Below are 119,033 nucleotides of genomic sequence, written 5' to 3'. Positions count from 1 at the left end.
ACTGAGTGTTTTAAAGAATACAATAAAAAAGATAGGTCATATGCTCGCAAAAGAAACAGGATGGACCAATCTTACTCTAATTAAGCCTTTACTGGTACTAATCACACGGGTTATTTCACTGGTCCACGTTACCTTTTCGGTAGTGGGAAGCAATGTTCAGTAAAGTATACTTGAAAAATAACTTGATAGTTAAAAAGCCTCTAGCATATGGAACAATGTATTTTATCATTAATGGCAAAATCAAACAATTTCAAACGACATCGACTCAAAACGTTTCTGGAGTCATCTGGAGTCGTAATTTGTGTCCTCGAGTAAAGTTTTTGTGAACGCTTTTAGGCAGATCTTTTTTTTTCCCTTCCGAACATTATTTTTTTTTTTTTTTTACTTAAAGAGGGTAATTTGTGCACAAAAATTACGCAATAAAAATATTGGTAACTTGCTTATTTACGAAAAAACGACGATTTATCTCCTTCGCGAGGCAAGCCCTGTAGAAAAAGCCGCCATTTTGTCTATGTGCGCAGCAAGGATGCGCAATGCAATACTTAGAAATCACCTTAATAATAAAAACAAAAGCAGAAAACATTAAAGAGCGCCAAGGTAGCAGGTACAAACTGAAGAAAGCATTGAAAAACAGACAGCCATTTAGTAATGTTCCTGGACTTTATTAGTTTTAAGTAGGGCTTTCCACAAGTTGCTCGAGATTTCCCAAAAAGTTGCCCGTAATTTCTCAAAAAGTTGCTCAAAAGTTGCTCCAAAAATCAAAAAAAGTTGCTTCTGGTAATAAAAGTTGCTCGAAAGTTGCTCCAAAAAATCCAAAGCGCTGCTTCTAATCAAGATAATTTCTTTAAATATATGCTAATTTTCCTTTGAGGGTTAAATTTCTAAACAAAAAATATATTTCTAAGCAGTTTTATGCAATTTTACAGCAAAAGAAGTCTCTAAATAACATATCAAGGGGAAAACTTGTAAAATGATGACGTCATGTTTGCCGAGGAGTTTTGTAATGTTTTAGTGCAGAATGAGTCGAAAGTTGAAACGTCTTTAGACGTTTCTCGAAAACCTTCGTCAAACTTCGTAAATCTTCGGAAACGTTCGTATGGTCTTTGAACAACACTCGGATAATCTTCGGAGATCTTCGGTCTGTAAATTGCTCAAAATGCAACAAGTTGCTCGAGAGGAAAAAAGTTGCTCGAAGGGGAAAAAGTTGCTCAAAACATGAAAAGTTGCCAAAAAGTTGCCGAGCAACTTGTGGAAAGCCCTATTTTTTAACTGATACAGATCAGAAGTTTCAAATCTGTTGATAAGAACGCTTCTAAAAACAGCAACGTAGTTTTCAATCCTTACTATACTAAAGTTCTTCTACAAAGTCCAGGGAACAGGTGTCACGTGTTTACTGCTGAGCTTTTGGCACCTCCTCGATGAAGATCCGGGACATTGTAGCCCAGCCTGTGTGAGCGTTAGCATTCTTGTGGCCTTGATTGCAGTTTCCAACCCAGAATCCCACTCGCACCTTTCCCTTGTGAATGTTATTACAGTGACCTTCGATATGGCGGTGACGGTGAAGGTCGTGGTTCTTGCCGGTTCTCATGTAGTACGCGCCATCAATGGATCCAGGAGAGCTGCACTCGGCGCCATTGAATGTGAAATACCAACGGCTACAGCAGCCGTCACATCCTTCAATCCTGAGGTTACCAGCAAAGTAAACATGGAGGGCAGTGTCTGTGAAGTTCTTCATAAATTCACAGTTCTACGGAGATAATTATCAGTCATTACGATTAATTAATAAAGAAAATCATTTCTGGCGAGGTAGGTAGAAGGAAACAAGTTCAGCTGATAGATGAAAATATCGCAAAATTAAAGAAAGTAATTAGTAATACTAATATAATAATATTTGAAGTAAATAGATGAGTTGCCGTTCTAAGAGACAAACAAACTTAGACAGTGCAGCAGACCCATACAGCAAGCAAGCAAAAACTTTATTTCCGTGTCTATGTATTTAGCCCTTGTGGGCTAATTGGGTACAGTGTTATCAAGTTCAGGTCACCCGCCCCCTTCATTACAAACCTTCCCTTCCGTTTTTGAGAAATGGAGACAAGAGTCAGGAGAAGTATCCCATAGCAATAGTAATAATAATGTCCTTCGTTGAGTAGAGAAGTCAAAGTAAAATTTCATCATCATCACAAGTTATAATTAAGGACGCTATATAGCTAATGTCGTGCCGCCGTGTGGTTATCCAGTTAATGCTTTACGATTCTTCAGTTTTTCTTCTTCTTAGAATTTAAGTGTAAATATTTTAACTTTAAATAGCTTAGATATATAATAATGTAAATAGTGTCCACAATTAGTTTTTTTAAGCTAAATACTTCAGACACTTTAATAAAGTATTTCATTCATTCATTCAATGCTATATACCCACGTCATCGTTCAATAACTTCAAGTGTCATGAATCACTTGCCTGGATCACACCTGAGTCTTTGTCGTCCTCCTTTGTCCATGTACATTCTTTCCAGTTCATGTGCGAGGAAAGCTGAGGTGTTCCTGGAGTTCCACTGTCACCTTTCTCTCCTCTCTGTCCTTTTTGGCCGGCGGGGCCCTGGACACCAGGTTCTCCCTTTGCTCCTTTCTTTCCTTCTGCACCAGGTGGTCCCTGGGGTCCAGTCTTTCCCGGAATTCCCTGTTCTCCTTTGTCCCCCTCACGTCCATCACGGCCAGGTGCCCCAGGGGATCCCGGCATGCCATGCATACCGGGAATACCATTTGTCCCTGGTTGTCCACCGTAACACAATGACTGAGGCTGTAGCGGTTACAGAAGTAAAAAAATGTAGAAAAGAGAAATAATATCATTCGAAAGTTTTTTGAATCAGCTGCAGTCCTTGGGAAATCATGACCCTCGTGAGTCCTTTTGGTGTCATTTGTGATGAAAATAAATAAAACATCAGATGGCAGTTTTTTTCGAGAAATTAAAGCAAACAAGAAAACAGAGAATTTGAAAGGGGGGATATAGAGTAAATGGAGTGTACAACAGTTAGAAAACGATAGTGTAAAAATGGACGGGTTCATGGCGTTATGCGAGAAATTTGCTCAATTTTCCTCGTAATTACTATTTTCATGTACAGTACTTCAAATTTAGCTTTGCGTATTCGTTTAGATTTGCCTTGCACACAACTGGAAATGGGGAAAATTCTAAATATGCTATACTCACCGTGTTGCCACTTGGCTTGCCGCTGCTGTTGTTGTTTGTCGCAGAGCACAAGGTGATCAGCGTAAAAATCAGTAAATATAACATGGTGTTCATCGTCGTTGCCTTAATTCTGACCTGGATATGAAAATAAAGCGATGTAAAATAACAATCAGCAAAAAATAAGTTAACATTTCAATTGCACTAATTATAAGCTGGTTAAACATTCTTTCTAATTCATTCATTCCTTCATGTTTTTTTTTTTCTGAAGCAATTCTAGTTAACTTCGGCATTGAGTCAGTAGGTTGTTCCTCTTGCCATTTCAAGTCGGCACTGTTTGCTAGCTTAAAAAAACCTAATGAAAAGAGAATTGATACAGTTTTATCCACGATTGAATCATATTTGTGGAACACTATCAAGTATTAAGCTCAAAATTGTCGTCCACGCTGTTGGGTTTTCATCATTCAAAGCACCTAAATTGATAAATAATCCGAAAAACGATATAAAATGACAAGCAAAATAATATTCCTTTGTCTCCTTCGTCGTTTGAGATGTGTAGCCCATAAAGAACATACCTTGCTTTTGCGGTTATTGAAAAAAAAAATGATACTGCTATGAATATGACAAATCTTTTCATGTCCCTTGTAAGCGAGTTTCATGTAAAAACAAGTTTTCGAAGTGATCACGTGCAAACACTAAAATACGTCAAGCAATCTAATTGGCTGGAAAGTGTCTCAGTTTTCCAATGAAATATAACCTTACGTGTTTTGTTTATTTGACGAGATTCACGTTTAAGCAGGTTGGGGAGCTGATTAACATTACGTGCTAAAACCAAAATAGAATAAGCAGTCGTGAAGCTTACACGTGTTATTTTTCAATTGTCTATAATGAGTTTTGCGTCATAAATTTGTTCTGCTTTGTTGCAATGAAGTTCACGATAAAACACTTGTCGAAAAGCTGACTAAGTAAAAAAAAGCACTAATGGGTCTGGGAGGGGGAAAAATAAGCTAAATGGTAAAAGGTAGCGGAATGAATGTCTGATCTAATATCAGCCGGAAACAAGAATAGAAATTATAAATAATTCCATGGTTCCACAGTTAGCTTAGTTTGTGAAATACTTTCTTGTAGCTGCATGTTCAGAATTTAACTTAATTTCATTTTTCCGTCTTGGCTATCTTCCCTTGTGTATTTTTTTAATAATTGTTGAAAGTATTTAAAAAGCAATTCCGTGCAGTTTTTCAGCAGGAATTCACTCTATAACTCACTCACTGATGCGAATGGTCATGCAGGCGAACGTTTTATGGTCAGACGTGTAACTTGCCACACGTCTTAGCATATCAAAATGACTTACCTTCTAGTTACTGGCTTGTGTGAGAAGAAAGAAAACGCTAAACGATTCAGAAGAAGAGAAAATCAAATGTTAGGATAAAATACTCCAATCAGTAAGCAAAGAATTCGAAAAACAACATTATTACAGGAATTTTTCTTTTTTTTTTTCACTTAAACTACCGATGAGTATATATTTTTAGAAACGTTCAATCACATTATAACCGGTTAACGTGTCAAAATCGCTTACCTTTCAAATTGCTGGGTCGTGTGAGAGGAGATACAAAGCTAAAAGATAGAACAGAAGAGGATTAAAACGAGCAAAGAATCGCAAAAACAACATGACTATATATAAGCTTTAACTTCTTCTAAGCTTACTTACTTCAGTTCAAAACTGAAATGAAAATATTTTTCGAAGTTAACCAAATTATTGGTTTCTTTGAATTATTTAATGAACTTCTCGTCAGAACAAGTTTGTGGAACAACAGACACATCAAATTTTAATTTTCATTCTAACGTATGCTGCTATTTGCTAGATTAATTTGTTTATTCGTCGATTTGTCCAATAAGATGAAGCCTTCTATTCTTGATAGGTTAGCTCGCCACGTTTCATTTCCTCAGTCAGTTCGCTTTGCATAATTATTTTGCTGTTATTCCGCGTGAATAAACCAAACTGTCTGCAGACTTCATATTCAACAGCAATATGTATTTCTTTATATTAAATATATTAACCATTAAATTTCAATTTTCAATTGCTACCGAAAGTACGAGCAGTCCTATTTGTCAAAAAAATTACTCACTAGCCAATAACAAACTCTTATGTTCTGATCAATTTGTTCTTTTTTTCCCGAAAAGTTAGGCGTTACATGACCAGTTGGAGACAAAACAGAATATTACGAGCAGTCCTTAATAAAATATCTATTAATTCTCTAAAACAATGAAACTTTAAAACATTTGCAGACAAAAATATTTCACTTTGAAGCGCATGCAATTGCTCAGATTGAAACATGTGAAATATTTTAATACAAAAACCAAAAAAATTGCAGCACAAATTATATTTTAAAAGGACATAGGACAGGACAGTTAGTAAATGCAAAAGTGAACTCGAGAAAACTTCCCGTTTTGCAAACTGCTTTGTAACTTAACTACTCGATTCAACACAGTGAAAACACTCCATATTACCAATTCATTAAATTCCTATGGCGCAAATTGAGGAAAACGTCATGTTTTTAAGAAAATATCAACATCAGTTCGGTTTCTTTCATTCAGAGACTAGATTTTTTCTTCTTCAAATAAAACTTTTTATGAACAAGAAGCTCTGTTTGGAGTTATTGTAACTGAGACTAAAAAAGGAAAACCAGAGTCCATAAGGAAAACCAACTCCAGGAGGGTACTGATTATTTCCCTCGATTTCAAGCGCTGCAAAAAAACAATTAATGCTTGTAAAACGACAGAAATGGCCTTATATGAATTTTTCGTACAACGCTCAGAGTTCGGCGTTTTGTTCTTAGTTGTCGAAATCGTAAAACAGCAGCGATTTCTTAACGGTTAGTTAGTACCCTATCTAAATCATGACCTACCTTTTGAATGACTCAGCTCCTTGATTTTTTGAGAGAAAACAATAAGCTAAACGGAAAACACAAAAGAAAATTGAGTGTTAAATCGAAATATCTAAACGAGCAAAGAATCCAAAACAAAATGGCTATAGCAACACAAATGTAAACTCAAGCTTCTTTACTTACTTGTCACTGCTCAAAACTGAAGTGAAAATGTTTCTTTGCAGCTAGGCAGAATTTCGATTTTTTTTATTTGTTTAGTGAACTTCTCGTCAGAACAAGTTTATGGAACGTCAACATCATTCTAACGTGTGTTGCTATTCGCTAGAACACCGTTTTGTTTAGTGGCGGATTTGTCCAATAGGATGAAGCCTTTCATTCTTGTTTGGTTTGCCACGTTTCATTTCCTCAGTGAGATCACTTTTGTGTACTGAATTATATCGCTTTTATTCCGCGTGAATAAACCAGGCGTCTGCAAACTTCAGTTCTGACCGCTATCAATATATATATATATATATATATAAATAATTTTATATTAAGAAAAGAAAGTCTAAAAAATTTTCCCCGTGGATTTCGTCAACAAGTTACTTATTAAATTTCTTGGTTTCACTGAAAATATAGCAAGTACATGCAAAAGTTACTTAATTAAAATTAGACAATATAAAGAAGTTTGCCCTTTGTAGCAATCTAACTGAATATTGTCATAGATTTCAACAACCAGATTCTATTCAAGTTATCTAAAGCGCTTTTCTTATGAACGTGAATTTATTCACGAGTGAAGAAAAGGTTTTTACAAATAATACACAACCCTCAGTCTGCCGTCTAGTTTTGAAAGCATAAAACTAGATCAACAACAACTTTGTTTCCAGCTAAACTTATACTTTCAACTTACACAAACTGTATCCAGTTAAATATTTTGACTCTAATTTTCTCAGGGAAAACGGCTTCGGCTTTTGTTCTAAAGCCTGTTTTTTTACTAGCGACGCAAGAACAAGCGCAAGCACAAGCGCAATCACGCGAAAAGGAAAAAAAAAATGGTCCTTGTACTTGTGCTTGCGGCAAGCACAAGCACAAGCATCAAAATACAATGCGCTTGCGATTTTGTTTGATTCGAAACCGTTTTCCCAGTGAAGTAAGAGCTGTTATCCTTGCGCTTGTGCTTGCGTCGCTAGTGAAAACCAGGCTTAATGGATTATCTGCCGAAACAAATGCATGCGCACTGAATTGTATTATAACAAGCAATGATATCGACTAGAATGATTTCACTGTGTTGTATAGTCAAATGTCATCTTACGTTGGTTTGATTTGCTCTGTTCTGCATAAATTTTGTAACTTCATTTTAAATGAGAATTGCATTTCAAGTCGCTCAGCGAGGAAATTAATTAATTAAAATGGCTGAAAAGGCTCTGTATCGTACTAAGAAATCAATAGAGCTGTTCTTGTTTATGAGCAAAGCTCTTCCATTTGCTAGCGCTTGTATTGTAATGAGATGATTGAGTTAACGTTTTTTTTTTGGGCGAATGCTTTATTTAAAGCCTGAGTGATTCCACTGATCAAATGATATCTCAGCATATCGATCTGAGCAAGCGATATATGCATTTATTGACTTGGAAATACAACTTCAGTTCAGGGAAGCCTCAACTGCGCACTTCGAGGTTGAGGCTAGCGCTATTATATAAAAACGCGTAAATTCCAAAACAGGGCAGCCGCTTGTTTTTTATAAGAATATTTTTGCAACGAATTAGTTTTGGAAGCAAAGAACAGGTTAGCCTCAAGCTAAATCTTCTAGTCGTTCTGTTTTTTATCTCGACTATCCAGCGATATTCTACTCTGACATGAATAATGATTTTACGTGTTATGCTACGTCGTTAACCACTTGTTGCATCATTCGATTGTTTATGTCTGAAAAATTGTTTGATGACCGACTTGTTTGATATCCCAGAGTCTCGAGTTTAAGGTTGCTTTTCAATAGTGGATTCGATTTCTTCGCATCAAACATTATTGCTAAAAAATTGAGCAGGCCCTGAAGTTACTTTGGATTAATTATGGTCTCATTTAGTTCATCAGAAGTCATTTTTGCTGCTGTACTAAGTTTGGTAAATCTACGTCGGGATCACGTTTTTCTTTAACAGATAAGCGTCATGAAAAGTCATCAACAAATCTGGCTCCGCGTAATAATTATGCAAAATTCAGAAAGCACTCAATTGGAATAAAATATGAATATAAATTGTTGAAAACATAAAGAACCTTACTTTTCTTTTATAAAGAAAATAAGATGATTTTGGGAATTCTGCATAACAGTTCATGCATCCATAAAGGCCCGCAAAATTTAATTTGCCTTTATTATCTGGCATTTTCAATTCTCCGTTCGTAAAACATATTTCAGCAATTGAAACACATTTGAAACTCGGTTGACATCTCTAAAATTAAATACTGACATGTTGATCACTTACCTCAGCGCCTCGGGGCTGAAGGAGCGTAAACAAAAACCCATACGGTAAAACTTGAACTGCATCATAGCGAGAAACGAACTCAAACATGATAAAATAAGACACAATTGCAACTGCAAGCTTCTACTGCCAAATTCTTTAGTATAATTCCTGTCGCTGCTCACTTCAAAAACCAAAGTAAGAATGTTTTAACTCTAATATTGTTGTTCGTTTAATGACCTTTCTCGTCAGGACAAGTCTGTGAAACAGCATATTAAATTATCCATTCTAACGAGCAATACTATTCGCTAGAATGTTTTCTATAGTCACGGATTCGTCCAATGAGATAACCGCGTCTTCTATTGCTGATTTGCTTGTACACCTGTAGTGGTTTTTTTCTTTCATTGTAGCTTCCTGTGGAATAGCTATATTGGTGTAATTCCATCTGAAGAAATCAAAGCGACTGCATATAAGCGACTATTTCTTCTCCTGCAGCACTTGGTTATACAACTATGAATCCGATTCAATTATTTGTTTGCTTGTCAGTCAGTCCCTGTCGATGAAACCCTTTCTCATACAAGGATGTTGGATAAGTTTCCGTTCACAAATGATTTAATACTTTTCCCACAACACAAAACATAATTGCGCGAATGTGAATAGAAAAAAAAAGAAAACACTACTAATTTAAAACTCTGTCCTTTATGACGCCGTTAAAATTATGCGAAAAACGGCGAGAGCAACGATGAACTAGAATTTTGAAACATACGTAAACATGGCTGCATTTAATCCAACCGTCTATGTTTCAAAACAAAATGAAGTTTCGATTGTTTTTCCTTGTCGCCGTTTTCTTTTATTTCGAGTTTCGCAATAGGCTGTAAGTTTCTCTTGTACACACGTTAATAACTGAGCAAACATAACTCAATTGTTTTCACTCGTGGCAGTCATTAAGTTAATTATTCTTAATCTATCAAGAGTGTTTGTTTGATGACTTGCTTTGTTGACAGTAAGTAGCGGAAGTGATCAGAAAACACGGTCCGTGTTATCTGACTAGCCTATATAGGCCTGTATAGACCTATATACTATCTCCAAATTCGATACAGAACAAGGTTGGTAAGACTGGGGCCCACAGAACTAAAAAAAAAATTTCCTCGTTACAATATCGACGACGATTTCGGATTAATCTCTATGCATGTATCATCTATTGAGTGGAATAATCATCTTTCGTTGGTAAATTTTGAATACATTAAAAATAATTTAATGACCCAGTTAAAAAAATAGAAGCTGTACGAAAAGAACACTGTATGGGTATTAATTTCCACAGAGAAAATAATTCAGAATATCACCAAGAAAGATAATATTTTAGTTTGTTTTTAGAATGACGATTTATTTGAGGGATTGAGCTAAAAGAAAGCAAACGTCGTGATTTGATTTAATACAAGACATTGCCTAATCAAGGCCTTTTTTAACTCGGAATGCACCAAGTTTATATAGCTCACATAAGGACAACCTCTTTCGACTCAAGACAGCATCGAAGGACGATGCATTCTATAAATGAAAGTCAGTTACTTTGCGGACCATAAAGAACATGTTGTTCTACAATCTTGCGATTTAAACAATTAGCTATCACACTTGCTATTTATTCTGCTTGTCGAAGACGAAGGACTTTATTGAAAGTCTAATTGTACGAGGCCATAAAGTACGAACTGTAGAGAGTATCGTGCGCATTTAATTCACAAGGATTTGAAAAATAATAAAAAAAAAACAATGTGGAGTGAGCTTAGATTTAAACATAGAACAGGGAAAAGAAAAAAAAAGCGAAATTCGATCTGGCGATGAGCCAGATCGAATTTTTACACCTCATGTCCAATTTGACACCTCTTACTGTAATCCAGTGGGTTTCAACCTTTAAGGAAAGGCGTCCTGACGTGGTTGCATAAGACTATGTTTAGATTGTCATTTATTTCTTCAAATTGTTTAATCCCCTGCTGCAGAGCCGTATCAGTTCAATGGCTTACCAGTTACTTAGTGACTTTCGTAGTTTTACTTGAGAACTGTATAATCTGTATAATCGATTTTTTTTGTTCAGTAATCAGTCAGTGCCAGCTGTTTGTAAATCTTAGTTAAAAGACTCGAAGAGTTTCCGATTCTTATTGTCCAATCAAAAGCGAGCGCGATTTTACTCCGACAGCTCTCGAAGATCTGCAAGTGGCCTGGGAAGTACACTAGTCTTCATTCCCATAATGCACCGGAAGTGTACCATTTCTGAAAATCCCCATCCGCCAAATTTGAAACGGTTTAAAAAAAGCTGTTTCACTTCTTGCGCAATGAAGGAGCAATGATCAGCCAAGAAGATCGACAGCTTTTAGGAACATATAGCTTGACAGTTGACGAGGAAGAGAAAAGAGTTGACGTGTACGAGTTTCGATATTTATGGCAGCTTCGAGTAGGCATTGAACTTGTAGATCGCCAAGATGTTAACTCCGGGATTTTTGCAGTATTGTCGGCCAATGTCCCTGAAGTGCCTCTGCAACCAGGAGAATTTATCGTGAAAACGTACTCCGACAACAAGGACCTATGGCAGCAAATGGCGCGTTTCCCGGAGTTTGAAGATACTGGGAGATTTGCTGTTTTGCCTGATAACAAATGTCCAATATGGCGACTACGGTGCTACGATATATGTCCTGCGGATTTGCTGACGAACAAAAAAGTTGAAAGCGATGTCCACTTTACAGGTGTTATAGAGAGGAAGTTTTCTAATCTGCAGCAAAACAAGCCAAAAAGACAATACAAAGATGTTATTGCTTCTTGTCATCTTATTGATGCATTGAAATTATTCTCGCAGGCATTATGCGAGTCAGACTTCTTTTCTGAGGAGGCTCAAAGCCTGAAGCACAATGAAAAATGGCTCACAAAAGACTTCAGAGGAAGGTGGAAGATAGTTAGCGAAGGAGAAATATAAGCATTTGTCACTATATATAGAGCTATTGTATTTGTATATTTATCTGTAACATTTCTAAGGTTTTTTGTCAAGAACTTTAATTTGCTACAGTATAAAATTTAAATAGATTATTTATGAGAGGATTTGTTTACTTAAGAGGTAACTCTGTCTTTCAAAAAATATTTTATATGTGAAATAATGGTCAATAATTTATAGTAAAGTTGATTTGTCAGAATGGTTTCCCAAAAAATTATAAACCAGGGACATTTTCTGGGCACTTTTGACTGTACACAGGCCCACAGAGGTGTGGGGCAGGGACAGCAGAGACCATTTTAAAGTGGTAGAGCCAAGACAAACAAGCATTAGGGGTCACTGTTTCATCAATTATCACACATTTGGAGCCCTAAAAAATCAACCCAAGCGAAAACGTGTTAGGGCTGTGCCCTACCCGGCAGCCTCTCCCACTCTGCAGTCCCTGTGGGGTTGGTGGGAATAGTACAAAAATATTTGTGGGATAAATGGGTTTAATACTTTTCTGCATCCTAATGATCTATCCAGCACCACACACATCAGAAGGGGCCTCAAGGGTAAAAATGAGAACTGGGATTTGGGCAAATTTTTACTAGGAAAATGGGATTTGGGTCACTGGGACTGGGAATTGTAAACAAAAAACAATGGAACTGGGATTTTGGAAAATTTGAAAAACAATAGGCTAGGAAATGGGATTTGGGCTGGGAAATGGGATTTATACCCCCCTCCTCCCCTTTTAGGACCCTCACCTCAGCGTGTGTGGTAGTGTTTTCTACAAGATTATGCCAGCTTGAGACTGCTATTGGTCACAAATGGTGTAATGTTGCTGTTTCTTCTACACACTTGACATAAATAAAGATCTCAGGCCCAAGATAGTGTCCAATTTCTAACTAAGTTGGAGCTGTAGTCTAAGGGTAATATTATTCTTTGCTAGTATTTTGACTCTGAACTTACTTGTTTAGTGTTTTCCTTGTGATTCTTTTAATCATTTCTTGACCTTTGGCTTGTTTGTGTAAACACTAACAATTTTTGTTAATGTATGAGATTATGTACAATGTAATGCTCAATACAGTCACACAATGTGTGCATAGGGTATTGGCCTGTATAGCTTCGTATGACAACCCTTTGTACACATTACACATACCTAGGATGTTATGCACCAGTTAATAACTATGACCTCCAAGTAAGTCACAAATAAAAAAAATTCATTGCAAGTTTATGATACTCTGTCAGAGAAAATTAATTTACAATGAATAACTCATGACCCAGCAGCATAACATTGAAAATGTTACTTTGAATTCATTGGAATGTTGTTTTTATTAACTTATTATTCTTAAATAAATTACAATCCTTTAACACATTTAGTCTCTTCATTGATTATTTATGTACTTATCATCATCTGATAACAGGCTTGGAGTTGCACAAGAATATAAAACCTCTTCACAATAATAATTAGTGAGAGCAGATCCATTTTTATTATATTTAAATACTACAATAATATGTACATGTACTTGATAGAAAGGAATAGTTCCTGTCAGTCATACATTGTACACATTATTTTCTATTATTCAACCAGTTCAATCACAGGGATTCTGGCATCAATACTGATATTGCAAATGCCATGTCCTCCTCAAAGCTCTTTCTTTTTCCCCATTTTGCCATAAATGTCCCCTGCTATATTTATCACTGAGTTCCATAATGGACCATCACAAGGTTCTGTGCACTGGTCAGTTTTAAGACTGTTCACTGTCCTCATTTTCCTGAAAGTGAAACACTTTGTCAGATGGTTACATAAAGGCAGAACAGCTCCAATATTAAAAGATTGAAAATCTGCAAACATTCACACTACAGATTAAAATGAATCCATCATTGCCACAGAAAACGCACCTTAAGGTCATTGCCCTGTTTTGCATTGCGCATCCTTACTGCGCAGAATTTTACGCGTAATTAGCGCGCGCGCGCGAGCACATCAACAAAATGGCGGCTTTTTTCTATGCAGCTTAGTCCGCGAGAGAAGTAAATTGTCACTTTCTCCTAAACGAGCCTGGTGACCTATCAATTTTTTCTCATATTTTGGGTGTAGCGATCAAATTCTTTCTGTAAAATGAAAACAGATCAATTCATGTGTTTGAAAAATAAATTATCGCTAAAAAAGTGTACTTTGCCAGTACTCGCAGAGGAATTATAAAGGAATTATATGGAATATACATGGTCGTCCTGCTCCTAAACGAATCTGGTGACCCCCCTTTTTTATTTCAAAATTTAAGTTCCCTTGAAGTAATAAACCAGTAGGCAAAGTTTGGTTAAAAATCTATGTTCAGTTTTATTTCGGGGCAATGACCTTAACTGTATCTGTTGCTTTTGTCTCTGTTACATCTCGTGCCATTGATGCGGCTTGACTGGGTAACTTCTGGTTCAATACTTCTTCATCCTCAGAAGACAGGCCAACATTACTTTGTTCTTTGTCCACTGCTGGAAGTGCCTCACTGGGCTGAAATAAATTAAAATAAATACTTACTTATAGCAGAACTAAAGGGTAAGAAGCAAACCTTTTCAGATGTTTGTGGCTGAACAGGCCAGCACTTACCTATAACTCCAGTTTCTGTAGCAGAGTTGCAACAATGATAATTGCTACATAACTCTACCCTTACATTTAATGTGAGGTTGCCCCAATGATTTGATTTTTGGTCCAGGAATTTTTTTTTTTTTTTTTTTTTTTGGGGGGGGGGGGGGGGGGTTGTTCAAAGCCCTGGGTATTTTTATTTTTTTTTTTTATTTTTCCCCCCATTCTATCATCTGTCCTGGTCACTTGGAATCCTGAGTACCCCCCGTGGGAGTAAAGTTATATCTATTATGAAGACTGCAAGCAGTCTCTCTTTTGCTCTCAAAATCTGTGGGGATGAATACAAAAATAGCAACAAGCCTGATATGCAGGTGGCAAGGCTGCAAGATGCGAGTAGCATGAACACTCGTATATGAATGAATGAACTTTATTTAATTAAGTGTCATAGTGTTTAGCTCCAAGGCTAAACATGGTATGTCCTCCTCCCCCTACCCCCCCCCCCCCCAACTGTCCTTTGGTACATGCTCTCTACTTCCGCATTCATCTGTCACCTATTGACGGCAATGTTTTTCCGAGCGAAGTCTTCTGGAGAAGGTCAGCAGGCTGGAACTTGATAGATTTGAGATAAGCAATGGAAATCAATTCTGTTCAAATCTGAGCTTATTACCTGTAGGTGCATGTTTGTTTGTTCGTTTTTTTTTTTTTTTATTGTTTTATTCCATCATATAGCCTGTGTACAGCCATCAAAATCCACTAAGAAAAATTACAGATGGGACGTTCCCTCCGCGACTTTTTTGAGTGGAGCGGGACGGTTGTACACAAGCCAGGGCTCAAAATAACGGCCGGTCAAAGGACAATGTCCGGCCAAAATGACGATTTGTCCGGACAAAATTTTGGTTGGGCGGTCATTTTGACCGGTCACCTACACGGCTTTCAAATAAATAACACAAAAAAAATGTATTTGCAGTTTTTCTTGAAATTTTACAGTAAAATCATTTCATATCATAGCAGCAAGCTCTTGCAGTCACAAATTTGTAGAATACAGATAAGACGGTCACGCGGATTTGTTAGTGGTTTGCTTAAATAAAAACAGGAAACATCCACGTCTGTAAATACGCTAAACAGACAACAATGAACATGGCATCAATCGACGTCTGCTATTAATACTATTATTTTAGTGTTCGGTAGTAAAGACCAGTAAAGTGCTTACAACCGAGATCGCCTCCACTCGTAAGTCGTTAAATAATGTAAAACTTGCAGAGTAACATAACATTACGGCTACTGAGCATTTTGTTTTATGTAGAGTAGAACGCAGAAGAAATGGAAATTCAAAAAGCGAACATAATAAAATGACACGTTTAGCGATCAAAACATTTAAGCCTTATTGATACTCTTTAACAACAAGTGTTTTAGCTCAGAGGCGAAATTTTTGGCAGAATAGGCTATTGCTTCAAAGAAAATACTCAATATTTTGACCGGTCAAAAACGAGACATGACCGAGCAAAAATAGATTTGGCCGGTCAACATGACCGGTCAGTATCCAAAAATTATTTTGAGCCCTGCAAGCTGTCCATTATATAGATAACAGCTGTTGACTAACCTCAGCTTCAGAGCCAAAAAAATCATCCAATTCCTTATTCAGGTCTGTGTCATCCTGTAGCATGATATCGTCCAATGATCCACTGCTGCGTCCATGCAGCATGCTGATTGGTTCTGAAGTGTGACATATTTCAATATTACATGCAGGGCTTGTATATTTAGTACGTGTACATGTAGTTATTACAGACACACTGGACAGGTGGGGTTGTCACAAAATGTGAGACAGCGAGGCATGCACGATCCATTCCGCTTTATTAAGCCTAAATAGCACTTTGGTTAGCCTAAATGGCACTCTGCTTAACCTTAATTAAAATAACACTCCAGTTAGTCTACTGTTAGCTTAGGTAGCTTGCGGTTAGCCTTTTTATTTGGAGTATAGGGATTTCTGCCTCACACGCCTCACTACCTTGCCTCGCATGCCACACATGCCTCGCTGCCTCGCACATTTGTAAGACTCGGGCAGTTGCAGTTATTTTTAGCTAACCCTAGATCTGTATAGGCTTTCATGTTGTACTGCATGTTTTGTTTGCCACTGTAATTGTCTATGACAATGTGGTTCTAATATTTAAGTGGATGAAACACTACCGTCTAGTACTTATAATAAGTGACCATGGCTTATTAATTTGCTTTGAAGCAGGTTCAAAACCCATGACATTTTATGTAATAAACTGCTGATAGAAGTTTAATTTTATTAAATATTACCTTCTGTTTTGCCATGCTGTATGTAGTAGTTCATTTGTTCAAGAAATGCATCTTCATACACTTGTTGTTTCTCTATGGAAGCCTGTCTCTCCAGCTGCTGTAGTTTAACTTCATTCCTTTCTTTTGTTAATTGAAGCTCCTCTGAAGTTAGAAATTATAATCACACAATTTTATGAACTTGAACAGAATAACATCAAAATAAATATAAGCGTATGTTTTAATGTTTTAAATCTGTCCTCAGTTCAAATTTCGAACTGTCTTGTCATTAGGCCAAACCGTGTGTACTAAATTCTTGGTGGCCGCTAAATAGAGGTAAGAACAATTAATATTGTTATAGATGAATCCTCGTTGGGGCAGCTAGAAGGTGGCTGCAGCCGCTTAATAGACTGAGGTGGCCACTTACTACTTACTTGTATTCTCATGAATCGGGCCCATGAGGGCTCTTGAGGTCGGAAAAAGGGGTGGCCACTTAATAAGGGTTTTATTTACAGTGTTATGCGGTCTGTATGTTCGGGACTTTGATAACTGGCCACTTAATAGGGGGTGGCCGCTCAATGGGTGGCCACTTAATAAGGGTTAATTGAACTGTATTTTTATTACATAAATGGAGTTTTAGAGTTAGATTAACTGTTTGGAGTTGAATAATGCAGGTGCTGAATGAAGCATGTACTTAATAGTTACTAGCAAAGGGCATATCCCACTAAGGAATGGCGTAACTGACTTCTTTAATTTGCAGAACGCCAATTGTATTTTAAAAGCTGCAGGTCATCTCAGGGGGGAGGGTCACCCCCTGCACCCTCCCCCCAAACGTACAATACTTAATAAATAAATTGTATTTTCATACCTTTAAGGACTTCTAAGTCATCCCTGAAAAATCAAATTAAGATGCATCAATTAATTTATTATAACTGATTATCCCATATATGCAAAGATTCTCCTAAACAAAATGATAGAAAATGCATGAAAAGATGCACAGCTTCCAGGAGGATTGGCCAGTGACATGTCAAATTTAACTTGCCAAAAGAAAGTTTTCACTTGTCAGAATTATACATTGTGTTGTTTTTAACAACAACTATTGACTGTTTTGAATTTTTTGGCTAGTGGGAATGTTAAACCTGGTAGTCAAAACAAACGTTTTACTTTATATTCTTTGGCTAGTTGGTTACTGTTAGTCTTGAGCCCTGTAAGGTTAGTCTTGTACTGTGATACTGTGGGTCTGACTGTTTTCTCGTTACTGATACTGCAGTAGTTAATCATTTCAAATTGAAAACATTGTAACATAAATTTGTGACACCCTTTAATCTACTTACTCTCTATTATGTCTAAGCATGTTAAGCTTAAGGCCTTGAGCAGCTTTCCTTCTTTCCAAATCCAGTTGTTCACAAACTTCTTCTAAGTCCAAAAACAAGTTGTCTAAAACTTCTATTTGACCTCCAAAGGCATCTAATTAAAGAAATAAAAACAAACAGTTCACAAACTACTGAAAGGATAAAATCTAGACCTTATTTTTAGCAGAGTCACTTGAAATCACTAATCAAGCAGGCATCACACATAGTATATTTAAGACAATTAATTATTTTTATTTGTTTGCAGTCTTTGTAAATGCTTGTACAATGGGATGTTGAATGCTGAGTTTTTAATTATTACTTTTTCAACCAAAGGCCAGTTGATCTGTCTCATGTATAAGAAAAATTATTTTACAACTATTTTATTTACTATCATGTCTTTTCTTTGCAAAGTACCTATATCTGCCTTGGCTGTTTCAATGTTCTTTATGACTTCTGGTAATAGAGCCAGTTCACTGTGAAACAGGCTCATGGTGGTATGGAGTTCAGAACATTTCTTGGAAAACTCAGAAATAATCTGGTCCGCCCTCTAGAACAACAACAACAACAACAAAAACATGTAAAAACATGCTTCAGTATATTATTTAAATAACCATAATTGATACTATACTAACACACTGTATATTTGGTTGAAGGTGCAGTGAAGGACACTTTTTACAGTTGCATTATATGTATAATCCCTGATAATGTGGGAGGGGACAGGGGGTCCTAACCTCGGGCTTCTCTACCTCTTACTTCTGCATCCCGTATCTTTTTCTCCTGCTTCTCACCCCTTTCCGTAGTGTTTTCCTCCTCTTTGTCCCATTTCTTTTGCAAAATATAACAAAATTTCTTGTTGCAAAGTTTTTCTACTTTCTCCTGAATCCCATCACCTTGGGAATCCTCCCCCTCTTTTCTTTCATCTCCTGCCCCATTTCTCCTAAGCTCCCACCATCCTGTCTCCCTCCTGTCCCTAGTTGGAATGTAAATATTATTGCCAGCTTATAATTACCGGAAGTAAAAAATTAGGCCGAGTTCAGTAAATCGTGTATTTATTTTTTTAATGACTTTGTATCTCTCGATGCAAGAAACCTAGTAGTCTGAAGAAACCTGGTAGTCAAAGCATCATTTTTTTTTGTGTGAAATACACTCTTACAAACCTGGGCTTTTCCTGCACATTCTCTGGATGCTTCATGAAGCTCTGCCCACTCTTTTTGATATCTGCATTATAATAGTATTACAATAATTTTGTTGGAGTTAAGAATAATGAATTGCTGGAATATGGACTTCTTTTTACTTGAGAAACATTGTTCTATCTTTTCTTTTGGCTGGTTTGTGTTTCATTTAGTGAAATTTATTCACATTCAATCAGTAAAATGTAAATTCTGTGACAATATAATCAAGCAATCTGTATAAAAGCTAAAATTATCTTCTGTTCTTTTACATAAATATAAGTTTTAATATCTTAAGTATAATTATTTATATATTTTATTTTTGTCTGTAACAATATTGTATTTATATTATAATTATTATTTATGGCAAATTTTACCTTGATAATGATGTACAGGTGTACGACACTTACTTGCTTAGAATTTCTGAGCCGGCCTCAAGATCACAACTAAAGCACTGGTCACCACTATTAAGACAATTGCCAAATGTTAATCATTTACTGTAAACACTTAAAGGCCTTATAAAAATGGAGTAATTAATAAAAATCCTAGCAAATTAGCAAAAGATGGAAATTTTGTCTAAAAAAGGCCCATTAAAGACTATTAATGCTTTGTACACTTTTGTGATTGATTTTGACTTTGATGGAATGAATTTCAAAAATTATAACCATATTAAAGAAAATGGTTAATCTGTGAAACTGTGTTGATTAATTGTTCTGGGTCTTAAAGTACCGGTACTTGAAGAAGTTACACCTGAGGAGATTTTTCATGTGTTGTTCCAGGAGTATCCATACCCCTCCCAAGGAAGGTTTTTCGGTTTGAATCCTCCCACCCCTCTGAAAAATTCCAGTTAAGCCCCTTTAAATGTTTTGGCTTTTGAGACCTTGTTGTGCATCCTGGGGGACTGGGCATATAAAGGGAGTTGTGTGTTGTTTTTCTAAGGGGCGCTTGCCGTTTTGACAAAATTTGCATCGATGTACTAACCTTTCGATGATTTCATCTGTGATAAATGTGGTCTTCCTGTTACAATCAAAGAAAATGACTTTGGTAAGGGTTGTTAACATATTTAAGTTAAACACCAATTCAGCTTGCCAACCTCCCTATAAATCGATCAACGACCATTCGTTCGTATTCACCAAATCAATATATACTAACCGAACTATTTTCTTGTTAACAGCCTTGGCCTTATCAGCGATTGATTTCCAGCTGAAAGGAAAGAAAACGGGATAACGATCACTACTTGGAAAAATACTGTACAGTGTACTAACTTAAGCTTAATTACAAAGTCTGAACGTATAAAGTCATTCGACGAAGGCTTTTTAGAAATCTTCATGAACCCTTACCCTTGGCTTAAATCATGCTGTACCGTCTGCAAACGATCTCTAAAATTATCAAACATTCTTCCTGGTGCAATAAGCTTAGATCCTCTCCACTTTTGCCGTATTATTTTGCATCATAAATTAAAATGATATTTTCCATCTTCACGCTCTTTTGCTTCGTTGTTGTGTACTCCTGCGAAACACCGCTGACCAAAGATAACCCATAATGCATTTCGAGTTTTATTTTCAATATGGCCGCCGCAGGGCGCTTCTTGTGAATTTTCTCGTGTTTTCGGTTTCGTTGCTTGAAAGTTTTGTGGAAACTAAAACTAACGTGAACTATTTTTAACTTTTGGGGCATTTAGGAGATATACCGAGAAAAAATGATCGGAAACTACAAAACTTGAGAAGTTATTCTTGAAACGTGATCGAGTCAATGTGTTGTTTTTCCAGAGAGATAAAGTTCAAGAGTTGTGTAATTTAAATTGGTTCAATTTCGAGGCGTTGCCTTCCTGTTTGTGTGGCTTGACGAGCAGACGAGCACAAGAAATGGCGAATTCAAGCAACGAGTCTCTTATAATGACTTTACTGGAACAAATCAGGGCTTTAGAGGACGAGCGTGACAAAGCTTTGGAACTCGCTGGCGAACTTGAGGCCAAGGTCAAAAAGAACGATCGATTGACAACAGATTCTAACGAGGACAAAGTTAGCGTCAATTCTAGCAACAGTGAGGAATCTGAATCGAAACTTGACAAGCTGAGAGAGGAAAACGAGGTACTGAAAGGAGCTATTGAAACAATGACACAAACGGTGGTATTCGATCTAGAAGAAATTCGACTTAACGAAGAGCAAAGGAGGTTTAATTTGAAAGAACTTATTTGTGAACAGCAGAATGACAAATCAGGAGAACCAAGCGAAGACATGGATGCCGATAGTTATAAGACAATGTTGGATATGTGTAAAAAGTATTATGGCAAGTTGGTGGCTGAATTACAGGAAGAGAGAGGCTCATTGCAGCAGAAGGTAGAAAAACAGCAAGCTTTGCTCTTAGAAAAGGACATGAAAATTGCTGAACTTGAGATGAAGCTGCAGCAAGTTGCCAAGAAGTAGGAAATGGCCATTATTTTAGCTAATTAGTAATAGAGCGGTTTTCATTTCAGTGCCGTGAACCACGCCAATGTTTTTAATAGGGTTGGACATGACAGTATGTACATGTACATGTACATGTACATGTGTATATCTGATTACTTTTCAGTCATGCTTGTTCAGTTGTCTGCTGATTGTAGTTAAGGTTACTGTAGACCTTCAAGGGATGATTTGGTCTTTGAATTTCTGTTAGCGTATCGGTAAATTTTTAATACCGAAATTTGACAGAGAAATAACAAAGCAACCAATTTGAATAATGGATAAAGCCTCACACAGCTTTCAGGAGTCACCCCTTGTGATTGGTGTTTTGCAGTACATGAAATTTTGTTTGTTTGGCTGGATTCGATAACTGATAAAGATGCAACACAAGTCATTTTGGGTTTCCAGACTGTCCTCTTTCCACAGTAAGATAAAATTGAAAAAAATCACTTTATTTAAGTGTCAATGTGTTTAGCACTGTGCTAATTGTGGACAGTTTAAATAAACAAATATTTCAAATTTGAACATAAATTTCTTAAAAACCCCAATCGGCAGGAGGATAACCAGTTAGCTATTTACAAAGCGTGGAGGAGTTGAATTCGGGATCAATGAAGACAAATCCAACTAGTGGCAGGGTGGTGGATTTGAACCTGGGGCCCCTGGATTACAAGTCCGGCACCCTAACCACTAAGCCACGCTGCCTTTTTATCAGATTTTACATTTTATTAGCTTTGTATTCATATGAAGTTTGTTGTGCCTGAGTTTAAAAAGCAGGCTTAAAAATTTTAGGCTAAGGACACCTGCACAGGTCTGCAGTAACCTTAAAGTACCCTAGTCAGCTACGCCTTTGTTTTTGTTTACATATGAGAGTTTCGGTATTATATTTTATGCAGAGCGTGTCTAAATGGAAGAGATCACTGTGAAACTGTTAAAAATAATTAAACAGACTTTCAGTAACACAAATTACAGCAATGCAATAAGATTTCAGTTCATCATACACTCTTCATCATTTTTATGGCTTCAAAACTGGCAGAGGATCAGGGTGAAATATTAAAGTCTCTGTACTGATTTCCATATATTTGTTTTAAAATTAGTTTGAAAGAATTTGGTTTTTTATCAAGATTGAACTTCTGACCTACAGCAGTTGATGTTTCTATTTATTCTCTTTGTTTTCGTTGTTTTTGTTTGTTCAAGATGGTAAAACATGATCAATATGCAGCTGTGTCGACAGATTGTTTAACTTTCAGGTGTGAAAAAAAACGTTTTTGAATACATACATGTATGTGTAGAAAGAACTCAGTAACAATTTCTACCATAAAAAAATTCATACAGGGTAAGGAACGGAAAATATATTAATCAAGATTCCTAGCCTGAATTTCTCCTCTGGTTGCTTCCTCTATAATTTGGAAGTACATGTAAGTGACCAGAGAGATGATCAGGGTTTTCAAAACAAGCCGGCACCCACCGGAGTTCCACCGGCTACTTGATTTTATGTCACCGGTTGCTTTGATCATAGCAATCAGTTTGTGAGAAACAAGCTTGGCTTGTTACAGCCGCCTACTCTTCCAGTTGCTGACGCTTACTTCAAAACATTTTGAAATCCCTGAATGATGGCTAAAATTTAGGCTAGTGTAGTCCTGTCTTAAGTAAATACACTGTATTAGTATATACCACACATTGAATAGTGCTTTTCGTGCACACTGATTGGTTAACTCAGAGGTGATTAGAAAAGTACTATTCACCTCTTAGCAGCTTAAGAGAAACAAACTGCCTTTGCATGTTGCTTTGTTTACTAAAAGTGATGTTTTGGTCTGGTTGTTATTCAACTTGTGTACTTTCAATACTTAACAATTTTTCACCTCAGTGTCGGTGAATGTAAGCGGCTTGGTAAATATCCACCACTATTCACCTCCACTTCGGTGAATAATTGTTAAGTATTTGAATGTCAAATCAAAAATAATGATAATTTACTTTTTAATTAAGACAATAATTGCTCAAAGCAAGTGGAAAATAGTGTTTCATGTACAATGTCCCTAGTGAGTACTATAATAATAATACAACAACTGTATATGTAATATATGTTGACACAGGGCAATGTTGCAGTGACTTAACCCTACAACATGTTCCTAGATGGGAAAAATTTTGTAAGGTGAAAAGTTTTATTGGCGAATCACTTATTGCAGTACAGCTTTTAAAATAGTAAAGCTACCATTTGTAAAATGATACATGTAATTCATGAAATGTTTTATTTTATGCACCATTATTCATGTGCACTTATTTAAAAATTTAAAAAATTATAAGGAAATAATTTTATTCTTGTGTAATTATGACCAGAAGCATATACGCTTCTGTTATGACTTAAAAGATAATCTTTCACAATGAACTCGACTATAAAATTAATGCACCAAATTTTCACAATAACTTATGCAGAAATATCAGTGTTTGGTATAATAATGGTTTTCTTCATATTGTTCAATACAAAACAGGGATCAGTCTTAGCACTCAGTTGAAACGAATTTCAAAACCTACAGAATGAGCCTAGCTACTACAGTAAAGTTACTTTGAAAAAATATTGTACATGTATAAATTACTGTGTATTATCCAATAAGCTCCAAACAAATAAAAGAAGACGGTAACAAAGCAGATGTCCTTAGACTATAATAGATGTTATTGTGAATATGTGTTTGTTATGGATACGACAATAGTGTTGTCACGTCTTTGTTAATTTAAATGTACTAATAGTTGACTGATCAACTGGAAGTTGGTAAAGGGAAATAAACTGCGGCAGCGTATCTGGATAGCTGATGCTTCGACCGTTAGCCCTTCGTCGGAGCAATCGTGAATAATGTTGGCCCGATAATTCAACCGTCGCTATCCAGATTTGCGTGAATGTGGTCGGCGGCAAATCGCGTACAGGCTAGAATGTTAGCTTACCTATTGGAAACTAGAGTGAATGGTCACCCCTTTTTGTTGCAAATTGTTATAAAAACAAGTCCAGTGTTTATTATTGTCCAATACATGAAAGCTTCGCTACAGAAAATGAAATGAGATGTGCTGGCTTTAGGATTGGGCGTGGCGAGTATTTCACTGATTTGGAGTCGGGGGTAACTTGCGATGACATATGGCACTCTATCCACCGTTAACTTCAGAGAACAAACCTGATAAGAAGCCAGCCCTCCGTTAAGAAAAAAATAATATGTGATACGGTATCCGGACGACTCGCCCCCTAGAAAATTCGCCCAGACAACTCGCCCTCAATCCCAGTAAGACAATATTATTTGTCCCCGACTTGTATTTCTATAAAAGAGAGTGAAAACCTGAATATTTCTCGTTCTTAAAGCGTGTGCAAAGAGAGACAACTTTGTCAAACTGTTCGTTAGCAAAACGACTCGTAGGCAAAATTGGGGGTGAGTTGTCTGGGGCTAGTTTTCTGGGGGCGAGTTGTCTGACATTCTGTGATACTTATTTGTATCTAACTTGCACCATTCATGTAGGGCAAAAGTAACCCAACCGAACCCGAGCTTTTCTCTATTACTACAGTATGAAGCCAACTTGTAGCTAGTAATTTGCTACTTGTCTAAGTCCATAGGTTATCAGTACCAAACTGCAGCTTGTTCTCAATTCTGTTTTCACCTTGGGAAAATAAGGTTATAAATCAGGAAACTTTCCTATAATGAAATTCTCCTCATCTACCTACTTTTAAAATTCGTTATAAAAGAGTGAAGAGTAGCAAGTTAGCAATCAATGACTGCTGTATCAGGGCTTCTCGAACCAGTCCTGGCCAGCTTCGCACTGTTTAGTAATCGTCGTGTTTTCTGATTAGGACGAAAATCGTGAAGCGCGCTGGATGATTTGCACGCGTAAGAGCGCGCGCCAAGTTGCGTGCGCGCGCAACTCTCGGTAGTGACGAAACAGAAGAAATACAAATCGTCATAAACGAACTAAGAGGACAAATTCGTTCAGAGTTCGATTCTGATGGATCCAGAGATGAAATGCGAAAGGTCTGTCCTTCGCAATTTGTTTATCATTTCTAACTCCTGTATATATATTTTGGCAAATACGGTGATGCTCTTGGTGCAAAATATTTGCGCTTACCTTCAAAACGAATTGGAGGAGTTCAATGACATTCACGAGAAAAGCGCAGATACCGAGCAGCATACGGATCCCGAATTTATAGCGTACATAAAAGGCGAGGAAACAGTATCTGGTATGCACTGTTCACACACAACATCAGAAAATGTTGAAAATCGCTCCGGCTGTCTCGAGATCAAGAAATCAATTCAAGAGGAGAAGTGTAAGAAGGTTCAAAGAAACATACCAAAGAGCCTGAAACGAAACAAGAACGGAAACAAAACAAATTTGAGGATGAAGCCTCCACCAGTTGAGGAACTTGTGTTAAGAAAAGAAAGTGTTGTCAGAACAGAGAAAGTTAACTCGATTTCCATTGAAGTTTCTCATCGAGTGTCTTTTAACGAAAGATTTTGTGCTGGTGTCCAGACGAGTCACTACTGTGGGGAGAATTATGCTCCAGATTCAGCTTCAAAAGACGCAAAAGCTTTAGCGATGAAAACCCTGCCAATTAGCAGCAAGTTTGCAGAGATTTGCAAGCACCTCCAGTTCTTCTGCATCTTAGATGTTGTGGTGAGTGCCCTGGTACGCTCGGTGCAGAAGCTTAGCGCGTACATTCAGCGCGAAGTGGAAGAATTTAATAATATTTATGGACATCACACTGAAGACCTGCCGTATACAGAGCCCGCATTTATAGCATACCTTAAAGGGGATGATACCGCACCTTATACCTTCCGTCCGCACGTAACGTTCAAAATGCGACATGTAACAGCATTGACTGATGAATGACTGGACAATATTGCCATCTGAAATCAACTCAAACCTCTGGAACTTTGTAAAGCATTTAAATCGATACTCACAGCACTGTTGCTTTGCAAAAGATATATGACTTTATGTCTTTTTTTTTCTTGAAGATTCAGTGTCGACCTTGATATTGTACATTGTGCTTCGTTAATTTCATTACATTATTAAAGTTAGATGTTTCATTTATCATCCTTGCGGGAGAATTTCTGGGCAAAATACTCACATTGCGAATGAGACCCCCCAAAATGGATCAGAATAAAATCGACTCCCCGCCCCCGTATGAATCATATTCTGATTGTCATGTGAACACTTAATGTTTTTCACATCAGATAGAATGTATCACATCCTGCATTTTAAGTTTCAAGCGAAACTATTAAAGATACACAAAAATGGTGGTTTACATATTATGTTTTGCTTGCGTTACCGTCAGTTACAGCCACATGTCTCCACGAGTTTGTAGCTTTGTATTAACCCTTTTGCGGCTGAATTTTCTCAACTCTTGCCTTCTTTTCTCTAGTAGTTCGATGCCAATTTTCCCTAACCTTTGCTAGCAAAGCACTTTTTGACACTGGGGCATGTTTTAGTGAAGATTAGGTGTAGTGTTAAAATGTACAATATTTTAGTTTGGCGCATCCAGGTAAGAAAGGTCTATCCTATCTGCATCAGCTGCTTGTTCGGCAAAATACGTTTGACATGCAAATGTTGAAGTCACAAGTGGTTCAATGACTGCTCATCCCAATGCTAGAACTTTTCAGCACGAAAAGGGTCACGGTCAGACATTTTCACTAGGAGCAGTAAACGTACCACTAGGTTTCAGTCCTCTACCAAAACCAAACTTCTCCTCTCTGTGGCACAGACTCGTTATTAGGGTGGGTATGCTAACAGTTTAAGGACCCACATATACCTGGCCTCCGCCTTCGGGCTAAACATTAGGTTGTACTTGTAGGAGGTTCAGCTATGGTTTCTTCTCATAGTTCTTCGGAGTAAAAGAGAAGCCTTAAGCCATGCGGCCCATACTGCCGGAGCTTATTCCGGTTTTTGAAGCATTAAGTGGCCAGGAATATTCTATTTCCCCCTGAGAGTAAAGCTGCTCCTCCACAGGCTTTTCCAAGGCCGATTGAGCCCATGCGGATAATTAACTAGCATTTTCCCCAACGATCGAGAGCGACTGGGGACGAGACAAAAAAAAAAACAAGAGTAATGTGTCTTGCCTAAGAACACAACACAATAACCCGGCCAGGGCTTGAATCCGGACCGCTCGATCCGGAGTCCGGCGCGCTAACCATTAGGCATTAGTTCTTAGTAAGCTACTAAGAGGGTCTGAATGGGGGTACTTAGATAATACTAAACACTTTACTCTTTGGCTCTGTAACATGAAACAGTTAAGTTATTTAACAATAACAGTAAAAAAATTCACTGAAACAGTAAATTTTATCCAGAAAGAAACAAAAACGGCTCCAAAATGCCAATATTATTTTGTTAAGTATATCAAGAAGTTTTCGGCCACTCTCCGACGATTCCTGATCATTTCGGGAGGTTTTCGAATACTACCGAAGATTCCCAAAGACTGCCGAAGATTTTCGAAGACTACCGAAGATTTCCGGAGACTACAGAAAGTGGCAGAGGACTACCAAAGATTTCCGAGGAGAACACACAGCACAGGCTCAAAGTTCATGAGTGATTTTATTACCGATTTTCGAAGAGCAAATAAGAATATACAATGCTAAAAAGACTGAGGTTTTCACGAAAACCCCTCCAAACACTTAACAGTATTTCCTCTGAAAACAGTAAACATTAAAAAATGGTCAAACACTAAAAGTTATGGGCAAATAACACTAAACACTAAATCCCATTCAGACCCACTACTAATTATTTTCCAAAGAGGATCCGTTTTTGACAGTTTTAAGTAAAATGGGAAGTAATTTGACGTCCTTAACAAAAGAATGACTTCTAAGAACGTTTTCATTGCCATAGTGTCAGAGAATAGTGCAAATGGACAAAAAAACTTCATCAACCAGGGGATATTGTCTTGATCACTGAGCCAAATTAGCAGAAAATACAATTAAAAACATGTAGGTGAAGTTTAAAATATACTCAGCTTACAGTCGCCATCGACAAGCTAGGGTTTGTAGATAAAACACCGCACCACATGTTTTAACCGTCTGTATGTCTGCCAAATTTCCAAGGCGGCGGGTCTAAATCTAAGCCGGCCAAAATTCCAATTTCTTTTGGATTGAAAAGCCGACCTCTAACGCGTTTGCTTTATGCAAGTCGGTCGAAATATTGACGTATTATGTTAATTTCCCTTCAAATAGTCAGTTACTGTCCTTGGTATATATGTTATTTCATTTGGGTTCGACTTCTTAAGGACTTAAGCTGCAATTGTGACAACAGGGCCGCGTTAATTTTTTGAAACTTTGCATGAAATTCTTGCTCGGGGCAAAGTTACTTCTTAATTCGTGATTCCATTTTCAAGTAATATGTTGCATCTCAAGACAGCTGTTTGTTTTGTTACATTGCTTAAAACGAGAAATAAATTAAAGGCAAATTCAAACTAAGAAAAACAATTTAATATACATTCTACAATATTTACAGTGCATTTGCCAGCTGAGTTTGATTTATTTGCCGTAGTTTAACCCCCAGTGGTTCATTACTATCTCAGAACACAACAGAGAATTTAACTCTTACAGAAGAAGGACTATGATTATTTCCAGTAGATTAGACAATCGACCGGTTAGCTCAGTTGGTAGAGCACCGGACTACCGTGCGGGAGGTCTCAGGTTCGTGTCCCAGACCGGACCGACACTCAGGGTCTTAATTATATATAAACCAACTGAGGAGAATATGCTGCCTTTACAATAACAACTGCAAATGGTTAGATATTCTAGTGTTCTCGGATAAGGACGATAAACCGTACGCCCCTTCTCCTGTATCTTCAGTGTTATGGTCAGCAGGGGGAGTAAAAGAACCCACGCACTTATCGTAAAGAGTAGGGCATGGAGTTCCCGGTGTTGTGGTCTGGTCTTTGCCCGTTGTTCTGTGCTTACTGTGAAATGTTCGGAGATATTAGCTGTATAAGGTACTCTACAAATCCGAGGGTAAAGGAAAGTGGTGTATGTATGATGTATGTATCGAAAAAAAAGGAAGCATGGATAATATACCTGGCGCGCATTGGGGAGCTCGAGGCTTCTAATAAGCATAGTTTTTTCTGCGGTGTTCAAGAACTTCAGTGTCAAAATTTTTACGGGGAAAATGTCCGTGTTGTTTTTACTCTGTCAACATACAAACAAGTTGTCTCCGTTTGTGGGCTAACTTCTGTTCTTCGTGAAAAAATTACTGACAGAATTCACCTCTGGCGCTATAAAATTTTATAAACGAGACACCAATCGGTTAAAAACTTCCATTGCTAAGGAATTATACATTGGATCAACTTTGGGTTACTAATTTTAGATTCGAACTTATATTTATAATAAAAAGTCTGTTTTCTTAATATATTTCAGTATTGTAACTGAGAAGTTTACATAATTGCTAGATGCCTTGACAACCAACTCCCGTTACAAGATATTCAATAAGCTCTTGTGTTCCGTTGCTGGGCTATATTGGGTGCTAACGAAACCTTTTTCAAAATTACAGTTAGGACCGAGTAGTGTCATTAAGGACTTAAAACTCTAACCCTGTTTAGGTCATACAACCCTTTATTTTTAGGAAAAGACAGTTTGGTATTTATATAAAAGCTTGGCTACTCAATAAAATGAAAATATTTTTCAAATACCACGTTAGCACCCCATCATGACGGCAAAAACGTTCCCTTTCCCCGTCCTGCCCAGTCCCATGATAGTCCCAACATGGCAATACCTCCTGGGTTTTTTTTTATTGTGACAGAACTTCACACGGAGAACAAATATTATTTGAAATATACCTATCAGTTTAAGAATTTAAAATTCAAAATTATTCAGTATCAAGCCATTTAGGTTCGGTCCGCTTCATCGCCGCTACAGAAGAATCGACCGACTGGAAAATCCTTTTGTGAAAAAGGTAACTGTGTGTTTGCTGGTTTTCATTTAAGCATTTGTATAACTGTCAACTTTGCTGATGTCAATTACTCCATTCTTATGTACCCAAAACTGCGAATGTTTCATTTCCATCAATTTTGTCAGGCAAATTTTAAATAATGTTATAATAGCGAGTAGGTGCGTTTCTTCTTCAACAGTCGACCTAGAACGGGTCATCTTTCAGTTGCTAGTTAATTAGTTTACATGGATATTACATGAAAGGGGAGTGATGTGATGTGTCTTACCCGTCTACTACACCTCAAAGTTTTAAATCAAAATTAAACAGCGTTTAGTATTAATACTTAAGCCAGCCGTCGAAAGTACATGTACACGTGTACCAAAGAGTTTTGTTCATTCTTTGTTGCCCCTCCAACATTTTCTACAATAAGCGACCAGCCCATGGAAAAAAGGTTTGGTATTTTTCTAGTAATTCTCGTAAGCAACAATGATCGACCTACTTCTCTAATAATCCAAGGCAACGTTTCTAGCGAGAAAAACGACTCCCCCAAAATGGCGATTTCAAAATTAAAAATTTCCTCGAAAAGTAATGTGTTTGAATTGTGTTTAAATGTACGTATCAAAAGAATTGCAAGCAAAATATAACTGAAATTACAAAGAAGTCCGGCTACGAAGAAGGTTAAAATCCTCAGAAAAAGACGATAGCACTGTTAAGATAGTACAACGAAACCCCGTTTATACGTTATTTAAAAAAAAAAAAAAAAAAAAAATCCCCCCCACACGAACGGGTTACGAAAATCTGGCGGTATTAACCGGGAAGCCGTATTAAGAGACTAAAGAGGTTCTTCAAATAAGAAAATGACTGAATTTGCTTGTACGTTGTTCAGACGAAAATAATGTAGCCATTATGACGTGGTGGCTGTATTAACGGGCTGACCGTAACATGGGGTTCCGATGTATTAGTAATTGTAGTTTCGTTCAAATTTTAAAAACACAGCAATGGATGTCGTGCGTACAAAGTATGTTTTACAAATTTAAAGAGTCTTTTTGAAAATTAAGCTAGACTGCTTAAAAATTAAAATAAGCGCTGTCCGTATTATCGAAGCGTGCTTAAGTTATTCTAATTATAGCAAATAATGATTCAATCCCGCTTTTTAAAGAAACATTTTTTGCCAGGCCAGCGCATTTTTTAACCACTTTCAAGTGTAATGGCGCATCGCCCAAAACCGTATGCAATATTTGAGACAAAACTCCCAGTGAAGCATTTTCTACGAAAAAAAACTTTGCGTGCGTCTATAACCTAAAGCATTTTTCATTTTGAAAAGCAAGTAGTGGTACGATTCTTCTAATTGGATCCGATATTTTTGTCTGGTCTGAGATCGTACTGTTTAAACAAGATACTCATTTAGGTGGCTGCTATCGGTTTTCAGCACTTTAAAGCTCTTATACTTTGACGGGTCAGTACTAAAGAAATTTACCAGTTGATGCTACAATAATGGTTTAAAAAAATGCCTTCTGATTGGTGAATACGTTTTGGTTATTTTATTGACGTCACTGGTTACCATAGCAACAGTATAACCTGTCGGTGACCCCCATTTTAAATTTATTGAACATTGATCAGCATGTTAAAATACAACTTTCTGCAAAGTTAAAAAACATCTACGACTAGCTCCGACTTAAACAAAATAGGCCATTTCCGAGTTAACCTTTCCCTCTGTTTCAAAACGAGTCTACGTGCGAAACCATTCAAATGAAAATGAGTTTGATTTGCATGAAAATGGACCTGTAGATGAAACTCAATTTCATTTGAATGGTTTCGCACGTAGACTCGTTTTGAGACAGAGGCAAAGGGTAACTCGGAAATGGTCTACTGCGTTCCACAATACCATTGATCGATGACATGTCACATGTTGCACCGTTGCGAAAAGTAGGGATAGTTTTTATTTGGACTACTTTCTCTTGCAGCTCACATTGCAACATTTTGTTGCATTGCAGGTTGCAAAAAATGGGATGTTAACCTGAATTTTTTTTTGCCAGCTCTGATGCCTTGTTTGTTGCGTTGCAAGTTGTGTTTTATCTTGGTGTTTCGGAAACTATTGTGTGTTATCTAGCAATTTATGCAGTGGTTTATTTATTTGAGTATTGTTTATTTTCTTTTGAACCATTTATTTTACTTTATTTGGTGAACGCACCAACCGAAACACCGAGAAAATGTCTAACGCAACACCATGATTTACGATTATATTCTTTCTGAGTTTTTGATTTGTGAACGAATCCAATAAAACTTGCCCTTTTTCTATTTTTTTTTCTATTTTTTTCTCTTACTTAAGTTAAATGGATCAGTGCAATAACAGAGTTTTCTTTCCTTTACAGAGACTCGCTAACTATGAGCCATTTTTTGAAAGTACTTATCTGCGTTGCCTTGGTGGTCCTGCTGTGTACCGGAGCTGAAGGTAATCTTAGGAAAGAAAAAACCTTTATGATCCATAAAAAGAGTTCGCTGAACGAGATGAAGATCCTTCTGGTTAATATCGATATTTTTTACTATTTCGAACATCATTAATGCGAATCCGCAGTTGGTCAGCGTTGTTGCTAAGATACCCTGGAGATGTCTTATTTCAGTCTATTCATATTACAGTTACATATGGTCGCTACTCTCTACTTTGTATCTCTATGCCAAGTTAGACTACGCTTACGGGAGCTTTTATATCTTGACTTGACCTAGTGGGAGGTGCGGTAGCATGATATTTGGTGTGGGCCCCCCCCCACGGGGGGGGGGGGGGGCGTGGCCAAAAATTTTTTGAAAAAAAATAAAATAAAATATTTTGTATCCCTCTTCACACAGGGGTAAAAAAAGGGAACGGAGAAAATAAGGAGGGGAGCCCGCGAGGAATGATATAACAACCGGGAGGGGGAGGGAAAGAACTCCAAGTCACTTCATTGTAATGAAATTAGGATAAACTCCTCCAGGTGGGCCACTAGGCTCGACTGCAGACTACCTTTTTCTTTCTGCCTAATTAGGATTTGTTTGTCCCTACAAATTCAGGTAAACGCAAAAAAGGTAAGGACAAAAATAAGCCTTCAGAACCTTCAGGAGAGGGGAAGAAAGAAGGAGAGAAGTGTCAATTTCACGGCTTCCCGTGGGGAACTTGCGCGAAGGCAATAAGTTGCCCTGGGGCAACCAAACTAAGCTGTGAGGAGGGCCTGCGCTGCTGCAGGGACTGGACACATAACAGGTAACTAGTAAATCTCCCCTCCATACTCCCCACCGTCCACACCTACACACACTCACACTCCCCGCCTGAGACAGCGCGACTGACGCCGTTCAGTCGCTTAGATAGCTACATTTTTCTTTAACAAACATGACCTTAACACATCTCATATTGTTACCACCCTGCGCGAGTTATGTAGTAAAGAGCGTTTTCATATGACATCACGGCAGCCATATCGTTGTTCTAAACCAAAGAAACGGCCACATTGGTGTACCAAGCCACTCCTCCAGGAATGAAACTTTATTTTTATGCAAAAAAATTGTCTTTTGTTTTAGTGAACCAATACGGCTGCTGGTCACATGAGTGGAAGCGCTCTATACAGTGTATAGTGATAAATTACCTTTGGTATAAACTAGTGCCATTTTTCAGACTCAATGGTCTTTTGAGTCTTGTGTTGTAACAAGACATGTCACTAAATTTGCACATGTTAATCACAAGCTGTACGAATAAATATTTTTTTATTGTTCTCTCTCTTTATTTTTCAGCCATGATGAAGACACCATTTCAGAGAAGGAATATCCAGCTTATCTTAAACTTCACGACAGCCTTAACCACTGAGAGCTCGTTGATTTGATGTAAAATCTACAGAAAATTAAGCAATAGCGTTTCCCGGCCAAGAGGGAAATAAGCGTATTATGGTGTATCGGGCTATTGGTTTAAATTTTGGGTTGCAATGTTGGTTTTAAATTTTTAACTCGGTGAAAAATAAACAACTGGAAGAAAATATGCTAGTTCTGTTTCTTCTAACACTAGTGTTAAATTGAAACTTTTCTAATTTCACAGTTGGACTTTACAGGGCATTACAGATGTCATCAACAAGTTGCTTTAAAGCCATAAAACCCCACGTGCTCGCTCAGTGTTTTTGCCAAGACAAAATATGTGGCTTTTATTTTCATAAGCTCTCAAAGGTCTTATCAATTGTGATGTACGTCAAGAAAGAAAGTTTCTAACTACGTGGCACTAAAATTAAGGATTAACGTTTGCTCTTGTAAAATAACAAACCCACCATAAATACCTGTAACCCGTATCGACGATGTTTAAGCCGGCTCCGGCTGAAAAAAGTGCAAGCAAAATCACGTACAAAATGCTTAATATATAACAAAAGATTTGTTCTAAACTAAAATGAAACTTTTCAATTGACGATTTTTTGTGGCAAGCCATGTTTTACCAATTAGTTGGTGCATCTATATCATCAGATGTTTGATCGTTTTAGTCTCAGAGGCGGATCTAGGGTCTGGCGAATCTAGGGGGCAGGGACCTGTGCGCACCCTCCCCCCCACTGAGATGACATGCGGCTTTCTAAAACAACTGGTATTCTGCAAAAAAAGTCAATTACGCCATTCCTTAGTAGTGCATCCTCTTCTAAGAAAAATTCTGGATCCGCCCCTGGGCCTAAGTTTTATAGTGCCTCTTTCCTACATTTCTTTCTCGGGATGCCTCGTTTATTTTTCTGCCGGCGTATTTACTATATCAGTAGCCAGTATCCAAACAACACGTGAATCGGATGAACTGACTTGTTTCGCGCCGGGCCGGGGAGAGTCCTTTATTCAAGCTATATAAGTATGTGCGGCGCTTTAAGGGTACGTTTCCGAGCCTCCTGAAATGCGGTATAGATTTTGACCACCGTGGTCTGAAATGTAGGGAATTTTCAAAAAGAACCAAAAAAAATTATTTCGTGGTTGTTATTATTAAACTTTACTACGAATAAGTACGATCTAATAACGTCGGCAAAAGGCTCTGTCTTAGCGGTTTACGCAAACCGACGCAGTTCCTGAGAAGGGTCTGGTATAAAATGGGATATCGAGATTTGCGTCAGGCCTGAAATAAGGTACAAGGAAAATCGCGTATTTTGGTGTGAAATAGAGTGGGACTTTTAGAAAGCGCACACCCTTGCGTAAGTTTACGAAGGTCCTGCGGACTCGCCGGTTAGCGAAGCATGCTTTGTTCTTGCTTTTCATATCGCGCAATTAAGAATATTTTACCCGGGATTTTAGTGGCAAGTAAGATTTGCATAGTCGAGTAATGATAGACCCTTCCACGGTTTTTTCAACTTTAGACGTGGACCAGTTGGCGAAAACTCATCGACACTGCTGGAAAGAACGCGTTGGATTCAGCAAATTTGCCAAGTTTTAGAGTGATTTCAGTGCCGGAAAGATATAAAGATATAGGTCCGCAAGGTTGCAAAATTTTACAGACGCTTGCATTGGTGGGGAGGGGGGGGGGGGGGGGGGCAAGATTGTACTCCCCACCACACAAACGGCTATAAAATTTTGTGACTTTGGGGAGCTATACAGTACTTGTTTTGACATAAATGTCAAATGTGGCAAGATTGGTCACTGTAAGGTGCCCTTTTCAAGACTGTCAATGGATTTTCGCTAATTAGTCGGTGCCAAAAGTGGAGAAAAAAACCGTGGAAGGGTCTATTATTGTAATGCGCGCAAACTTTGTGACTCAACGGATTAAAAACAAATAATTATGCGGAAACAATTGGCGGGACTTGATATCACGCAAGAGTGGTTGTATAAATTATAAGGACACAATAAAAGGACCAGAGAAACTTAGATCAAATTTATTTTGCATCAAGCAGGCTCTGCTATACAGTGAAGACATACATTGTTGAGGGTCTCGAACAACTCCAAACGTAAGTTCAAGATTTACGATTTATTTTGTAATGTTAAAATATCGGCTATGTTTCTAATATATTTCCGAACTACTTGATTCTATTATTTCGCTCTTCCTGGTAAATTTGCGAAACCCATTTGAGTCATTTGTGCTTAATTGTGCCACCCACTGAGAAGCTCACTTGAAATCACACTGCTGGATTTCACGTTTTATTAGTTATAAATATTTCTTGGAATCGCGTTCCCTGATAAATTTCTCTCAGCAGTAACTCTTCGATTACGAGTGAGATCAAAATAATTTTTCTCCTTGAACAATTTCAGTACAACTTTAAGTAAATGGGTGATGAGAATTTGAAAAAAATCAACCATTACAGAAATTACATATTTTGAATTGTCAACTAAATCACTCATTTATTGCTAAGACTCTAAACATATGGCTTATGATGGCACATTTTTGTCCGGCAGAAAAAGGTATTATTCCGTTAGACACCTTTGCCCGTTGTTTTGGCGGCAGACAACCGAGTGTGATTACCGTAATGATTCGATTTAGCACCCGGGCGCTTATTTATTTTAAAATATTTTTTTTATAAACCCCCTTAAAAACCCCATTTTTCCCACCCAAATTCCTCTTTAGGTTAGAGGTCTTTATTTACTTTTGGCAACTCAAGGAAGGGTGCTTATTCGAGAGAGGGCGCTTATTTAATTTTTTGAGAAACAACCAAAATAGATGAACCACGTTTGATACGTACTCTGAAGGCGCTGTAATAATATTGGTCTTATTAGAATATGGGCGCTTATAAGAATGGGGGCGCTTATTGCAATTGGAAGGAGGGCGCTAAATCGAATCATTACGGTACATAAATTTGAGTCAGTGATTTTGGTTCTTCTAAGTAGCTTGACGTCAAGAATTTTTAATTAGTATTCATTGAATCCAAAATTTTGTAATAGATTTGCCATGTGTTTATTTGTGGGGCTCGATATTAACCTGCATTCATCTCGTTATCGCCAAAGAGGGTCTGTAATTTTTGGCGCGTGAAATACGTATCCTCGGCTCAGTGAGTAGAGTCACCGCGCGATATGAATTTCAAATGCAAATCTAACACCAAAATTTTGCGCGCGCGTAAATTTTCGCATAATCTATTTATAACATTGCAATTGACATGCTCATTACATGGATTAATAGATTTCTCTCGTAGTGAACCGTGACAAAACACACAAAATCAATTGATTTTCTTGGCATCTTGTTATCTTCTTGTGACGTTTTCAGAAGACAAAGTCCTTTTTTCAGTTAAGTGTTTTGGTTACCGTATTCGAAGTATTTTTTCTTAGCGCATATTTGCTTTAGATTCACTTTATTCAAATTGTGCGGTCATTTTTTTTAACTAATTGGGCGCTTTTCTTTTGTGTAGAAAACCAGTGAGAATTTTCCGGCAAATGGAAAGATACAATTTTTTAACGAGCACAATGGTACAATAGGAGTGTGTACCGTTAAATACTTTCCAGTGGAAAGGACCGTTCCATTGAATTCCTAAGTATTGCTTTGCGCATCCCGTACGGCGCATATTAAATCTTACGCGTGATTAGGGCGCGTACATTAAGAAAATGGCGGGTTTTTCTATACGGCTTTGCTCGCAAGCGAGATGAATCGTCGTTTTCTGGTAAACAAGTACCGGGACCTATCATTTTTTTATTTTTTTTTCTGAGTCTAGCCATCACCTTCTTTCTATAAAATGAATATGAACAAATTTCTATTGTAGAAAAATAAATAATTAACTGAATGTGGACTTAGCCAGTACTCGCGATAGTACACATCTCCAGAAATCGCGGACCTCCGAGTCCGCGAATAGTATGTCCTGCGGTACATTGACAGTAGAAGCGAACGCAAGAATTACAAAGAAAATGTATGGAGAATGAAATGTTTTATTAAATATTTCTTGACAAATTAACAAATGTAAAAATGTGAAAGCGGAACACAATAGATTGATGTATTAAGAACCACATTGTACAAGAATTGAAGTGCAGACTTCGAATTTCATTTGTATTCATGAACGTTTTCTTCGAACAGTTTTTGAGACCAAAATTATAAGGCGTAGAGGAGAAATGTATGGCGAAAACCGAAAACTTAAAGTTTATTAACGGGGATTATCGGCAAACTGAATGTGATCGAAAAAATGTGAAAGCAGATTTGATAAAACTATACATGAATCTAACTCACCAAATGATTTACATCTCCTTCCGATTAGATTTCATTTGTATCTTTGCCGTAAGAAAACCACAAAAAATCGCATACTGTAAACACACGGCGGCAGTTCACATTGAAAACCCAAAATCCGCTGTCTTTGAGCTACAATATTTCAGCCGTCTTTGCTCCAATTTTGCCGCAAAAGCCATCGTTTGAAAGATCTTTTGCTCCCTTTTTATTATCAGGCAATATTTATGACCAGTGGTTTTCCTACTTCACAAAATATTACTCTGTGTAGGCTGCATTTTTGTGTGCAATCGTAGATGTATATGAGCCCAAAGTCAGGCTTTCGAATCAGCGGCTATTACCAAGTTTCGCGAGCGGTTAATGTAAGATGCATCAAAATTCGCCGACTTCAATGTCCGCGATTTCTAGCGATGATTGCTATAGGGTATATTCAAGGAATTCCTGCTCCTAAACGAATACCGGGACCCCTCTTTTTATTTCAAAAAATAAAGTTCTCTTAGGATAAACAACCAGTAGACAAAGTTTGAGCGTAAATCTATTGTCAGTTCTATATATTACGATGGAATGACCTTAATTTTCCACCAGAACAACCGCGCATTTCATCAAGGAGCGGGATAATAGTGCGAAAAAGCAAAACAATAATATTCCAAGAATTAATCCGGTAAGAAACGAGAAAAACGAAATACCTCTGAGGGTACCCCATTTTTTTCCAAACATTTTCCAGTGGCAAGGTCCGTCCCGTTTGATTGTTCACCGATTTCTCCAAACAAATGGAATGCGCTCAAGGTCAATCAAGGGGAAAAATTGCTAGCCCTTATACTTCTTTAGCACAAATGCGGTTCTTTTGTCAACAATAGCTCGGCAATCAGTCTCTCGTTTGGGGCTATTTATCAAGGCCAAAAAACGAAAACAATCATACCGAGAACAATAATGCCATTTAGTTCGCCATGTCTCGTCATTAATTAATCGCTTACCCTATACACGCAACCAGTAATACGACGCAAATAAATACGTCGTCTCGCTTTCCGCTATACGCGTTCCTGCAATTAAATATGCCCTTAGAAAACTGCGCTTAGTACTTCTGGAAAGTAAAACGTACATATGCAATAACCGACACACACATTAACATACGAGAGACTTAAGATTAAATTAAGATCTTTTTTCTCGCTATAACAATGTGTGCAAATTGTAAATAAAAAAGGCGTTTTTAATAGAACGTTTCGTAATCGAGTTATTATTAAAAAAAACAAATACTTATTAAACGTAGCGTAATTTTTGTGCTTAAAAAGAACCTTTAAACTGAGCTCAACAAAGAAAGCTAATTAGGAAATAATCACTGTTCAGCAAAAACGAATTGCGTTCTTAATTACATCTTACTTAAGGAAAACCGTTTAATCTCAACCTTAAGTATGACCTTGTCGCGAATATTTGCCTAGAATTAAGTAATACCTTGTGCCATGAGTTGATATTGGTTTTTTTTATTCAACATCACAAGATTAGCAAAGTATTCTATTGAATGACTCGTTATTCTCAAATAATGGTCTTAGAAAGTGGTTGAATAAATTACTGGGACACAATAAAAGGATAAGAGCATCTAAGAACAAATTAAGATCGGATCAAGCAAGCCTTGTAACGCAGTGAAGACGTACGTTGCAGAAGATCTTGACCATCAACTCCAAACGTAAGTTAAAGACTAGCGATTCATTTGCCTCAAGATCTGTAAATAGTTGATAATGGCTGTGTTATCCAGCATATATCTAAATACTTGATTCTATCTCTCTCTTCGGGATAACTTTTACGAATTTAAACAAGTCTGGTCGTTTGTACTTAATTGTGCCACCCACTGAGAAATTCACTTAAAATTGCACTACTGGGAGTTTTTTTTTTTTTGCTTGTTTTATTTGCCTTAAATCTTTTTTTGCACTGTGTTCGTCTGATACATTTTCTCTCAGCAATAACCCTTAGTGAACAAAGTTATTTTTTTTCTTGTTCAATTTCAGTACATCTTCAACTAGATGAGTGATGAGAATGTTTAAAAAAATAAAACCGATGCAAAAACTACGTCATGATTTGTGATTTGGCAACTGAATGATTTGTTTCTTGCCAGTTGTTAAATATGTCACTGCTAATATATATAGTGAAAAAATGGTTCACGAAAACAGGTCTTTATCCGGCAGAAAAAGGTTTTATTTCGTAGACATCTTTGTCCGTTGTTTTGCGCTGTTTCGCCAGCGAAAGCGAACTACTACAAATTAGTAAGTGATTTTGATTCTTCTAAGTTGCTTGGCACCAAGAATTTTGCAATTGGGATTTATTGAATGTAACTCTGCAAGAGATTGGCCTTCTTTTTTTGTTTGTGGAGCTCGATATTAATTGGGTTATCGCCAGTGGGTATGTAATTTTTGGCGCGTGAATCACGTGCACGCGGCTTAATTACGGTCAAATTTAATTCCTGTGCCTTAATTTTCAAATCAATTTATGGTATTTTACATTGATTGCTTATTTTATGTACGTTGGTTTGTTGGTGCGTAATTATTTTAATAGGTTTCCCTCGCAGTGAACTGAGACAAAGAACGCAATATGATAATCTTGATCCTGCTTGTTTTTTAGAAACAAAGACCTTTGTTCAGTCCATTTTTTTCCGAAGGACTAATGTCGTTTCTCATTTATTCGTTAACGGCGCTTAAGAAAACACTGAATCGCTTTTCTGTGTCGTTATATAGCCTTTACTTATTTTCCAGTTCTCTAAGCCGCCCTTGATCTCCTGTTATGTAATATAAGAAATAAAACCTCTTGTTCTTCTGAGGGAGCCAGGACAAAGTTGAAACAGGGAATTGATTATTAATACAGGTGTCTCGACACTTTTATGCACGTTGTACCACAATTGTATGCTTAAATTTAATTCTTTCTTTTAAAATCGATCGGAGCTATATGAGTAAAAACTTAAAACGAGGGGTATAATTTTAGTTAAATATACTGAATCAGTACTTTTTTTTATAAGCATCAGGTGTTAATGTTTTTACATGCTTTTTACAGTGTTTTACTTCAAATATTTACATGTTGTTTACAGTTTTTGAGAAGAACATGCAAAGGGTAAAAACCATGTAAATCATCATTTACAGTGTCTTTTAAAAATGTTACTTTTTTTACTTTTAATAGAAACCTTTGGAAAATAATGGCGTCCTCTCTTAAACTCCTAATTTGCATCTCTATGGTTGCGTTGCTGATTATCAAGACTGAAGGTGGGTGCTGACTAGCTACAGAAGTCAGAAGAAACCTTTACATAGCATTAGGATATGGTATTGATTTTTTACGCGTTCCAGATCTCGTTCAAAACTCAGCATGAGTTTTTCTTGTATTTGTAGCAGTTACTCAATTTGACCACTCTTGCTTTCAGTCGACGTTGTTTGAATTTCTGTTAAATGTTACTCGATTTAAGTTATTAGCATGCACTAAGAAGCGCAAATGGACTCATCTTTTAATTTGGCCAAAACAAGTATGCTGAAGGACCCGTTGTAAAAAAAAACAAAACAAAAAAAAAAAAAAAAAAAAAAACAACAACAACAACAACAACAAAACGCTATTTATAAAAGAGTGACCAGTAATTCTTCTTATAAGATCAGTTCACTATCAGTCACACAGATCTTGAGAATTGAGTAAATCACTGATTAGCAATGCAAAAAAAGATTAATTTGATTTTTAAGCAAATTCTTCCCACTGATGCTATGGGAAATTTAAGAAGACTACTAATAAGGAGATTTTGTGTGTTGATATTGTTTGAACAGGGCAGGGTGCCGAGGGAGATGCTTGCGGAATTGCTGGCTTACAGCTTGGAACATGCGCTTCCCAAATAAGCTGCCTTGATGCCCAGTTGAACTGCGCGAACGGACTGCGGTGCTGCCGAGGAAATGCAGTGGACATTAAAGCCAAAAACGAAGACAATAAAAACAAGAACAAGGGCAAAAATCGAAACAAAAAGAAAGGCCGCAAAAACAAACAATTATACAGGTAGTTGTTAAAAACTAGCAATGGTATATTGCAATTCCTGAGTTTTGATTGGTTAACAGGGAATGGTATTTAATTAGCTCTTATACCATGGGCCACAAATATGGTAGCCGATACGCGTTAACGAGAGCATCCGGAAAACTCAAATACTGCAATTCTTCGGGTGTTTTTAATAAAACGGACAATTATTCCACTCGCGCTTGTTAGATATAAGATAGTTATAGCCAATTAACTCATATCCAATGCGCGCACGTAGAATAATTGTTAAATAAAACATTCGTGTCATATAATATCTTAATTCCTTCTGATAACATGTCACTGAAGAATGGTTTGAAACGAAGAGTAAATTCCAGACAATTGTTCGAAAAGGATTTAATCGATCGCGCACTGCATTGTACCGTCAATTCTTGTAGAGTTTGTATACATGTGGCGATAACAATCCAGTAAATTGCTTAGAGATGTCCTTTGCTTCTACAAAGGAACAAGATATATGTAGAATGGTTGAGATTGTATAAACTGAATTGGAAAGGATTGCAAACTAACTGAGCAATGAATTGTCTTTCTGATGGAGTTGGGCTCCATGAAAAAATGGTCATTTTTTTAAAATCTACCTCGTTTGTATTTATCCTGTTCCGTTTTGCTTCACTATTATTTCTTTGGTGTGTTTTTTTAACCTCAGAAAAGTATTAATTTGGGGTTAATTTCCTTCAATTGCAAAATAGTTTCTACATGTACATCAGAAAACTGTTTTGAAAATTTCTTCAAAAATCTCCTTTAAAACTAAAAACAATGCAAGAGAGCTGCCTCGCCCACAGGCGCGTCGGCCGGACGGTTAAGGCGGTAAGGCGGGAAAACAGGGAGTGCGGGGGTTGATGTTTTCCCGTTTGCATCAGGCCCTCAACGCCAAGCGAACCGTGCACGTCAGTCCCACAACACCAAGCGAACCGTGCACGACCAAGGAGAAGGACGCCTGGGGACAAGAGAGGATGTCGCGTACATCACTACCTTAATTTTGGATCACTATGCATTTTGTTCATCAATATGCTTATTTTTATTTGCAGTGACAAGATTCCAATCGCAGCAGCAGATTATTCCATCTTTGAAGATGAATCATGAACTCTTTTGGAAGACCATTACATAGTTGTCACTTTGTAGATGATACAGTTACTTTAATAACAGATTGAGTTGTAAAATGAGTCTGATTAAATCATGTTGAAACTTCACCATGCGAGAGTTGAAATTTGTGTTCACCCAGGTTTACTTTTTAATATTTCTATCGTGTTTTTGCTAGCAGTATTTGCTTGAATTTAGTCCACTCTTTTTCCTAAGCTTTTCGCATTTAATAGGTTCTCAAAAAAGAAGGGTCTGAATGGGGGTATCTTAATAACACTAAACACATAATGTTTTGGCTTTAATTTACAACACGAAACAGTTTTAAAAGCTTTGACCGGTATTTTAACACTAACGGTAAAAACATGGCCCGCAGTCGCATTTGAATGATTATCTTTGTAAGAAGATATTTTGGCGAGGAAAATAAAGAAATTTTCAGTTTGTAAAACAGAACCGGAAAAGCATTCGAAAACGAACTTGTACTCTTGACACGCAGTTACATTTTATCCACCTTTCCTTTTAGAATTTAGGTAGAAACAGTTTGACTAGTTCTATCCTTCTTGACAGACCTTACGGCAAAAAGTAAGAAATTCCACGTTTAAGTCTAGTGGCCATCTATCGTTTCTAAAGCATGAAGCGATTAGATGGGATGCTAGTCCATTGCGAGTTTACTCCTAGCCTTTTTACTTCGTCAACACAGTACCCATTTATACACCTTGGTGCAGATGCACGGTGAAAAGTAAAATGTGTTTCCCAAAAAACAACAACAATAGGACCCCGCAGCAGGGCTCAAACCGGACCACCCGATCTGGAGTCCAGCACGCCAACTGGTATGCCACCCAGCGCCTCCCACTTAGCGACCTATCGATCTAATCGTTTTTGAACGAGATTGATAGGCAAGCGCTGCACCATGGTAGGCTCACCATGTTAACTCTTCGCGAGCCAGTCAATTTCGCGCCAAATCGATGCGGTTTACACGACCGCACTTTTGATGCGGTTACGCCTTTTGTTTACACCGCGCCGATCGAGACCGCTATTTAAACCGGGTCGTTTTGAAAACGCCATCAAAAGTGGAGCGTTTTCAAAACGACCCGGTTTAAATAGCGGTCTCGATCGCTCAGAGGATTCTTCGCCTCCAGAAACGCGCTGCGCGCGTTATCCTTGACGCCGACACACGAGCGAACAGCGTTGCACTTTTCAAGATTTTAAATTGGCTTCCGGTTCATCTCGAGGTTAAAATAAACATCTTAACACAAGTGTACAAACGTATTAATGGCCAAAGCCCATCCTATATGAACGAACTTTTAGTGCCAAACTCTGAAATAAATGAAAGAAATAGTCGATATGGCTCTGTCAACTTGGCCTGCCCCCGTTTCAAACGAAAAACCGAAGGAGGGCGATCATTTAGCGTGAGAGCAACTAGACTTTGGAACACTCTTCCCAATTTCTTAAAGAAAAGTGAGAGTCTACATTGTTTTAAAAATGGCCTAATTGATTTTTACGCATCTAGCCTTAAGGACATTCATCATTTTACAGTTTTTTAATTCTTAATCCCTATTTTTAGAAATTTCTGTATTTTAATTCAAATTTTAAATTGTATATATTATGTAGTTGTAATTTGTAATCCGAGGGCCGCTTGTTTGTCAGTAGTTTTTACTGTTTGCCGTTACCCTCTTTTAATAATAAAGTTGATTGAAGTTGATTGATCGGCGCGGTGTAAACTAAACCGCATCAAAAGTGATGCGGTAACAAATGTAACTGGGTCCGTGTAAACAGTGCGCCATTCGCTTTCACGTCGTAGGTCTTAAGCTTAAAATTCCTTAAATAATTATCCGTTTTTGTGACAATTATTTTATAAACACGTTCATCTGCATCTGCTTTTGATATCAGAGTTAGCATATAGAGGATAATACATGATTGCGCGGAGATATGAAATTTATCTTCGAGTGTTTAAATCGATAGCGAGATATCGGTTTTGAACACGAGAAGATAAATTTCATATCTCAAAGCAACTATGTATTATTCTGTTTATTATATAAACTTACTAATTGCAATGTTTTTCACGAATTTTCGAAGATTTCCGAAGATTTTTTTAAAAAATGTTGTTCGAAGGTCGTACGAAAGTTTCCAAACTTTTTTTCCGAATTTTTTGAAAATTTCCGAAGATTTCTGAAGATTGCCGAGGAAGATCCGAAGATGTTTCGACTTAATATTGATTAACTTTTGCTCGTTGAGCATTGAAACATGGCAAATTCTGTGAGCTGATTGGTCAAAAATGATATCACACGTGGGGATATTATTTTTATTTATGTGTGATACCATTTTTATAGATTTGCTACCATTCACTATAGCACTGCAGTTTATATATTTTAAAAACCCAAAATTTTTTTTTTTTATTTTATAAAAAATTATTTTTTGCTTTTTTTTTTTTTTTCCCCCCCCCTTTTTACAAAAAAAAAACGCGAAAAATTTATAATCCCGAAAACCCGCTTGTACCGTATAATAAATAATAAACAGATTTATGTTTTTTTATGTCTGGAATAATGTGAAAAGCTTTGCAGGATTAAAAGCTAAGATTTTACGGAATTGTTATGACGACAGATGAAAACCACAATTTGAACACTTTTGTCTTGTTTAATGTTGGATGGTTCAGTGATTATGTCAGTCAAGTGATAACACCTATATACTAAAAAATATATATATATGAGTTCTAGTACACTTTGACAAAGTAACTCGATCCAGATTAACTTGAAAACGTCAACTCTGCCTCGACACTAGATGAATTGAATGCCACAAGAGATTGCAAAATCAAGGATTTCAAAATTCCCCTCAGGCAACAAACGAGACTTGGTAGTTTACTGACGCCAATAAATTGTAGAGCATGCGCAAACAATGGCCGTTTGACGTCAGTTCGTGTTTGAAAAGCCCCACTTCGGCTGCCTACACTAGACCACCTAGATGGTGTTTTTTAAAAAATTTCCTTTCTAGAGATCGTATTTAAAAGTTCCGTTTTAGGGAGGTAGAGAGTATATTGTTTCAGTGCGGACGATAAGCCATTCAAACGCTAGAATAGAACATGCGTTTACAAATTTATTCCGGAATTAGTGTGGGCGGGGCCTCAATCTTTGTAAATCATGTTTGCACCAACAAAAAGGACATTTGTTTCCATTGGAAAAATTAACGCAGACCTTCAGCAATTGCCGTGTTATTGAAATACATGTATTCAGTAAGTATTCCTGTCGACATTCAAGCATTTCGCCGAAGTTCAGAAAAACACTTGAGTTTACTCACGCGGTACATGTAACCGCAACAAAAGGCAAACATTTGCATACGTTGTAAACATTACTCAGCAGAAACTTAATTGCTGCTATATCGATCTCAAAGATCGCTTTTGCTGCAAAGTGAAACTGTGAAATGAAAATGCATTGTTCTCTGCAGTTACTCTTCGCTCTCTTTCTAGCATCGCTATGGCAAGTATCAGAGGCTGCAGCCATCAAGGAGAAGATTCTTTTATCCACGTCGTATCTCAACAGTACGACGGCTGCCGAGTCCAGTGAACAGGAATTTAATTGTGGCTGGTATTGCGAACGTGTGGTATCAATATCGGATCTAAGAGATAGCATACTAAGTCTGGCTTCTATCAAAGGAAATATACTTATTCGTGTTCGGTTTTCTTATGAGAAGAGAGTGGACCGTTTGTGCCAAAATGAGTCACAAGAGCTGAGCAGATTTGGCGACACATACTGGAAAATCTGGGTGGCAAAAAACAATGTCCCCAGTCAGTATGCTAGTAACGCTTTGCACACATTCTCACCATTTCTAGGTACGCACCGTTTTCAGAGCTGGAATTTAAAGCTGAATGTACCTTGCGTCGAGTAATTGGCAGTACCGTCAGTCACGTCTTAGGAAACGTTATCCGCGTGATTATTCCGAAAAGACGATTCGTTCGACTGTGGCCTCGCTGGGCAATCTTTGCAATACGAATAAAGACGAAAGAAATATACAAAGATGCATTATGGTCAGTCAATATGCCGGGGATCCTTCTGAATGGGCAGAGGCCATCATTTTCCTGCTTCCCTATTTATCTTCACTCTTTATAGCCCAGTCATTATTTGTCTCTTCTCCGCTTCAGAAGTCACACGTCAAGGAGTTCGTCAAATAACTGTAGAAGGCCCCAGTCTTTTGGGTTTTCGAAGGCTAATAGGAAACAGTTTCTTCTCCACGGAAAGTACTTTTTGGCACAGGACAAGGAAGTTCATTATGCGTGTTATTCTGCTGCCCATGCTATTTTTGGTCCCTGCATTGTATGTTGAATATCTTCTCTTCCAGAATGCGCTGACTCAGCAAACAAGTGTAAAAGAAACAACGGTGTTACTTCGGCCATTCATGATGTTTTTTTATGGCTGCTATTTTATTCAAACTTTCATCTTCCATTTTGTTATTCAAATATCTGTTCATACACATTTCTGTGTCACCAACAAGAAATCAATCATCTGTACACAACGGGAACTTCCAGAACTTATGTTAAATAGTCTTCGCTATATTTTTGAGATCTTTATAGGGACGTGGACTATCGCCTGGATATTAATACTTAAAAACGTTAAATTTTGTATTCGAAAATGTCCATCTTTTGTTATCTCACATTTATTTTTTTATAAGTTTGTTCGGTTTATTATCCATTCATTGGCTATTATTTTATTGGGATTGGGATTTTGATTATTTTACTCACTGGTATCTTAACGGTGCTTATTTTATGGTTATTCGTGTCCAGCAGGGCCTTTATGCCTTTATGCAACTTCCAACGAGTTATGGAAGACTGTGAATATTAACTTTCTTCACCCTCGTTTACTGTTTGCTGTTCGCTTCGTTGTAGTGCTTCTCGACACCTGCATGTTCCCCTTTTCAATAATTGCAGTAGTAATTGTGTTGAAGTCTACAGCTGTTGGTATCATTATATTCCCTCACTTTGCCGTAGCATTTTTGCTTTTCCAGGAAAACCTTCCATCTGTCTTATGTTGTGTTCTAGTGACTTTGTACTTGTGGAGTGCCTATAGATCTTTCACTCAGAAATATAAGGATCTTGCGGTGAAACTACTTGAAAAACATGATTTCCTTGCTCGCAGAAATGCTGACACAGAATTAAACAAGCAATGGGTCTTCCCCGAAAAGGGCTGTACCTTAGAAAATATGAAACGAATTCCAAAAGAACTTTTCGACTTGGCATGTAAAGAAATATTGCCTGTTAGAGAAACCATCTACGAAACATTGCTTAAAGCCTTTTTAAGTGTGACATTTGTTTTCCTCATTAACTCAATAGCAATGCTGCTGTTTTCCTCTAATCTAACAATAACTGTTGTTATGTTTGTGGTTGCCTTGTTTCCTAAGATCTTCATGTACCTTTACAACAGACAGGAAGGCTTGATGTCTGTGGGTATTGATGAGAAAGTCGATCATATTGTACAAGAGTACATTGAAAAAAGGGTTTTACCTCACAGTAAACGGACTGGAAAAGGCCCGGTCTCATCCCAGCCACAGAAATATAAAAATGATGGTGTACCTGTAATACTGAAGATAATACTACCCGTTATCTCTTTGTTTTTATATTTATATTTCTATTTTACATTAGAGTGACTTACTAAACCCGTGAAATAGTTATTACACTTTTAGAGACTACTAGACACTAATTCCATTGTTTTCATTTGTTTAGTTTTGACTATTACGAACTAACAGTTAAATATTGTTCCACGGGTTAAATGAAATCACTCTATATCATTTCTACATATATTAAAAAAAACTGATATTTTTCAAGTTATATACAACAATTTCAGATTGGGATATATTAAACAAGCCTCCTTTAGTAACATTGCACCGACCATACTACAGAAAACTTAAGACAAAATTTTCCAATAATGTTGACATTAATAGAACACAAAGCCAAGTGTATTAGTTTCTCCTGAAAGCCGAGAACGCCTGGAGTATGGAGTGGAGTCTCAGTTTATTTAGGTTTAGGTTTTGTCAGGCTCAGCCTTTCGTTGCCAAAAAATTCCAATTTGAACGTGGAATTATGGTTTTGACCTGTCCTTGATAGCTGCGGCAAAATGATTTTGTAACTTATTCATCGTAACTAGTACCTGCTGTTTTTTCTCACTTGACTGGAAAACTGGAGCACTAGAAACTATTTTATAAGGAAAGTTAAGCGAAAGTGAAAATGATGTTTTCATAAATCACCTGATACTTAGTGGCAAAATTGTTTATCTATAAATGCTAATTGAACAATATGGAACCATCATGAATTTCATGAAGAGTTTTTGTAGCAAAGGTTCAAATAGTCTAGACAAAACATATGGCCTAGATAACTAGATGACATTACACATTACAAAAGTTCTCGTTTAAACGTGTTCTCAAATTTTTATCGTTGTTTCTTAAACCCCTTTTATTTTCCACGTTTTATTTTGCCCTTTTTTGTATATAGTATTGTAACTTTGTAAGTACAATTATATGTGTAAATGCATGTCAGCATGTATTTTCGTATTTATTCTAATAGTGAGTTAGCAATTTGTTCCACTTGTAAAAGGTAGCAATAGAAACCCTTAAAAATATCAAGCAAAATTAAAATTAAGGATAACCAGTACTTAATAAATGGTTAATTGTGTTTGCTTTTAGTTGGGCTCCCTCTTCAATGCAAATTTTTTTGCACATTATTATGGAATTTGAGTTTTGATCCAAATGGCAGTTGATTTGTTTCCACAGTGTACAAAATTAACAATTAAACATTGGACCCCTTTCAGACAAATTTTTAAGTAAGCCCTTCCAATTAGCATACTTTTTCATCAACAGAATTCCTTGTTCCTTGGATTAAAATAGTGGGTAACTGTATCGACAGTTTATTTTCAGAACTTTGACCACCCAATTGCATTGAGAAATTGCAGTTTGGTCTGTAGTGGCACTTAGATAAATTCAGAATATCACTTCCTGGAAGAAACTTTAAGTGGCCAAAAAAAAATAAAAGCTCTTGGTGTTTGGCTTTCATACGCGAAAAAACCGCGGCTTTGAACTACAAGAAAAATTAGAAAAGTAAACTGTCTTAAGCTGCTGGAAATATCAGACTCACATTAATGGCAAAATAGTCCTGAAGAGTCTTTTGCCTTTAATCTTTCCTACTTATATCGGCCCCTCGATATTTAGGGTTTTTTGGCGGCAATTAAAAAAAATAAATTTCGATTATTAGTAAATTATCAACTATCACTATATTAAAAATGTGGCTCAATATTCTTATCCTATTGAATACAAAAAATTAGTCTTAAAATTTTCCTCTCGTCTATCTCATATCCCCTTATCTCTACACTCCTCTGCACAATTTTTTAAAAGCTTAAAGCTGCCATCAATTAGCAGAAAAAAGGAACTTGCCAATCTTCTGCAAAAAAAATCTCTTCTTCCTCCAAACCTCCTTGAACTCCTTAACGAACTGCTAAATATCTAAATATTTCAGAACACTACAAGAAATCTCTTCGCCTTAGGATGAGCTCTCAAATTCCTGCCAGACACTTTTTTGAAAGATCCTAAAATAGATTTTCAAAACAGATACAAACAAAAAAAGTGGGATGCTGGGCCTTTTAAGAAGAAAAAAATAAATGAATAAAAACTAATCTCTTTATCTTCACCCTCCCTAGTCGTCACAATATATTAGCTCTGTCCTCTGAGGTTTCCTTCACGCCCTCACCCCTCTCATATGAAGAAACAGTTAAAATTTTTTGAAATGTCGGTAAGATAAAAATGGCGCAATTTGATTTAGTTTTTATAAGTTACCATTTTTATTTTCATTATCTTTAATACAAAAGTAGTTGTAGTTTTGCAATGTATTAAGAGATAAATTGTATTGCGCTGTTATAAGTATAAATATTAATTTTAAGAAATTGAGTATTGTATTGTAAGTAGTGTGTTGTAAAAATTTAATTGTCATGTAGGTAGTGTAAGCAGTGTATTGTACTGTAAGTAGAGTAAGCTTTGTATAGTAAGTAATGCGTAAAGCCTTGTATAGTAAGTAATTAGTAGCGAACATGTCACCTTGTAAGAACGTTCTGTGTGTGTTTTGCAATAAAAAAAAAAAAAATAGATAAATTCAGACATCTCAGGTAAAGAGCCCTCTTTCCAAAAACAGGGGGGAGGGGAGGTGGAACGGCTGAACCCATGATTCTTTGCTTAAAGCGAAAAAATAATTGTTTAGTAATTGCCACCAGTGAAGAAGAACATTCCTTGACTTTTGCCCTGACACGACCAGAAAAGAACTAGTTTTTGCTTGCAATAATTACACTTTGTAGGCAAATTTGAAGTCAATGGTTTAACCCTTAAGCCCCAAGGCGACTGGTCTATTTTCCTCAATCAATAAATATTAACCCGATCTCCATGTATGATACACCATTAATTTGAAAGGTACTGATCATTACAGTTCATAAAACACATCAAAAAATAAGAAAAAAAGTTGTAGCCTTGAAAGAAATGGCTTTAAAACATGAAAAAAAAAAGATTAAAACGTGTGTATCGCCGTATATATACAGTGTACCCCCTAAACTTTAGCTTATTGTGCAGCTCTCAGTGTAGTGGTTAATTTCAGTTATGTTGCATGTCACATACGTACCAGGAAAAAAAAGTTAAAAAAAAAAACGTATTCAAAACGCTCCACTTTTGACGGCGTTTTCAAAACGATCCGGTTTCAATAACGGTCTCGGTCGGCGCCGTGTAAACGAAAGGTGTAAATAACCGCATCGAAAGCGATGTGGTTACAAATAAAACCGCGTCCGTGTAAACAGTGCCTCATTCGCTTTCACTTCCATGATATTACATAAAATAATTATCCGTTTTTGTGACAATTTGAAACACATTCATCTGATTTCCGAGTTAGGATATAGATTTTATAATCTTTTTATGTCTAGATAATCAAATGTGCTTTGCAGGAATAAAAGCTAAGATTTTACGGAATTGTAATGACGACAGATGAAAACCACAATTTGAACATTTTTGTCTTGTTTAATGTTGGATGGTTCAGTGATCATGTCAGTCAAGTGATAACAGCAATTGACGAAAACAATATTTAGTCAGTGTTTATAAGTTGCAATTCTCTTTGAAAGAGTAAATCGATCCAGATTAATTCTAAAACGTTACCTCTGCCTCGACGCCGGCTAGATGAATGCCTCAAGAGTGTGCAAAATCAAGGAATTCGAAATTCCTTTCAGCCCGCAAACGAGACATAGTAGTTATTAAACAACGCCGAACAAATATAACAACGCCAATAATTGCTTATAAATGGAAGAGCATGCGCAAACAATGGCCGTTTGACGTCAGTGTTTTGAAAAGCCCCATTTCGGCTGCCCACACTACACTACCTATAACTGGTGTTTTCAAATTTCTCCTTTCTAGAGACTGTATTTGAAAGCTCCGTTTTGGGGTGGTGGAATTCACTGTTTCAGTTCGGTAATTGAAAGGCCAAACGCGCGAATCGGGAACATGCGTTTTCAAATTTATTCCAGGACAAGTGTGGACGGGCCGGGCCTCAATCTTTGTAAATCATGCTTGCACCAACAAAAAAGACATTAAGTTTCTGTCAGGAAAGTGACTTTCATCCTTCAGCAATTGCCGTGTTCTCGAAATACATGTATCTAGCAGTATTCCTGTCGACATTAAAAATTCCGCTTTCAGAAAAACACTTGACTTTAATCACGCGGTACATGTAACCGCAACAAAAGCCAAACATTTGCATACGTTGTAAACATTACTCAGCAGAAGCTGAATTGCTGTTCCATCTCAAAGACCACTTTTGCTGCGGAGTGATCCAGTAATGTTTTAAACTGTGGAATGAAAATGCGTTGCCCTTTGCAGTTACGCTTCGCTCTCTTCCTGGCGTCGCTATGGCAAGTATCAGAGGCTGCAGCCGTCAAGGAGAGAATTCTTTCGTCGTATCGCAACAGTACGACGGCTGCTGAGTCCAGTGAGCAGGCATTTAATTGTGGCTGGGATTGTGAAGACGTTTATCTTAGAAATACCATAAACTTGGCTTTTATCGAAGGAAAAATACTTATTAGTCTTCGGTTTTCTTATGAGAAGAGAGTGGACCGTTTGTGCTTAAATGAGTCACAAGAGCTGAGCAGATTTGGCGACACATACTGGAAAATCTGGCTAGCAAATAACAATGTCCCCAGTCAGTTTGCTAGTAACGCTTTGCACACATTTTCACCATTTCTAGGTCTGCACCGTTTTCAGAGCTGGAGGTGAAAGTTGAATGTACCTTGCGTCGAGTAAGCAGAACTCATGATCAGACACGTCTCAGTAAACGTTATCCGCGTGATTATTACGAAAAAGTGATTCGTTCGACTCTGAACTCGCTGGGCAATCTTTGCGATACGAAAACAGACAAAAATAATATACAAAGATGCATTATGGTCAGTGAATATGCCGGGGATCCTTCTGAATGGGCAGAGACCATCATTTTTGTGCTTGTATTTATTTTCACTCTCTACAGCCCGGCGATTATTTGTCTCTTCTCCGCTTCAGAAGTCACACGTCAAGGAGTTCGTCAAATAATTGTAGAAGGCCCCAGCCCTGTGGGTTTTCGAAGGCTGATAGGAAACTGTTTCTTCTCCACGGAAAACACTTTTTGGCACAGGACAAGGAAGTTCATTATGCGTGTTATTTTGCTGCCCATACTATTTTTGGTCCCTGCAATGTATGTTGAATACCTTCTGTTCCAGAATGCGCTGTCTCAGGAAACAAGTGTAAAAGAAACAACGATTTTACTTCGGCCATTCATGATGGTTTGTTGTGGCTGCTATTTTATTCAAGCTTTCATCTTCCATTTTATAATTCAAATATCTGATCATGCACAATTCTGTGTTACTAACAAGAAATCAATCACTTGTACACAACGGGAACTTCCAGAACGTATGTTAAATCATATGCGCTTTATTTGTAAGATCTTGATAAGGATGTGGACTATGTCCTGGTTATTTATGCTTAAAAACGTTAAATATTGTATTCGTACATGTCCATCTTTTGTTATTTCACTTTTATTTTTTTATAAGTTTGTTTGGTTTATTATCCAATTATTGGCTATCATTTTATTGGGATTGTTGATTATTTTACTCACAGGTTTATTAACGGTGCTTCTTTTAGGGTTATCATGTCCAGCAGGTCTTTTATGCTTTTATGCAACTACCAGCGAGTTATGGAAGATTGTGAATATTAACTTTCTTCACCATCGTTTACTGTTTGCTGTTCGCTTGGTTGTAGTCCTTCTCGACACCTGCATGTTCCCCTTTTCATTAATTGCAGTAGTATTAGTGTTGAGGTCTGCAGCTGTTGGTATCATTATATTCCCTCAATTTGCCGTAGCATTTTCGCTTTTCGAGGAAAACCTTCCATTTGTCTTATGTTGTGTTCTTGCGTCTTTTTACTTGTGGAGTGACTATAGATCTTTCACTCGGAAATATAAGGATCTTGCGGTGAAACTACTTGAAAAACATGATTCCCTTGCACACAGAAATCCTGACACAGAATTAAACATGCAATGGGTCTTCCCCGAGAAGGGCTGTGCCTTAGAAACGATGAAAAGAATTCCAAAAGAACTTTTCGATTTGGCATGTGAAGAAATAATGCCTGTAAGAGAAACCATCTGTGAAACATTGTTTAAAGCCTATTTATGCGTGACACTTGTTTTCCTTATTTACTTATTGAAACTGCCGTTTTCCTTTCGCCTACAAATAACTGCAATTAGTATATGCCTTTACTCTGAGAGGAAAACGCAGGAATACTTGAAGTCTGTGGTTATTAATGAGAAAGCCGATCATATTGTACAAAAGTACATTAAAAATAGGGTCCCACGTAACAGTAACCGGGCCGGAAAAGGCCCAGTCTCATCCGAGCTACAGAAATATAAAAATGATGATGTTATACTAACGATACTGTGCGAGACCTTCAAGTATTTTTATGTGTGTTACATTATTGGCTTTGTGTTTGGGATAAGGTTTTAGATATAAACAGCCTCGTTAATGTATCGATGAAAAATGGCATGTACAACAGCTTTGATCTTGTGTAGCATGACTAGCATTGCTCCGACCATGCTACAGAAAACTTAGGACAGAAAATTTTCCTATCATGTTGACATTAACAGAACACAAAGCCAAGTGTATTAGTTTCTCCTGAAAGCCGAAAACGCCTGGAGTATGTAATGGAGTCTGAGTTTATTTAGGTTTAGGTTTTGTCGGGCTCAGCCTTTCGTTGCCAAAAAAATGCAATTTGAACGTGTAATTATGGTTTATCTATAAATGCAAATTGCACAATATGATATTTGTATTAGATGAGTAGATGACATTACACATTACAAAAAAGGGGGACATTTTAAACCTGTCTTCTCGTTTAAACCAAATTTTTATCGTTGTTTCTTAAACCCCTTGTATTTTTCACGTTTTATTTTGCCTTTTTTTGTATAAAGTGTTGTAATTTTGTAAGTGCGATTACATGTGTAATTGTATGGCAGCATGTAGTTTTCATATGTATTGTAATAGTAAGGTAGAAATTTATGTCCACTTGTAAAAAAGTAACAATAAAAACCCTTAAAATTTCAAGCAAAATAAAATTAGGGATAACCAGAAATAAATGGTGAATTGTGTTTGCTTTTAGCTGAGCCCCCTCCTCAATGCAAATTTTTATGCACAAGTGGAATTTGAGTTTTGATCCAAATGGCACGTGATTTTTTTTGACAGTGTACAACAATCAGAGTTCCGTTAAACATAGGACCCCTTTCAGACATTTTTTTAAGTAAGCCCTTCCAATAAGCATACTTTTTCATCAATAGAATTCCCTGTTTCTTAGATTAAAATAGTGGCTAACTGTATCGACAGTTAATTTTCATAACTTTGACTACCCAAAGCATTGCGAAATTGCAGTTTGGTCTGTAGTGGCACTTAGATAAATTCAGAACCCATTTCAGGCACAACGTTTAACTTAAAGCTCTCCTTCTAAAAACAGTTTCCCCTTTGCATGACCAATAATAATAAAATAACTTCCTCAGAGAGGAAATACATACCCACTCATAAAATGTCTTGAAAACTAATTTGCTTAATGAGCCAATATGCAATTAGCATATTGAAAAAAAAAAAAAAATTCAAGCTTGCAAGCATGTCTGGTATGTCAAATCTAAAGCAAAACTTGGTTAAATCATGCCATGCAATGATCAAAGCAAAGCCAAGCTTTCTTCACTTGGACAAACCTGGGAAATGCTCTTATGCTCATATGCATATAAGTGTGTGATAGGGGTGATGGTGGGAAAGGAAGGGGGAGGGGGAGGGGAGGTGGAGACTGAACCCATGATTCTTTGCCCAAAGTGAAAAAATAACTGTTTAGTAGTTGCCACCCATGAAGAAGAACATTCCTTGACTTTTGCCCTGATACTGACCAGAAAAGAACTATTTTTTGCTTGCAATAATTGCACTTTGTGGGCAAATTTGAAGTCAATGGTTTAACCACTTAAGCCCCAAGGCAACTGGTTTCTTTTTTTCCTTAATCAATAAATATAAATGGGATCTCCATGTATGATACAACACTTGAAAGTTATTGATCAGTATAGTTTATAAAACACATCAACAAATAAGAAGAATGAAATAAATGGCTTTAAAACTCTCAGTGTAGTGGTTAATTTTAATTATGTGGCCTGCCACATACGTATCAGGAAAAAAAGTTTTAAAAGTTGTAGGGGTGGTCAATCAAGTCACAAATTGGGGGGGGGGGGGGTGGAGAGGCGGGAGGTACAATTTTATGTTTTTAAAATGCAGGCGGCAGAAATTCAAATTAATTGGAGAAATACTGATCAAGTAATGACTGTATGTGCTAAATGACACTATCGGGGCTTAAAGGGTTAAACCCAGAAGTATCAGTTGCCTGTCTTCTGTAGTATGACTGTCAAGATAAGGGTAGTCTGGAGATTGGTGTTAGTGACTGACATGTTGTCAACATGAGCTGTGGTCATCTTCAGAGTCATAGAAAACTTTGTTTGTCCGCTGAAAGGTGTTTTAAAGTCTCTGATCATTTAAACTGGTTTGCTCAACCACAGCCAGTAACGAGATGGGTAATAATGAAGAAACGAATAATTTCTTTTCATCTCGATTGAAGAACTTAAACCTTCAGAGTTAAACAGTCAACTGTTTCTAAATCAGGGGAACACGCTTTAATTAAAGCTGATCAACCAATGAAATATTCACACATTCCCTTCATCTTTAAACTTTGTGGTGTACGAAACCAATGGAATTGTCATTGTTTTTAATAGCAGCAAAGCAATTATCACACAATCAGTCCTTAAGTGCTTCTTCTAAACTCTGTTTACACATGTTTTGCAGACACGAATACTTTATAAAATTATCATAGTTTATTGGAGAGACTGATAAAGCTATTGTGATGTCAACCCATAAAGGTTAACAACACGAAAAACACTTCTACGGTGATAATTCATAATTTTGAGCTTTTTGTATATACAAAATGTCTTGGACATATACACACTAACCGGCATGTTTCTCCCCGCGATGGTAAAAGGAAGTCAGATATCACCTTCTCAAGGGCACGTAAAACGTTAAAGGCCAAGTTTGTTTTGTCAATTCCAAAAAAAAAAAACATAAAAAGACTTGTACTCATATATCAAGTTCAGAGCAATATAGCTTTCAACACATTACGTTTCCTCGCTAAGGTAAAGACCTTGACGTTCGTCGCTTTTCAGGCTCTTAACACCACGGTGACTGCATTGTGACCCAAGTAGATGGAGAGCCCGTACATGTATACTTTGTAATGACATTTTTTCTTCGACAAGGAACAAGTTATAATGTTATTGTTTTTCCACGTTTAATCTTCACAACAAATATTTCAATCTTGCCTGGTACACGTCTTCTTTTCATGTTGTTCAGCAATGCCCATGCAATGTCATATTTCCCTTTTTCTTTGCTTTAAATGCGTCCTGTCGATTCTCGTTTTTGTGACTAAAAGCGAGCTTTCATCCTTCAGGAGGGCAAATTCATTTTCTTCCGGATCTTGAAGCTCTATAGGCAGATCTTAAGGCTTTACCACTGACACCAATAAGTCCAGCTAAGGAATATCCTTTACATCCGCCAATAAATAAGGCTTCAACCTCGTTCCCAGGGTCTCTCTCTCCCCGCCCCCAAGAGCGAGAGAGGAGAGGCTCCTTTACAAATCACAACCCGTAGCATTTACCTTTTCAAAGTCATCGAAACTCTGAAAACCGCAAGGCACAGAAGACCTTCTGCAATGTTCAAATGATATTTACAAAAATTGACATACAAAGCGATCTTTGGAATTGTCTCTGGCGTGACGCGGTGTCACACGTCACGCGATCCATAATCACGTGGTGGACCTAGCCTGCTCTCTCGTGACTCCAGCTGTCTTAGGCATCTTCTTGGTAGAGCTGTCTTCAAGCTCCTTGGCTTTGTAATAGTGAGGCGCCACTTCTAGCAGCCATTTGTTTTCAATTTCTATAATCTTAATTCAGATAAAGAGGATAGTCATTAATAATCTGTTTATCGCTCCTTGTCCTGTTACAGGCGTTGGGTTAGTTGGAGAGCAGCACAAAAACGGCGACTAGAAAAACTGGCGAAAAGGTTCTGGCGATTTGTTTCAATCGCCGTTCTTCGCCCTGTCCCTCAAATAACCGAACGCCAGAGACAGGCTACCTCCAGTGTGCACTTGGGTTGAAGCATCGTTGTATGATTTGTAATAAATTTCTCAGAATAAATATTGAAGGTTTTGGTCCTGCCTTTGGTTAGCCTTCTAACAGACACTCTGCATAAATGGCGCCCATATTTGAATAACAATATCTTCACCTCGTGTTTATGTTTCAAGACAACTTATTTTTTACGTGAATGTGAGGCTTAGGGTGTATATTTATTGTTATTCAAATACTGACGCCATTTATGCAAAGTGTCTAAAGGTTCAAGGGGCCTTTTTATCGCACTCCAACCTATCAGATCACAAATACGCTTGGTTTTGGCTAATCGGCTTTTAACACTCTCCCGCACTTGCTATCAGTCGCACGTTTTGTTTCGAGTTTTAATTGGCTTCCTACACTATTGCTACCTCACTGTCTGTGATGTCTGGTGTTCGCTTTAAGATGACAAAGCAAATTTATGATTTTTCTTGCTAAGCATTTTGATTGGCTCAACAAATTCGCACGCCATGTATACCAAGTCTGGTCCATACAGCAATAAATGGAGTAAATATTTGAATTAATGTGTAAACAGGTTGATAAAGTGAAGAAAAGTAAAAAGACATGACGTCTGTCCCCTTCTCGCGCTCAATTCATGTCCACGAGAGAGAAGCCCATTACTTTCCAGAAAAAAAAAAAAACTTTATAAGTGGTTCAGACTGCTTGTTGGTTGGTTATGAATTTTCCCAAAAGAACAACCAGCAAGAAACCCCACAGTGCATGACTACATAGAGTTACGTCATCAGTAAGATGAACTACGTCATCGGTACGAAGAGTTACGCCTTTAGTATGAGTTACGTCATCAGTACCGGGAACAACGTCATCAGAATGATGAGTTACGTTATCAGTATGAAGTTTGTTTGCTTTTAATCTCAGGCGCCTTTAAAGGGCGAAGGAAAAACGGGTGAAGAGATGCCTGTTTATTCAGGCTAACAATGGTAAAGCTGATAAGTGTGATTTAAAAAGGTCGTGAGTAGAAATATTCAAGATACAAATGTACCTGTCTCATAAACTCCTTAGTAGTGAACACAAGCTCGTGGTAGATCACCCATCTGGGCTGCTCCTGAAACAAGCTGCTATTAGGGTGAATCATGACTGTCTGCAGGCAAAAAAAGACAAGCAAGAAACACGTTAATGAAAATGAGAGTTCAACTCACATTCACTTTTTTACCAGGCCTTATTTTATAACAAGGTCAAAAAGCAAATTGGACTGCAACAGTAAACTTCAGTTTCAGTAGTATGAACCGGCTAGGAGTATTGCTAACCACCCCCCCCCCCCCCTGGATTAGATGCTAGTCCATCCCTCCTTTTACACACCAGGGGTGGACATTCGCACTCTCAGAGCTAAACTGTCTTGCCCAAGAACATAACACAGTGACCCCGAGAGGTCCTCTAACCAGACCCCCTTGATTCTGGATCGAGCAATGAAACCATATAGCTAACCTACTACACAAATGTCCTAACATTTATAAATGTATGTAACAAACCCAAAGAGGCTTAGTGCAGATAGCTGAATATGAGGTTACAACGCTTTCCACAAAAAAAAAAAAAAACAAAGCGTGACATAATAAAATCTCACTCACCTGTTGATGTTTGACTGTCCTGTACTGTCCACTCTTGCTTAGCCTGGCTGTGTGGTAAAAGTAGCCAGCTGTGATCGCCTGACGAGCAAACAAAAGAAAAAATCAGCCTGACATATCTACTTATATAACAGTTAATAAAGTAGGAAGAATAACTATCCGAGCTTTAGGGCATAGGCAAAAAATGCACGGGAAAAAATAAACCTAAGCTGATGGTGTTTTGAAATTTTGCAAGTAGGTCGATTGTAACCTCTCTCAAACGTTCCAGTTTTGAACATTATTGTTGCTTCCATTCCGTTTAATATTTTAAAATCTATGGTGTTCTTTCTTTACCTTGGAAACTATTATTCTTAAATGAGGTTACTTTGAATCCTTACAAATCGCGGTAATCTTCGGGGACAGGTTTAGGCAACAGTTGTCAAATGATCACGGCGACAGTTAATGTATTGGGCTGATTCAATAGAGAACAGAAAGGAAGTCATTCAGGCTATTATCCTGTTTTCGTTATAGACCGAACACAGGGTTTTTGGCAAAGAGTGTTGCTAAGCAACATCTTGTCGCGGTGATGTCATGGTAACGGAAAACGCTAGCAGCGTGGGCATTGTTCGCGCTAATTGTAGAATGGAGAATGAGGATCGGGAACTCTACGAGCGCCTCTACAAAAAAATTGTCACAGATCTGTTTTCTTGCTGGAATATTTCACTTCAGATTGAGACAAACCCTTTACATAAGTGTCCTTTATTCAGTGGTCTTGATAAACTTGAAACTGGCTTATTGGGAAATGAGAATCGGAAACAATACCAGGGATAACACCAAGATTTGCCACCAAAAACAACTAAAATCCTCACCTTTCTTATAGGAACCGAGTCATTCGGATTTGAGGAGATCTCGATCTCTACCCTCTCCATGAGCCCCTCGAGCTGCTCCCGGACATCACGTGCTCTCTTCATGGAGCGGTGCTGTATAAAGTTCTCAAAGCACCACTGGGTCGAGTACCCAGTCTCCACCCACTGATCATACACGTTCAACAGCGTCAGGTGATCGCCGCCGGGACGAAAGAAGTTCACGCGCGCGTTGTCCGCGTGCACGACTTTGTCCTTGGGGCGGTAGAAAATGGCGTTGTTCACGGACAACATGGCGGTGATGGTCAGGATCTGTTCAACGCATTTGTATCTAAAAGATAAATCAAAAGACATTAAAGGCTCCTACTTACTCTGGGCATGTCATGAGACAGACTTACTATCCCCAAATACATTCCACTTCTTTCACTTGTTCGGCCCCAAAATTATAAAATTTTGAGGATACCCTGAACACGTTCATTTTTTTAAGAAAAAAATCAAAAAACGTTTCTTTGCGCTGACACTTCCTTACACCTGGTAAAAGGCATTTTTGGAGCACAATTTGAAGCAAGAAAAACAAGCTTGAAGGGCGAATGCCTAATCACGTTCACTAGAATTTCTGATACTGAATATTTTCTATCCTCTTAGGCAACAAACTTTACGTTACAAATCTAAATTAGCCAGAGCGAGATTGAAAAATCATAGTATTAAAGATACTTCAAGGTTGCAAGACTGTTCATTCTATAAATTGAACTCGATTACAGACAAGAGAACGACGAAAAAGGTTATCTATCATCACAAACGATTACATATTAAAGCATTGCACACCCTTAGAGTGGTCCTGTTAATACCCGGTAGCATTCTATTGTCACGGTACATATAGCTTTTTTTTCAACATAAATATACATTCAAACAAACAACAAAACATCATTATACGTACTTTTCTGATGCAATCAGCATTTTCGACATGGTCGGTTCAACTGGAAATTCTGCCATGCGACGTCCAAGCTGAAAAAAAAAAAGAAAAAAAAAACAATCAGCGTATTAAAAAAATTCAGGTCAATAACTTTAAAAAATAAAAGTCGCAAAATCAAGAAAACATGGAGCCTCGGATTTTTTTTATGTTCGTATATATCGTATTGAAATCCAATTTCGTCCTTGCCATTGCTAACCATCCCCAGTTCCTTATGGGTTTCGTTTTATTTCACTCGAACTACGCTATGCATAATAAAACATGTGTTGTTCGGTTTTCCACGATCTACAGGTCATTCTAGTCATGCTAGAAGACAGATCGAGGCAGAGATCCTTTACAGTGCGACGCGCCTTACCGTGGCCACCCAACAAACCTTTTAAGGCGCCATCTTGTAATCTTTTACGTTTTCACTGCGTTTTGTTGATAAATACAATGTAACAAGTATCCATTTTATCGTATTCAACTTTGCAAGGAGGCGTGTTCGTCAAACAAGGATAATATATATATACGAGAGCACACTAGTAAAAAAGTTTGTTGGGTGACCACGGTAAGGCCCGTCACACTGTAGTCATCTTAGATAACTTGCTTTTAATTTACACTGGAAATACAAGCCATTTTGAGAGGGAAACTGACAATGACAAAAAATACACACATTGCCCCATACCTTGGTGAGTTCTCCGTGATGATTTAGTCCTCCCAGAGCGTAAAGCTGTTCAAGTGCAATGATGAGAGTTTCTGCTGGAGGGGGATCCATAAAATCAAAATGAATCAAATCGTTGATGCCCAGGCTCTTTAGAAGAAGCACCACATTACCCAAATTAGTTCTTTGGATCTGTAAACAGTAAAGTGGTCAAGTTAAAATACAGTACATTGCTATCTTTAGGCATAGCAGACAGCACAGAAGCACGGCACCTTTTGAAAGAGAGGGGTGCATCATGGTTAAAGTCTCCTAGCTTAGGATAATTATTAAATTTGTGACAATTATTAAGTTTATTTAGCGTTGTTTAGATCTATAGCGGTTATTTGGTCTTCGCAATTTTCAGTGCGTGACTTCTTGAAGTATCTTCTGAAGTAGAAAAAATAAATGGACATTTTACCATTTTATTAATAAGTTTTTTAAGGTTCGCTTACATTCACTTCCTAAATTGCTAACTTTTTACATCTTCTATTTTAACTTTTACTTTTAAATCATTTTTATCATATTTGCAACCAGTTTATTTTATGCAGCGCCCCACTGAAAACCACTTCTTGTGACGTGGGCTCCCTGTTAAAATATCTTTATTATTAACAAATATCTTTATTATTAAAAATAGATATTAAGGTCTTTATCCTAAACTCGTTTCATGACCTTGCACTGAAATAATTATTCAGATCGAGAATTGTGTCTTTTCAATCACAATTATTAAAACCGTTCGCTCATTAAGTTCTCAGCCTCCCACAGGCTAATTTAAACAACTAAAGTAATGTAAACAACAGTACGAGGAATGATACAGGTGTAGTTACCTCAGGAATCGTGTTATCCTCCAGTTCGTTCTTGTACGCCCAAGCTGTGTACATTCTAAAACACTTGCCTGCTGCCACGCGACCTGCACGTCCTGCCCTCTGATTGGCTGAAGCCTGAAAAGACGCCATTTAAATGGATTTAATGAGATGATTAAGGTCATTCCACCGAAATACATGTAGAACTGACAACTTTGCCTATTGGTTGTTCAAGGGGGTCCCGGTATTCGTTTAGAAGCAGGAAGACCCTGAATATAGCCTTTATTCCTTACAATGTCAGCAATTATATTATCACAAGTACTGTCTTCACATCACATCACCGTTTATCACCTTTATTTTACCTCGGATTTAAAAGTGTAGCTCAGGTATAGCTAATTTCTCCGAGAAATAAATAAAGTAGTATTAATAATAAAAGTAAAAATAAAATGGTAGAAAGTGATTGCTAGACTCAGAAAAAAAGATATGTCTCGGTACTCGTTAACGAGAAAACGACGATTATCTCTCTGCGAGCCAAGACGTTTAGAAAAAGGCACCATTTTCTAAATGTACGCGCACTAATCACGCGTGAAATTGTGCGCAGTAGGCAATGCAATACCGTAAAGGAATGACCTTAAATACATGTACAAAGATTATAACAACGGCAGTTACAATGTAGTTAGAACTATGTCAGTTCTCAAACTCATTAATTATTCGTCAAGTTAAAACAAAGAAAATCATAACCGTGAAGGCTAAGGAGGTTTGGAGACCTGGTCTTAATAAGCATACTAATATTTACTATTTTATTTCTCCGTTTACCCCGTAGTATTTGTTTCGTTTGAGACGATATTTATGTCAAACACTCGAGACAGTGTTTCATCAGCTATCGGATCCAAACACCTCGAATTTCATCAAAAATACTCCGCTGCGCGTCGTATTTTCAACTCTCTTCTCGGTGTTTGGATATCCCGATGAAACACTGTCTCTTGTGTTTGATATATTACTTGAAACACACGCTATAAACAAGTCTGTGTATAAAGAACAGTAACAGCAAATTACTTTTCAGTGTTTAAAAAGAACTGATACTGTAATAAAAATAATAAAACCAGAAAGCGCTTGGGTAGATACTGACAAAGGGCTGACACCCCCAAAACATCAGCTACTTTAGCTAACCGCGATGTAGTTCCTGTTCTATCTCCAACTTGATAAGTGCAATTCATTTACATTTTGTTGGTCAGCACGACCAGCAATGTAAATCGTGAAACGAGATAACTCGTTTTCTCCCATTTCTTTCCCCTTTCTAATCCTGTCACGAGACTAAACTATGAAGAATACCAATCACTTCCAGATGACTTACTTTTGATATGGGTGTGACCACAAGGGACTCCATTCCTGTTCGCGGGTTGTAGCTCTTTTGTTTACAGAATCCAGGATCAATGACGTAAATTATGCCATCAATCGTCAGAGATGTCTCGGCGATATTTGTCGCCAGAATAACCTGTCAAACAAAAATGATTGCATTAACGACCGAAAAAAATAAAATAAAACCCTAGGCCTCCCAAACTCACACTTCGATCGAATATTATGATTTTTGTACATGTAAGCGTATGGATTGGCCGTGACTAACCTGAAGTACGCGGTGTTATCTTACAATTTAGGCTGTTGAGAATTTGAGCGCTCTATAAGACATTGTATGGAGTTTAAAATACGTGGAATAAAAACGCTCAACAGGGCTGGCTGTCGGTCATGTAATTTTCAACCTTCGATCAGGGGTGGGTCATCAGTTTTGAGGAGCCAGTTTTGAGCCACCACTTTTCCAATTGCTCCCCCCCCCCCCCCTCCCCCTCCTTGTTGTGCCTACATTTTGTATTTAACAGTCCCTTTTAAAGCAAGAAAGCCAACAAACCTAAAACTTGATCGGCATTTCGCAATTTCTGTACTTTGTTTTGGAAGAATACCTGTATTTTTGCCTTGTGACGTTATTTTTTACATGTAATTTTAAGCTATTTCTAATAACAGTTCTCAGATCGCCCATTTACACTACCTTTCTTGCTCCAGGAGGGGTGGGCTCAAAAATCTTGGCTTGTAAATCCGATGGAAGGTTGGCGTAGATGGGAAGAATCATAAGTTCGTTGATCTTAGAGCCCAGTTTCCGTGTCCTTTCTTGCAGTAGCTCATTTGATGTCTCGATCTCTTCCTGACCAGTTAGAAATACCAAGATGTCACCAGGCGGCTGGGTCACGTGAATCTGTAACACGGTCACTACAGCAGCTTCCAGATAATCAGCTTCAGGGGCCTGGGGAGAGTTAAATTAAGAAGGTACAGAGTAAGAGAATTTAAGTCAATTTAAAAACTTACTTGTGAAGAGCGGGTTTCAATGACTGTTGGCAGTACCATTTGCTATTGCTGGTCTGGCATTTGTTGAACAAGGATTGGTTAAAAAAAATGGCATGTGCTCGAAACAACCAGATCGAGCATTATTTTGTATTTTTTCCTTGTCAACCAACGAAACTCAACACAACTCATGACTTGTCTTGCAGGAATTTACCCGCCCTTGGCTCTAGTTACCTTATAACATGAAATTTTCGCGACACGTTAATTTCGGGAATTTCGCGATTCCAAAAAAATCGCGAAATTAAAGTGACGCGAACAATAAGTGTCGCGAACATAAAATGACGCGAAAATTAAGTGACTCACATTACCGGTATGTCAATAATCAAAATAGAATAAATTTAGTACCACTAAAGAAAGGAATTTTCAATGTAAATGGATGTTGTCATCAATTAACTCAAGAACGACAAGTCACGTACAAGCATGATCTACTTGTAGACACTGTAAAAACTGCTCTATTGTTGCTATTGCCGAGATTTAGGCCCGCCCTTTCGTATTTCTTAATTTTGACGTTACTGTTCCTTTGATGAAGTCATTTTATTTAATTTAAGGGAATATTAAATAATATTTTATTGCCAAGGAAATGTAACTTGTTTCTTATACTCAAAAACGCGAAATTAAAGTGATTCAAAATACAAAATTTCCGCAAAATCGCGAAATTTAAGTGTCGCGAAATATGCACACCTTAAAATCGCGAAATTAACGTGTCGCGAAAATTTCATGCTTGGTACCGGTTTGCTTTGAGTTGTGATTGCTTCATGGCGTTACTTGTGTTTGTTGTGATTAGCCAGATGTGACAACACTGGTTCTGATTTTACATCAATCATAAAAAAAACCTATACTTGTGAACAGAAGATAGTGACCTGTGAAAGCAGCTCCCCTATCCTTTTTCGCAAAGATGATAACGGAAGTTTGCTTCCTTTGTTGTTCATTCCATGTGAAGGACTTCCACGTTATTCTCAATTGAGAACGTCTGAGTTAGATTTCCTTGCCAATAGTGTACAAAGCCATCCACTTACCTTTGTATAATAAATATTCACAGGGTAACGTCGACCCGGGATTCTAAAGATGGGTGCATCGTCAAAGAACTGGAAGAAAAAACAAAACAAAATAATATTATAATGATGTATTGTATATAATATCGCCGGATATTTTGATAAAATTTTAGTAAAATTCTTAATGGCATAAATGAGTGTTTGTGTTGTGTTGTGTACTTTTACGTTATTTCCCGACACGATATAGCGATATTTCCTCATTCATAAACCTACCTGAGAGAATTTGTCCGCGTCCAAAGTCGCGCTGGATATGAGGAGTTTAAGATCTGATCTGAAACGGGCGATGTCCTTCACCAAGCCAAATAACACATCAGTGTGCAGGGTGCGTTCATGGGCCTCGTCAATGATAAGAACACTGAAAATAACAACAGACCAAAACAAAGATGCAGTTGGATTAAAGTTGTTTTTAACTACTATGGAGCTACTTACACCAAGGCCCCACAAAAGTGGTGAAACGAGCGATAATCTCTAAGAACAGCCTGCAAAAAGCGCGGGAAAGTCACGGGTGCAATCACTAACGCTGCAAAAAAGGACAAGTGAGTTACAATTGTTTTTGCTGTTTGTTTTTGGTTTTGGTTTGTTTTTTTTACTTCTGATTGAATGAGAAAATGGCAGGAAAAACCGATCACTAAACGTAGAAATTCAGAAGCAAAGAAACCAAATCAAAACTGCTCTCAGTAATAATTACAACCTGATGAAAAAAACTTCAATCAGTTAAAAGCGCGGGAAAAGTTGCACGACAGTCACAATAACCAATCAGAACTCGAAGAAAGTCAAGCACTAAAAAGCGCGGGAAAGATAGCAGAAGACAATCACATTAGCCACAAACAGCTTAATGACAATTAGAAGCAAACTAAAAACGGAAATAGGTGAAGAAAGCGGAAAACTCACAGTACTAGGCACTTCGGGTTCAAACAGCGAAATGAACCACACAGAATACAAGCACTGGAAAAAATCCGAAAATCCGAATGTTTTTGGCTTTTCATCTGATTTGTAAGAAAGGAACGTTCTTCGCTCCGATTGACTGAAACACCTTGTAATACTTTTTTAGTACAAATAAGCTCAGTAAAAACACACCAAAATCCTAAACATGGAAACTCCCTAACCAAGAAACAATTTAACATACATGCACACTGTATGTGTTGCGGTACAATTTTACCATCGGTATAATCTGGTATTTTCTTTTCCTTTATATTCATTATCATATTTTACCATACACCAGAACAAAGGAAAATACCAAATCTTACCAAGGGCAAAGTTGAACCACAACATATGCACTGTAACCCCCCCTAGAGCAACTAGCTGAGCCAACCGCCTCGCGTGCCTGTTTGCTCAGCAGATTTCTCTCGTGTGCGGACATTTTTCGTGAGAATTTTGCCTAGCGAGGCTTTGAGGAAAATATCTATCGTGTTTGATATTTTTTGCCTCGGGGGCGAAATCCTCAACGTGTGCGGGAGACATAAGAAACTTGCTCAGCCAGAAATATCAACTGACCAATAAACTCACGTAGAATGCTCACGTGATTCAACATGGCGGCTTCCAAATCAAACCTGCTAAGCACTTTCCTCACTGTCTGTAGTGAAAATGTGCAGTGAGTAAATGGCTGAGCAAACGGGCACGTGAGGTGAATAGCGCAGCTAGTTGCTTAGCCAGCGTAGCTCGGCGTTCTAGTCGCGCGCGTGATTTCTCGCTCTCCCCGACTGACTAGAACGCCAAGCTACGCTGGCTACTAGTTGCTCTAGTGTGCGGAAGGCAACTCACTGCAATTTTAATACAAACCTGTAGCCAGCAAGATCAGGTTCACCTAAGAACTCCCGCAGAAGCATTCCATCAGTCATGTACTGTTGAACAGGAGATGTACAGTGTTACAATTACAGATGTACAGATGAGAAGTTAACTTACGTTACTCTGATTTGATCATAGGTCAAGATCTACATGTACAGAATCAAACATTAGAACAACATAGCGGCAATTTAGTTAACTTAATCTCAAATAATACTTGTTTTGTAAATTAGAGGAAATTTAAGCCGCGTTGCATTTCTTTATAATAACAACAATAAAAGCCACGACTAATAATATTATTTTACTTCATTCATCATAAACTGCAGCATTAAAGCATTAATGTATAGAGGGGACACGGGGGTCTCAACTTTCTGCTTCACATGCCTTTCTCTCTTGCGAAATAAATTATTACCCAATCTTCCAATCTTGTAGAATGTACCTTTATTTTTCTCTGTTTTCGCCACCTTTGAAATCCCGCTTCCCAACATCTATTTCTCACACTTCCCGTAGTGTTCCTGTCACACCACTTCCCCCCCCCCCCCCCCCCCACCACCCCGCCCCCCCATAATTATTACTGGAAGTCAAGACTACACTAATAACAGAACACTTGGAACAGAATAAAGAGCAAAGCCCTGCAGGTACATGTGTACATGTACACTAAATGCTCAAAACAGATGCTCTTCACTGAAAATCAAAGCAAGAATGTAAAAATGTACACATTGTCACAAACAAAGAAGCTCTAACACTAGTGCCTGACCTTGATAATAGTACGCTCTGAGCAACAGTCTTCGAATCGTATGCTGTACCCAACCTAAAAACAAATTGAATCACGTTCTAGATGCAAGTATTATACATGAACATGCTGATGCTTAAACTACACCTGTACGGCCATACTGTACAAAAGGCCATTTTTGGTCTCGCTCTCTGCAGTCACGTTTGTACTCTGTGCTCTTTCCCACTTAACCGCTATACTTACTGCAAAATTAACGACACAGATTGCAAAGGGAATGGATATCGTAACCTGTACTGTTGTTTATTTGATGTTTGTTGACATATAAAAACAAATGTTATGCTAAAAATAAAACTTAAGGTAAAAGCTGTTAAAAATTGATTCTAAACGTTTTCGATCTGTTCGATCATCATCAGAGTCTGATGATGATCGAACAGTACGTTTAAATCAATTTTTAACAGCTTTTACCTTAAGTTTTATTTTTAACCTTTTATCGGCGAAATGTATAAATGTTATGCTAATTGTGCAGAATTTATTTAACTGGTGCTTGGGTCGAAAATTTTGACCCATGTATAAGTCGAGGGCGATTTTTTGGACCGATTTTTTGGTGAATAAAGGACGACTTATACACGGGTAAATACGGGATATTTCTCTATCGTTTGCCTGATGGGCTGAACTGTTCACACGACTGATAGGGAATAAAACTTTGGTCATGATTTTCATACAGGCCACCTCAGCTTAGAAACAATAATTTCAAAACTCCTTGCTTTGAACAAAACAATTTGTATTTTTTAATATAGGAAATAATAAGGGGTCAGCCAAATCAAGCAAGGAATCATCTCTAAAGTCCTATGGTAGATGCAAAATAGAGAGTACCAGATGTACATGTAGTTCTTATGAACTCCCACTTTTAGTTACTTTTAAAAGGTAAATAGCAGTGAGAAATCTGACACTATACCCCACCTGAAGGACTGCGCAGACTCAGGGTTTTTTTTTCATTATTTTTTGTTTTGAATTCGTTGAAACGTTACACTTCGGTGATAGCGTACATGAAGTTTTTTAGTTCGCCATCACGGATCGTTTTGTTCAAGAATTCACTATGAGCTAAAACGTCCGTTTAAAATACCGTCGAGCTTCTTTTACTCGTTATTATTGTTTTGCAAAGATATCTGGCATTAATAATGAAGAAAAAGGTAAGTTTTGTCCCTGATTTGCTAGTAAACATTCTTCTGTTTGTGAGACTCACAAACATTGCAGGCGGAGATTGCGCAGTACGGACTGGAAATCATCTTTAAGGAACTAAGCTAACCAGTGGGAAATATGATTTTTTGTTTTACACTCACCTCATTTCCTAGTTTTGTACCCATCTCTTCAGATACTCTTGCTGCTACACTCATTGCTGCAACACGTCGAGGCTGTGTACACCCAATTTTCATCTTATCTTTAGTAAAACCCTGAAGCAAAAATAATAGTAATTAATTAGCTGAAATTAGTCAGTCTTACATGCAAATTTGTGTCACGGTTCCAAAAAGAATTGCATGGTGTGGCTTAAACTTTTTTTTATCTATTAATAAAAGTATGTAAACAAAGGAAAATTGCAACACAACTGTATGTTTTGCAATACTGGGCGACATATCTCATAAATTATACTGTAAGCTGGGATAATAAAACAACACCTTTTGCCAACAGTACACTACATTATGAATGTATTCTGGGAGGCCATGGGTTCGATTCCCGTCAGGGACTCAGAATTTTTCTTTGTCCCATGCTCGTGTCATGTAGAACATAGTTATCTTTATTATTTATTACCGAGCTTAAAATTTACCATCTTTATTATTTACTATCACTACATGTACTTGCATCATTTACAATACAACCACAATAACATATACAAACAGTTCCCTACAATTCATTCCGTGCTGCTGATAATAATAAAAAACACAGAACCATGACTAGGCAAGACCAAATGGAAATATCACCTCCGCGATTAAACATCATGCAGAAATCGGCCATGACATACATCCAAGTTACGCCGAAATTCTTGAAACAGGTGAAAGCAGCAAGAACAAAAGACTGTTTCTGGAGTCTTCACATTCTTTCCTCGACAAAAACACTATAAACGAAAGAGCACCCTTCCCAAGGGTTTACGCATCGCTAGTTGCTCCCCAGGGAGGCAACAATAACGTCAATGCAACTTATTAGAATTCTGCGAACCTTGCAAAATCCATCATTCTCTGAAGAAAACCGCAGAAGGCAATCGAAAATTTAGAGTATCCTTTTATATTTTTAGATCTGTTTTAAAGTGTATATGACACGAAATCTTTTATTGGCTTTTTTTCTTTCGTTGATATGTTTCGATAAAGGATTCATAGTTAAAATTTGTCCGAAAAAAAATTTTCCGTCATTTTTTGCTGCCGAAATGTCGCACTCTCAGCCATCTTGAAAATTCATCAAACAAGTAGACGTCACAAAGCTGACGTGACGAACCTTTTGGCCGCGTGCCGCTATGACAAAAAAAAGTCTGCGTTCAAGCCAAGAAGCTCATCAGGTGGGAGCTTATCCCAGTTTTGCCAGAGTCCAGCACACTAACCATTACCCCACAATGATAAAAAAGCTTTATCAAAATGCTTCTGCACATGGATCAACTAACACAGGATTAAAGTGGCTGAGTCACATGTGAATCACCTCAAAAATTTAGAAAACAGCTAGGGCGCTTTCCATTAGACCAAAATTTCCGGAAATTTCGGAACAAGGACGAATGGTACAGAAATTTCCTGGGAAAGTTTCCAGAAAATCCGGAAAGTGTTGACTTTCCGAAATGCAAACCATTCAACCGAAAACCCCGGAAATTCCAGAAGCAAAATCAAATGGAACCGAAAGTTGCCGGAAATTGTTTTCGAAAATTTGGGTCTACCTTGCGAGGTTGCCCTCTTTTCCGGAAATTTTGGAAAAAGCTACCATTTTACACTCAGCTTTAGTTCCTTCGGCAGAAAAGTTAGCGACTTGTGCAGCTGAAAGCAGTAACTGTTACATGTGTTAAGGAAGCATTCTTGAAACTCCAAACAAAAAATTCAGGTGAACTCGGTTGTTTTTCGTTGATGTTTTGCAGGCGGCAGCAAAGAAATGTACACATACACTGTATTTATAACGTGCGTGTAGGCTACGCCATTGTTTTACTCATTAAACTTTTTGGGTTGGCGACGTTTTTGTGGCTTGTAGTGTGCCTTTTTAAAGGTCCCTGTATTTGTGGCCACGATGTCATTTATGGCGTTTATTTTCAGTTCTCGGAATGCTTTTTATTTGCAAAAATATCGAGTTATATGTGCAGGAAACTGGCCACAGTGCATTATTTTAATGCACCGTAGAAATTTCCATATTAGACGCACTACCTGATCATATGCAAATTTTGTTTTGTCTTCAGTGCAGTCAACCGGAAAAGTGGGAAAATGCTGTTCCATTTGCCACTGGAATTTTCCGGAAACTCAAACCAGAATTTTTGGTCGAATGGAAAGCGCCCCTAGCTACCTCCATCTCCTTTATTCATAGCCTTCCTTTCAACTTCTCAGTTTACTGTAAACTGAGTTTTCCTTTGATTTAAAGGCTATATAAAACTATATAGTTACATGTATTGCATAAAATACAGAAATTGACATCCATTAAACACAAGTGACTATGTTATATTATTAAAAACAAGCAATGGTATATTGCAATTCCTGAGTTTTGATTGGTTAACAGGTAATGGTATATGAGCTCATATACCGTTGACCACAAATATGGTAACTGATATGCGTCAACGAAAACAGCTGGGGAGCTCAAATAATTGCAATTTTTTGGGCGTTTTTAATAAAAAAATTATTCCACTCGCACTTGTTGGATGAGAGATTGTTATAGCCAACTCAGCGCTATGCCCCTCGTTGGTTATCTACAATCTCATATCCAACGCACGCTTGTGAAAAAATTGTTAAGTATTACATGCACATTGCACATACCGCTTCATGTAGGAACTGTGGTATTTGTGTTGTTTTTCCCGATCCAGTCTCTCCCTCAATAATTATCACCTGCAAGTAAACAATGTCTGTGATGTATACAGTGGAACCTTAATATAACTGAGGGCCAAGGGACTCACAAAAAAAATAAAAAAATAACAAATTAAAATAAAACATTCGCTATAATTCCTTTTTAATAATATTTTACTATTATTGGGGCAAAGAATATCATCTGTTTTACTGAAGACTTTGTTACACTTATGAAGGGGTTTGTTAAATTGAGGTTTCACAGTACCTGCGAATAAGACTTTTGGTTTCGAGTGCACCTACTGTACATGTACTTCAATCGATATTTGAGGAAGAAACATGAATAAAGAACTTGCTTGTCTAGTCGACATATCAAACGTCGCATTATCTGTCTTTAATGACTGGTCAGGGCTCAAAATAATTTTTGGATACTGACCGGTCATGTTGACCGGCCAAATCAATTTTTGCTCGGTCATGTCTCGTTTTTGACCGGTCAAAATATTGAGTATTTTCTTTGAAGCAATAGCCTATTCTGCCAAAAATTTCGCCTCATAAGCTAAAACACTCGTTGTTAAAGAGTATTAATAAGGCTTAAGCTTAAATGTTTTGATCGCTAAATGTGTCATTTTATTATGTTCGTTTAATTTCCATTTCTTCTGCGTTCTACTCTACATAAAACAAAATGCTCAGTAGCCGTAATTTTATGTTACTCTGCAAGTTTTACATTATTTAACGACTTACGGGTGGAGGCGATCTTGGTTGTTAGCACTTTACTGGTCTTTACTACCGAACACTAAATAGTATTAATAGCAGACGTTAATTGATGCCATGTTCATTGTTGTCTGTTTAGCGTATTTACAGACGTGGATGTTTCCTGTTTTTATTTAAGCAAACCACTAACAAATCCGTGTGACCGTCTTATCTGTATTCTACAAATTTGTGACTGCAAGAGCTTGCTGCTATGATATTTTATGATTTTACTGTAAAATGTCAAGACATACTGCGAATAAATTTTTTTGTGTGTTATTTATTTGAAAGTCGTGTACGTGACCGGTCAAAATGACCGCCCAACCAAAATTTTGTCCGGACAAATCGTCATTTTGGCCGGACATTGTCCTTTGACCGGCCGTTATTTTGAGCCCTGCTGGTTATCATTTGCTAGGCGATGTTCGCTTGTTTATTGTTTCTACATGTATGGTAACAATAGGTCATTAAAATCTCCAAAGAAGTTAGAGCCAATGTACTTGCAGTTTTTTTTTTAAGCATCTCGCGAGACGAGTGTCTCATCTCGAGAGACAAGAATTCTCGGAAGATGGTGGTAACTTACTTTTGAGCGGTACTGTAAGTGCATTTTGAAAGGTTTCAAGAGAAAAAATCAGTTGCTTCTTTCACTAGCCATCAAGTATTAATTTAGCATCATAAAATAACTAATAAAAAAGTTGATAATCCTCTGTCAGTTACTTTAAAGTACAGGTACGCCCATTTGTTTCTTAGTTGTTGTTGTTGTTGTTGGTGGTGGTGGTGGTGATGGTGGTCAGGTGGTGTTGTTTACCTGATGTTCTCTAATTGCTTGAATAAGGGATTCTTTGTATGGATAAACTGGTAAACTTTTTTTAGTCTGGAAACAAACAACAAACAGTACACTATACATTATTGTAACATACTATTTTGCATGAAGCACGAGTAGAAATACAAAAAGGCGGAAGTTTTATTTACCTGTATTTTTAACCCCCGGATGTACAACAAACTCATATCCCCACCATCGTATCCCCCCCCCACCCCTTTGTATGTCCGAGGGTTAATAGCATGAGTTGTAACAATCCATAGTTACAAACTTTAGTGCCCATAGGTTAAATATTAGGGACTCTTGAGATAGATCACCTTTCAGAAACATGTGATGAGCTTTGTATTACAGAATACCTAGTTGTACTGCACAAGATTTTGGGTTCCTGATACTTATCTGCAATTTCAAGTTCATTGCGGCCGTTCAGTTGGTGTGTTTTTAACCATTCAGACAAGAGAGAGGAGAATTGGAAAGCATGATTATTAAAAGCTTGTCAAAGCTCTACTTTGACACTCTTGGGTGGTTAAGTCATTATTAATATTAATACAACATTATTAATTATATTATGTATTAGCTAGTTTACCTCCTCAATTGTTAATCTTTTCTGCTTGTATTCATTCATCTCTGGTTCCTGTAAAAATTAATTAAAATCTGTTTTTAATTAAAGTTTCACATTTTTAAAAGAAATACAGTACATGTAACAGCGCTTACAATAATTAAAGATAGAAACTTCACGGACAGTTACTCAGAGTTTCACGCACGAAGCGATCATCAGATTGTGCCGTTAGATGCGGTGAAATACAATTTAAACTACGTTCATGGAGGACGGTTGGAACGATCCTGTCTCTGATTGGCCGCGTAGTACTTGTTTTCGTGCCTGCACTTGGTAACAAGCTCAGATCTTTTGTTCAAGAGGGTGGATCTGTCAGCTTATAGTATGCAGAGCTTCTCCGTCAGACACAAATTGCAGCGTGACGGGTTTCCCCTGTAAGCGCTTGCTCTCGTGACAATGGACCACTTGATTGAAAATTCGGTGTTGTTGTCTTTCAGGTCCCAAATGTACTTTGATAGTACAGTGTTGTGTGAATGCTTGCGATGTTTGAAGGAAAGCTTATGGTTATTGAACCTAGTTTTGAAACTATGTTCAGTCAAGCTTAAATATTTTTGACAATATTGTACACATTCTATTTTTTTTAACAAAGTGAAGATAACCCCAGTCTGAATTTACATTATTTTTTTTGGCTGTACAGTCTGCTGTGTCACCAAAATACAATTTACCAGTAATTTTTTCTCTTATTTTCCATCATTTCAGATTGTACAGCTCAAGTCATAATCTCACCTGTTTCTCTTTGGTCCCTGGGATCTGTTCTGCCATCACAAAATTGATTTGGTCTTCATCCACAACAAGATCATAGTCCTTGCTCTAGAATTTCAGTCATTCAATACATGAACATGTAAATTAGTTCGGTCCATAGTACAAAAAGTAATAAAATTCATGCACAGCAATCTCATTGTATAAACAGGAGAAAGTTGCATACAAAGGGCATAACATCAACGGGCAAGAGGGATACTTTAGAGGTAGGCCACCAAGAAAGAGAAAAAAGCCAGGGTAAAACTTCATTGTGTAGTTCCATAAATTATCCATACATGTACCTCGCCCATGGGAGGGATTTTTGTCCCCACCCCTCTGGAAATTCCAATTAAGCTTCATAAGGTAGGTAAAGTCTGTGTCCGAGCCTAAGTGGCCCATACAGCCGGAGCTTATCCCGGTTTCTGTAGCATTAAGCGACTAGGAGTATTGCTACTCCCCCCTGGATGGGATGCTAGTCCATCGCAGGGTTACCCCCCAGCAGTAAGTTCGCCAGTACCCATTTATACACCTGGGTGGAGAGAGGCACTGTGAGAGTAAAGTGTCTTGCCCAAGAACACAACGCAGCGCCCCGACCAGGTCTCGAACCCGGGCCGTTCGACTCGGAGCCGAGCGCGCTAACCATTAGGCCACCGCGCCTCCCACAATTAAGCTTCATACATTTCCTTAAGGTTTTTGGCCTTTGAGACCCCTCCCACCTCCAGGAATTTCCAATCCCTTCTGAGGGGATAGTATTGACATTTTCTGGAACCACACAAAAAGTCATTTTGTAAACATGTAGAGTAAGAGTGTAGCCAATGCAATGGCAGGGAACAGAGAGTGTTAGATTGAGGAAGCGACCACCTTATGTACCTAATAGCATGATGATGATGACGATGATAATGATTTACTTACTTACTACAAATAGATACATGTACATGTAAATGCTACATGTATGTTAAGGCACTACATGTATGTACTTTAGATGTGGGAAGTACAACACCCTAGGGTGTAACCAAACATAGCTATTATTTTTCACCCTTGAAGGGTATAACGGACATGCCCAGTAGCACTTTGTTGTAGTTTTAATTTTACCCTTGGTACAATCTGGTATTTCCCTTTGTTTTATATTTATTTTCATAGTTGTAATTCAATATTTCCCTTGGTAGAATCTGGTATTTTCCTTTGATCTGATGTATGGTAATACACGATAATGGATATAAAAAAAGGAAAAATACCAGATTGTGCCAAGGGTAAAAATTGAGCCACAACATACATGAACATTGTGCATATGTACATGCATCAACTTCCATCAATGTCCCACCACTGCATGAGCTTTTAATTACATGTACAGCTGTAGCTGCTTTCTTCAATGAAAGTAAATCAATGAATGAACTGTCAATGAAATGTACAGTACATGTACATTTTTCAAAGCAATCATGGCATGTAAGGTACATGTAAATGTAAAAGTTCCATATGAGCCTAGTGGACCATCAGGCCAGAGCTTATCGCTTATCGTAGCACAAAGCAACTACATACATGTAGGAATATTTCTACTCCCCCCTGGATGGGATGATAGTCCATCACAAGGACACCATCCAGCCTTAAAGTCACCGGTACCCATTTACATGTATACACTTGGGTGGAGAGAGGCGCTATGAGAGTAAATTGTCTTGCCCAAGAACACAACACAATGACCCCGGCCAGGGCTCAAACCCTGGATTGCTCGATCCAGAGTCCAGCGCACTAACCACAAGGTCACCGCGTCACCCACAATCATGGCATGTACATGTACCTTGTTTTTATCTCTAGCATCTTTGGCACCAAATTTCATAACAGCATAACCAAGTTTGTCCTCCTCCCATTTTTTCTGCTCATAGTTAGGCCCCAATTCTTCAACTGTCGTGTCATCATACTTGGCAGGTTTCTGATTTTCCTGCGGCATTTCATATCGCTGCACCTTCTGCAGTTCTCCAGCTTTAGCATGTTCTACAGCTAAACTGAAGACCTTTTTCTTGTATTCTCTGTCTCGTTTTTCCCTCTTACTGAGCTGACTGTCTTCAAACAAATAATCCTCATCACGGATATCCTCTTGTAGCATTTCGAGCTTGTCAACCCTTCGTTTCTTGACATATTCTCTGCGAGATTTTTTCCTAAGATCAGGAACCTGAAGATGGAATTAAACAATGTGTTACATGTACAAATGTATGTTTGCTCAAAAAAGTAGAATAATTATAGATTGTGCATTATTTAACCCTTGGAGGTACTGGGGGATGCCACCTCCTTGAGGTTTTTTCGTAATTTGACCCCTTTAGTAGCTGTTCACTCATCCTTTGTGGAAATTTTGATATGTCCACTTTGTGTCCATAATTTTGATGTTGTCATGGCATCATCATAATTGCAACCAGCTCTGGCTGTGTGTACTGTTATGATGTAAAATACAAAGCAAACATTACAATAAGAATTACATGTACATGCAGTTTCATTTTTCTTTAAAAGTTATCACTAGTAATAGCCCATGGTCTTATGTTCTGAAGAATTTTTGTGTCTGAGATTTGGGGGCTTATTTACAGGGTGGGGGCCTATAATTTTATGTGCTTTGCTTACCATTTTCTTCCTATCCTCCTCATCCATTTTGAGTCTTTTTGCTGCCTCCTCAAATGCCTTTGGTGGACAAAAAGACAATAGTTAACATCTTTAATGCTCTTACTCTTAATGGGGGGCATTCCTTAAATCAATCTTGCAATGATTTTTTCTACAAGTATTTTGACTTCAAATGGGGTTGCTTGAAGGAATCTTTTACCGCCATAAAATCAAGGCAGGGTCAAACTGTGAACAACAACAGTTTAGTGAAACTTAAAATTAGCTTTTGAACTGAAGCTTTAAAGAGTTATTTTAGATTCTTAACAAATGTGTTGATGTTTTCCTTGTGATTTCGCCAATCGAAAAAAAGATACACCTGTAAAAGATAACTTAGTGCACAGTCGTCCCCACTTGAATATGATTCCAATCAGGCAGTGCCATTTTGAATTCATCAGAGTTGTTGATCATTTGTTCTTTGTCTTCATAGTCATCCGAAACCAAGGCGTAAGCCATGAATTTCTGCCCCTGTTCAAGCAAAGCTCATTCTTTCGCCTTGTAAGTAAGGATTCTTGCAAGATCACTGCAGCAACATTAACTATACAGTGGATACCTACAAGGTTCCCCTTGGGACAAAAAGATTTAATCAAGTCAAATGCAATCTCAAGTTCAAAAGCAACCCTTCTCTCAAACCCTCTTTAATTCCTACAATTTACAACCGGTAGTTTACCCTATTCCCAGAGTTCTCTCATAATCATAAATGATGTGCAAGAAGGCACATAAAATGATTTGACTTTAAAGGGTGAGCTGTAAAACTGCAAAGGCCCCTGTGCAACTCCCCAGTGACCCTATTTGCCCACCACATGAGGGACCAATGACCAGTAGTTTTGTGTTTAACTAATATTACATTTAGCCACATTACTTTAATGGTAAAAATTTCCACACAAACACATGCATGTACTTCTGCAATAATGCATACATGTACATTTTGTACTATTTGATTTTGTTAGTATGCATGATTACTTTCTGCCAGGCTGCATTCTACGTAGGTTACGTCAAAGATCTTCGGTGGGGATTTCAAAATTGTGCAGCGTGCTGGCGTAAGACTGTAGTCAGAACCTTTGAACTGGTGTACAGATGACTTACATTGTATTTTAGGTAAGAATATAAAGGACCTTGGCATAGACCTATAAAACAATTTGGCATATCTTTGGCACGGCGTGTACACGGAATGCAGCCTGGACTTTCTGTGTGTGTGTCTCAAGCAATTGTACATGTAAACACACTGAGACTTATGTAAAGTACATACTAAGTATGGTTATTATTATTATAAATATTATTATTATTATTATTATTATTATTATTATTATTATTATTATTATTATTATTATTATTATTAAGTAGTGTGAGAAAAAATGGACAGTTTCAAAAGGTACACATAATCAAGTTACATGTATGAAGCAATGCGTGTATTGAAATCTTACCCAGTAATATATAATAATTCAATTGGAACACTTTAACAATACCTTTTTGTCAGATCTCTCCATAATACTTCTTGTCTTGTCTTTGTCCCGTTTTTTTAGCCTATCAGCAAACGCGTCCCGCTCTTGCAAGTCTTTCCTTCTTTCCTCTTCTTCCTTTTCCCACTCATCAGAGTCAGACTCATTCCGAGTCTCTTTCTCTGTACCTACAGCAGGAGAATCTTCATCTGAGCTGGAAGTTTCTGTTTTCCTTCTCAGGTGCTTCCGTTTCTTATCCTTTTTCGATTCCTTAGCTTGAATTAGTTGTTCTTCGTCTTCATCGTCGTCGGAAATCAAGGCATAACCTGTAAATTTCTGCCTCTGTTCAATAAGAGCTCGTTCTTTTGCCCTGTACGGGTGCTCTGCCGGCTGGGTCTTTCGAGGCAGTTTAGACCACAGCTCCACAGCGAAGGACGCCATCTTATTATCGACGTTTAAACCTTCTGATACTCGCTGCACGAGGGATTCGGGACTTGTGGAGTTTTTGGCGAGCCCGATGAGGTATTCAACCGTGTATTTGTCAGAAAAACCCAGAACATCATGCAGTTTATCAGAAACCCAGGTCGATAACTCCGCCATGTTGTTTAACCTTTTGAAGGCTACTCGATAAGATGCTTAAAAGCAAACGTCAATCCTCTCCCATGAAGAAACTTAAATATGAATTCCACAGTTGAATTTGTCCTCAAAATTTACGTCAAAGTTGCATTGCATGCGACCAACATGTCCGCCATTTTTAATTTCAACTTCGAAAAGCATTGTGGGTTTTCTCGACCGCTGTTTACGTTGCTTCTTGCTCGCGGACGCAAAACAAAAATGGGGGACGATTTGACGATTCGCAACGCGACCGAAACAGACGCGGAGAACATCTACAAAATCCATACCGAAGCCATCAGAAAAAGGTGTTCCACTCACTACAGCACAGAGGATGTAAATGTTTGGGTTGCAAGGCAGAACAAAGCAAAGTATCTCCCCTCTATTGCAGCGAAGGAAATAGTAGTCGCCGAGAAAGTAGGGAAAGTTATCGGGTTTGGTCATCTGACAGCAGATACCGGAACAGATCCCAAAGAATCTGAGGAAAAAACTATGCGGATTAGAGGGCTCTTTGTTGATCCAGATTGTGGCGTGAAAGGGGTGGGATCTGCGCTTATGAAAGAACTGGAGAAGCGAGCAAGGGAATGCGAAGCTGGTTGTTTGATTGTGCACTCTTCCCTGAATGCTGTTGAATTTTACGAAAAGTGTGGTTTCGTTGCTCTAGAGCTGACGACTCATCAAATGTCGGAGCAGTCGTGTCTTCAGTGTCATAAGATGGAGAAAAAGTTGTGATCTTCGATCAATGGAGACTGCTTGCGTGACTCATACTTGTCGTGACTTGTATGGATCAAATAACTCGAGTCACGCAATCACGCACGCACCATAACTTCTAAAACGGTATTAAAAAACAACAGTAATTTATTTATAGTGATTTTTAAAATGTGTAAAAATAAATAAATAAATAAATAAATAAATAAACGTTTCACTTTTTAAGTAGACTGCAAAACAGTAGTATTTGTTATGCGAACGGGTGTGTGGTCGTCCAACGAAAGGTCTGGAGCGGAGAGTGACAGACTCAAGATACAGAGTCAGACTGGGGAGAGACGCTCGCACGTGACGGTCCACGCTTTCTGCGCTTTCCGCTCTCTGAGAAGCGTTTTAAGAGAAAATAAGTTGACTGTTTTGTGGTCTATTCTTAAAGTAAATTTGGGTGCAATATTTAAGAGATTGGGGAGGGGGACTTTACCAAAGGGGGTTCGAGACTAACGATATGACTTCTCCGTGGCAAAATATATATATATTTCTATACATAATAGATTTTTATCTTTGGAATGGGCAGTGATCGAAATATTACAATAAAGGTCCAATAAAATTTACCAGATGGAATGTTCTCTACGTGTTGTTTCCTGACTGTCTAACTCTTATTATTATTATTATTATTATTTTAGCTGATTGCAATGAGTGACATGAACTTTCTTCCACAAAGCAGCTCTAAGCAATACAAAGTTCACATCATTGACTAAGAAAAAGTATAAACCCTCAATATTTAGTTATTGTCCGATTAAGGGTTTTTTTTTTTTTTTTTTTTTTTTTTGCATAATGCAATTCTCATGTTCATTGCGCAAATGAAACTTTTTTAAATATACAGACAACCAATGATATTAAACAAGGAATTTTTTGTGGTTAACAAACAAGGAAAACGTTTTGCAAAAATACACTTAACTTAAGTACTCTTTTGTTCTAATTCATAACCACTACTTGTCAGTTTTGAATAATAAATAATAAGTGTGAATTGCGTAAGAGCTTTTCAGAGCTCGAGGGCGCAAGGTATTAAAGGAAAAGAGAAAATATATCTTTTTTCAGTTCTGTTCGCTCCGCACACGCTTGGTAACGCACTATTACGCTCCTCTCGCGTTTAATGACGTACTTACACGTTCCACGCGCGGTTAGTGGCGTACTTAACACTGTCAATGGCGTCAGGCGCAGTGCATTCTGCACCATTAAAAGTGAAGTACCACCTCAGCGGCGGATCCAGGGGGGGGGGGTGGATTGGGTGGCTAGCCACCCCCCTTGATCCACGAGAAAAATGAAAATGAACACAAAAAAATAGATAATAAGGACAATGACACTGGGTAAGGTGAAAAAAGTGTTAATATGTTTAGCATTTGCACCCTTTTAGCCAGTTTTCTTACTGTTTTCTTTGCATGAATCAAAATTGAACGAAGCGATTTCACAAGCAAAGCATTGACTCTCCAAGTCATCTCCTGGCCACTTTGCCAGGGCTAAAAATTTGCATGCTCGTGGGTAAACAAAACAACGCATATATGTTCTTTCGTGTAAGTTCGTAAGTTCAACATCAAATTTCAATGAAAGATGTCTAAACCTACTCAGAAATCACGAAAATCACGTTTAAGAGGCTTAAACTTTTTCAAATTTTTCTGGGGGAGCATACCCCCCCCCCCCTAGGGGCATAAAGTCTGCGGTCCATAATAATTTGGCACAAAATAATTTGGACTCCCACTTTAAAAATCCTGCCTTAAAGCCTGATAACCCTCCCCCCCCCCCCCCCCCCCCTCTCCATAAAAAAGGGGCTTAAACAAGATAGTAAACAAAAGTATTTGTCAACAGCCACCCCGGCCCTCTTTGAAAAGTCCTGGATCCGCCCCTGCACCTCTTACAGTAGGCATTGCAGTTGTATATACGAAGTGGGCCATTCCAGAAAACACGCAGTCCGGTATCGTCTGACTGCTTTTGGAAAACACATTCCTATACGAAGAATTTCAGTTTAAAAAGAAAGATGAGTAAGAAAATTGAGTCAAGATAATCGTCGTTCTTGCAGTAAAAGCATTTTCTAAATACAACAGCTAATTTATTTTGAATCCAATAGTATAGGTAACTATAGGTCGCCGTTAGTCTAAACGCAGCATTTAGTTTGTATAACGGAACGCATGCAGAGTACAGAATTTATTTCCTCGATGACCCAGAAAGGACATTGATTACCCTGTATAATCTCTACTTGTTGCTGACACTGCGTGCACCGCATGGCTGTAACTTAATTTTGTTTGTTTTTTCTGCGGATAAAGCTAAATATTATTTACAGTCATTTATTTTGGGGCTTTGCCTTTTTGCAAGCTAAAACGGAGCCATGCATATGCAAGAATTACTTCACCAAGCAATAGCTTCCAGAAAACGTCCTTTCCGTCAGTGGTCGGTGCAGAACAATAATGCTACTATGCACAAATGAAATATTTTTAAATATACAAACAACCAATGATATTAAACAAGGAATTTTTCGCGGTTAACAAACAAGGAAAAAGTTTTGCTTTTAAGCAAAACTTAAGTTAAGTGTATTTTTAATTTAAAAATACACTTAACTTAAGTACTCTTTTGTTCTTATTCAAAACCTGCACTTGTTTTGAATTACCGGTATAAACAATTAGTGTGACTTACGTAAGAGCTTTTCAGAGCTCGAGGGCGCAAGGTATAAAGTACAAAGAAAAAATATATTTTTTTTCAGTTCTGTTTGCTCCGCACACGCTTGGTGACGCACTATTACGCTCCTTTTGCGTTGAATGACGTACGTACACGTTCCGCGCGCGGTTAGTGACGTACTTAACGGCTACGCGCGCGCGATTAGTGAAGTGTTTACAAGCTCTGTTAAATCTCATTTTGCTATTGTCAATGTTGGACGGGCAAATAATTAGCCCAATATAATATACAAAAAATACAAAGTGGTCGTAAGTAGCAGATCAGTACACGAAACCATATGTGCAATATTTTTTCATACGGTTTTATCGCAAACCGACATTAATAATTATTAAACAGAGGACTTTTTGGGGTTAACCAACACGGAAAAACCTGTGCTAATTGCACTTAAGTTGGGTGCATTTTTTTGTTCTTATGCGATCACAAGCCGTATAACTTTGTTTTGCAAATTAACATTCAGTGATCAATTCAAGAGCTTTGCAGAGCTCGTAAACTCGAAGCATATCAGGCAAAAAGCATAGATGAACTTATTTTCTCACCACAGTCTCAGACGCTATTTCGACGCTATTTGTGATGTACGCTCCGCGCACATGAAGTGTAGTGCTTATACTCTCTTTTCGTGTTTAGTGACGTACTCACACGAACCACGCGCACTTATATTGACGTTCTTAACGTTACGCTGTCAGCTCTTTTTTCTTTTCTTTTTTTCTCTTCGTAGGGCATGAGCCAGGACTGATATCTGAAAATTCTCAAATTTTAAAAAAGAGGCTAGACTCCAGTGTTTCGTGACATTGATTTTTTAGGATACACAACATTCATGTAAACCTTTTTCTTAAAGGTACTTTTAATATACACTGACCATGTCTGTTAACAAGAAGAGCTTTGATAATAAACTACGCACATGCAATCATTAACAACTTTATTGACGGGCGACGTATACTATGAGTACTGCTAAAATTCAGTAAACCATTGTAAAAAAGAAACAAAGAAAACAATAGTTACACTATAGCAATAAAAAAAAAGCCTTCAGGAGTCCATTCAGTTTGTCACTGAATAAACAATTACAAGGTTTATATGCTTTGCCGTACTGGGAAAACAAGCTGACAAACGGATCCTCGTCAAAAGAAAATCTAATGCTGCGGTGGCGGGACCTCCTCCACGTAGATTCGGGACACTGAATTCCAACCAGTGTACGCGTCAGCAGCACCGTAACCAGCACAGTTACCGACCCAGAATCCCACCTTCACTTCTCCCTTGCTGACTTTCTCGCACACTCCTTCAATCATGCGGACCCGGTGAAGATCTTTGATAGCGTTTGGCGATGCACCGGTAGCCATGTAGACAACACCGTCAATTGCATCAGGCGCAGTGCATTCGGCACCATTAAAGGTGAAGTACCACCTCTTACAGCAGCCGTTGCAGTTGTAGATACGAAGTGGGCCATTGAAGAAAACGCGCAGTCCGGTGTTGTCTGACTGTTTTTGGAAAACACATTCCTGCCAGAATTTGAGTGTAAAAAGAAAGATGAGTAAGAAAATACCTTCAAAACCGTCCAGTCCTTAACATTTCTTCAGGATTTTAAATACTTTAGACATAGACATAGACAGACATAGACATAGACATAGACATAATTTATTTATACACGAAGAGCTTAGGAGCCGTAGCTCGTTAAAACGCTCTCGTGAATCGAAATGAAAAAGGTTTAAAAATTACAAATAAAAGACGGTTAAAAAGGTAAAAAGTGTATATGTACAACATTGTGATTATGACATGAATAAATAGAAATCTATATAATAGCGGAGCTCCACAGCGGCCCGAAGGGCCGCAGAGCGGAGCCCCATACCCATAGAAAATTCACAGAAATGGGAAAACCATGAACTTGAGTTTTCATGGTCATCATGGCTAGCGGCATGGCTCGCGGGCGCGTACGTACGGCGTACGGTGTTGCGCACTTCAGAAATACTGTAGATAAACACTCATCTATTTGTTACTGGGCATCCAAGTTATGGTCAATTGACAGCTGTCAATACAAGGTATCCGCTGACCAGTATCACGTGATCATATCGCGGGCTCAGGTGTATAACTCATCGAGGTAACGTGTTTTTATAAAGATAAAAAGCGTTCTCTGGTAAAAATGTTTTAAAAATTATTAGCTTTCGACAGCCAGACTGCTGTCTTCGACGGATAAAAATGAAGTGATAAAATGGCCTAAAAATTTAAATATGACTAGCGAATCGCATAAATTAAAAAGTTAAAAGTATGTGTAAAAGAATGTTAAACGGAATGCTAAAAGTGTATAAATTACTGTTTGTTTAAAAGAATGTTATATTGTCCTGGCAGAGGGCACGAATTGTTGTCGGCCTCGACCGTTTTTGCCGTGTGCCACGATTCAAGTGTCTTTCTAATGCGATTGTTTCCCTTGTCAATTATCTCCGCGTTTTCAAAGTCGATGGCGTGATCAAGAGTCCAGGCATGTTTTGCTACATTGGAGCCTTTAGCGCATTGTTTAGTATTCCTGATATGTTCTTTTCGCCGTGTGCTAAACGATCTTTTTGTCTCGCCGATGTAACTCCAGGGACAAGACGCACAAGGGATTTTGTAAACAACATTGCACTGGTCGACGACCCGAGGTCGAAACTTGGGAACAGAGAACTCTTGTTGTAGTGTCTTGATTGGCTTGTTGGTTACTCGGATATCGTGACTTTTGAGAATTCTTGTAAGAGGTTCGGTAATGCCTTTGATGTAAGGGAGGACCGCGAAACTCTGATTATTCATTGGATCAGCCCAACTGAAGAACATCCCAACCAGTTCTTCAGGTGAAGGTGTTGGGGGGTTCGAAGATTTCTTTCTTATGATATCAGCTGTGACTTTTGGTGGGTAGCCATTAGATTGTAACGCGATGCTAATGCGATCAATTTCACGGGCTTTTCCAGATTCCGAGTTTGGTAGTTTTAGAGCTCTATGCAAGAGTGTCGCTGCAGTGCTGATTTTGTGCTCTCTGTCATGATGTGAGCGAAAGTCAAGGTATCTATCCGTGTGTGTGGGCTTCCGGTAGATATCAATGTTGAGCTTTTTATTGTCGCGAGAAATAAGAGTGTCGAGGAATGACAACTGGCCATTAGATTCGTGCTCAATGGTGAAGGAAATATGCGGGTCGATAGAGTTCAGAGAATCATGGAAGGAAGCAACAGCATTCTTCTTGATGACACAAAAACTGTCGTCAACATAGCTTTTCCCGTGATATAGCTGACATCAACATCCTAGATGACGAAACTATGGTCTCCTTTGACGTGGTTTCGTTATTCACCGCTATTCTGTGGAAAAAGCTTGCAACTACATCAGAAAGAAATTAGAAGATGATTCTTCTCTCCATTCCAGGAGCAGTCTAGACATTGATGACATAATTTGTTTATTAAATTTTGTGCTGTCCAACAATTATTTCATTTACAACGACAACATCTACAAACAAATCCACGGCTGTGCCATGGGTAGTCCTGTGAGCCCCGTTGTAGCCAATTTATGTATGGAGGAAATTGAAGAAACAGCAATCAATTCAACCCCTGTTCCACCCAAAATCTGGAAACGCTATGTTGACGACAGTTTTTGTGTCATCAAGAAGAATGCTGTTGCTTCCTTCCATGATTCTCTGAACTCTATCGACCCGCATATTTCCTTCACCATTGAGCACGAATCTAATGGCCAGTTGTCATTCCTCGACACTCTTATTTCTCGCGACAATAAAAAGCTCAACATTGATATCTACCGGAAGCCCACACACACGGATAGATACCTTGACTTTCGCTCACATCATGACAGAGAGCACAAAATCAGCACTGCAGCGACACTCTTGCATAGAGCTCTAAAACTACCAAACTCGGAATCTGGAAAAGCCCGTGAAATTGATCGCATTAGCATCGCGTTACAATCTAATGGCTACCCACCAAAAGTCACAGCTGATATCATAAGAAAGAAATCTTCGAACCCCCCAACACCTTCACCTGAAGAACTGGTTGGGATGTTCTTCAGTTGGGCTGATCCAATGAATAATCAGAGTTTCGCGGTCCTCCCTTACATCAAAGGCATTACCGAACCTCTTACAAGAATTCTCAAAAGTCACGATATCCGAGTAACCAACAAGCCAATCAAGACACTACAACAAGAGTTCTCTGTTCCCAAGTTTCGACCTCGGGTCGTCGACCAGTGCAATGTTGTTTACAAAATCCCTTGTGCGTCTTGTCCCTGGAGTTACATCGGCGAGACAAAAAGATCGTTTAGCACACGGCGAAAAGAACATATCAGGAATACTAAACAATGCGCTAAAGGCTCCAATGTAGCAAAACATGCCTGGACTCTTGATCACGCCATCGACTTTGAAAACGCGGAGATAATTGACAAGGGAAACAATCGCATTAGAAAGACACTTGAATCGTGGCACACGGCAAAAACGGTCGAGGCCGACAACAATTCGTGCCCTCTGCCAGGACAATATAACATTCTTTTAAACAAACAGTAATTTATACACTTTTAGCATTCCGTTTAACATTCTTTTACACATACTTTTAACTTTTTAATTTATGCGATTCGCTAGTCATATTTAAATTTTTAGGCCATTTTATCACTTCATTTTTATCCGTCGAAGACAGCAGTCTGGCTGTCGAAAGCTAATAATTTTTAAAACATTTTTACCAGAGAACGCTTTTTATCTTCTTACAATGAATCCTGGTATCGGATCTTCAATATTTTTATGTTTTTATAAAGTTGACCGGAAAATGGATTTTCTATTGGATTGCGGGCTCACTAACTATTTTTTATGCCTACGGTCAGTGAATTTAGATATTTTAATAAAGGGCAAAGTAAATTACAGGGGAGCTCCGCTTTTAGGCTTGGCTAAATCTATTTATATAATTCTAGTTAAAAGGTAATTACAATTTCAATTATCTAAAATTACAATAAAAAGTTCATTAAAAAATTACAATTTTAATTAAAATTAAAAATGAAGCTAAAATTACAATTAAAAAGGTCTTTGAAAATTACAGTCAACAGAAAGAGCAACTGCAGCTTAATTCTATAGGTAATTTGGATTCGGACAGTAATTTCTTAAAAGACTTGACTTCAGTGATATTGTATGCCTTTCTTTTTATCGCTATTTAGAGGGTCTGTTATATTCTGGCATTTTGGCGGCTTAAGCCAATTTTGAGCGTCGATTTGCGGATACATTCGAATTTATCTGGCGGTTTACGGTCATAAAAGTATGGCGATTTAGGTCCTTATGAGAAAACAAAAGCTGTTTGCGGCCTAGAAAAAACAAAATATGGTGTTTTGCGGAATGCACGACCCCCTATAATAAACTCTCTATTTACCCGTTCTCTACCTACCCTGATTAAGCCAATGTCCTTTCCGTCGTTAAGATTTTTAAACACGCACTGTTTCCAGGTACCTCCCAAGGGCCCTGGAGGACCCTGGGGACCTGCGGGGCCTACAGGTCCTTGTCCTCCTTGACCTCCTGCGTCGCCCTTTTCTCCTGGAGGACCTTGCGGGCCCTCGGGTCCATCGCCACCTTTGTTCCCTGGGGGACCCGCCATACCAACTGGTCCCGCGGGACCAGGACTACCAGGAATGCCTGGAATTCCTGGTGCACAGCCACCACAACAACTACCTCCAGACGGTTTTTCTGGTTGACACTACGAAATAAAGGAGAGAAAATTCAGTGTACGAACTGTATGTAACCTTCTATATAAAACCTTATGTCGTAAGTACCACCATCCCCCCGAGGGGTGGGAGGGGGGAGGGGTCACTTCCGTGAACAAGTTTAGGATAGGTGTGTGCTGCAAAAGGTCTTACTTGCAAACCTTGAACCTGTTCAAGGCTCTTTTTAAGGTCCAAACCCCAAACATGACACCTTATTCAAGGGTAAAACGATAACTAAGAATTGTATGACTTGGAATGTAGCTATTGCTTCTGCATGCTTATACATAGCCTGAATCAATACAAAATCATATACCGCTCTTGGCTTAACTAATTATGCACAGTTTCATCACCAACCGGTTTTGAGCTGTCGTCCGAGCGATAAGCAGCATGAGTGATACAGGGCAACAGAAGAACTGCCACCAGGGCGAAGTTAACTGTCAGCATCTTAGTCAATGTAGTGGAATATCCTCTACAGAAAGAAAGATTGCGTATAAAAAAAATCATAAACACAGGGTTTCACCTGTTCACATGTAAGGGCCACAGGTTTATAACTTAAATTTCACTGTCATGTGCTACCCTCCCGCTCTCTCTAAACAAAGATGTGACTCTACTCTACTCTTCTCTACTCTACTCTACTCTACTCTACTCTACTCTACTCTACTCTACTCTACTCTACTCTACTCTACTCTACTCTACTCTACTCTACTCTACTCTACTCTACTCTACTCTACTCTACTCTACTCTACTCTACTCTACTCTACTCTACTCTACTCTACTCTACTCTACACTACACTACTCTACACTACACTACTCTACTCTACTCTACTCTACTCTACCCTACCCTACCCTACCCTACCCTACCCTACCCTACTCTACTCTACTCTACTCTACTCTACTCTACTCTACTCTACTCTACTCTACTCTACTCTACTCTACTCTACTCTACTCTACTCTACTCTACTCTACTCTACTCTACTCTACTCTACTCTACTCTACTCTACTCTACTCTACTCTACTCTACTCTACTCTACTCTACTCTACTCTACTCTACTCTACTCTACTCTACTCTACTCTACTCTACTCTACTCTACTCTACTCTACTCTTCTCTTCTCTTCTCTTCTCTACTCTACTCTACTCTACTCTACTCTACTCTACTCTACTCTACTCTACTCTACTCTACTCTACTCTACTCTACTCTACTCTACTCTACTCTACTCTACTCTACTCTACTCTACTCTACTCTACTCTACTCTACTCTACTCTACTCTACTCTACTCTACTCTACTCTACTCTACTCTACTCTACTCTACTCTACTCTACTCTACTCTACTCTACTCTACTCTACTCTACTCTACTCTACTCTACTCTACTCTACTCTACTCTACTCTACTCTACTCTACTCTACTCTACTCTACTCTACTCTACTCTACTCTACTCTACTCTACTCTACTCTACTCTACTCTACTCTACTCTACTCTACTCTACTCTACTCTACTCTACTCTACTCTACTCTACTCTACTCTACTCTACTCTACTCTACTCTACTCTACTCTACTCTACTCTACTCTACTCTACTCTACTCTACTCTACTCTACTCTACTCTACTCTACTCTACTCTACTCTACTCTACTCTACTCTACTCTACTCTACTCTATTCTACTCTACTCTACTCTATTCTACTCTGCTTTACTCTATTCTACTCTACTCATCTTTACTTTACTCTACTCTACTCTACCCTTCCCTACCGTACCTTACCCTACCCTACCCACTCCACCCTATCCTACCCTACCCCTTCCTACCCTACTCTTCCCTTCTCTACTCTACCCCACCCAACCCCTAATCTAATCTACTCTACTCTACTCTTCCCTACCCTACCCTACCCTACCCTACCCTACCCAACACAGACAGATTTTCCTTTTTAACATTGGATAATCTAGTGATCAGGCCAATATACGAAAAAAAAAATTATAAGTTTGATTAACTCAATCCTGATTGTTCGAAAGTGGACACAATGACACTTAACGATTATCTATTATTTTTGTTTTGTTTTGTGTGTGCTTTAAGAACTTGACGGATTTAATTTTGGAACGTCAATGGTTTTATTTTACCAAATGAGTAGTTTTCGTTATACGGGAAACATGCCCACAATGCATAAAGACACCAGAGAGAGGCTTGAATTTGCTTTAGAGAAACGCAAAATTCTACACACGAAGAAACAATCCGCAGGCACAATGCCGGGACGTGTCGCGGCAACATGTTTCTTCGTTTGTCAGCTCGCTAATGTTTACGATCGCCACCAATTCTTGCTTTTGTTGTTATCTTCGCGAATGTAGGATAAATTAAAATCAAACCACCTTCTTGAAAGTTTTTCGAAACTGCGCTCGCCTTGACGATTTTTTCTATGCAAATGAATACAAGGAACAGCAAATAAAGGTCTAAGTTGCCACTACTATCACACCAGAAACTCAAATAAATCTTTTTTGCCGTGATTCAATGACCTGTACCAAATTTATAGCATGTACAGTGCTCCATCATACACAGGCCATTTGCAAAGTTTGATCGGTCGACTAATGACCTACTATTACACCAAGCGGAAAAACAAAATTTGAAGTGGTCGTAAATAGTCAAGTGATATGTTGACCAAAATTTGAGAGTAAACCGTTGTTTTGAATGCCGGCTTTGTATACCGTCCTTGCTTTTTGTCAAAGGAGCGCAGTTGATCTGTTCTGTGTGTGCATACATGATGTGGTCGTTGTTGCGTGGAGAAAACAGGGTAATTTAGTAGCCTTACAATGCGGAAAAAATACCGTCAGGGCGGACTCGTCACTTAGTTGTTATCCTAGTTATTATTCAAGTTGATTCCTGCACGATATGTTTTTGATGCAAAATAAAAAATAACAATAATTAAAAAGGTTTAATGTTCCAAAAAGTCATTTTGCAAACAGCTAACGATTATAACAATCTGAGTTTACGAGATCCCGAAAAAAAATTAAAAACATATTGATTCGGGGTTTAAAACCCGGGCAATCATCAAAAAGGCCAATATTTGGGAAACACAAGCGATAATCTTGGACAAAATCGAAGCCACTGTGTTTTCCTTTGGCCTTCTTCACATGAGCACGGTAAACGGGCCGTCTCGTTTAGCGGGACGAATTTTGTCAGTCGTCAGCCCAATTGACCGGGATGAAAGTCAAGAGACGAAATCAAAATAGCGACATATAAAGTTGCATCGTTTGCGACTATCGTAGCTTTATCGACACTTGCAATTTTACTTATAGAGAAAATTTGCATACTTTTTAAGTAGAAATACATACAAGGCAAAATTATGCCTTTTTTTGACCACCAAGCTGCGATGCTTTTTTCTCAAAAAATCATCATCCCGGTAACCGGGCTTGAATGTTTATATGAGGAAATCTACATCTTACTTTCTATAACCGAGATATCAATCACCGGCCGCGGGCTAGTGCCGGCCCGCCTTTTTATATAAACACATCGAAATTTTTACAAAGGAAATAGGAGTGAGGCAAGATCTCGGTAACTGGGCCAACCCGGTCAACCGGGCACATATGAAGAGGCCTTAATATGAGCCATGCACGTGAGGGAATAAAGGATAAATTTAAAGAAAGTCATTCACTTACCAAGCTCAGCCTTAAGAAAACCTCCTTCAGTGGTCGGTGCAGATCAAGAATGTTACTATGAGCAAATTTAACTCTTTTATTATACACTGACTGCAGCCAATGATATTAAACAAGGAACTTTTTGCGGTTAAAAAACGCGTAAAAAGTTTAGCTTATTGTACTTAACTTGAGTGCTTTTTTGTTCAAACTCATAAACCGTACCTTTGTTTTGAATAAACAGTTATAGTGATCATAAATTATTTTTTAGCTTTGCAGTGATGTTCTATACGCTTCGCGCACGCTTGGTGACAGACTAACACGCTCCACTCGCGTTTAGCGACGAATTCACACCTTCCCGATCGATTAGCCCGCGTTTTTTTAATGCCATACAAAACCGCTCCGCGCGCGCTTATATTAGTGAAGTTGTCACAAGCTTCGATCACATCAAAGGATTTGAATAAGACGCAGCCACCGAAGAAAATTGGTCTCATTTGTGCTGTTTTCAATATTGGAAGGAAAAATAATAAGTACAATAGACAGAAACAAATACGAAGTGGTCTTAGCAGATCAATACACGATTTCTGCAATCAGTGTATAATATTTTTATCCTGTTTAAAACCAACCGACACAATCATGATGTTTATTAAACGGGAGGTGTTATGGGGTTCACGAACACGGAAAAAGTTTTGCTAACTGCACTTAGCTGCGAGCACTTTTTTGTTCTTATTCACAAGCCGTAACTTTATTTTGAAAACATTTAGTGATCAACATAAGAGCTTTGCAGGGCTGGAGAGTGCGACGCACGTAAGGCAAAAAGCATATATATAATAGACTTCATTCTTCTCGCCAGTCTCAGCAGCCTCTAGAAATATGTGCATTTAGTATCGTACTTACACGCTTTTCTCGCGGTAAGCCGGTGACTTAATCACGCGACCCCCGCGCACTTAGTACTGCGAGCAGTCAGCCTTTCTTTTCTTAGGACGTCGAGGGCGGTGAAGCGTTAGCTTTTTTTTTTTTTTTTCACGCGTCTTGCCTCCAGGTTTTCCACAGCCATTTTTTCGCTTCACGCTGGCCTAGCTAAAAAAGGGGAACTGCGCTAGAAGTCTGTTACGCTGCGCATACTGTGGTCACCCGCACCGCCGTCACATCGCATTTTCGGCTCAAAGGATACGAATTAAAGGGAAATAACGAAAAACGGTGGTGTTCATTTGCATATTTCAATGCTGGATGGGCAAGCAGAGAATTAACCCAATATACAAAATGAGAGCAGTCAGTGGTCGCAGTGGCCTCCTACACAAACGTTCTTGTGGCATGTCTGCGTAGGTGGCTATGGTCGCAGAGGATCATGATCAATACCGTTTACTGCTATGTTAAAATATTTTTACAAACAAACAAAAGTGATATTAAACGAGGGGTGTTTTGGGGTTTATAAACAGGAAAAACTTTGCTAATTGCAATTAAAATTGAGCGCTTTTTTGTTCTAACGCATAACCCGTTTCTTTGTTTTCACAAACAATATTAGCGATCAACGTAATAGCTTTGCAGAAGCGGATATTAAACACCTCAATCTTTTCGCCTGAACTTTTTGTACAGCCTCCGCGATATATATGATCCTAGGCAAAGCAAAGTAGAGTAGCTCGTTGTACACGTAATATGTTACTCTAGACATGGTAAAGTATTCGCATCCATTTGGCTTATGCGCATGCGCCAAGGTAAAAAGTTGTACATTATTACATGGAAATGTCATCAAATACTTAATGCAGTGTCAGAAATTGCATTCTAGCAAAGTTTAGAGAAATTTAGGACCGTAGAGCCAATTAAGAAAATCGATTAACGGCTAAAAAACGCGTTTTTTGGAGTAATTTCAGCATATTAAGGGTTAAGTTAAGTGCATTTTATGTTCTTATCCACAAGCCGAAACTTCTTTTTTTTCATATAAGAACTTATTCTTCTCACCACAGTCTGAGACGCTTTTTGTGATGTATGCTCCGCGCACATTTACTGTCGTGCTTACACTCTTTTCTCCCCGGGGGAGGGGGGGAGGGGGGGGGGGTGGCTGTACTCGGGATTCCAAGTGACGGGGATGATCAAAGGATTTTTGAGGGTTCGAAGTTTTCAATTCCGGGAGTTTTTGGTTGGGAAAGTAGGACAAGTATTTTTTTTGATTTATCTAAGTATGGATGTTTTGCACATTTAAAACAATGCTATGCTTTGGCTGCATAGTTCTGCGAATAAGGTAGAAAATACGTGTTTTGCTGTTGATTTTTGTTCTAGGGATTCGCTTGGGTTATGTTCGAAGTCCTAGGAATTATTTGGGTTTTGATTTTTGCCCCCTTTCGGTCATCCATTTCCCTTGAAATCCCAAGTACCCCCCTGGGCCTTTTTCCTGCTTTATTTTAGTGACTTGCTCACACGAGCCACGCGCGCTGGTAGTGACGTCATTAACTTTACGCTGTCAGCTCTTTTTTCTTTCTTTTTTTCTCCTCGTAGGGCATGGGGACTGATATCTGAAAGTTTTCAAATTTAAAAAAAAGGCTAGACTCCAGTATTTCGTGACATTGATTTTGTAGCATACACAACATTCATGTAAACCTTTTTCTTAAAGGTACTTTTAACATATCCTGACCATGTCTGTTAACAAGAAGAGCTTTACTTATTTGTCAGCTTATCATAACTATATCGTTGCATTGATAATAAACTGCGCACATGCAATCATTCACTATAGCAATAAAAAAAAGCCTTCAGGAGCCACTTTTGAGTCCATTCAGTTTGTCACTGAATGACAATTGATCCTCGTCAAAAGAAAATCTAATGCTGCGGTGGCGGGACCTCCTCCACGTAGATCCGGGACACTGAATTCCACCCAGTGTACGCGTCAGCAGCACCGTAACCAGCGCAGTTACCGACCCAGAATCCCACCTTCACTTCTCCCTTGCTGACTTTCTCGCACACTCCTTCAATCATGCGGACCCGGTGAAGATCTTTGATAGCGTTTGGCGATGCGCCGGATCTCATATAGACAACACCGTCAATGGCGTCAGGCGCAGTGCATTCCGCACCATTAAAGGTGAAGTACCACCTCTTACAGCAGGCATTGCAGTTGTAGATACGAAGTGGGCCATTCCAGAACACACGCAGTCCGGTATCGTCGGACTGCTTTTGGAAGACACATTCCTACGAAAATTTTAGTGTAAAAAAAGATGAGTAACAAAGCCTTCCTAATAATCGTCTAACCCTTCACTTCTTTTAACCTCTTTTACAGGTTTTGAGAATAACTTATTAATTAACAGATTTGATCATCCCAGACTAAAATGCTCGACTAAAGTCCAAACTATGCCTGTCAAAAACTCAACTCAACTTTTGTTTTTTAAATATTCCCCGAAAGGAACTTGACCTCAATGAGTTGTAAGCCTTAAGTTTTATCGCTATTTACTTGTTCTCACTTACCCTGATTAAGCCATCGTCCTTCCCGTCGTTAAGATTTTTAAATACGCACTGTTTCCAGGCACCTCCTACGGGCCCTGGAGGACCCTGGGGGCCTGCAGGGCCTACAGGCCCTTGTCCTCCTTGACCTCCTGCGTCGCCCTTTTCTCCTGAAGGACCTTGAGGGCCCTCGGGTCCATCGGCACCTTTGTTCCCTGGGAGACCCGCCATACCAGCTGGTCCTGCGGGACCAGGACTACCAGGAATACCTGGAATTCCTGGTACACAGCCGCCACAACAACTACTTCCAGATGGTTTTTCTGGTTGACACTACAAAATAACGGAGAGAAAATTCAGTGTACGAACCGTATGTAACCCTCAATACAAAACCTTATGTAGTAAGTACCACCATCCCTTCCCGGGGGTGGGGGGAGGGGGGGGGGGGGGGGAGACACTCGCGTGAATTTAGAATAGGTTTCTGCTGCAAAAGGTCTTACATGCAAACCTTGAACCTGTTTAAGGCCAAAACCCAGACCATGACACCTTACTCAAGGGTAAAACGATAACTAACTCTTAATTCTGCATGCTTATACAAAGCCTGAATCAATACAAAATCATATACCGCTCTTGGTTTTACTAATTATGCACAGTTTCATCACCAACCGGTTTTGAGCTGTCGTCCGAGTGACGGTCTTCCTCAAAGCGATACGCAGCATGAGTGACACAGGGCAACAGAAGGACTGCCACCAGGGCGAAGTTAACTGTCAGCATCATACTCGATCTTGTGGGATATCCGCTACAGAAAAAAGATTGCGTATAAAAAAATCATCAACATAGGGTTTCACCTGTTCACAGGTGAAACTCTACTCTACTCTACTCTACTCTACTCTACTCTACTCTACTCTACTCTACTCTACTCTACTCTACTCTACTCTACTCTACTCTACTCTACTCTACTCTACTCTACTCTACTCTACTCTACTCTACTCTACTCTACTCTACTCTACTCTACTCTAGTACTCTACTCTACTCTACTCTACTCTACTCTACTCTACTCTACTCTACTCTACTCTACTCTACTCTACTCTACTCTACTCTACTCTACTCTACTCTACTCTACTCTACTCTACTCTACTCTACTCTACTCTACTCTACTCTACTCTACTCTACTCTACTCTACTCTACTCTACTCTACTCTACTCTACTCTACTCTACTCTACTCTACTCTACTCTACTCTACTCTACACAGACAGATTTTCCTTTTTAACATTGGATAATCTAGTGATAAGACCAATATACGGAAAAAAAAATTATAAGTTCGAGTAACTCAATCCTGATTGGTCGAGAGTGGTCACAATGAAGCTTAAATGGTATAAAGTAAAACGATTATCTATTATGTTTGTTTTGTTTTGTGTGTGCTTTGAAAACTTGATGGATTTAACTTTGGAACGTCAATGGTTTTATTTTACCAAATGAATAGTTTTCGTTTCACGGGTAACGTGCCCACAATGCTTAAAGACGCCAGGTAGAGGCTTCAATTTGCTTTAGAGACACGCAAAATTATACACACATACAGCTCGCTAATGTTTACCATCGCCAACAATTCTTCAGTTCTTGTTTTTTTCGTGATCTTCGGGAATGTAGGATAAATAAAAATCGCACCACCTTCTTTTACTGAGATGTTTTGAAAGTTTTCGAAATTGCGCTCGCCTTGACGATGTTTTCTATGCAAATGAATACCAGGAACAGCAAATAAAGGTCTAAGCTGCAGCCACTACTATCACACCAGAAACTCAAATAAATCTTTTTTGCCGTTATTCAATGACCTGTACCAAATTTATAGCATGTACAGTGTTCCATCATGATTATACACAGGCCATTTGCAAAGTTTCATCGGTCGACTAATGACCTACTATTACACTAAGCGAAAAAAACAAAAGTTGAAGTGGTCGTAAATAGTCAAGTGATATGTTGACCAAAATTTGAGAGTAAACCGTTGTTTTGAATGCCGGCTTTGTATACCGTCCTTGCTTTTTGTCAAAGGAGCGCAGTTGATCTGTTCTGTGTGTGCATACATGATGTGGTCGTTGTTGCGTGGAGAAAACAGGGTAATTTAGTAGCCTTACAACGCGGAAAAAATACCGTCAGGGCGAACGCGTCACTTAGTTGATATCCTAGTTATTATTCAAGTTGATTCCTGCACCGATATGTTTTTGATGCAAAATAAAATTAATAAAAAGCTTTAATGTTCCAAAAAAGCCATTTTGCAAAGAGCTAACGATTATAACAATCTGAGTTTACGAGATCCCGAAAAAAAATTGGAAACATCTTGATTCGGGGTTTAAAACCCGGGCAATGCCAATATTTGGGAAACAAAAGAGATAATCTTGGACAAAATCGAAGCCACTGTGTTTTCAACCGACTAGTTTTGCACTGCTGTAAGAGAGAGATGGATAGAAAAACAATACTCCGCCGCAGCTAGTTAGCTATTACGTCGGTCTATGGACGAAAGTTTATCCAGTTTATAATATCGTTGTTAAGTTTTGCATTTACAATTAAATTGCGTTCCGTTCTAAAGAAATACTTTTAGTCGAGTTAAGTTCTATCTTGAACAACATCTTGAACAAGAAGTGAAAAAAATTAAATCCAAAATCATTTGATGTTGGTTTATATATTCGTCGTCCGCGCAGTAATAAGAAATTGTCTAAATACAACAGCTAATTCTGACTACAAGGGTAGATTTTTTCTGCTGCTAACGCTATATATCCTTTGTACTCATTAATTTTTCCCTGCGGGCCTCTTCACGTGAGCACGGTAAACGGGCCGTCTCGTTTACCGGGACGAATTTTGTCGTCTGTTCATATGAAAAATTTCAGCCCGATTGACCGGGATGAAATTTAAGAGACGAAACCAAAATATCGACATATAAAGTTGCATCGTTCGCGACTATCGTAGCTTTATCGACACTTGCAATTTTACTTATCACGCCGGGTCAGCTGTCGGCAATTTTTAGTCACGCCAATGTCGCCAAAGATGGCGGCCTGGCCGTTGTTTTTACTGGTAGACCTGGGAACTAGTTTACAGGGGTATATAAAGCGCTCGATTTGCAACCTGGGAAAGCGCGGACTGAATCAAAAACGAATTGTCGTGAGAGCGCGAAAAACAAGGTTTATTTTGGTACCAAACTCGACGGTAAAAGTTAAATATGTAATAATTCCTTCGCTCTCTGCCTTAGCCCCATTATGGCGCTAAAAGGAACCGGCCTGAAAATGACTACCTTCAGCTTCAAAAGGCTTTTTCGTTCTTCTGAACACAGAGTCGAGTGCTAGAATTTTGGAAACTTCAAACCTTCGGTAAGAATCGTATGTTTTTTGTTTTGGCGATTTTGCTTTACTTTTACAGAAATATTGCTTTTTCTTCGGGGTATTTTGTATCAGATGTTCATACGAATCGACTAGTGCTTAAATTACTTGTCTTATTTTTCTGAATCTTCGACACCAGCGATGCCTATTAGGCGAAATGCGTGTAACCGCTTTGCCGTAGGAAAATTCGTAAAGGCAAGGAAAAGCCTACAGGAAGAGCTTGCGAAAGAGAAAGCCAGCATCTCAACAGAGGTGAAAACCTTGCAGCGAAAAGTTCAGAGACTGAAAATAAGGTGAACTTAGACTGATAAGCTTCTAGCTGTTGACGTGAAAATTATTGATCCACGACTGCAATCCGCTTCTATTTCTGTTTGATTTCCTCCTCATGTTTACATATTCTTTGCTCAACTATTGATGATCATTTAATATATATGTTTTCGCTTTTTTGTCCGGTATTGGGCCTTCATTTAAATAAAGATCGACCTTATTTTGTAATACGATCCAGTAAGAAATTCTTCTTCGACAATAACAATATAAGTAGTCACGCAGTTGAGGAGAAATCGTCATTTGATCTAGGAAAAACTTGCTTGTTTGGTTTTGTTATTGAAGGCGTATCAAAGTGAATCAAAATGGACGATAAAAGTGCATTCAACTGCACGCAGTTTAATATTTGAAATATAATTGAAATATATTTACATATTTACACACAGAATCGTTGCAGCTCTGTGATTTTGACAAACACAAAGATATTTATCCGAAAGTATACCAACAGATTTAAGCAACAGCATGTATGCATGGATGCATGTGGAGAAATTTGTCTTGAAATGAATGGGTAAGGTTTTAAAAACAATGGAATGCTTTTTGCCAGCTTGCTGTGATATTATAAGGGCGGCCACTTATAAGATAAAGTGTGGCATAATCTTTAATAATCAGCCTGGTCATAATTGCATCTTCTGTTGAAACCTCCCATTAAAAAATAGAAATACAAAAATCTGATCAAAACAGATTTTAAAAGCAACATGCTACAATAGTATCATACCTTTTATACATGTGATATTTATTAACGGACGATAATCAAGGATAAGTAACATGTAGCAATAATCACTGCAATTGCATAGATAAAAATTAAAACTATACCAGTAGGTTTAAGCAACAGCAACAGCATGTGGAGACATTTGTCTTGAAATGAATGGGTAAGGTTTTAAAAACAATGGAATGCTTTTTGCCAGCTTGCTGTGATATTATAAGGGCGGCCACTAATAAGATAAAGTGTGGCATAATCTTTAATAATCAGCCTGGTCATAATTGCATCTTCTGTTGAAACCTCCCATTAAAAAAATAGAAATACAAAAATCTGATCAAAACAGATCTTAGAAGCAACATGCTACAATTATGACTTTTATAACTGGTGATATTATATTAACAGTCAATAACCATGGATAAGTAATTTTATAGTGCTGAGAAGGACCACTGCAGTCCACATATTCATGATGAAATGATAAAGTTAGATGTTCTGAGAACTTGTTAAACTTGAGCTTCATATGCCTCTTCTTTGAAATCACAACCTCACTCTGTTGTTGCGAGGGTTGTACCCATGGGGAACTTGCAGCCCACCTGTGCTTAGGTGTAAGATAAGGTAATATAATTTGTAGATCCCCCTCAAAAATAATGCTTGGGGGTATTTTTTCAAAGTACTGTTGAAGGAGGCAGTGGCAAAATCCAAAATACCAAAAACATTTGCAGAGGTGCCACAGGATACCTGTCTTGGGAGACTGGTCACTGCCCTAAAATGTGAAGTGAAGACTGGTTACTTGGCCAAAAAGGTCCGGAAATGGTTTGACGAGACACAGGGTAAGCAAGGGGATTTACAGTATTGTTTTATGGGCAAAAAGTCACGGTTGTTTTGTCACAACTTTGCAAGGTTGTTGACTTATTTGAGGGAGGAGGGAGACGGTCAGAAACAACGGCAGACTGTGCTCGCCCTAGCTTATGTTGGGTTAAGGCTGAGGGATTTGTGCTCGATCATCAATCGATTTGAAGTGGAAGATACTCATCTTGAGCAACTTCAGTCCTTAGCACAAGAGTACTACCGTGCGAATGCACTACTGTTACCCACCTCCATAAATCCTACTATCTGGACCATAGGCCATGTTGTGCCTGCTCATGCCAGGCAGGTCTATGATAAATATGGTCAGGGTCTTCTAACTGTTACAATTGAAGGTAGGGAAGCCAAACATATAGCTTTGCTTAAGTTAAGTGCAAACACTATCTACCAACATCGATGGGCTGAAATATTCAGGCATGAATTTATTATGTTGGTTTGGTTACCTGAACAACATCATGAACCTTGCCCCTACACTTGTAGTAAAGAGGTTTACATTCCTCAAAGGGTTTTTAATGACAGTAACTATTGCTACTGTGGACTGCATAAAGCTGATCCTACTGACAAGAGTTGAGATCATCTCATGACACTAATCCATAAAAGTGTAAAAGAAGGAAAAATTGTTGCAGGATTATCTTAGTTTCAGGAAGTATTAAAATCATGCAACAGTGAAGTTATGTGAATTGTCAAATGCAGCCACCACATTTGGTTATTAGAGTGATTAAACAGCACATGATCAACAGTAATAGGCTGTTGTTGTCTGTTTTTGTTTCAGAAAATTCAGCATTTCCTTCAGAATCTGTTGACTCACAAATGACTGCACAGAACTCCATTTATGTAACTTTACCGTGATTTATAATGTCATAATGCATGGTGGCCACTCTGAGAGTTGAAACAGTGAACACCTACATGTAAAACATTTCTGGGTATTTTGCTGTGACCAATTAAACCCTGGTTGAGCCACACACACACACACACACAAAAAAAAAAAAAAACCACAAAACTAATTATTTTTAGAGCTTGCAGTTTATTCATCTCCCACCTGCCTGGTTTTCTTTCCAACAAATAGTTATTAACACTTTTCATAATTTCACTGTAAATATAGCATAACAATCCTATAAGATAGCCAGTACCTTGCATAGTGGATGTCTCAGACACAACAAAGATGCCTAGTGACAAAAAGGGGTACTAGTGTCTTCAGATATCACCAATTATTATAATTACTAAATTATTACTTAATTAGAGAGCAGTGGCTATCAGTCACTATAATTATTATTCACTGGGAATACTGTCAAGACTCCTTCAGGCCCAGAAGTAACAGACTAATAACTACTTGCAAAAAAAAAAATAGTAATAAACCAAAAAAAAAAAAAACATTTGTATCACCTTGTTCAAGATGCTTAAGGATTTTGCCTAGTGGGAAAACAGGGAGCAGAGGGTTGCCACAACTCCACATGCATAAAAAAGGAGCGATACGTGTAAATAACTGAAGCATAACCTTTCTGCTAATTAAAAGCAGTCACTTTTGGGGCAGAAAGACAATACTTTTTGAAAGAAAAGTACATCAGTTACAATGTATTTGTAAGAAAACACTTTAAAATAGTTTGTATATTTCAAAATAAAATAAAAAAAGAGATGGTAATTTCATGTTTTTACTACCCATGAAAACTGTACCCAAACTCATTCCAACAACCATAATTGCAAGCGAGAGTCACCTGTTTTCGCTTGCAGTTATAGCCTATCACAAAAGGCCTCTCCCTACTCACAAGCACCTGTGCTTTAAATCCTTTACGCTTCCCCCCAAAGTTTTTCTTAAGCTTCTCTGCAACTTCACTCTGAGGGATGCCAGCAAACTTCGAAAAATCGCGAAGGAGACGGTTTTTGTGGGTATATTTAATCACTCTGTCCTCCACTGAAACGCCAAAAGCTGAAGGTCCCCCCTGGACAGACTTCATAATAATTTCAAAGATTTCTTGGGGGAGGTCACGCTTCAACTCTATGGTCCATGGATTTGAAGCCTTCGGGTTTGCGGACAACCGCCTTCTCATCCCATTTAGCCACATCAGAGCTTCTGATGTGATCATGGGCCATGCTGGGAGGGAAGACATTAGTGATCTGTCCATACCATGCACCCCATCCTTATACCGGCCGTAGACATTCAGCATTAGCCGACGGGCTTCCTCTCTAAAATCGGAGAAATTCGAGATAGAAGGCCGCAAAGCAGTAAATTTACTAATCGACATCTCCAAAACTTCCTCCAAACTAACTTCTGACCCTTCATCTTCCTCGATTTCCACACTCTCCACAGAAACTTCTTCGATTATTTGTTCGGGAGAGAAACGTTCTCTTCCAGCCGCCATTTTGTTTTGGGTAAGACCGCTGGTTTGACCGCGGTAACTAAATGACGACTTTTTTGAGACAGCTGACCCGGCGTGTATAGAGCAAATTTGCATACTTCTTAAGTAGAAATACATACAAGGCAAAATTATGCCTTTTTTGACCACCAAGCTGCAAAAGCGAAGCTATTTTCTCAAAAAAGTTCATTGCGGTAACTGGGCTTGGGAAAATTTTCATCCCGGTTTCCGTGATCTCAGTTTCATCAACCAAGATCTCGGTAAAGGGTCGTAACGGGGCTGGCCCGCCTTCTTATATGAACACATCGAAATTTTTACAAAGGAAATTGGTGTGAGGCGAGATCTCGGTAACTGAGCCAGCCCGGTCAACCGGACACATTGAAGAGCCATGCACGTGAGAGAATAAAGGATAAATTAAAAGAAAGTCATTCACTTACCAATTGCAAGCTCAGCTTTAAGAAAACGTCCTTACCGTCAGTGGTCGGTGCAGATCAATAATGTTACTTGAGCAAATTTAACTTTTTATTATACACTGACAGCCAATGATATTAAACAAGGAACTTTTTGCGGTTAACAAACGCGAAAAACGTTTTGTTAATTGTACTTAACTTGAGTACTTTTTTGTTCTAACTCATAAACCGTACCTTTGTTTTGAATAAACAGTTAGTGACCCTGAATTACGTAAAAGCTTTGCAGTGATGTCCTGTTCGCTCCGCACACGCATGGTGACAGACTAACACGCTCTACTCGCGTTTAGCGACGAGCTCACACGTTCCGTGGTCGTAGTAGATCAATTCACGAAATTCTGCTATCAGTGTATAATGTGTATCCGGTTTTATAGCAACCGACACAATGATAATTATTAAGCGGGGGGTGTTTCGGGTTTACGAACACGGAAAAAGTTGTGCTAACTGCACTTAGCTTCAAGTACTTTTTTGTTCTTATTCACAAGCCGTAACTTTGTTTTCCAAACATTTCAGTAGTGAACAACGTAAGCGCTTTGCAGAGCTGGAAAGCGCGAAGCACGTAAGGCAAGAAGTATACAGGAACTTCATTCATTTCACCAATCTCAGCCGCCTCTAGAGATATGTGCATTTGGTATTGTACTTACACGCTTTTCTCGCGTTTAGTGACGTACTCACACGAATCGCGCGGGCTTAGTGACGTACCTAAACGTTAGGCTTTAGGCTACGAGCAGCTAGCCTCTCTTTTGTTAGTCCGTCGAGGGCGAAAAAAAAAGCGTTAGTGTTTTTTTTTTCCACGCGTCTTGCCGCCAGATTTTCCACGGCTATTATTTCCACTCGCGCTCATTTTTAACTCGGAAAATTCCGAGTTTTGGTGAGAGGGCCGATTTCACTCCTTCCATCGATTCCTGTTAAACATTTTAATTTAATTAATTAATTAATATCAAATTGAATTAATCAATTAATCTTGTGAAGCGGGTAGGGGGTTGGCTACAACGCGAGCTTTACTTTGTTACTTTATATGAAGCACACAAAGGCTATATATTTGTTTCTGAAGCCCCAATGCTCTCCTTGTGGTACGTATTCTTCCAGCCATAAACCCAAGCACAGGGAACTTTGCGTTAAACGCATGCGCATAAGACTCGAGGTGACAATATTGGCTCGATCACAAGAAATCTACATTTCTAAAATGCCATCCAATATGGTAAACACCGAGATGACTAAACGTCGTACACACGCATGCGCACAAGGCTCGAGGTGACAAATATTGGCTCGATCACAACAAATCTACATAATTCTAAAATGCCGTCCAATGGTAAATGCCGAGATGACTAAAAGTCGTACCATCCATGATCGAAATACGTCTTTGTAGTCTCAAAAGTGAAAAGGAGATGCAGAAACTGATGGGAAATCAAGTTCTTTGACAAGGCGACAATTTGTAACAATCGAGCCGCATTTAGCCCTTTCTTCTATCATCATAATGCATTTTGTATAAGCTTTTAGCTTCGGTATGAGCTTTAACACTTGATTTTAGTTGGAAACACAATACTCGTTCGCTAAAAAGAAATACAAAAAGAAATGAACAATATACGATTTCTCGAATACAGTCGAAGCTCTCTTAACGGACACTCTCGTAAGCGGACAGCTCTACTTACGGCCGGCTGGTTTGAAACTCCGTTTTAACTCCCATACAAACTCTGTATTTTTACATTCTCGTAAGCGGACATTCCCGTAAGTGGCCGCGGACACTTTCAGAGATTACGACTTAGACTCTTTCTTTGTTTTTAAGCTCCCGTAAGCGGACACTCCAAAGAAAATCATATAAACAACTTCTGTGTTTTGTTTTTATCAATCAACTTCACATCGCCGTTCGTCACAATGATTTTACAATAATTACAGTACCATATTTCAGTGTTTGTTTTGTCGTCATCCACGTCCGGTAACATTTCGAAACACCACTTACATGCATATTAACATTATGTTAGCTGGGCAAGCTCCCGTAAGCGGCCATCTATCCCCTACACCTCTAGTGGCCGCTTACGAGACCCATTCTCGTAAGCGGCCAGCTCCAGTTGCGGACACTTTTTCGCGTCCCGAGGGTGTCCGCTTACGAGAGCTTCGACTGTACATGATTTCTAACGTAAAACTTGACATGATTTTTCGTTCTGGTAAATTGGTACAATAATTAAATAAATGATATGCTTATAGAGAAATCATATAAATACGCGCGTTAAAAAATATTAAAAAACCAATAGGAAAAAAAAAAGAAAAAAAAATCTGTTAGTTCAGGATTCGATCTCTTAACAATTCCGAACTTCAGTTTACAGTTCACTGCCACTTCCAGTTGCGCCACGACGCCACAACCGGAAGTTGATGTGAGAAAAATCGGATTTGAACCGCTGAGTCATTCCCTGGAAAAGCGGGCTCAACTAAGTGTCGAGGTTTCGGTTTCGAAACCGGCAAAAACCTACGGTTTACTTGCCTTAGTTGCCTAGTGATTTGCTTTGGTGACAGCATTTCACATTTGAGCATCTGTAAAGTGCTTGGACGTTCAATTCGAGAGTGGTCTCAGTAGTGTTTGTTGAAGACCTCGATTTCGCTTCTTCACTCGAACTGAACATACGTACACTACAAGTTACGAATGGACTCACATCATTGTGGAGAGTGACTGAGGGTGGAATTATTCATGGCTGTTGCTTTGGGAACCATCATAGGTAAGCTAAGCATGAACATTTTTAAATATTTGCTGTTTGTATACGAAACATTTGATAGATTTTCCTTCGGGTATGATCGGAAGCGCTCGTAAAAGTCACCTGACAAATGACGTGTACTAAACCTTGCTGAACTCAGCGATTCGCCTTTAAAGCATCACTTGTGCCCATAAATAACCAAATTTTCTACATTCATATGGATTCTTATACGTATCAGACAACAATCTGAACGACTAATATAGAAAACAGAAATTTTGTTTCAAACAAAGGATATTTTGACTTGCTTGTTATTTTCATGTTGCAAAATTCTTGGACGGCCACAACTTGCATTTATAAGCATAAACTTTTGGAGTGAAAAAGTAATCAACCTCATTATTTTGGAGGGTGAGGATCAGGCATGTCAACTGACATGCCCTTCCTTAATGAAGGAATCCAACTTTAGGTAAGTTGCTAACGTTTAGGGTGTTACTGGGGTGGGGGTGGGGATTTTATACAAACACTGATAAGCATTTTGACTACATCTATACACCTTTATACTATTTCCTCTTTAACCTACAGCTGTACATGATTTTTCTTATTTCAGGTGCAACAGTTTATTCTTTGTTCAACATGTATGGAACCAAACGAACACTGCATATATCCAAGTAAAAGAGAAATGTTAACAACTTTGACACCTGCTGAGATACTTATAAGCTGCAACACCTTGGAAGCCTTTTTGGACATTGCCTGCAGGACAAGTCATATGGTAAACTTCACGGAATAAAACTGAGAATTACATGGGTCTGAAAAAGAAAGGCATCAAGTACAAGTATTTTGACTTCCTTGGACTACATTTATGAGTAATTACAGAATTCAGAAACACTTCAATTTGAACTTGGTCCATTCACTTTCGGCCATGTACATCACTAAAAGTCAATGATGCCTACAAAGAAGATGCATTGCTTCAGAAAAATTCTGGCATTCTACATGTCACCACCTAATAATTGATGCCACATAGAGAGTAATCAGTCATAATAACTAAACAACTGAAATGAACTTATTCTTTGAAGTGAAATGACAGTCAACGTCACACTGTTATACAGTCTACAGTCCAAGTTGTGGCTGTTAAATTATTTTTCTTGCCAAGTACTGTTATCATGTGTCCTGCTCCTGACAAAAATGTCATTGATAAATTTTAATTGTATTATACAGTACATGTTGACTTGATTATTTTGTTTGCACGTGCGACATTTACATTATTCCAATGGAATTGATAAGACAATACAGTGTTCATTACAATGTCAATGTCAATTTTTGTCCCTTTTCACTCACCCAGACGATATGACACCAATCTATTTAATTTAGTAAATTATTATTTGTACAGTATTTTAACTAAATATTAAATAATAAATAATAAATATTTGTTGCACCTATTAGGGTGAAACTTGTTCATTTTATATATAATGCTCTTTTCTTGTCCCCAGAGGCAACAATGTTATTCTTCAGAACCAAGAATAATTTAGTTATGGACTCTGGGGACAAGATTGCGAAAAAGCTACAGGAATTATGTCCACGCCTAATAATTAACAACAAATTATGTTCCAGGTGATGGGCTATGTCAACTCACAGCCTCTTAATGTTGAGGCCACTGAGAACAGAGTTTCCATTTATTCACTTGTCACTGGGTCATTGGCAGTACAGTTGAACCTCTTTAACGGAGCATTTTGTCAATTGTGATGATCCCTGTTCCCTAAAATATCCAAAACATACCTTTTGTTCATGAGTTCCCAATTATTTTATGGCCATGTTATCTTGTTATCTGAAACCCCTGGGAGGTCTTGAAGAACTTGTGGACTCCCCCCCCCCCAGGAAGTGCTCGTTAAAGAGGTTCAACTGTACTGACGACCACCCAGTGGCAGTAGCCTTACCATTTTCACCCTTTCATAATTAATTTTCCGAGTTCAGTGGCTCATAGCCACTTTGAATAGTTATTTCGCTTAACGCTCGTCAGGCTAAAAAAAAAGAGGGACTGCTAGAAGTCTATTACGCTGTGCATACTGTGGTCATCCGCACCGCCGTCACATCGCCTTTTCGGCTCAAAGGATACGAATTAGAGAGAAATAACGGAAAACGTTGGTCTTAATTTGCACTTTTCAATGCTTGATGGGCAAGTAATTAGCCCAATATACAAAATGAGAGCGGTCAGTGGTCGCAGTAGCCTCCCACAGAAACGTTCTTTAGGCATGTCTGCGTAGGAGACTTTGGTCGTGCAGCGGATTAATATATTCAATATTGCTATGTGAAGATATCTTTATACAAACAAACAAACGGTGATATTGAACGAGGGGTGTTTTGGGGTTTAAAAACAGGAAAAACTTTGCTAATTGCAATTAAAATTGAGTACTTTTTTTGTTCTAATGCATAACCCGTTTCTTTGTTTTCACAAACAATATTAGCGATCAACGTAATAGCTTTGCAGAAGCGGATAATAAACACCTCAGTCTTTTCGCCTGAACGTTTTGTACAGCCTCCGCGATATATATGATCCTAGACAAAGCAAAGTAGAGTAGCTCGTTGTACACGTAATATGTTCCTCTAGACATGGTAAAGTATTCGCTTCCTATTAACATTGAGGTGCCTTAATTTGTGTATTGCTAATGAAAGTTTGCGTGTTTTAGGTTCGTTGGCTGTTTTTTTCCCACGTTAATTAATAGGCCGCTACAGCAACCCAATGAAATTACATAGAGGATAATACATGGTTGCGCGGAGATATGAAATTTATCTTCGAGTGTTCAAATCGATAGCTCACGAGTGAGCGCAGCGAACGAATGAGATATCGGTTTTGAACACGAGAAGATAAATTTCATATTTCCAAGCAACCATGTATTATTCTGTTTATTATATAAACCTACTAATTACGATGTTTTTGACGATTTTCCGAAGATTTCCGACCATTTTCCGAAGATTTCCGAAGATTTTCAAAATTTTGTCCGAAGGTCGTACGAATGATTCGAACATTTTCCGAAGTTTTCCGAAAATTTCCGAAGTTTTCCGACCATAACCGAAGATTGCCGAGGAAGATCCGAAGATGTTTCGACTTAATATCGATAAAACTTGGCTCATTGAGCATTGAAACACGGCAAACTCTGCGATCTGATTGGTCAAAAATTAAATGATATCACACATGTGTGGATACCATTTTTATCCACACATGTGTGATACCATTTTTCTCGATTTGCTACCACTCACTATACCACTGCAGTTTATATAATAAAGTTGAATCCCGATAACTCGAACCCTCAGTAACTCGAACCTCCCGCTTACTCAAACCTTTTTCGATTCCCCTTCAGGTCGTTTTCTTATTTACTCTCAATAACTCGAACTCTCGATATCTCGAACCCGTTTTTTGATTTCCCTTGAAGGTTCGAGTTATCGGGATTCAACTGTAATAGCAACTTTCAAGGATAGCACTAAACCCAAAAGACTCTGAGTTCCAACATGCAGTCGACCATTGTACGATAACCGCAAGTACACGTTTGCAACTGAAAATGATGTAGCAAAGTCACTGCAAATAAAAAAGTTCGTCATCATTCGACTGAACAGCTTTTTAGCTTTGCAAATGTGTTTGTCCTCGAAGCTTTTTCTTGCAATTTTTGAAATCGTCTCGTAATTAAAATAAAGCACAAAATAAAGAACCGCATGTTGATAAAAAATTAATCGAAAAGGAATTTTTCCTCGTTTTGGAAATATGTTTAAGGAGGGGGAGGGGAGGGAATGGTCACAAGAGAGACTACCAAAATGATACATTTTCTGTGAACTGTCTCCTTATTACAGTCTGAAATGTCATCCGTCCTCTGACATTTCAGACTATGACTATCTTCTTACAGTGCATGAGAATTGGCTTTTAAGATAAGCGGCAGAAGAGGGTATTTTTTTGATAAATTTTCAAACAAATTCAATGTTTTGGCATATAGTTACTGTATTTTTACACGCGAAAAGTTGAAGAACTATGCGATTCAGTTCTCATAACTAAACTGGACTAAATGATTCTTTTGTAAGAATTCTATCTACTCTCTAGAATGGGATACCAAATTAGGGTAAGAAAACCCCAGTACATCCTCGGAGACCCAGGGGCAAAAGATTGCAGAGTGGGGCGAAACGAAGGAATAAACCAGGCAGAAATCGTAGCGACGATTCCTTCGTTTCGCCCCACTAACTGCCCCTGGGTCTCTGAGGATGACCCCAGTATAGACCACCCTCCCCTCCCTCTCTCCCTCCAGATTGCAGAGTTTGTTTGTATTCTCTTGGACGGTTCAAAACGATAAGGAGACTATCATTCAAACCTGGTATATGTACCGGCAGTTTCCCTTAGTTTTTCTTTTTGCTTTCTTTTCTTGCTAAATAGACTGACTTTCTAGTAAGATTGTCCAAAAGTTGCTCGGTAATTTTGTTGGCAACTTTTCATATTTTAAGCAACGTAACTTTTTGCATTCTAAGCAACTTTTATCCATTCCATAGCATTTCTAAGATAATCAAAAGATTTCCGAAAGCCCTACCAACATTTTCGAAGTTCTAGGAAGATTTTCGAAGCTTGCCGAATACTTCCGAGGAAGCATATCCAATGATCTTTCATCAAAATATTGACACTGAATGTCGGCTCATTCAGCATTACAGGTCATTACAGACTCGTTAGCAAATGTGACGTCATCGTTACCTTCACATGTGAAAGATATCGTATCTCTTGCAGTTAAAGTTACGAATTTTTTTCAGTGACAGAAAAACCGTGTAAATCATTCTAGTTTACAAACGTTAGTTGTAGTGATAATTGCAACTTTGCAATTAAATTGTATACATACATACATACATACTTTATTGACTTTCCCCCTAGAGGCTTTTCAAAGACAATGAAATAAATACAATAATAATTTAAAACTACTTAAAAACTCTAAGATGATATTTATACTTAAAATTAATTAACTAGGATTAAGAATCTATAAAATCTTTGATAAGTTTACGTTTAAGATAAAACTTAAAAGCAGATACTTTCTCGAGAGTTTTTAGAGAGCTATCCATGGAGTTCCAGATACTGACTATTCTGTAGTAAAACGTCCTCTGACCACTGGCAGACTTGAAAAGAGGAACGTTCAGCATTTGTGAACTTCTTGTGGCACGTCCGCTTATTTCTCCTCGCTTACTAAACTGGGAAGACAGATACTCCGGCACGCGGGATGTTAGACATTTGAAGGCCATGATAGCGCTCCTGAAATATAACTGAGTCGCAACTGGTAGCCATTTAAGCTCTTTTAAAACTGGTGTGATGTGATCATATTTGTGCGTACTGGTCGCAATTCGAGCGGCAAAGTTCTGAATCAGAAAATGTTTAGAAATCTAGCTTACCTTTGCAATTTAGCATATTGATTTAAAGACCAAATGACAGAAAATGGCAACTTTAGTAAAATAAAAATAACTTCGTGGATTTTAAGCAAGTTTATATTTTAAGCAAGTTTGATTTTTGACACATTTTGAACGACTTTTTGAGAATATGGAGCAACTTGTAGACAGACTGCAATACTAGAGGGTATTTATGGTAATTGATACATTTTCTCATTTATATTTTTCCTATTCTATTTATTTTCAATATTCTAATATATTATTTTTTTTTTTATTTTGCTCACTATTTTCTGGGTTGTTTGTGCGTTATACCGACCTATGCCTGCCCTTTTTAATTCTAAAGTTATTTCAGGCAGCCAGCTGACCCCTAATTATTTATTTTTACTTATTAAAAATTTTACATTTTTGTAAAATGTTAAGGGGCGAATAAAGTTGTTGCTGTTGTTATTACCGATAGGCGCATATGTCACACCATACTCGCAAAAAGATAAAAAAAAAGAACAATATTGCTGATATCTCAATTCCGGCTCTCCATCACATTATTCGCGCGAAAACAGGATCACAATCAAATAGAGAACTAAATACTGAGTTATGAAAAGCTATAAAAACTACATGCCTAGTTCAGACCCCTATATTGCCAGTAATAGTTATTCGCGACCGTTATGCCAATTTCGCTTTTAACATAGCGCAAAACTTAACCAATATTTAGCGGTAAATCGCAATCATTTTAATCTTTTTTTGACTTTTCCTTGATACACGATACGCGATTATCATGATAGCAAAAACTCGCACCTTCATGCACTACGAAGCTAAGAAATAATCTTTCTAGCATTTCGTACATTATCTAAAAATGTTGTTTCGCGTTTACAAAGTCAAAATGCTTCTTTTAGGAACAAAAAGTTGTAAATCTTATCGACTTTTATAAGCATGTCATGACCTACTTAAAAGTAGGTCATGACCTGCTTTTGTTTCTAAAAGGCGTCACCGCACAGGATTAACAACAAGAATGTCCGATAACTTTTTTACATTAAATGTCTGATTAATCTATCTTTGTAAAGAACACGTTTTCCGATTTATATCCGTGGCGATTTTTCTTTTCTTTTTTGATTTCATAAAAAATCGTGCTTTTACTCGCGCAGTGGCAATACCAAGCCTCTTGTTATCTGTTCAGCGTATGCATAAATAGATAAACGATAAAAAAGTAAAACTACTCTTTTTGACTCATAAAGGTACCATAAAATAAAAAATGTTCCACGGTTAATACCTCACAACAGAACTATTACAAAAACTATTACAAAAACTAATACTGTCTCCCACAAAGTATCCGTGTAACTTATCAATGCATTCCAGGCATACCTCACTTCTTGAGATCAGCTAGAAACAACTTCAGTAACCCTTACATCAACTTCCATTCAAAGAAGTACAATATTTCAAACCAAAAATAAACATAAACAATATAGTAATATAACCGTAACAGAACTCAGTTGTGATCTGGTGATGTTGTTATCAGTTTGTCCATTCGTGTTGTTGTGATGTGATTGGTCAGTGAAACTATAAAAAGGTACCACTGTTGAGCTAGCCACTCCATTATTCTTCAGTACAACAAGCTGTAGGTGGAGCACTTTTGGGTAAGTTGAAAGTTTTGGTTTTGTGTCACATATTGTGCATTAACTCATAGTAACTCAGATTACACATTCATAAACATTGTTTCACAATAGACAAATAGAGCGATTTTTAATTGAGTGTAGTAAACCTAAAATCAAAGTAACCTTTCCGGTCAATCACAAAAGACACAGACAATCCAGTGAACCAAATAAATAAACACAAAGCAAATACATGTAGCCGGGACGAGGCGCGGGAAAGTGTGTGTGTGAGCGAGTCAAGATTGCTGTTGGTTTTACTTCTAATTGGTTTAGAAAGCGGCGACAGTTATTTTTTTACCAATCACCAAGAGCAGTAATGCAGAACCAACAGCAACACGAATAACTTGTGAATTTTTTGCGCAGCGACTACTCAAAGCAAAATCTCTGAATTCTTTAATGAGTGGTTAATCCAACGACGTTGCATTAAGTTTTCCTTTACATTATCTAATTTTAAAGACACAAATTTTATGCTACGAAAGACCGTGAGAGATTTGAAAAACACAATCAATAAAAAAATACTTGAGGCACAAATTCCAAAGATTCTAACATCTCTGATAATCTGAAATGTCAGCCGTTCTCTCGTTCCAACCCCCGACATTTCAGACTAACATCTCTGATAACATTGGCGAACGATCAGCACTAAGGTTATAAAAAAGATACAAGTACTACAAATGAAACGTGGCCAGAGGTTGCCAAAAAAGATGTATTGTGGTCACAGATTCTAAGAGCAAAGGTCATTTTTATAATGTCAGCAGTACATGGGTGTGTCGCGTGAACCAGCTATAACTCCTACAACACTGAGATAACAAGAAACATCAAGATTAGAGAGACAAAAACCACTACTTTTGGCAAGATTTATGTTTCTTCTCTGTTTATATTGAGAACATATTTATTTACATAATATATTTACTAGCATTATTATTAGTATTAGTTAGTTTTTAGTTGTGTACCCTAATTTGTAAGGGTATATTCTAGGCTACAAGGCTTTGGCACTCTAATAAAGTTTCTATCTATCTATCTTTTCTAAGATTGATCGGCCTACAAAACGAAAGAAACGACAAACAAAAAGCTCTTGGAAAGCTCACCTCGTGGCAAAATGAAAGTAAAATCGCAATGTGTTTTTATAGCACGTAATTCATTACGTCTGGATCAATATCATATTAAGATACTCATCGATCGATATAGTTTTCAGTGTCAACCTCTTGTGAAGTTATCTGCAAAATCGAGTTTTTTATCGATACGCTGAAAGTGTTCTTTAATGGAGCACTATTTCAACATATAATATCGGCACGTTTATCTGGTTTGTTCAGGGGCAATATAACACATGTTAAATATATCATAAAGAACAAATAAAGAGATTTAACAATAAACTGAAGATATTGAAAAATTCACTGTCGATAAAGTAGTTAAACATATATGGACGACCTACTCCCGTTAAAATAATCATTTTTCCTGTGTACCTTGCGGTATACATTGCCGATCAGCATATCGTGTTGCATACTTCTTATACTCGCAAACCGTAAAATTTCGGGTATAAGATCCACCGCATATAAGCCCCCCCCCCCCCCCCCTTCCTGGTTATAGGCGCATCCATCTGCAAACAAAACAAATACATCTGATCACCCCACCCTATATAAAAGTATAAGCCTCCCACCTCTGCTGGATGACAATACTGGACAGGGCCAAATGTTGCTTTATTATGACTTTTTTTAACTTTATAACGTATTTCGGTCAACACCTCCGTGGCTTGTTTAGAAACAGTTCTATTCCGTTTATAAGCCCCCACCCCCGGATATAAGCCCCTCTGTTTATAAGCCCTACCTAAAGTCCCTTACGAAGTTGTATAAGCCCAGGGCTTATAAAACTGCGATACATCACAGATATGGTTAACTCGATAAAGGTATTTTGGATGAGTATAAAAGAATTGTTTTGTGATGAGGCGTGGTGGCCTCATGGTTAGTGCGCTGGTCTCCGAAACGGGCGGTACAGGGTGAAGTCCTAGCTATAGGCGGGATTATTGTGCTGTGCCGATGAGCAAAACACTTTTCTTTTACGGTGCCTCCTTTACCCATGCAGGTATATAAATGCACACTGGCGAATTGAATGCCGAGGAGTGACTCTGCGATGGACTAGCACCCCATTCAGGGTGGATTTCAAATACTCCTTATCAAGGGCCGGCCTGATGGGCCACTCCGCTCGAACACAAAATTAACATTACTTGCAAAAATCCAAATGCTCAATCCTCGAATCTCAAGTTCTTCAAAGACAAATTAAGCTTGGAATATACTTTGTTGTTGTTGTGATGGCATGTGCTTGCTTAAGCTAGGTTTTTGGTCAAAACTTGGCGTAATCCAAACAATTTGCTTAGAACACTTATTACCTACATCATACCTAGTAGAGGAGACTGGTTATGAAAGCCGGCGAATTTCAAAGAAGCATCTCTTTGTTTCGAATTTCGCGTGGTCACATGATCCTGACCGTGCACACAGATATCAACAAAACAAGATGGCGGTAAGAGATGCGAGTGGATAGAGAAACACATCTCTAGATATTAGGTCAAATTTACAGTTTTAAGAAGGTCGGATTTGTATGATTTCAAAGCTTGATGTGCTAAGACAGTTATGCCCGGCGAAAACTGTTGTGTGCATGTTCGGTTGCGGGTTGTGCAGACATTTCAGCTCTCAAATCATTTGACCACTTTTCATAAGATTAAATTATCAGCAAGGCCCTTTTACCGTGGTAAAAGGCTTATTTACCTTGGTAAAGAGATAAATCGTGTGTGACCGCCATTTCCCAAGGTAAATTTACCACGGTTAATCTCCATGGATACATCAAAAAGAACAAAAGAAACCCCCAAGACATTTACCGAGGTAAATAGCAAGGTTTTTCAAGTACACCAGGACAAAATGACCAATCGTGAGACAAACTTTAAGATAAGCAGATAAAAACAACGAAAGAATTTTAATTGAACTGGCGTGAAGTTTACATTTTAAATACCTCTGGATATAACGCGGCAAAAACATGCTCCTTTTAGACCTATTAGAATCATGGCAAATGTACTTTACTCTAAAGTTTTCTTTCCACCAATGACTCAGTGCTCGGTTGTTCAGTAGCTGCTGAAACCACATCTGTGACATTGAAGAAACCAAACGCTCCTGGGAGCGCGTGCACATACATGTATATTTTTTTTCTCCGCGCAATCAAGTAGTAGGCATTAATGCCAACGGAGTACAAATCAGCGCCAATGAAGCCTCCGCCTTCTTATTCTTCGCTGTATAAAATGCTTACATAACAAAGCAGCGGAGGACTGTCGGAACAGGATAAGTAGCAACAGCGATATGATGCTAGCAAGCTCCCTCGAATTCTCCGTTTTTACATTTCATGCCGAAATCAGTTAAGTGTAAAAGATTGACCTCGGAAAATGCATTTGCATTTATTGGTGTGTGACCGCAAACACCTCGGTAACGTTGACCAATGAAACGCATAAACGATGCGACCCAAATGTTTACTGGGAAATCGGAAAAAGATAATCGTCGTCTGT

At 38.1% G+C, this 119,033-nt stretch overlaps 12 protein-coding genes, 1 long non-coding RNA gene and 1 pseudogene across 15 annotated transcripts in view; 8 read left to right on the top strand and 6 right to left on the bottom strand.

Annotated features, from left to right (window-relative positions):
• The window catches only part of LOC144652032 (uncharacterized), a 132,114-nt gene extending 108,215 nt beyond the window's left edge, over window positions 1-23,899 (top strand). Inside the window, exon 2 of the long non-coding RNA XR_013570440.1 lies at window positions 21,831-23,899. This is a non-coding gene — a long non-coding RNA (uncharacterized LOC144652032). The remainder of the gene's footprint in view (window positions 1-21,830) is intronic.
• On the bottom strand, window positions 934-6,574 carry LOC144651997 (collagen triple helix repeat-containing protein 1-like). Its single transcript, XM_078512072.1, has 6 exons — window positions 6,085-6,574; window positions 4,755-4,792; window positions 4,530-4,566; window positions 3,203-3,316; window positions 2,456-2,794; window positions 934-1,747 (listed from the first exon to the last, which is right to left on the bottom strand). The coding sequence occupies exons 4-6, from the start codon at window positions 3,293-3,295 to the stop codon at window positions 1,391-1,393; spliced, it is 789 nt and encodes a 262-aa protein (XP_078368198.1). The 5' UTR covers window positions 3,296-3,316; window positions 4,530-4,566; window positions 4,755-4,792; window positions 6,085-6,574; the 3' UTR covers window positions 934-1,390.
• Window positions 10,738-11,636, top strand: LOC144651928 (uncharacterized). The gene has a single exon (XM_078512001.1). The coding sequence runs from the start codon at window positions 10,825-10,827 to the stop codon at window positions 11,446-11,448; it is 624 nt and encodes a 207-aa protein (XP_078368127.1). The 5' UTR covers window positions 10,738-10,824; the 3' UTR covers window positions 11,449-11,636.
• Window positions 12,851-20,320, bottom strand: LOC144651796 (dysbindin-like). Its single transcript, XM_078511792.1, has 12 exons — window positions 20,159-20,320; window positions 19,971-20,021; window positions 19,800-19,835; window positions 19,229-19,282; window positions 18,807-18,867; window positions 18,064-18,196; window positions 17,632-17,764; window positions 17,166-17,188; window positions 16,322-16,462; window positions 15,621-15,733; window positions 13,799-13,948; window positions 12,851-13,217 (listed from the first exon to the last, which is right to left on the bottom strand). The coding sequence occupies exons 1-12, from the start codon at window positions 20,212-20,214 to the stop codon at window positions 13,191-13,193; spliced, it is 978 nt and encodes a 325-aa protein (XP_078367918.1). The 5' UTR covers window positions 20,215-20,320; the 3' UTR covers window positions 12,851-13,190.
• On the top strand, window positions 20,376-23,899 carry LOC144651937 (uncharacterized). The gene has a single exon (XM_078512012.1). The coding sequence runs from the start codon at window positions 20,684-20,686 to the stop codon at window positions 21,242-21,244; it is 561 nt and encodes a 186-aa protein (XP_078368138.1). The 5' UTR covers window positions 20,376-20,683; the 3' UTR covers window positions 21,245-23,899.
• Window positions 23,900-30,492: 6,593 nt separating this feature from the next.
• Window positions 30,493-34,137, top strand: LOC144651958 (uncharacterized). Its single transcript, XM_078512036.1, has 4 exons — window positions 30,493-30,593; window positions 32,515-32,594; window positions 33,188-33,377; window positions 33,899-34,137. Exons 1-4 carry the CDS (start codon window positions 30,508-30,510, stop codon window positions 33,969-33,971), a joined length of 429 nt encoding a protein of 142 aa, XP_078368162.1. The 5' UTR covers window positions 30,493-30,507; the 3' UTR covers window positions 33,972-34,137.
• A 1,829-nt stretch (window positions 34,138-35,966) lies between these two features.
• On the top strand, window positions 35,967-43,471 carry LOC144651972 (uncharacterized). Its single transcript, XM_078512055.1, has 5 exons — window positions 35,967-36,054; window positions 40,244-40,258; window positions 41,400-41,485; window positions 42,029-42,251; window positions 43,310-43,471. The coding sequence occupies exons 3-5, from the start codon at window positions 41,419-41,421 to the stop codon at window positions 43,362-43,364; spliced, it is 345 nt and encodes a 114-aa protein (XP_078368181.1). The 5' UTR covers window positions 35,967-36,054; window positions 40,244-40,258; window positions 41,400-41,418; the 3' UTR covers window positions 43,365-43,471.
• Window positions 43,472-57,748: 14,277 nt separating this feature from the next.
• Window positions 57,749-81,696, bottom strand: LOC144651652 (pre-mRNA-splicing factor ATP-dependent RNA helicase DHX16-like). The gene is made up of 21 exons (XM_078511598.1): window positions 80,967-81,696; window positions 79,468-79,524; window positions 78,656-79,027; window positions 76,852-76,935; window positions 76,096-76,143; window positions 75,501-75,566; window positions 73,925-73,993; window positions 71,279-71,389; window positions 69,963-70,016; window positions 69,203-69,264; window positions 67,637-67,778; window positions 67,388-67,456; window positions 66,022-66,273; window positions 65,335-65,475; window positions 64,005-64,118; window positions 63,166-63,333; window positions 62,469-62,536; window positions 61,538-61,862; window positions 60,693-60,770; window positions 60,110-60,208; window positions 57,749-58,886 (listed from the first exon to the last, which is right to left on the bottom strand). Exons 1-21 carry the CDS (start codon window positions 81,537-81,539, stop codon window positions 58,749-58,751), a joined length of 3,090 nt encoding a protein of 1,029 aa, XP_078367724.1. The 5' UTR covers window positions 81,540-81,696; the 3' UTR covers window positions 57,749-58,748.
• A 68-nt stretch (window positions 81,697-81,764) lies between these two features.
• LOC144651945 (putative N-acetyltransferase YafP) lies at window positions 81,765-82,847 on the top strand. Its single transcript, XM_078512019.1, has one exon. It carries the CDS (start codon window positions 81,774-81,776, stop codon window positions 82,281-82,283), a length of 510 nt encoding a protein of 169 aa, XP_078368145.1. The 5' UTR covers window positions 81,765-81,773; the 3' UTR covers window positions 82,284-82,847.
• A 3,076-nt stretch (window positions 82,848-85,923) lies between these two features.
• On the bottom strand, window positions 85,924-105,789 carry LOC144651869 (collagen triple helix repeat-containing protein 1-like). 2 transcript variants are annotated; one of them, XR_013570377.1, is made up of 5 exons: window positions 105,742-105,789; window positions 98,370-98,502; window positions 97,731-98,036; window positions 97,004-97,457; window positions 85,924-85,980 (listed from the first exon to the last, which is right to left on the bottom strand). XR_013570377.1 is itself a non-coding variant. In XM_078511919.1 (4 exons), the coding sequence occupies exons 2-4, from the start codon at window positions 98,478-98,480 to the stop codon at window positions 97,092-97,094; spliced, it is 783 nt and encodes a 260-aa protein (XP_078368045.1). In that variant the 5' UTR covers window positions 98,481-98,502; window positions 105,742-105,789; the 3' UTR covers window positions 96,915-97,091. The 2 variants fall into 2 exon arrangements, 1 of the variants encoding a protein (XP_078368045.1); XM_078511919.1 differs by lacking the exon at window positions 85,924-85,980 and having other exon boundaries at window positions 96,915-97,457.
• On the bottom strand, window positions 86,008-105,789 carry LOC144651881 (collagen triple helix repeat-containing protein 1-like). Of its 2 annotated transcripts, XM_078511932.1 has the most exons (5): window positions 105,769-105,789; window positions 94,305-94,325; window positions 91,020-91,134; window positions 90,353-90,658; window positions 86,008-86,473 (listed from the first exon to the last, which is right to left on the bottom strand). In XM_078511932.1, exons 3-5 carry the CDS (start codon window positions 91,107-91,109, stop codon window positions 86,108-86,110), a joined length of 762 nt encoding a protein of 253 aa, XP_078368058.1. In that variant the 5' UTR covers window positions 91,110-91,134; window positions 94,305-94,325; window positions 105,769-105,789; the 3' UTR covers window positions 86,008-86,107. The 2 variants fall into 2 exon arrangements, with proteins under 2 accessions (XP_078368058.1, XP_078368057.1); XM_078511931.1 differs by lacking the exon at window positions 105,769-105,789 and having other exon boundaries at window positions 94,305-94,349.
• LOC144651623 (uncharacterized) lies at window positions 88,253-90,040 on the top strand (annotated as a pseudogene).
• On the top strand, window positions 101,210-104,335 carry LOC144648218 (uncharacterized). The gene is made up of 2 exons (XM_078507836.1): window positions 101,210-101,320; window positions 102,721-104,335. The coding sequence occupies exons 1-2, from the start codon at window positions 101,210-101,212 to the stop codon at window positions 103,522-103,524; spliced, it is 915 nt and encodes a 304-aa protein (XP_078363962.1). The 3' UTR covers window positions 103,525-104,335.
• On the bottom strand, window positions 103,958-105,386 carry LOC144651902 (uncharacterized). Its single transcript, XM_078511971.1, has one exon. The coding sequence runs from the start codon at window positions 105,308-105,310 to the stop codon at window positions 104,606-104,608; it is 705 nt and encodes a 234-aa protein (XP_078368097.1). The 5' UTR covers window positions 105,311-105,386; the 3' UTR covers window positions 103,958-104,605.
• Window positions 105,790-119,033: the final 13,244 nt, after the last annotated feature.

The sequence above is a fragment of the Oculina patagonica genome, chromosome 4 (assembly GCF_052425735.1).
Source record: "Oculina patagonica isolate OP01 chromosome 4, crgOcupat, whole genome shotgun sequence".
In the NCBI taxonomy this organism is placed as follows: domain Eukaryota; kingdom Metazoa; phylum Cnidaria; class Anthozoa; order Scleractinia; family Oculinidae; genus Oculina; species Oculina patagonica.
The sequence above is the reverse complement of the archived record's forward strand: the minus strand, read 5'-3'. Positions and strand labels throughout refer to the sequence as shown.

Coding starts and splice junctions, on each gene's coding strand:
- LOC144651945 (XM_078512019.1), top strand. CDS start 81,774: ATGGGGGACGATTTGACGATTCGCAACGCGACCGAAACAGACGCGGAG.
- LOC144651796 (XM_078511792.1), bottom strand. CDS start 20,214: ATGTTTGATAATTTTAGAGATCGTTTGCAGACGGTACAGCATGATTTA. Junction 19,836..19,970: donor GTTAACAAGAAAATAGTTCG/GTTAGTATATAT, acceptor TGATTGTAACAG/GAAGACCACATTTATCACAG. Junction 16,463..17,165: donor TGACTTAGAAGTCCTTAAAG/GTATGAAAATAC, acceptor TTCTAACTTCAG/AGGAGCTTCAATTAACAAAA.
- LOC144651928 (XM_078512001.1), top strand. CDS start 10,825: ATGATCAGCCAAGAAGATCGACAGCTTTTAGGAACATATAGCTTGACA.
- LOC144651997 (XM_078512072.1), bottom strand. CDS start 3,295: ATGAACACCATGTTATATTTACTGATTTTTACGCTGATCACCTTGTGC. Junction 2,795..3,202: donor GCAAGCCAAGTGGCAACACG/GTGAGTATAGCA, acceptor TAACCGCTACAG/CCTCAGTCATTGTGTTACGG. Junction 1,748..2,455: donor AAGACTCAGGTGTGATCCAG/GCAAGTGATTCA, acceptor TTATCTCCGTAG/AACTGTGAATTTATGAAGAA.
- LOC144651972 (XM_078512055.1), top strand. CDS start 41,419: ATGGCGTCCTCTCTTAAACTCCTAATTTGCATCTCTATGGTTGCGTTG. Junction 41,486..42,028: donor GCTGATTATCAAGACTGAAG/GTGGGTGCTGAC, acceptor TTGTTTGAACAG/GGCAGGGTGCCGAGGGAGAT. Junction 42,252..43,309: donor AAAAACAAACAATTATACAG/GTAGTTGTTAAA, acceptor TTTTATTTGCAG/TGACAAGATTCCAATCGCAG.
- LOC144651881 (XM_078511932.1), bottom strand. CDS start 91,109: ATGCTGACAGTTAACTTCGCCCTGGTGGCAGTTCTTCTGTTGCCCTGT. Junction 90,659..91,019: donor CGGACGACAGCTCAAAACCG/GTTGGTGATGAA, acceptor TTTATTTCGTAG/TGTCAACCAGAAAAACCGTC. Junction 86,474..90,352: donor AGGACATTGGCTTAATCAGG/GTAGGTAGAGAA, acceptor AAATTCTGGCAG/GAATGTGTTTTCCAAAAACA.
- LOC144651958 (XM_078512036.1), top strand. CDS start 30,508: ATGTACACGTGTACCAAAGAGTTTTGTTCATTCTTTGTTGCCCCTCCA. Junction 30,594..32,514: donor GACCAGCCCATGGAAAAAAG/GTTTGGTATTTT, acceptor TTTCCTTTACAG/AGACTCGCTAACTATGAGCC. Junction 32,595..33,187: donor GCTGTGTACCGGAGCTGAAG/GTAATCTTAGGA, acceptor CTACAAATTCAG/GTAAACGCAAAAAAGGTAAG.
- LOC144651652 (XM_078511598.1), bottom strand. CDS start 81,539: ATGGCGGAGTTATCGACCTGGGTTTCTGATAAACTGCATGATGTTCTG. Junction 67,457..67,636: donor ACGCGGACAAATTCTCTCAG/GTAGGTTTATGA, acceptor TTTTTCTTCCAG/TTCTTTGACGATGCACCCAT. Junction 58,887..60,109: donor CTAAGGAGTTTATGAGACAG/GTACATTTGTAT, acceptor ATCTGAATTAAG/ATTATAGAAATTGAAAACAA.
- LOC144651937 (XM_078512012.1), top strand. CDS start 20,684: ATGGCGAATTCAAGCAACGAGTCTCTTATAATGACTTTACTGGAACAA.
- LOC144648218 (XM_078507836.1), top strand. CDS start 101,210: ATGCCTATTAGGCGAAATGCGTGTAACCGCTTTGCCGTAGGAAAATTC. Junction 101,321..102,720: donor AAGCCAGCATCTCAACAGAG/GTGAAAACCTTG, acceptor TATAATTTGTAG/ATCCCCCTCAAAAATAATGC.
- LOC144651902 (XM_078511971.1), bottom strand. CDS start 105,310: ATGGCGGCTGGAAGAGAACGTTTCTCTCCCGAACAAATAATCGAAGAA.
- LOC144651869 (XM_078511919.1), bottom strand. CDS start 98,480: ATGATGCTGACAGTTAACTTCGCCCTGGTGGCAGTCCTTCTGTTGCCC. Junction 98,037..98,369: donor CGGACGACAGCTCAAAACCG/GTTGGTGATGAA, acceptor GTTATTTTGTAG/TGTCAACCAGAAAAACCATC. Junction 97,458..97,730: donor AGGACGATGGCTTAATCAGG/GTAAGTGAGAAC, acceptor AAATTTTCGTAG/GAATGTGTCTTCCAAAAGCA.